General features: G+C 40.2%; 6 protein-coding genes, 1 long non-coding RNA gene and 1 pseudogene across 11 annotated transcripts; 4 read left to right on the top strand and 4 right to left on the bottom strand.

Moving 5' to 3' along the window:
* Positions 1–26,130: 26,130 nt before the first annotated feature.
* LOC104609492 (subtilisin-like serine-protease S) lies at positions 26,131–29,430 on the top strand. Of its 5 annotated transcripts, none has more exons than XR_016078718.1 (5): positions 26,131–26,393; positions 26,511–26,663; positions 26,830–26,941; positions 27,821–27,903; positions 29,074–29,430. XR_016078718.1 is itself a non-coding variant. In XM_010275825.3 (4 exons), the coding sequence occupies exons 1-4, from the start codon at positions 26,360–26,362 to the stop codon at positions 29,078–29,080; spliced, it is 306 nt and encodes a 101-aa protein (XP_010274127.1). In that variant the 5' UTR covers positions 26,131–26,359; the 3' UTR covers positions 29,081–29,430. The 5 variants fall into 5 exon arrangements, 2 of the variants coding, with proteins under 2 accessions (XP_010274127.1, XP_088748112.1); XR_016078717.1 differs by having other exon boundaries at positions 27,821–28,277; XR_016078716.1 differs by having other exon boundaries at positions 27,821–28,277; positions 28,362–29,430.
* A 5,820-nt stretch (positions 29,431–35,250) lies between these two features.
* LOC104609493 (uncharacterized) lies at positions 35,251–36,847 on the bottom strand. The gene is made up of 2 exons (XR_737279.3): positions 36,441–36,847; positions 35,251–36,210 (listed from the first exon to the last, which is right to left on the bottom strand). It is a non-coding gene; the product is annotated as an uncharacterized LOC104609493 (long non-coding RNA).
* Positions 36,848–93,157: 56,310 nt separating this feature from the next.
* Positions 93,158–93,514, top strand: LOC148790446 (hsp70/Hsp90 co-chaperone CNS1-like). Its single transcript, XM_088892297.1, has one exon. It carries the CDS (start codon positions 93,158–93,160, stop codon positions 93,512–93,514), a length of 357 nt encoding a protein of 118 aa, XP_088748423.1.
* Positions 93,515–93,535: 21 nt separating this feature from the next.
* Positions 93,536–94,726, top strand: LOC104609495 (uncharacterized). Its single transcript, XM_010275827.2, has one exon. It carries the CDS (start codon positions 93,536–93,538, stop codon positions 94,724–94,726), a length of 1,191 nt encoding a protein of 396 aa, XP_010274129.1.
* An 11,613-nt stretch (positions 94,727–106,339) lies between these two features.
* LOC104609515 (uncharacterized) lies at positions 106,340–107,146 on the bottom strand. Its single transcript, XM_010275842.1, has 2 exons — positions 106,953–107,146; positions 106,340–106,868 (listed from the first exon to the last, which is right to left on the bottom strand). Exons 1-2 carry the CDS (start codon positions 107,144–107,146, stop codon positions 106,340–106,342), a joined length of 723 nt encoding a protein of 240 aa, XP_010274144.1.
* A 20,252-nt stretch (positions 107,147–127,398) lies between these two features.
* Positions 127,399–127,713, bottom strand: LOC104609517 (large ribosomal subunit protein eL27x-like). Its single transcript, XM_010275843.1, has one exon. The coding sequence runs from the start codon at positions 127,711–127,713 to the stop codon at positions 127,399–127,401; it is 315 nt and encodes a 104-aa protein (XP_010274145.1).
* Positions 127,714–128,454: 741 nt separating this feature from the next.
* On the top strand, positions 128,455–128,922 carry LOC148790445 (uncharacterized). Its single transcript, XM_088892295.1, has one exon. It carries the CDS (start codon positions 128,455–128,457, stop codon positions 128,920–128,922), a length of 468 nt encoding a protein of 155 aa, XP_088748421.1.
* Positions 128,923–137,199: 8,277 nt separating this feature from the next.
* LOC104609518 (putative protein phosphatase 2C 40 pseudogene) lies at positions 137,200–139,287 on the bottom strand (annotated as a pseudogene).
* Between the last annotated feature and the right edge of the window lie 4,892 nt (positions 139,288–144,179).

Raw genomic sequence — 144,179 nt, 5'->3', positions numbered from 1 at the left:
GACGCCAATGAAACTGTCACTCTTAGTGACGTTTATAAGCGTTGGCAAAACTATAACTTTTGGTGACATTTAGGATTTCTGTTTTGTTTTGTAACACTTGTTTCGGTGACATGTAACAAATGTCACCAAAAGTGTATTTTTTTTTTTCTATTTTGTTTTTTCTTCATATCCCAATGATTTTAAGTTATCTACTTTACATTTAATTCATCACATTTATCTATCAAATTTATAACTAATAAAAAATGTATTTGCAATGAAACTTTTATGTTTATACAAAAAGATATATGAAAAGAGAAGAAAAATATATCATCCGAAAAGAAAGGATTTGCCCTTTGCATTACACTCTCCCAACTCATTGCATGTGCATGAGAAGACATTGTGCAAGGTATCTATTCAATATCCAACAAGGGACAAAATAATTTTATTTTTTAGCTAAAAGATATAAAAAAATAACATTAATATTTTAGCGGGTATAAACAAAAAGTTAGATTTGAATTATTATACTGGGTCTGATGACGAAAATACATCAATGGAATGGAGATCTCAAGGTTGAACGGGAGTTTTTTCGGCCCGTGACTCTGCACAAGGGAAACATCAACCAACATTTTCTTTCAAAAATTACTGTACCCACGACTTATGTGTGTTACGGCAAGATTTTACCATTACACTAAAGTTAATGGCATTATAAATATAAGAAGACAACAAAACTACGACTTTTAGCAATGTTTATCAACATTAACAAAACTATGACTTGTAGCGACGTTTATAAACATCGACAAAACTGTGGCTTGTAGTGAAGTTTACAAAAATGCATTTTTTTTGTGTTTTGTAACATTGGTTTTGGTGACGTTCCCAAAAGTGTAATTTTTTCCTATTTTGTTATTTCTTTGTATTCTAATGATTTTAAATTACCTGTTGTACACTTAATTCATCACATTTATCCAAATAATCAATTAATTAACAATCTAAATATATATTAAAATATACAAAAATAATCTTCAAAATTATAATTAAAAACTGTGACATGTAGCGATGTCAGTGAAACAGTCACTTTTATTGATGTTTATAAACGTTGGCAAAACTGACTTTTAGTTACGTCGCCAAAAGGCTTTCTCTTTTGTTTTGTAACACCGGTTTCGGTGACGTTTAACAAACGTCGCCAAAAGTGTACTTTTTTTGTCTATTATGTTTTTTCTTCGTATCTCAATGATTTTAAATTCCCTGCTTTGCACTTAATTCATCACATTTATCCATATAGTCATTTGTTTAATAATTTAAGTATATATTAAAATATTACAAAATAACCTTCAAAATTATATTTAAAAACTATGAGTTGTAGTGACATCTATAAACATCAGAAAAACTGTCAATTTTCATGACATTTATAAACGTTGGCAAAACAGTGATGTTTATAAATGTCACAAAAATGCCTTGTTTTTGTTCTATAACACTGGTTTCGGTGACGTTTAACAAACATCACCAAAAGTATATTTCTTTTTTTTCTATTTTGTTTTTTCTTCATATCCCAATGATTTTAAATTACCTATTTTAATCTTAATTCATCATACACATACATATATTCATTTAATTAAAAATTTAAGTATATATTAAAATATAACAAAATAAATTTTGAAATTATAATTAAAAACTGTGACTTGTAGCAATGTTAGTAAGTGTAAGTAAAACAGTTACTTTTAGTAACATTTATCAACATCGCCAAAAGTGTATTTTGTCCAATTTTGTTTTTTTCTTGGTACTCTAACGATTTTAAATTACCTATTATACACTTAATTCATCATATTTATCCATAAAATCTTTTAATTAACAATTTATTTTTATATTGAAATATAACGAAATAAACATCAAAATTATAATAGAAAACTATGACTTGTAGCGACGTTTTTAAACGTAAGTAAAACTGTCACTTTTACGTCAAGCATCACCAAAAGGCCTTCTCTTTTGTTTTCTAACACCGGTTTTGGTGACGTTTAACTAATGTTTAACAAACGTCACAAAAAATGTACTTTTCTTTTATATTTTGTTTTTTCTTCACGTATCGGGTTGATCATGTCAAACAAATCCTCTATCAAGAGTTTATGTGTGTTATGGCAAGATTTTACCATTACACCAAGGTTAATGGCATTATTAATATAAGAACACAAAAAACCACGACTTTTAGTAACGTTTATCAACGTTAACTAAACTGTGACTTGTAGCGACGTTTATAAGCATAGGCAAAACTGTAACTTGTAGTGATGTTTACAAAAATGCTTTTGTTTGTGTTTTGTAAAAGTTGTTTTGGTGACATTCCCAAAAGTGTCATCTTTTCCTACTTCAAAATTATAATTAAAAACTTTGACTTATAGCGACGTCAGTGAAATTATCACTTTTAGTAATGTTTATAAACGTTGGACAAGCTGTTAATTTTAGTGACATTTATAAACATTACCAAAATGCTTTATCTTTTGTTTTGTAACACTGGTTTCAGTGGCATTTAACAAACGTCGCCAAAATTGTACTTCTTTTGTTATCTACTTTGTTTTTTCTTCGTATCCCAATGATTTTAAATTACATGCTTTACTCATAATTCATCGCATTTATCCAGATAATCATATATTTACCAAAAGGCTTTATCTTTTTTTTTTTGTAACACTGGTTTCAGTGACATTTAACAAACATCGCCAAAATTGTACTTCTTTTGTTGTCTACTTTGTTTTTTCTTCGTATCCCAATGATTTTAAATTACATGCTTTACTCATAATTCATCGCATTTATCCAGATAATCATATATTTTAAAATTTTAAGTATATATTAAAATATTATAAAATAAACTTCAAAATGACAATTAAAAATTGTGACTTGTAATGATGTCTATAATCATTAGTAAAACTGTTACTTTTAGTGACGTTTATAAACGTTGGCAAAACTATGATGTTTAGTGATGTTCACAAAGTTTGGAAAAACTGTGACTTTTAGTAACATTTATAAACACCACCAAAAGGCCTATTTTTGTTTTGTAACATTGGTTTCGGTGATGTTTAACAAACGTCACCAAAAGTATATTTTTTTCCATTTTGTTTTTTTCTTCGTACTCCAATGATTTTAAATTACCCACTTTACACTTAATTCATCATAAATATCCATATATTCATTTAATTAAAATTTTGAGTATGTATTAAAATATAACAAAATAAATTTTCAAATTATAATAAAAAACTGTGACTTATACCGACGTTTATAAAATTCACTAGAACCGTCACTTTTAGTGATGCTTATAAACGTTGCCAAAAGTGTATTTTTGTCTATTTTGTTTTTTCATATCCTAATGATTTTAAATTACCTGGTTTAAACTTAAATCATCACATTTATCCATATAATCATTTGTTTAACAATTCAAGTAAATATTAAAATATTGCACAATAGACTTCAAAACTATAATTAAAAATTGTGACTTGTAATGACGTCTATAAACGGTAGTAAAATCATCACTTTTAGTGATGTTTATAAATGTTCGCAACACTGACTTTTGTAAACGTCACCAAAAAGCCTTTCTTTGTTTTGTAACACTGGTTTCGGTGACGTTTAACAAACGTCGCCAAAAGTGAATTTTTTTTTCTTCGTATCCCAATGATTTTAAATTACATACGTTACACTTAATTCATCAATAAAAGAAGTAGATCGAGTTCAACGACCCATTTATTATGTTAGTAAAGTATTGCAGGGAGTAGAGACGAGATACCCAGAGATAAAAAAGCTGGCTTACGCACTGGTAATTGCAGCCCGGAAGCTCTCCCCGTACTTCTAGGCTCACACTGTTATCGTTCTCACCGACAAGCTTCTGAGGCATGTCTTACTTAAGCCCGAGCTCTCTAGTCGGTTGACGAAGTGGGCCGTTGAGCTCAGCGAGTACGACCTCCAGTACAAGCCGCAAACTACCATCAAGGCCCAAGCCTTAGCAGATTTCATAGCTGAATGCACATTCAGCTCCGAAGTCCCCAGGCCGGTTGAACACAAGGCTCCCAGCTCGGGTGAGCCCGAAGCTCCCAGGCCGGTCGAGTCCAAACCCCGTGAGGTAGCAGCCAGTGTGGCATCTCTCCTAGTTCGGCCAACCGCGGGTTGGGATGAGGAACCCTGGATCCTTCACGTAGATGGCTCCTCGAACCAACATGGCAGCGGAGCCGGCATAGTTCTGCACGGCCCAAGTGGCATGAAACTGGAGTATGCGCTACGCTTCGAGTTCGCGGCGTCTAACAATGAAGCAGAGTACGATGCGTTGATAGCTGGATTAGCCCTAGCCAGAGAAGTAAAAGCAAAGCACATCGTTATCTGCAGCGACTCCCAGCTCGTGGTCAACCAGGTCACTGGCGAGTACGAAGCTCGCGAGCCAACCATGATAGCTTACTTAGCCAAAGTCAGAGAGGCCCTACTCAACTTCCAGCCACACTTTGTCAGGAAAATCCCAAGGTTGGAGAACACTATGGCCGATGTCCTGTCCAGATTAGCCAGTGCCAACGACATCACCATGAGAACCGTGTACATAGAGGACTTGCCTTGGCCTAGCATTCTCGGGGGGGCAGAGGAGGTTGCTCCTGTCGTTCAAGCAGAGCTGAGCTGGATTGACCCGCTCGCGAGCTTCTTTTTACACGGGACCCTCCTTGCAGATCACAATGCAGCTAGAAGGGTACAGCACCAGGCAGCCAAATATGTCATGATAGACGAACGGCTATACCAGAGATCTTGCGCGCTCCCCTATCTGCGTTGCTTGAGGCCTACCAAAGCCGAGCTCGTACTCCGCGACACTCATGAGGGATTGTGCGGCGAACACTTGGGGGGCAGGGCCCTCACCCAGAAGGCACTACGACAAGGGTATCATTGCCCAACAATGAAGGCAGATGCCATTGAGCTTATTAAAAAATGAGACAAATGCTAGAAGCACGCCAATATTCACCACCAACCTACTGCCAATCTCGTGTATCTCACCAGCCCGTGGCCCTTCGCATAATGGGGCATCGATTTACTCGGGCCATTCCCACCAACAACGGGTGGGAGGAAGTACTTAGTAGTAACAGTGGACTACTTCACCAAGTGGGTAGAAGCTAAACCCCTTGTAACGATCACAGCTCGGAACGTCCAAAACTTCTTTTGGAAGAACATCGTGTGCCGCTTCGGGTTACCTCGGGTATTGATTTCTTACAATGGCAAGCAGTTTGAGGACATCAAATTCCAAGACTGGTGCCGAGACATGGGAATCCAGCAGAATTTTACTTCAGTCACGCACCCTCAAGCAAACGGTCAGGCAGAAGTCACGAACAGAGCCATCCTCCGCGGACTGAAAGCATGGCTGGACTGGGCTAAAGGGTTGTGGGCAGATGAGTTACCTAGCGTTCTATGGGCTTACCGAACCACGGAGAAGACCGCCACGAGAGAAACACCCTTCAATCTCACCTACGACACTGAAGCAGTTCCCCACAGAGATCGAGGTACCTACGCTACGACTAGAAGCATACAGTGATCAGACGAATGAAGACGAGCTCAGTACCAACCTCGATCTACTCGATGAAGTAATGGACCTCGCGTATATCAGGACTACAGCCTACCTGCAGAGAGTAGCTCGATACTCTAACGCCAGGGTCAAGAAGTGGAACCTCTGCGTCGGCGACCTGGTTCTTCGAAAGGTTATGGTACTTGAGCCCGGCACTGGCAAGCTTGGGTCTAACTGGGAAGGACCTTACCGAGTGAAACGAGTACTCGGGGAAGGAACGTATGAGCTCGAGACCCTCGAAGGGAAGCAAGTACCTCGGGCATGAAATATTGTCAACTTAAGACAATACTATCTGTAACAACTGAGTAAGCCACGAGCCACTCCCAAAGCATAAGGGCCAAAATGCCGAGCTAACACGATCTCGGCGCAATAAGACTCGATCACCTTTGAGGCACGGATGAACTTCAAAAGTGAACTTTAAATTACTACCAGAGCCTAAGGGCCAAAATGCCGAGCTAACATGATCATGGCGCAAACAGACCCAGTTGTCTTCATGACATGGGCAAACTTCAAGTGAGGAGTGTAAACAACTCGAGCTTAAACCCCACCAAGCATAGCTTGTTCCAGTATGATGATCGATCTAAAGAATAACCAACGAGAATATAGTTCAGGCACACATGGTAATCACTTTGTCGTGCACCATAAAGATGCCTAAAATTGTTTAAGGAACAATTCGAGATAACAATTATCAAGGAGTCCTACTTTGGGCATGTGGCTCTAATAGCTTGGGTGTTGAGATTGCCTTAGCAAAGATAAAGAGAGCACATCACACTTGGAAGAAAAAAGGGAGAACTTTCATTGTCACTTCAAAAAAACAAAAAAAAAGGGAAGAAGAAAGAAAAATAACAGTGTGATAAACGAGCTAAACAGCTTGAGAAAGTTTGACTATCACAGGGCACAACCGCCCAACCAAAGACCTTTGAAAGACCGGGTTTATGGCACCCGGAAGCCACCAGAAGTCCAGAGAAACACCGCCTCAAGGATCCGCCTCTTCATCCTCTGGGGAGTCAGGCTCCTCTTCCTCCGCTTGGTCTGCCATCTCAAGAGACAGACCCTTCATAGTGATGCCGTCGAGGTTGAGTCCGGAGAACTTCTTCCAAACCAGCCACCGGCAAAGCTTAAACCCAGAGCGGTACGAACTCGAACCATATTCCGCCTGGAGGTCGTGGTATTCCGGGGAGTCTTTAAAATCCCAGACCGCTTTCTCTCGTTCAGCCTCCACCATCTGATCAAAGTTTCGAGTCCAGTTTAGAAGAGTGGACTCCAAGTCCCGCACCTGCTGCCTGAGGAGCTCCCTCTCCAACGCCACCCTCGACGATTCCTCCCTATAACGCGCGCTCTCCTCAAAAAGCCGAGCAATTTGAGCCTGCTGGTCATGGACGAGAAGCTCTTGAGACCCGCTCCCCTTGCGAATGTGATGGAGCTCGCCCCGGATTCGGTCAAGCTCGCCCTGGAGCTTCTTGTTAGCAGCCCGCTGGTCGAGGGCATCGACACGATGGATGCGCATCTGGAGAGCCATGACATGGATGGCGGAATTCACCTGCTGATAGAAGAGAAGATCAGAGGACAGCGGAGAGGAGCAAAATGAGAGAAGAAAAAGGAAAAGGGGTCACTTACCACCATGCAGTGGGCAGAGGCGAATGCAGCGAGGTCCCCGGGTTCCATATTCCCCCACTGAGCGACCTCATCGTTAGTAATCGCCTTCCGGCTCCTCCGACGAGCCACGAGGTAGTCATTCACCCCTTCCCATTTCCCCACTGGGAACCGGGGGTAAGGGCATGGCTGGAGGGGGTTACAAGGAGCCTCCCTCTGCTGAGGGAGCTCGTCCCCTCCGAAGTCAACCCCACTAGTTCCCTCGGGTAGGGGTGCCGGAATCTCGGGCGGAGGGGAGGATAAAACCGGCTCGGCAGACCCAAACTTAGTACCTCCTAAGGGGGGAGTCCGGTCGGGGCATGTCCTCTTCGCATGACACCTCTGGCTGCTCGAGAGAAGGTGGCGCAAATCGGCACTAAACATGATGGCTGCCAAGAAGAGCATCAGTGTTAGTCCAACAAGAATGAAATATATGCATGCGAATGTGAGTACTACATCGTTACAGAAACCACGCAACCTAAAAAGACAACCTACCCGGGCTTAGGCCGGCCTGCACGAGCTTCTCCTCGGCCAAGTAGTCCGAGCAAAGGATGCCTACCGATGCCCAGGACAACATCGTTTTCTGAACTTCGGGGTCCAGCTCGGCCCCGGGGTCCTGGATGGCGCACCTCCAAGCAGTTGGGAAGGGCCACCCCTCAGGGTTACGGACCACAAAGTAATCCCGCTTCCAGGCGGGAATCTTGTTCGATAGCTCGTACAAGAGCTTATAGCCGCGACAGGGAGAGAGGTAGTAAAAGCACCTCTCCGGAGGAATCCCAAGAGCAACATTTTTTATACAGAGGATAGAGACAAAAATATCAAGGTCCAGGGGAAAACAATACTCATAACACAAAGATATAGTCCCAACCATGTTTCGAATGGCGTTGGGATGAAGCTGGTCAATGGTGACGTTAAAGTGATTTAACACCTCCACTATCAAGGGGTGTAAGGGGAGACGCAAGCCAGTCTCGAGTTGTTCTTGGAAGATTACTATGTCATTAGAACCATGCTCCCAAGGGAAGTTGCCAGTAGGGAGGCTATAAACCAGGTCCCCAGGGAGACGAAAGTAGCGGATTAGAGATCTGAGTCTCTCCGCTGCCATAAAGGAAGGGCCAAAGGAGTCAGGCTCCCTCCCCCTAGAAGTAGATGCTACGTCGCCCGAAGCCTCCCGAGCCTTTGGGATCTGCTCCTAGGCTCCCCCCGAGCTCGGGGGAGCATCGTCGACCTGGCTATCGCCCCTGTGGTAGGTGTGGTACGGGTACCCAGACATGGCTGACAGCGATTGGGACTCACCAGAAGAGATGGAGCGAAGCAAACTGAGGAATTCGGGTAGACTAGATGAAGTGCACGACCTCAGAATCCGAAGACAACAAGATGGTGTAGGAGAAAGTGAGGCCCAAGGGGCCCCCCAATTTATAGTCTCCAACCTTTCAAGTTGACGGTCCGGATCAAGGCAAATCCAACGGCTTGCGGGCGCCCTGACTGCATGCCTTTTGAAGACAAAAACTGCTTCGTTTTATGGTTGTTCCATATACGTCTGCTTTTGTTTTGCTCGAATGAGCTTTCTGAAGAAACTTCAGTTAAGTTATATAAAAAAGAGGATTCTTGAGTTCCTTCCCTCATGCTAAGAAAGCATTCATTCTTCAGTTCATTTCAAAATACTTCAATTGGTACGCGCAAGAAATAGGCCAATTCAGCAGCTTTTTGTTCAATTTCTCGTGGATCCATAGCTTTGGGTCTGCTATCCCGATCATGATTTTCCTACCCCCAGAGGTAAAGGAAAGGTCCTTCCCTTTTTGGCTGGTTGTGGGCGAGGAGGGATTCGAACCCCCGACACCGTGGTTCGTAGCCACATGCTCTAATCCTCTGAGCTACAGGCCCCACCTCGTCTCCACTAGATCTGTTCCCAGGAGTACCCTCAAAAAGGAACCTTTCCTCTCCTCAGCCATTTCGGGTTAAGAAGATGTGAAAGCGCATTTCTCTCTATAAGAGTGGTGCGTTCCGAGGTGTGAAGTGGGAGAGAAGGGATGTCATAATTGGGGTTTTGAATAAGACGACCTTTTCATTTTTCATTTTTTTCTTTTTCATATTGGATAAGTAATAAGAATGAGAGGTGTTAAGCTTTTTATCATCCTGGCGTCGAGCTATTTTTCCGCAGGACCTCCCCTACAGTATCGTCACTGCAGTAGAGTTTAACCACCAAGTTCGGGATGGATTGGTGTGGTTCCTCTACGCCTAGGACACCAGAATATCAAACCATGAACGAAGAAGGGCATGAGAGAAAAGCATATTGGCTAGTGATTGTGAAGCCCCAATTCTTGACTGGAGGGGACACCAAAGGCCTCTGCCCTTTCATCCCTTGGATAGATAGAGAGGGAGGGCAAAGCTTTTGCTGCTCTAACGCCCACACCGGATATGGACCGAACTGTCTCACGACGTTCTGAACCCAGCTCACGTACCGCTTAATGGGCAAACAGCCCAACCCTTGGAACATACTACAGCCCCAGGTGGCGAAGAGCCGACATCGAGGTGCCAAACCTTCCCGTCAATGTGAACTCTTGGGGAAGATCAGCCTGTTATCCCTAGAGTAACTTTTATCCGTTGAGCGACGGCCCTTCCACTCAGCACCGTTGGATCAAAACCGTAATTAAGGTAATTGCGGTCGCATGACATTCGGAGTTAAAAGCCACCTCAGCACGTTTTCAGAATCCGAAAAGTCAGGAAAGTGATGTGTGCACAACTTACATATAAATTCTGGTGTTTATGCATGGTTTTGATGCTGATTTGTGTGAATTCTTACCCCAATTTAGCTTGATTTCAGGAAATTATCAAAGGGGACAAGTCTAGGAAAAAAGAGCATAAAATCATGCTAAAGGAGGCCAAATAGAAGGTGATACAGCTCAGTTGGGAGCAAGGCCCAGTCGAGAGGTCAAAGGAGGGCCATTTGGCCTATGCTGCATTCTTTGGGAAAGCCCAAAGAGAGAGCACAACCGAAGCTCTCAAATGGAGCCTATTCGGCCCAGCAATGAGGAGACCCATTTGCAGATCAAGAGCAGCTCAAGAGCAGCCCAAAATGCAGCCCAAGGAGCCTAAAGACGGGAAACTTTCTAGAAGAGAGAAAGGAGGCGTTAAGTGAAAAACAAGGCTAATTGGGTAATTCTGGACAATTTCGGCACCGAATAGTAATTTAGGCATAACTCTCTCATCCGTACTCCAATTGAGATGATTCAAGATGAGTTGGAAAGATAAAGAAAAGTTTTAGAACTTTCATGTTTTGAGTTTTGATAGACACAGACTGAATCAGGGCTAAAATCGAGCTCGAATTATCTGGAACCGCACTATAGAACTTTCTAGATGAGAGAACTTTCTAGATGGAAGAACTTTCTAGAGGAGGAAAGGGGCTGAGGAGAAGGCTATAAAAGGAGAAGAGAGCCAAGGGAAAAGGGGTCCATCACCTAATTTCAAGCTCTCCTTGAGCTCTTGTTCTAAGAGAGAAGAAGAGAGAGAGATAAGCGCAAGAGAGGAGAAGAGAGGAGGAACAAGCAGCTTCAAGAGAAGAAGAAGCTGAATTCGAAGGGGGAGAAAGCAATTGGAGATCAAGGTTTCATCCTCACTTGATTTCTGCACAATTTGGTAATCGAATTCAGCTAAGATTTATGTAATTTCTCCATCAAAATTTTCCTTTCTTGTTGTAATCAAAGCATGTTTTATGTAAATTCAATTCTGTAATTTGTTTTCTAAGTTCATTCGAGTAAAGTAGATTCAATCTTGAAGTTTCTTGTTTGGAATTTCAATTGTGGATTGTTGGCCGAACTGCTATTCTGGAATCTCAGATCTGAAATTTCAGATCATGAATTTACAAGGTCTGAATTGCTATTTTCCAATCTCAGATCTGTATTCCTTCTTTCTTGGTCTTTTTTTTAACTCATTTTCAATCCGGTGAAATCAGTCTTCTCTTTCATAGTACAATTTCGTTTTGCATATAATGATTTGCTATGATTTGATTTCTTTGCATAGAATTAAAACTTGTCATCTTAAGGTTGAATTAATTTATGTCATTTGGAAACTTTTTGATTTTGTCATCTTTACGAGTTATTCGAGAGCTTGAATAGCTATATATATACGCATATACATACATACATATAAAAGTAATAATAATAATAATAATAATAATAATAATAATAATAATAAATTATATAAATTAATATATAATTAAAATATTTTTTATATAATTTTTTTATTTTTATAAAATATTTTTCTTAAGTCAAACTCGAGTTTACGAGCTTTTGACTTGAGACAAGCTTGAGCTCAAGGTTCTAGTTCGAATCGAGCTCAAGCCTCGTATGGCTCAGCTTGGCTCAAATCCACCCTTAATTTTTTTATCATAGTAGAATTAACTTTCTTCCTCCATTTAGTTAGTGATTTTTAGCGTTAGGTTAAAATTTGACAATACTTTTCCAGATTCCTCTTGTGATTTGCAAATGGTCATTTTTCAATTATTTTTTCCTCTTGAGTTATATCACTTGTTCATATCCGCCTTATCCCATAGCACTCTTAGCAATATATTAATTTGCTTGCTTACTGGTTTTCTGGTTTTCCATTTAACCTTTGAATACTTCTTTGTCATGGGTAGTAAACTTCATTCATCATTCACTCATTAGTCACATTTTTCATTGGTATTTTAAACAATTAGGTCATTAATTTTATAAACAACTCCATCCTTTCTTGGCCATTAAATTCTTTAGTGGTTGCATTGTAATTGTGATAATCAAATTCATCATTATCATTCCATTTACTCAAATGCATTTCTTAGTTAATTGATCAAATTCTTACAACTTTCTCTTTATTTCCTAGATTTTAATTCATTAGTGTGTGTATGTATTTGTTTCTAAGCCCCAAAATTATTAAATAATCTTTGGAACATTGGTGAAGTACAGGCGAGTTTAATCAGGTGTGTGTGGGGTGCGTAACACCTTCCCACATTATACCTTAATCCTCGGACCCTAAGAATTTCATTCAAGTCATCATGAAAATAAAAATGTTTTTCTTGAAAAATCTTGGATTTTTCTAAATTCTCCATTTCACAAAAATTTTGGTGGCGACTCCAAACTCCCTCCAATCCAATATTCCACCCTCTCCCCTCTTGGTAGGGTAACCACAGGTTAAAAGAGTTTGGGATTTACTTTTTGTTCTACTTCTAGAGGTAGAACTATATAGTACAACACTCTTGGTATCCTAATTCTAATTATACTATAGTTCATTTATCCTATTTTTACCTAAGGCTTCTAAGTATGAGTATTCTAAGTGTAATGCATAAAGTTATTAAATGGTTCTAGCACTACAAGAAAATATATTTCTAGCGGCAGTTTTAAACTTGGCTATCTAACGACTGCCGCTAGAAATATTGATATATAGCGGCAGTCGATTAAAACTGCCACTAGACAACAAATGGCTGCGGCAACATAAATGGCACAAGTTTCACTTTCCCTTCCTCACGCCTCTTCCCGCCATCTCTCTCACAGTCGTCCCTCTCTCGCTCAGTCATCTCTCGCACTCTCTCTCTCTCCCTTTCTCTCAGTCGTCCCTCTTTCGCGTGCTCTCTCTCTCAGTCGTCCCTCTCTCGCTCTCTCTCTTGTTCTGTCAAGGGAGTGTTCTGTCTCTGTCAAAAGAGTGCCCTGAGGTAAAGTCCATTCTTCTTCTAACCTTCTTCTCGGATTGGAAGCTTTCTGTAGAAGCATTCTAGGTTTTGTTTCTATTGTTTTGTTTTTTCACCTCTGTTTTAAATGGCTTGATAATCTGTTTAAAGAGTAATCATTTTCTCATCATGTTTTATGTTTCAGGGAGTAATCTATTCTCGTCCGTGAGGAAGCCGATTCTTCCTCTCTCTAATGGCGGCTCTCTCTATATTACGTGGTATGCTTTTGTTTTCTTTCAATTTCAAAATAACAATTGGTTCTTTACCGACAACCAGAGATTTGAAGTTCATGCTTTCCTTATATTTCTTTTCATTTTTCCTGTTTAGTCTTCTTTTCGAAATGAAGCCGTTTACTATAAGGAGAAATCTGGTGTTACGGTAAGGAAATTTCTCTCTTTCTTTCTTCCTTTTCTGTGCTTAATTTGATTCAGTTTTCGATTTACTACCGTTATTTTCTTCCCGTGTATGATCTTTGGTTCTCTGGGATTTGTCCTTACTTCTTCTGGACATAGTTTTTTTTTGTCTCACTTTTGATTTTAACTCTTACTTGGGAAATTTGGTTCCAGTGGCCAAAGCAGTTGAATGCTCCGCTCGAGGTGGTCGATCCGGACATTGCAAATACAATCGAGCTCGAGAAAGCAAGACAATGGAAGGTGCTTTCCAACATTTATTGTCCTTTGTTATGGATTGAAAATTAAGGTTTCAATGTTTTGATGCCACGCAGGTGTGGACTGTTCAGTTAGATGAATTTTGGAAACTTTCAGATTCTGGTCAGATGTGATTTTCTTTCGCAGTATAGTAGTTTTAATTAGCTGTAAATTACATGTCAAGGATCTTAATTTTGAGCATTCGGTTTTCTCTGCTCCTTTCCGGATCTCTATCTGTGATGAACCTTAATTTGAAATTTAGTATATAATGTGAATTTCTTGGTGGTGTTCTTTTTTCTTGTGTTTGAAAAGGGACCGGAACTCATACCTTCGGAGAACTTCACATTTGAATCTGCTGTTGGGTCTATTGATGTAGCGCGATCCGGTCATTCCTAGCTGGCAGGGGCCTCGCTCCTATCTAGCAACGGACAATATCTGAGAAGGAGAAGAAGACGAAGGATTCCCAGGTAGCTCGCCCGGCGGGAATTCTCTGATGCTTAAGTTAGAATTCGGTAAGAGCTTAGAGAGTAGTAATCAGCTAAGAGTGGAGATGCGCACTTACTTCTGTCTTGGGGGTCGAGACCCTTATATATTAATGCTATGCCAAATTGGCTGTAACCGCCTCTGATTCTCTGCTACAGCCGTTATTTGCTAGGGCTGAAACGACTGGCACAGGTATCCATCGCAGGGTACGGTCCTGTCAGTTGAGGGACGTTTCTCAGAGCTGGCGTGTACGATGTTGCCTGACGAAAGATGTGGGTGCAGTCCCCTAGACTGGCAGGTGCTGCGCCGCCAGACGAGAGACGTGGGAGCAGTCTGACGGGCACGGTCTTGTCGGATAAGAAGTTTCCTGAAAGCTCCGGGTTGCTCAACAGCGAGCTCCCTTGTAGCGAACTCCATTGTAGCGAGCTCCAATAGTGAGCTGTAGTGAGCTGTTTTGATGGGGTCCGAGCTCGTTATGTCAAATTGTGGCCAAGCTGTCATGCTGAGCTGTCACTTACTCTGAGTCATATCCACGTGTCGCCTAATCAGGAGGTCGGGTTGAATCACCCTCCATTAATTGCCCCCACTCCTCGTGCTAAGGGTCTTGCTCTAGCGCAGGGATTTCATGAAGTGACGGGTGGATTTGACCCATAATTCAAACTAGGTTGACCGATAACATGAAGCGTACGCGTGGATGTCAGGCAATTTCTAGACTTTTTGGGCGCCAAAACTGCCTTCAGTTTTGGAAGACATGCAGCCGGCATTACTCCAATCTCAGAAGACATGCAGCCGGTTTGATTGTGAGCCATCAGATTCGCCTTGATCAGAGCCGTTGGTTTTTGGGCACAGTGGCTATAAATAGGAGGGCCCCAGGCCTCATTTTTTACGCCAACTTGCCTTGCTTTTGATTTTGAGGTCACGCTTTCACCTTGTTTGCTCGAGTTCTCCCTGTTTGCGTTGCTTTTTCCGGTTTGGTTTTTCTGGTGAGTCCTCTGTCTTGTCAACAATGTCTGGGTACCCACACGATGATGTCTTTCCCCAGGAGGGTAACCAGGATGAGGTCCCCTCAAACTCAGTGGGAGCTAGGGGGCTCCCTAAAGGTCAGTCTATGGAGGCTCGAGAAGCCTCCGGTAATTTGGCTTCTACTTCTCGAGGGCGGGAACTAGATAGCTTCGACCCTTCTTCCATGACAATGGAGAGGCTTCGGGTCCTAGTCTCTTACTTCAACCTCCCCAGGGATCTTATCTACAGCCTCCCCTCTAGCAACTATCCCTGGGAGCACGACCACGACGAAATCGTGATCTTTGAGGAGCAGCTCGTGGCTGGCCTCCGGCTCCCTCTTCATCCTCTGATAGTGGAGATTCTTTCCCATTTTAATGTCACCATAAATCAGCTTCACCTGAACTCAATCCGAAACATGGTTGGGACAATTTCTTTGTGTTTGAGTATTGTCTTCCCCTTTCTTTGGATATTTTTGCTTCCATTTTGTCTATCAAGAACGCCTCCCCCGGAGCTCCTCCAGACAAGCGCTCTTACTACTTCTCCCCCTGCCCAGGCTTTAAGCTCCTTCATGAGCTGCCTAACAAGATCTTAGCCTGGAAGCGGGGCTATTTCGTAGTTCGCAACCCTGAGGGGTGGCCCTTTTTGACCTACTAGAGGGGGGCCATTCAGGATCCGGGTGTTACTTTGAACCGGAAGGTTCGGGAAATGCTGCAGTCCTGGGTGGAGGTCGGCTTCCTCTGCTCAGACTACTTGGCAGAGGATAAGCTCGCACAAGCCGGTCTGAGCCCTGGTAGGTTACCTTTAGGTCGCCTTTCTTTTCTTCTCTCTTTCTCTTCTTTTTTTTTTGCGAGCTGGACTAACACATTACGATTTTTGCAGCCATGTCGGGTGTGGATGCACATCGCTTATTGTCAAGCTCCCAGACTGACCAAGCTTCCTCTTCTGGGGGTGCCGAGTTCGAGGCTGCAGACCCAGCTTTTGTCCCACCGCCAGAGGTTCCACCTATGCCCTTCGAGGGAATAGCCGCGGAAGGCGGCGAAGAAAAAGAGGTCCCACCTCAGGGGCAGTACCCTCCAGCCGCGCGGTCTGGCCCCACCGTCTTCCCGCGATTCCCTACCGAGGGGAGGGATGAAAGCATCACTAACTTCCTCGTGGCCTCGCGGAGGAGCCGGCAGGCGGTCACTAACGAGGAGATCGCGAACTGGGCTGGGATGCACCCTAGGCAACTCTTCAGGCTAACCTCGTCTCACTGCATGGTGGTAAGTACCTGCTTTTTTTCCCCCCTTCATTCCTTTTTTTTACTTACCTTGGCTTTCTATTGGCAGCTGAACTCTGCCATCCACGCCATGGCCTGCCAGACTGCTATCCACTCCCAGGACGCCTCCAATCAGAAGTCGGAAGTGTAGAGGCTCTAGCGCGAGCTCGAATGGGCCCGGGGTGAAGTCCTCTAGGCTCAAAAGGGGAGCGAGGCCCAGGAGTTGCTCGTCAAGGACCAAGAGGCGCAGAACTCCCGACTATCTGAGGAGAGTGCTCGTTACAAGGAGGAGTCTTTCGAGGGTGGCTGAGGAGAGGGAGCGCCTTCACCAGCAGGTCCAGGACTTAGAGGCCACGCTCCACGAGCGGACCCGAACCTTCGACGCCACTGTAGAGGAAGAGCAGGCCAAGGCAGTTGAGGATTTCAAGGAGTCCCAGCAATTCCAGGACCTCCAAGTCAACTAGGGCACGAAGTCCAATCGTTCGGGGTTCAAGCTTTGTCGCTGGCTGGTCCGGAAGAAGTTCTCCGACCTTGACCTTGGCGGTGTAAAAATGAGGTGCCTGGCCCCAGAGACGGCGGACGCGGCGGAGGAAGAGGAGCCTGACTCCCTGGAGGAGAGGAATGAGGAGGTGGAGGTGTTGGATCACTGAGGCCGGTCATCCTTTTTTCTTTTTCTGAATGATCTTTCGAAGTGCTTGTTCTCGGGCTGCTGAGCTCGGTTTTCCTTTCTTTTTTCTTTTTCTGGTGTACTTTTTTGGGCCGTTAGGCCTGTTTTGTTTTTTTTTTAAAACCAGTAATGAAATGTCCCCCCCTTTTTTTTGTTAAGTGTTGTGCACTTTACTCCTTCGCCGAAGTGACTGTTTCACTCGAACTGTTAGAGCTGAGTACCCGAAGTGGGCTTTCTTTGACTATTGTCACACCGAACTATCTCCCAGTGCTTAGGGTGATTTCATGATGTACACCGAGGTGATCAACATAGTAAGCATATGCCCGACCTGCATGCACCTGGGTTGAGTTGACCGGTTGTCCTTAGCGGGTCTAACTTGTATACTGGGGTGGGCTATGCACCATAGGGCTCACTCCCAAGCTACCTGCACTTTCGGTATTAATACTTAGCCTACGCCGATGAAGCAATTAGGTCTTATTTGGTGCCGAGGTCTTCATTAGCTCAGCATTTTAGCCCTTAGGCTAGGGGAGTGACTTATAGTCCACTCTCTAGAATTTGCCCATGCCATAGAGGCAACTGGGTCTTATAGTGTCGAGGTCTTTGTTAGTTCGATACTTTGGCCCTTAGGCTTTGGGAGCGACTACAGTCCACTCCCTTCTGGAGTTCGCCCATGCCGTAGAGGCGACTGGGACTTAAAGTGCAGAGGTCTTTGTTAGCTCGACATGTTGGCCCTTAGGCTTTGGAGAGCGACTTGTAGTCCACTCAGTTTGGTAGTTACAGGTAATACCGCCTTAAGTTGACAATATTCAATGCCCGAGGTACTTGTTTCCCTTCCATGGTTTTGAGCTCATACGTTCCTTCCCCGAGCACCCGCTTTACTTGGTAGGGTCCTTGCCAATTTGGCCCGAGCTTACCAACTCCGAGCTCAGGCACCTTAACTTTACGAAGAATCAGGTCTCCGACGCGGAGGTTCCGCTTCTTGACCCTGACATTATAGTACCGAGCTACTCTCTACTAGTAGGCCATGGTCCTAATGTATGCGAGGTCCCATACTTCGTCAAGTAGGTCGAGGTTGGTGCATAGCTTGTCTTCATTTGTTTTGTCGTCATGTGCTTCTAGGCGTAGCGTGGGAACTTCGATCTCGGCTGGGATGACTGCTTCGGTGCCATAAGTGAGGTTGAAGGGGGTCTCGCCCGTTGCAGTCTTCACCGTGGCCTGATAAGCCCATAGTACACTGGGTAGCTCGTCTGCCCATAGTCCCTTAGCTCGGTCTAGGTGTGCTTTCAGTCCGCGGAGAATGGCTCTATTTGTGACCTCCGCTTGGCTATTCTCTTGAGGGTATGCCACTGAGGTGAAATTTTGTTGTATTCCCATATCTTTGCACCAGTTCTAGAATTTGATGTCTTCGAACTACTTGCCGTTGTCAGAGATAAGTACTCGGGGTAGCCCAAAACGACAAACTATATTCTTCTAGAAGAAGTTCTACACATTTTGTGCTATGATCGTCGCAAGAGGCTCAACCTCTACCCACTTAGTGAAATAATCAACTGCCACCATTAAGAACCTCCTCTGCCCTGTCGCTGGCGGAAATGGTTCGAGTATATCGATCCCCCACTGCGTGAAGGACCACGGGCTGGTGAGATACTTGAGGTTGGCAGCGGGCTGGTGGTGGATGTTAGCATGCTTCTAGCACTTGTCACATCTTTTGACGAGTTCGATCGCATCTGCTTTCATCGTTGGCCAATAATATCCCTGTCGTAATGCTTTTTGGGCGAGGGCCCTGCCCCCCAAGTGTCCGCCGCACAGGCCATCATGAGTGTCACGGAGTACGAGCTCGGCTTTGAAAGGTCACAAGCAGCACAGGTAAGGGAGCGTGTAGGATCTTTGGTACAACTGTTCGTCTATTATGATGTATTTGGTTGCCTGACAATTTACCCTCCTGGCGGCATTACGGTCTATAGGGAGGGCCCCGTGTTGCAGGTAGCTCGCGAGCAGATCGATCCAGCTCGGCTCTGCTTGTACGACAGGAGCGACCTCCTTTGCCCCCTCGAGAATGCTAGGCCGAGGCAAGTTCTCTATATACACGGTTCTCATGGTATTATCATTGGTGCTGGCTAACTGGGACAAGGCGTCGGCCTCAGCATTCTCTGATCTCGGGATCTGCTTGATGAAGTGAGACTAGAAGTTGAGTAGAGCCTCTCTTACTTTGGCTAAGTAGGCAATCATGATTAACTCACAAGCTTCATATTCACCTATAACTTGGTTGACCACAAGCTGAGAATCACTGCAGATGACGATATGCTTGGCTTTCACTTCTCTTGCTAGAGCTAACCTGGCTATCAATGCCTCATATTCCGCTTCATTGTTGGATGCCGCAAACTCGAAGCATAGTGCATACTCTAGTTTCACACCGCTCGGCCCATACAGAACGATTTAATCTCCGCTGCCCTACTGGTTTGTCGAGCCATCCACGTGACGGATCCAGGGTTCCTCATCCCAGTTCGGGTTCAACCTCACTTGGAGAGAAGCTGCGCTGGTTGCTACCTCAGGGTGCTCGAGCTCTACCGTCCGATCTGGGGACCTTGGGTTCGATCGGCCTGGGGACTTCAGAGTTGAAAGTGCATTCCACGACAAAGTCAGCTAAGGCTTGGGCCTTGATAGCAATTCGTGGTTTGTACTAGAGGTCGTACTCGCTGAGTTCGATGGCCCATTTCATCAATCTACCAGAGACCTCGAGCTTGAGCAAGACTTGCCTCAGAGGCTTGTTGGTGAGGACGATGACAGTATGAGCTTGGAAGTACGGACGGAGCTTTTGAGCTGCAATGACTAGTGCGTACGCCAGCTTTTCGATCTCGGGATACCTTGTCTCAGCTCCCTGCAACACTTTGCTAACATAGTAGATAGGTTGTTGGACCCGATCTACCTCTCTTATCAGTACTGAGCTGACCACCTCGTCACTTGCAGAGAGGTATAGCTCCAAAACATCACCCTCCTCGGGTCTAGTTAAAATTGGGATACTGGTGAGGTATTTTTTGAGCTCGTCGAACGCGAGCTGGCACTCTTCGGTCCATTCAAAGCCTTTGCTTTTAATCGCCTTAAAGAAAGACAGGCAGCGATCTGCCGACTTAGACATGAAAAGGCTCAGAGTGGCTATACGGCCATTCAACCTCTGAACATTTCTGGGGTGGTCTCATATCTAGGATAGCCTTAATTTTATCCGGGTTGGCCTCAATGCCTCGCCGGTTGACGATGTACCCTAGGAATTTACCCGAGGTGACACCGAAGGCACACTTGTTTGGGTTTAGTTTCATATTAAACTTACGCAAGATTTCAAAAGCAGAATGCAAATCTTTTATTAAATCATTTGAAAACTGAGTTTTGACGACCATGTCATCTACATAACATTCTATTTTCTTGCCGATCAACGGCTCAAACAACTTACTTACAAGTCTTTGAAAGGTTGCCCTAGCATTTTTCAGTCCAAAGGGCATGACCTTGTAACAATATAGGCCTAGCTTGGTTATGAAGACCATTTTTTCTTCATCTGCAGGGTCCATTCTTATCTGGTTGTAGCCTGAGTAGGCGTCCAAGAAACTCAGCAACTCTTGCCCTGAGGTCGCGTCCACCAGGCAGTCAAACTTGGGGAGTGGGAAGCAATCCTTCGAACAAGCTTGGTTTAGGTTGGTATAATCGATGCACATGCGCCATTTACCATTGGCCTTCTTTACCAGGACTGGATTGGCTACCCAGCTCGGGTAATGGACCTCTCTGATAAAGTCTGCTGCGAGGAGCTTCCCGACCTCATCGTCAACTGCTCTCCAGTGCTCCGGGTCTAAGTTGAGTTTCTTCTGTCTAATGGGCCTAACTACAGGATCAGTATTTAGCCTGTGAGTTATAATGCTAGGGCTTATGCCGGGCATCTTTGCTGCGGACCATGCAAAAACATCTAAATTTTCAAGTAAAAAACTTACCAGTTGAGATCGTAGAGGCTCCTTGACTAAAGCACTGATTTGAAGTGTCCGAGCTGGGTCCTCTGCCGAAGTTGGGACGGAGACAGTCTTCTCCGTGGGTGCAGCTCGCTCCTCGCATTGCTCCGTAGGTTGCTCCAGCTCGAGGTCATCTACCACCTTGGTTTTCCCCTTGAGGGCGGTGATGTAACACTTACGCAACTCAAGCTGATCGCCTCGCGCTACCCCAACTCCGAAATCCGTGGGGAACTTCATCGCCAGATAATAGGTGGAGACCACTGTACGTAGAGAGTGGGTGATGGGCTGACCTATTATGGCGTTGTACGGGGAGGGAGTTGTGACCACTAAAAAGCCGTGATTGAGCCTTACTATGTTGGGCCAGGCGCCGACCTCCACAGGTACTATGATTCTCCCCAGGGGCCTGACTTCCTCTCCGTTGAAGCCTACCAAGGGAGTACTTGCAGGCTGAAGATCGCTCTCTTGGAGCTCGAGCTTGTTGAATGCCACTTTGAAAACAATGTCTGTCGACCTACCGGAGTCGACGAGGACGCGCTTGACTTCGAAGTCGTTGATCCCTATCTTCACGACGAGCGCGCCTTCATGGGGGTAGTGGACCCTGCGTGCGTCGTCCTCTGTGAAGAAGATCGGGTCTTCTATTCTTGGCCACTTCGGGAGGTTCTGCTCTTCCCTTCCGACCTCGTAAGCTGATGTCCGAGCTGCAGCCAAGGTGCAGCCCGCGACGATCGAGCCTCCAACGATTACATGTATGGTCCCCTGAACTGGTCTGTCTTCATGAGGTTGCCTTTGTGGCTGCTTGGTTTGCCTGCTGCTGGACTCGGGAGCATCTTTACTTTGCTCCTCCTGCCGACCTGCTTTATTATTATTATTTTGTACAAAATTTCTCAAGTATCCGCGATGGATGAGCTCTTTTATCTCATCGCGGAGATTCTTACAATTTTCGGTACTATGACCGTGATCTTTATGAAAACTACAATACAAATTCTTATACTTGGTATTGGGGTCCCCTTTCAGTCGGGGTGGCCACTTCACATATGAGGCGCGTCTTTGATCGCCATAAGGATTTCGGCCCGTTTCGCATTCAGAGGTGTATAGTCCATCCTTTCTGTTGGTGGGGCTCGGAAAGGCTGACTTGGCTTTGCCCCCCGAGCCGAGTCTTTTTTCTTCTTACTGTCCCCTTGGATCAACTCACCTTCCCTTTTCCTTTTCTCTAGCACACCTTCATTTTTCTGGTTGATCTCCTCCTCCGTCCCTATGAACCGGTTCGCGAGCATAAGGAACTTGGTGACAGTCTTCGGCTGGTTGACAACTACGTGCCACCTGAACTCTTTGTGGGTGATGCCCCTCTTGGCTGCTGTGAGCTGTACTATAGGGTCCAGGTCGGGTATCTGTAAACAAGCGTCATTGAACCGCTAGATGTAACTTCGGATGGACTCCCCTTCTCTCTAGACAATGCTAAGGAGCCTTTCTTTGCTTCTCGAGCAATGCTTGCTGGTGACAAAATGTGAGGTGAAGACCTGCACGAACTGCACCCAGCTTTTTATTGACTCGGGCACGAGGTTCCTATACCATATGTGGGCTACCCCTTTGAAAGTGGTGGAGAATGCCACACACATGCAGGTCTCACTGGCCCTTGCCAAATGCATCTACGACTAGAAGGCGTCGACATGGTCATTTGGGTCGAACGACCCATCATATTTGTCCAGGGGAGGTAATTTAAAGTCTTTAGGCATACAGACGACAAGAAGTTCTAGGGATAGGGGGGACGGAACCGAGAGGAGCGGAGTGGCTTTCACTTTGTCTAAGCTCACCTCTTCTTTGCCTTTGAGCTCGGGCAGGTTGTGAGTGGCAGTTCGGCGAGATCGGCGGTGCCTCCGCTGTTTCTTTGCTGGCTCGACATTAGTGCTGTTGGCTTCTGTGTTGCCGAGTTCGATGGCCCCAGGGAGGGGCTCAAATTGCTGCTGGTGGCTATGAACTGAAGGGCCTTGCCTATAGTCCGCGGTCAGGACCTTGAACTGGTTCTCAGTGAGCGGAAGCTCGAACTGTGAATGCTAAGGCGATGCAGGTCTGACTGGATGAGAGGCCCTGGACTTGACTACAGGTTGCAAGGTAGGGGTAGCTGGTCTCTCCTTCCTACCGTGGGATGAGACTCGACTCTTGGGAGGATTCCGAGTTTGGGAGGTCTCTCCCCGGCGAGAAGGACATTCGTTTTGATGACAAAGCCCGACTTGCTGTGTGGCCGGATGTCGAGAAGGAAGCGGTTGCCGGGTCTGGGGCAGCGGAGGAAACTGCTACTGGTAGTGGTACTGAGAAACTTGGTGTAACACTTGCTGCTGGTAGAGTTGAAACTGTTGGAACTGTTGCATTTGAGCCTGCATAGCTCGCATGCATTGCACCAGGTCTTCAAGCTGGTTTTGGCTGGTCGCTAGAGGAACAATGGAGGGTTCGGTGAAGGTCGTTCTAACTGAGAAAGGGAGTGGAGCGTTCACGGGTGCCATTGTTTGAGGCACATTCAGGATGGGAACTCCATCCACAAAGAGGGGGACGGTGAACTGTCCAATATACACCGCTGGGAGTGGAGTTATTCCCCGACGGCGTTCACTTCTGCACTGCGTGCGGCATTGCTGGAGGAAGCCATGAGAACTTAAGTCTACAAGTTTGGTGGAAGAAGGCTTTTTGAAGTGGATTCCCACAAACGACGCCAAATGATGTATCCTAACTGGTAGGGGCCTTGCTCCTATCTGGCAATGGACAACACCTGAGAAGGAGAAGAAGACAAAGGATTCCCGGGTATCTCGCCCGACGGGAACACTCCGATGCTTAAGTTAGAATTCGGTAGAGAGCTTAGAGAGTGGTAATCAGCTAAGAGTGGAGATGCGCACTTACTTCTGTCTTGGGGGTCGAGACCTTATATATTAATGCTATGCCAAGTCGGCTATAACCACCTCTTATTCTTTGCTACAGTCGTATTTTCCAGGGTTGATACGATTGGCGCAGCTATCCGTCGCATGGTACCGTCTTGTCAGTTGAGGGACGTTTCTCAGATCTGGCATGTATGATGCCGCCTGACGAAAGACGTGGGTGCAGTCCCCTGGACTGGCAGGTGTTGCGCTGCCAGACGAGAGACATGGGAGTAGTCTGACGGGCACGGTCTTGTCGGATAAGAAGTTTCTTGAAAGCTCCAAGTTGCTCAATAGCGAGCTCCCTTGTAGCGAGCTCCCTTGTAGCGAACTCCATTGTAGCAAGCTCCAATAGCGAGCTGCCTTGCAACAAGCCGTTTGGTAGCGAGCTGTTTTGATGGGATCTGAGCTCGTTATGCCGAATTGTGGCCAAGCTATCATGCTGAGCTGTCAGTTACTCTGAATCATATCCACGTGTCGCCTAATCAGGAGGTTGGGTCGAATCACCCTCCATCATCTATCATGACCAATAAATACAATAAAGGATATCCTGGTGCTAGATATTATGGAGGAAACGAGTAAGTAAATACCCCCTCCCCAATTTATCTCTATTGTCCATTTATGGTTTATCCTTTATTTTCAGATTTCTTGGTTGGATCTGATATCAAACTGTGTAAACTGCACCCTCCAGGTACATTGACATGGTAGAATCCTTATGCCAGAAGCGTGCCTTTGAAGCATTTCGGTTGGATCCTGCAAAATGGGATATTGTGCTGTTTGAAGCCTTTGTTTCAGTGTCTACAATAGGCCAAGTAGTTCTCTATCTATAGTTTATGTTATTTTTTAACTAACCTCCTGTGTGGAATGCTTAGCTTACTTTATTTCCTGCAGTTATTGTGCAATCGCTATCTGGGTCCCCTGCTAATTTCCAAGTATACACTGCATTGTTGAAACCTCATGAAAGAGTCATGGCACTTGATCTTCTACATGGTGGACATCTTTCGCATGGCTATCAGGTGCTTATAACATTCCATTTTTCCCAGCTAAATTGGAAATATTAGTTTGCGTCCTAGAGATTAGTGCAAATAATATTGTCTAGTGCTGTTGTGTGGACTAAACGTCTTCTAAATCTATCTTACTGGGTATAACTTGCTCAAAGGAGGTTACCTGGCCACTTTGTTTTTCTAAAATCCTATTATGTCTTGGTTGTGTGTTAACCATCTGATACAAGTGACCAACTTCATTTAAAGCAACTACTTGAATTTTCTTTAACTAAATTTTTCTTTGTAACGCAGCCAGCCCTCCTATTAATGGGGAATATTTGATTGAACAGATTTGGCCAAAAAAAGGTTCAAGTTAGCTTGTAAAATCTGGAAGTACTTAACTATACCTAGGAAATACCTGAAACGGAAATGACATGAAAATTCCAAGTGTACAATTAAAGGATCATAAATAATCAAGAGTTTATTTAATATCTTATTGTTCTGAATGAATTCAACCATTAAATACACTAAATGATTTCAAGGAATTATTTTCCATTTCAGACACTGAACTGTTACTGGTCGTAGTATATTCTTGATTGTGATTTGTTTATTGTAAGTTTCATTTTGTCTTTTGGTTTTATGCAGACTGACACCAAGAAGATATCTGCTGTCTCTATATTCTTTGAGACAATGCCTTATAGATTGAATGAAAGTACTGGATATATAGCATATTATCATTGACTAATAAAAAATTTATAGGCATACCTAGGGTGGCAACGAGCCGAGCTTTTCACGATCTGTTTAAGCTCGGTTTGTCTCGGTTTCAATTAAGTTCGAGCTCGAGCTTGAACCCAATTCACTGGCCCAATTATGAAACAAGCCGAGCTTGAGCCTACTAGAACTCGTCTCATGAAGTTTGCGAGCTGGCTCGAATATATATATATATATATATTTTATAATTATTAATTATATATTTTATTATATATATATATATATAATAAAATTATAAAAAATAATATATAATAAAAATATTATAATTATTAATTATTATAATTCTTATTTTTTAATATTAAATAACAAATATTTTTATATATAATTTTTTATTTTTATAAAATATTTTTTCTCAAAATTGAGCTCGAGCTTATGAATTTTTGAATCAAGCTGAGATTGAGATCAAGGTTCTAGCCCGAACCGAGCTCAAACCTCATACTATTCGAGTTGGCTCGACTCGAATCCACCCCTAGGCATACGTCACTAAATCTGACACTTTGAGAAAGCATGATACTGGATACATATTGATACCAAATACTTTTAGAAACTCATAAGCTATGAGACAGCACATCAAGATCTAAACAGGCTATGAGACCGCATCGCATCAGCTGCAATCATGCGCCCAATTCTTATTTTCCATTGTTGGGTTGCCACGATTATTTGCTGTAACTGTAATCAATAGATTTAGAATACCTAATGTTTATATGATTCCCATTTTGATTTTCAAGTATTGATGGAGCACAACAGGCAGTAGTTCACCATTATACACCAAAAGAGCTTCAGGGGCTTCTCTGCCATGCTCACGCCAGAACAATTAAAGAAACTTTCTGGTAAGATTGACTTGAGTTTATTTGGGAAAGGCTTAATAACATACTAAGATTGTAAAATAAATTATTCTCTTATTGCTGATCCACCCCATAACCAATAGTTAAGTACCGATGCTGCAGAGATTGAATCAGTTGTTTTCGTCTTCGAGAGCCGGACATATCATCTTCAGACCACACATTTTTGGGAGTTCTTGGGAGTTGATTCTATTCACCAATACAACCAATTTCCCCTTGACATGAAGTCGGATATTATCATTGGTGTCATTGACAGTGGTAAACTAAAGGCTCTTTATGTAAATATTTTATTTATATGTGCTTAATTATTTCTTTTAACTATCATCATCATCTGAGCTTTTGGCTGCTGTTGATGGTCTCTCTCTCTCCTCTTTCTCTCTATACCGGTGCTTATTTGTTTTTTTTTTTTGGATTTAATTGACAGGAATTTGGCCTGAATCAAAGAGCTTCAATGGTAGAGGCTTAGGGCCTGTGCCCAAGAGATTTATGGGAGAATGTGTCACTGGTGATCATTTTACATTGGCAAACTGCAACAGGTAGTATGTGTGAATACTTGTTTAAGTTACAGTGTTGAAGACTGATCACGATATACCATCTTGCAGTCTTGCCTTCTCTTTCTGTTAATTTGCTTTTTTGCTGCAAATTCTAGCTAGTTCTATGATTAAATCCCATCAAACTTAATTATAAACTGCGAATCCCATCAAGATCTTGAGTATTGGGTTTTTTGTGGGCAATTAGTCAGCCTATTGGAAATGGCAAATGAAAACATCATCTTGGGAGAATAAAATGATTAGTTGTCATCTCACTGCATTGCCAACACTTTTTTTCCATAAAGTTTCCAGAATATAACTTTTACTTTGCGGATGATGGAGGGAAAAAGCCAGAGGTACAAGGTATTCCAGAAGATATTATGCTTTTTCTGGAGGAATAAAAGTGATGTAGATGGATTTCAGTGGGCATCGAATAAACCCTACTTCCAGTACAGCTTCTTGCATTGGATACAAGAACTCTAGGAGTCCGGTTAATCTCTTTGTTTTCCCATATGTATACCTGATGTTAAGGAATCCTGCCATCTGTTTTCAACTAATAAAATTCTGTTTACCATTTATAAAAAAAGAAAAAAGGCATCTACTCTGAGCCAGTATATGATAGAATGATACCATTAGAAACAGTAATTAGTCGCAAGCACGAGACCAATCCATAAAGCACAAGAAAATGAAGAGCATTCCCCAAACCCAGGACTTGTGACCATTCATAGGTCTAGAAGGCTACTCTATTTGGACAATCCTAGAATTCCATAGAAATAATCCACTCTTCATTATCAATAATTTTGCATCTTTGCAGAATTTGGCTTACTATGATCTTGTTTTATTATTCATTGTAACAAATTCCAAAGAAATCTCTCTAAATTTCAGGAAATCTACTGACTGGTTTACTCAATGAGAAACAAAATGATTTTGAAGAAAAATACAGAAGGTGCTTAAATATGACAGATAAGGTATCCATCCTTAGCAATAGGAAAGTACTATAGCATATATTATATCATGAATTTTTGTGGTGTAAACTCTATCTTATTTTTGAATGTCTTTATTCCTATTTTTTCAACAGTATATGGGGTCATAAGAGCTGGTTTTCTAGTTTCACTCTGTTGTTCTAGCAATAAATCATCTTGAAAATCTGTTTTTTCTAGCACATACATACAATTATGTGTTTCATTAGACCAAGGAACAGGGGAATGTCCAGAGAGAAAATATCAAGAGGAGCATACTCCCCTTGTTGGAAGCAGTAGAAGTATTTGTCCGATTACTTGGACTTCTGATCATTCGGTTACTGTAGCAGGTAGAAAGACATTAAGTTGCTCTTTTCCTTCTGGTAAGACCATTTACAATTATGTAGATTGAGTTGCTCTTTTCCATATAGGTATATTATCATTATTTTAACTGCACAACTGTGCAGAATCAAAGATTGCAATGGTTGGAAGATGGAAGGTCAAGTCTATGAAAGCTTATTTCTAGTGGTTTCTTCTTTAGCTTGTCAAGTCATTGAATGCCTTCTTCCCCTCCCCTCTTCTTCTTTTTGACTCAAGGCTGGACAAAGGAAAGCATTATTTGATGCCATCTTCAAGGCTGTTGGAAAGATCAATATAATAGTAGAAGACGTGGTGGTATATAATAGGCATTATTTGATGCCATCCTTAATCTCAGTCTGTGAAGTCAAACCCTGGTGGTATAAAATTAAAATTGTGTTACTGTTTACAAAATCCTGAGTCAAGAACATGTACATATAAGATTTACATTCCTGTGGTCCCTTATCATGGTTCAGAATGTAGGGGTGTTTTAATATTATAGCATAATGAGCTTACTACATCTTTCATAACCATCCCCCCCCCCCTAATTTTCCTTCCATGTATTTGATGAAAAACGGAAACAAAGTTTTCTTCTATAATCATTGTTTTGTCAAATTTATCTTTCCATATATTTGATGGACGTGCATAAGGTCCAAGTGTCAAAGGTTTCAGATAAAAACTGTCAGCATGAGATTACTAGTGTTTCTTTTCAAGGAGTTTCTTAACTAAAAGCAATGCGAGATGAGAAAAGGTATCATTAAATATATATCAAATAATTCTTGCACTTGTCTTTAATATTCTTTAACCAATTTGTTATAACAGGGAATAATCACAGAGGATGTAGTTCAACTAAGGAAAGCTATTGGTGCACCTGGAATGGCTGTTCTCCAGAGAAGTAAAACAGGTCTAAGAAATTCTAATTAACTATGAGTTGATAGCAAGAAAGTGTGAGAGAAGTTCAGAACAAGAGAAAGAAAAAAGGTGGAAAGAAAAAGTTGGAAACACGAGGTTGCTATTAGCCGGTACGATCAGTACAAGTGGTTGGAAACACGAGGAGTGGAAGAAGAGAGTTTGGTTCAATTCAGACTCTATTGAATTCTTGTACAAATCAAGAATTTATCAAATTGAAATTAAGATGTATTTGTAATTCAAATATTTTTGAATGGAGAATGGTTTTTTAAATTTTGTTGTAATTGATGTTTTTTTTCTTTATTATTTTGTATCTTATTCCGGTTTAAATGAATATAGAGAAAACAGGTAATTTGAAGAAAATTAAAAAAAATGTTATTTGAAAAAAAAATAAGTACACTTTTAGTAATAGTTTAACATTTATACGGGCAGCCGCGAAAACTGCCGCTAGAACGTCTAAAGACAGTTCTTTTAGCAGTAATTTGTCGGCTGTCGGTAAAGACTATAGTGGCAGTTTTAGGGACTGCCGCTAAAAGTCATTTTTCTTGTAGTGATATAGACTCAAATGTTCCAACCAAATCGTTAGCCTTCGAACCTCCACCCACGGACAAGTGGATTTTTTTGGTTGATGGCTAATTCGAAGGTTTTGGTGGAGCCTTTAAGGACCAAAAGTCCAGAGGCATGCACCTACTATCCTTCCTCTAATTTAGTAAAATGAGACTCTAATACTATTTATATGAGAGTGTGTAAATGTGAGTTTTCAAGCATGCAAGAGAGATAAAAGGACAATAAAGAATAAGGTGGGAATAAAACCTCATGTTTAAGTTTACAAGTAATCCTATAAGTTTCTAGGTGGCCACATTTGAGGATCTTAGAGAAGCTAAGTTCTTTTAATTCTTGTTAAAAGAATCTAAAGATAGAAAGGAGTGCAATGTGGTAACAAGGTGTGAGGAAGGTAGGTGAGTGCAATTATAACTATGATGAAGGTGTTCTAAATTGTGATGGGGATGTTCTAAGGTGTGACAAAGGTGTTTTTGTGGTGTGATGGAAGCTTTCTAAGGTGTGATGGAAGATTTTTAAGGTGCAATTTTGGACTTCCAGGTTGTGATGGAATTAGACGAAGTTGGGATTTTGACATTTTGGATTGCGATGGTGATGAAATAAAGTGTGATTTTGATGTTATGGGTTGCGATGGTGAAGAAAGAAAGTGCGATTTTGATGTTTTAGGTTACGATGGTGATGAATGGAGCTATGATTTAGCTAATGGAGGTGCAATGAGGTTAAAAAAAGGTACGGTTTCAAACTGTTAGGGAGGTTTGTTGTACTAAGATGCAATTTCAACTCACTAGGCGTTGTTGAGATGCAATTTCAAATTGCTGGAAAGGTCTATTGCACCAAGCTTATCTGATACGTACATGATTTCAATTTGCATTCCAATAACCATTAAACTTTCAAGTCTTAACAGTGTACAACAACTAGGTGCGCAATTGAGCCCAAACGACTCCTAGTAAAGGTCCTAAACACAAATCCCCAATGGGGTCACTAGTTGTGAGCTACGGGAATCTCATGGTTGACTCAAAGAAATGGAGTTGTAACCCATTTATCAGATAAAATGGGCCCTTACTTTTAGATTCTAAAAAATTGACTCTATGCCTTGATAGTGACTTTGTCCTTAACCGGGAAAGACACTTAACTGAGAGTTTTTGGGTTCCAAGTAATTGGAAAAGGGAAAGTATTAGGCACCCCTTCACCAAGCTGCTATAGCAACCCAACAAAGGAATGGTTTAGGCTCAAATTCTAAAGAAAAAACAGTGAAAATGATTGCTAAAATTCCTACAATCTTGTGAAACGCTTGTGGCTTCTTCCGAAACCAATCTGAGGTGATGGTATTGGGTTTTAGGCACTAATTTCCCTAAGACCCTTACCTCTTTACCTCTTTTTCTTAGTTTGGAAGCTAGGAATGCGAGTTTCCCATGGTTTCAGACTTCCAGCAAACTAGAACTAGATGAAAAATAGAGATTACGACTTCTAGTTCAAATAACAAAATGAGAGGCTTACCTCTTGTGTACAACCTTGAGGGGAGCTTTCTGGCAGCTATAACAAGTTCAAATAAAGCTTGGATGAGCAATTAAGTTGGGGAGAGTTCTTCTGATCAGAAATCTTTAGTCTGAAAGCAGGAGAGGCAGATTTAAGGCTTAAGATTCATAGGCTTTGGGATTTCAAGTAAAATGGAGGCATTGCAGAGGCTAGGGAAAATGTTCTTTATGTTGTTTGCCCTTCCTCAAGCTCAAGTTGGGCTACTATTTATAGAGAAAAGGAGGGGAAGAGATTTGAAATTCATTCAATCAAAAGGTTTGGGCTTCAAGAGAGCTTTTACATGAAAATGGGAAAGGATTTTTCAAAGAAAATGGTGTTCAATCAAACTTTCCTCTTTGGTGAAAGGTTTTCTTCGATTTAGGGGTGGTTTTCATAGGTATTATACATCCAATGGGATCTTAGGGTGTGCCAAACGTTGTAGTATCGTATTTGGGGCTATCAATGGCATAAAATATAAATTTAAGCCACTTATAAATGCTATTTTGTCTTTTCTTAGATTTAAATGGAGGTATCTTTGAGTTTTGGGGCTTTTTGGGTCTATTAGGCTTAATTTCGTTACTCCATGTGTTTAAACAGGTTAAGAATGGGTTTAACATTAGCCATCACCCTTTTAAGTTTTTAAGTTGGGATAGATGATGTAGCGATTTAATTTGGTGTGTCAAAATGGTATATTTCTAGTTCACTTGTCAAATGAGTGAACTTAGCATGAAATTTGATGTACTGGGGAGTTTTGGGTCTCTGAGCATAATGGTAGATCTAATTGGTGGGATGATAGAGATCTAAGGCTGAAAAGTTTAGATCTACGAGATTTACTGAAATAAAATCATCACTTGATAAAGGATCAAAGGAGGAATTTTGGGATGAGATCTGGTGGGTAAGCACTTTTGAACGTCTTAAATCTGTTGAAAGCTACGAATCTTTGATCAAAGGTGTGGATTAACTTATTTAGTGGTCAATGGTTTACCAATTAACGAAAAAGCTCGAAATAGAATCTCACTTTTTTAATAGTTAAATGGGGAAGCTTGGTCATGAAATTTGACATGCCAAGGTTTTTTAGATCTTCGAACGTAGTAATGAGGTCTGATTAGTCAAATGAAGTTGGGATGTTGGATGATAAGCTCTAATTAATGAAATTTGTTAAAATAGGATCTAGGTTTGATGGTAGATTAAACAGGGAAAATCTGAGCTGAAATTTGGTGGGTAAGCATAGATTAAAGTGATGAATCAAGTGGATGGTTCTGATATAAGAAAGAAATGGTAGATCTTGGAATCGTTCATGGCCATCAAAATAAGATCTTAGTATTTTCGTTAGTGATTGTCATAGATTTATGATGGGATTTGCTAATTGATTGTATCGTAATGATCTTGAGGTGATGGATGTGTTGGATTTGATTTTGGGGAGTCAGAGTTTGAAAGTCGCATAGATCGGGCATGTTAGAAAGGAAGTTGGCATGGCAAATGGTGGATCTTTGGAATTTAGTCATCAAAATTAACATATAATTAAGATATAATTTCCCAAGTCTGAGGGTGATGTCTGATCGAATGTTGATGTTGATCTCAAGATTTTTATTTGTCTTGTGGATTGTGTCATAGTAGGGAATTTTCGGTTTTAGAAAGTCTCAAGTAGATCTGGTTGTGTTTTCAAGTTTTGGGGTCTAAAAGAAGGGTTCAAAGAGGTAGGATAAAAAGACTGAGTAAAAATTGGTTGATGACACCAGGTCTGGCCCAACTTGTAAATTTGAAGGCCCAGACTCAAGTTTTTGTGTGCAAGTTCGACTTAGGCCTGAGCCCACAACCCAAAAAATTCTAGGCTAGGTTTGAGCCTTACCCAAAGTATAATATAATATATATTTTTAAATATATAATGTATATAATATCCATATTTTTATATATTATAAAATATGTTATATATACACAAATATATTTTATTTTTATATTAAATACTTATTATTTTATATAAAATATAAAACTTTTAAGTTTTATTTTGAAATATAAATAAATATTTATGAATTAACATGTGTCAATACATGTGTCCACACTTAACCAATTCAAATATTAGAATTGTCCTTCCTAAGCGAGGCTTAGGAATGATAAAGACAAGCATAAAGACTTTAAATTATAAAGGATGGCAAAGACAAGGATGTACACTAAAAATCTACTTACCCCTCAAAAATCTATACAAAGGATGTACCATTTGCTCATAATTAGAAAATGAAGTCCAGCGGATCCTAAAAATCAACGGAACTTGAGAAAAGGAAGACTATTACCATCACTCTTGATAAGATCCTGGGCGTATGTGGGTAAGCTATCCAAACTATCAAAAATAATTTGTTGAGAGCTAGGCTCCCAAGCTTTGCAAGAGCATAACTTCCCTATGAATATGTACACAACATATATCCACTGTTTCCATGATTTCCTAAATCTGAACATGCCAATACAAAGAAACTAAGGGGCAGCACAGGCACCCCGAATTATATCAATTAATGTTGCTGAATCCAACTCTACCATAATTCTTTTCAACCCCAACGCTGAAGTGAGAAGCAACCCTTCCAGTAAAGCTTTTGCTTCAGCTACCAAGTTTATATTGTGCCCAAAGTAATTAGAAAATGCACTAATAAAAAACCATTGCTTCCTTTTCTATTCAAACCTTCTCCTTTATTGGTTTATTATCATTAATATAATATTAGTTTATTAAATTATACCATAGATAACAATTATATAAGGGTTGGGCACAATATAAACTTGGTAGCTGACTGTTGATAAAGAGGCAAAATGTAGTCCATGAACAGATCTATTTGACACCAGCTACTGAAGACCTGCATAAGTCAACTGATGAATTCAATATCTTGAACATTGAGCACAACACATATCAAGAGGAGAGGGCCAACCTCATGCCCCTTTTGCTATACAGATATATATTGGATTAGATTAGATTATCATTCAACTCCTAAGCTAGAGCAATCAAATATTGCGAGTTGAGACCCAAAGAAAACTCGGCATGCCACTTGTTCAGTTGTTCAATCAAAAGTCAAAACTGATTTAGAGCCTCAAGCCCACACTAGATTAATTCTATAGACTTCTAGGCACCAACAATCCCCATGACACCAAACTAAAAACTCCAAATAGGAAACCAAATGGATAGGGATTCCCTTGTAAAGAGCAAGGCTGAACTTATGTTTGGATGACGAAACAAGACACAAGAACTCATTTGGGTCTGACCATGGCCCACCATCTCACACCAACCTCACAGCATTTTTAGTTGTTATCATTTACAGAGAGATGTTACTAATACACAGTTATGATGTGCTGTAAAGTTGGCGAGAGGCACCACCAGCTCAATTCCCCTTTTTAGAATTCCACCGGTTCAACTGGCAAGTGCTGAAAAGAATCTCCCACTACTACAACTACAACCAAGGTTAGTTTTTAAAACTGATCCAGAGATTGAACCGGTCAGGGGTCTGGTTCTCGGGTTGAACGATGGGCCTGTTCTGACAAAAAAATTAAAAAATTAGAAAACGGTCAAAACCGTTCGAACAGTTAATCACCCAGGTCAATGGTTTTTTGACCAAAATCAACAGTTTTTGGAAAAAATCCAGTTTTAGTGAAAAACGGAACCGATCAATCCGGTCTGATTTTGAAAACCATAACTATAACTATGGCAAATAAGTATTTTTCCAAAGTTGAAGTTGATCATTTGGACTTGGTACACATATTGTTGCAATTTATAATGCTTGGCTTTGTTTATTTGGAATGCAAATCTGAACCAGATACAAATTTTGCACCGGGCTCAGCTTTGCATCCATTTGCTTGTAACTATATTTCACTTCTGTCTGCTGCAAAATTTGTAATTTTTGTCTTCATCACTTTCCTCTTACCTAAATTCTCTCTCGTATAAAGTGGGGATCACATAGTTTTGTCTCTTATCTTACTCATCTCAAACAAATAGCCTTCCTAACTTCATTCATGCCTTCATTTTTTTCACACATAAAGAGGGGACCAAATTTTATTCGTTTCTCCAAAACAAGCAGGACAAAGTGAAGTCAGAAACAAAAGTATACCAGAATTTGCACTTTCCCACATTTACACTAGTGCAAATGAAATTCAAATTACAAACAAACCAGGCCTGGGTGATTTGAAAGGCATGAATGCAATTTGTTTCGGCTTTTCAAAATGTGTACCCTAGTGTACAAAACTTGTCCCTTTGAAATGACATTTTATGTATGAATCCTCATTGTCTTAATGGTGAGACATTTTATGTCTGTCTTAGCTAAATGGGCTTAAGGATGTAGTCTATCTTACATACTTTCGTTTTTTATGGAAATTCCTAATGTAATAGAAAGTTTCACATGTAATTCTATATTGAAATTGAAAAAGGAGTATTCAGATCTACTACCCACACCTACCTGTAGTGTCATCTAAACACCCCTTTTTCAATTTCAATATAGAATTACATGTGAAACTTTCTATTACATTAGGAATTTCCATAAAAAGACAGTATGTAAGATGGACTACATCCTTAAGCTCATTTAGCTAAGACAGACATAAAATGTCTCACCATTAAGACAATGAGGATTCATACATAAAATGTCATTTCAAATGGACAAGTTTTGTGCACTAAGGGTACACATATTTTGAAGAGTCGAAACAAATTGCACTCATGCCTTTCAAATCCTCTAGTAGAAGTGAAGCATTTTCCAATATTTGAAGCTTTCCATTAAGTTGCATCGTTGGATTCATGAAATCTGCTGCAAACATATCAGCAAATGCGCCATGTAAATCAGGATCCTTTCTGTGGCAGAGTCAAAAATCCCTTCAACAATTAGAGCAGTTGGGCTGTTCTCGATCGTTATAAACATTTGTTATTCTATACGTACCAATTGCAATTCCAACTGGGTTGGTGAGGGAGAAAAAATGTATCATAATTGCAGTGGCTCGGTTCTCAATTTAATTTGCCTGTATCATCAGTTCAGCCATGGAACAAGAATTAGTGTCTCATAATTTAATAGTACATACCCCAAATCGTTCTTTATAAGTCTATACATTGAACTCATTAATTCAAAGCCTGACCCACCCCCAAAATGCTAAGTAATTGAAAGACTAACTGATGAGGATTTAATACTCAAATTGATGCATATACCAAGGGAAAGACTAACTGAATCAATGAACTGCCATTAATTTGATACCTGATCAGTTGCCAGAGTAACGCCTTTTGCAAACGCCTTGATCATAAAGAAGATATTCCTCCCTGGATGCGAAGTCGGAATGGCTCGAATACACACCCCAATTGCACTAGCAGTCAGAATGGATGCTACTACTGGAATACTCTTTCCAAACTGAGCCTAAGGGCTTTACTTTTGTCATGTCCGGTGTCTTCTTCAGGGACGTCGGATGTGCACTCACCGGAGGCTAAAGATAAGATGGGAAGGAGGAACAGTTGGGGTAGGGTGAAGACTGTGAAGAACATGGATGAAAATGTAAAGGGTTGGGAGCTAGCTTATTCATGGTGAGATGAGAAGGAGAGATAAGTAGAAGATGCTGGTGGCACCAATCTGAGAAGTGATTGATATATATAGAGAGAGGGCATTTTAATTTTTATTGTGAAAAGAACTGAAAATGGCTTATGGGTGTGGGTTTTAGAATTAGCTAAATATTATAGAAACGTGAGTATGAGTGTCAGAGTGTGGGCTATTACTTGAATCAGTTACATGTAGCTTTAGCATTTGTGGAAAAACTGAAAATGGCTAATGGGTTAGGATTTGACGAGTAGAATTAGCAGAAAAGTGAGTGTGGGTGTGGTTATTACTTGAATCAGTTACACATAGCTTTAGCTTTTGTGTCAATGGGCAGAACCTTTTACTCTCTATTTGATTTTAACTTTTTATTTGGCTTCTCACCAATTTTCTTTTTTTTTTTTGCGTAAATAACTGAAACATTCCTTAAAGTTTTGGATCATTGCTTAAACTTCCTCTGAAGTTTGTTAATTGCAATTATCTTTCTTAAATTTCTTGACACATTGCAAGTAAACCCCTTTTGTTAGAATCCTTTGAAAAGAGGCATGAAAATGTCCGAAATACTTATGGAGTTACTATTGAGGTTGGCTTCTATAAAAAACAATACAAATTTAATGAAAAATGTGAAAAATTGCAATTTTACCATCGAATGATTGATATTAAGGCGGTGTTTGGAAATGATGCAAAAAGAATGTGAATACAAATATAAAGAGTGTATTTTGGTCCATATAAATGCAAAGTTGGGTTATTTTTACATTGACAAATTTACTTTCGTACTAAACAACTTTTAATTGTATCTGATGGAAACACAAATCCTAATAACGTAGTATGCCTTTTTTAACAAAAGACCACTTTGAATGCAAATTTACCTTTTTTTTTCATTGTAAAATTACATCTAAACATGGTTGGAAATTGTGTTTCTATCATTGTCAATGCATAAATGCATTCTTGCCAAACACTAGCAAAACTGAATCAAAATGCATATATACAACGAACTGATATTTACACTCTATTTGCACCGTTTCCAAACGCAGTCTAAGGGAAATTTTGGAAAAGAGAATGGATGGATTGGGGGTAGCAATTGATATAAAGAGAAAAATTTGAAAATAAACATATAATTAAAAAGTAATTAATTGCATGAATATTTTGGTCATTTTCATGTATCTTTGTAGAGAATTCTAAAAGAAAGGGTCTATTTATAATATCAGAAAAAAGAGAAATGATTACAATTAACAAACTTTAAAAAAAATTTCAGCAACCATTGAGGAGGTTTCAGCAATTTACGTTTTTCCTTTTCCCTTTTTGTTTGGTGATGATTGGCCTACATCGCATGACTTGATGTCGACATTATGTTATCATTGTTCGGATAGGCCCTACCCCTTGATATGCATATCTTTGACATAATTGGATTATTTTTTAAAGGGAGCTCAAACGAGTAAAGCTAATTATCTGAAACCCGCCTTACCAATGACCTCGTAGTTGAGTTGTCGGTTCGCACCTGCAAGCACTATATGGTATGACCCGTTAAAGAACTTTCGTTCCCAATTATAAAAAAGGGAAATTGTCTGATTCATGGTGGATGACAAGTGGCGAATCATACCCTTTCATTTTTTATATTAGGGGCAAAAGTCAGCTCATGGCTAGAACCTTAGTGATCCTCATCTACACACTACTTTTTCCCCACCTTTTTATTCCCTTGTAATTACGGGTCGCCATGTCGAGTCTTTCACAAGTTATTCAAGTTCGACTCTGAAAAGTTCAGCTCAGTTCGGTTTAAATTGAGCTTCGAACTAAATTCAAGCCCAATAAAATTTGGGTCGTGAGGCTTGTAAATCTAGTATTAAATAAATAATTTTTATTATACGTGCATATATATATATATATAAATATATATAATAAATAATTTTATCATATATAATAATATTTTTATTTTTTATATATAGTAGTAAATAAATTTTATAATTCTTAATTTTTGTCTAAAAAATGAAAAAAAAAATTATTTTGTACGTATAACTTTTATTTTTCAAATAAACTTAGCTTATAGCCGAGCTCAAGCCGAGTCGAGCTTGAACTTGTGAGCTATGAACTGAGCTCGAGCTCGAATTCAAGTCTCTACTTCGAATCGAGCTCGAACCTGATACTATTCCTACAAGTCGAGTTCAAATAACTAAATATTTGCCTCGACTCGGCTCGAATCCACCCCTACTTATAATGTGTAACTAGATCTGTTCATGGGCCGGGCCGGGCTTTTACTGTGTATTAACAAATTTTTTTAAGGCTCGAGCCCGAGCTCGGCCCGACCATTGGGCCTACAATTTGGACCCGAGCCCGGCCCTCATAAAAAGCCCGAAGCCCAAGCCTGGGCCCGGGCCCGAAATTTAGCCTATATTATTATTATTATTAATGTTGAAGCAGCTGAATAAAGAGAGAGATAGATTGAAATTATAAAGAAAAGAATAAAATATATATATATATATATATATTAAATTATAAATATATATTTTAATAAATATTATATTATTTATATATTTTATATTATATATAAAATACATATTATATATTTTATAAAATATATAATTTTGAGTCGGGCCGGACTTTTTTGAAAAATCCCGAACCCGACCCGAAACACAGTCAGGCTTATTGTGTTAAGCCCGAGGTCATGCCTGCGGGCCTAATTATATGACCAAGCCCGGCCGGGGTGCGGGGCGGGCCGAGCCGGGCCGTCGGGCTACCCTGCCCATGGGCAGGTCTATGTGTAACTAAGAGAGTGATGAGGACAGGGATTTTTATTGAAAACTAAAAGTGAATTGCTGCACATATAAAAATTGTAGGAAACATGCTAAAAAATGCGAAAAGATGTTTAGTGATCTTCAGTTTGGTTTATTGATAAGGTGCTTTAATCAAGCAGCAATAAAAGGGTTGGAGACATGTGAAATAGAATTGTATTGAAGCAGGCATGTGAAATAGAACAATAGAACATGGTCTAGAAGAACGGATTTTTTTTTTTTTTTTGACTTTTTACCATTGCAGCGTTGACAGGAAAACCTAGGAAGATTGGCCTATAAACATTTTAATAGGCAAGCATGTTAAACTTATTTGAATTGTATGTGGAAATTTAGTTTTTATTTCATACAGTTATTTATCTGGGCTTTTCAACATTTTTTTAATTTCAGATAACAACCTTCAACTTTTATTGCTAATTAATGAATGTAATTATTGGAGTATTGCTTTGGAGGCTCAACAATGATTTTGTACGGTTTCCAAATACATGTATGTATCAATTCATTTATTCTCTCGCCTGTTGTATCCAATAAACATGCATCCAAAGTTATGCTACTACAACATAGTAGGTTTTAATTGGCAACTAGTAGGGCTTCATGCGATGCACGAGAAAATCAAAATGTTGATTAATTTTAGTAATTGATAATTTGAAACATATTAGAGATTTTTTAGTTTTACCATAGGTTAAAATATAGTGAAGGCTTAAAAATTGTTTCTCTATGGGGTTATATAAATGGGGGTGATCATCCCTGAACCCATAGAGCCTCCCAACCCTAGTGAAAGCTAGATTTGATCCTAAGTCTCTACTAAACCAATAGGAGACCTTACCAATTAATCAATTAACACTTTGGCATAGAATGTTTAAAACTAAATTAATAAAAATATTTATTTATAATTTATTGTTGTTTGCACAACACAAAATAAAAAATAGAAAGAAAAATTTGTATATCTTAAAAATCCATAATACAAATATTGATATAAATAAATCACTTGTCAAAAATTTATGAATTGATATGGATAAAATTTTCAAAAATTATTGATATGAATAAATTAATTTTCAAATATTTGAATTTATGAATAATTAATTACTGATAATATAAAAATTTCAGTAATTTAGATTTTTAAATTAACTTTCACTAAATTAAATTACCAAAAACATGAAAATTGGTTAATGGAAATCACTAAATTAATAATTACCAAATATAAATGATCAATATTCCCCTAATTTTAACAATAGTCTTGTAAACTTTGGCAACTTAGCAAATATCCTATTTTTGGGGGCATTTGAGCAAATGGAGTTGCAAAAGAAAGACCTCATTCTGGCTGAGGTGCCCTTGGTCAGCTTTAGAGGAGAGGTGGTGTGGCTTCTCAGAAGAATAAACCTGTCAATGACAACAAGGTTCATGCAAAAAAAGGTTAGGTTTAACCATGACTTCCTAGTGGTATCTACGATGTCGCCCTACAATGCTATTTTAGGTCGTCCTATTCCGCATGCTTTGAGAGTGGTGGTATCAATGTACCACCTTGCGATGAAGTTCCCCTTTGATTACAGAGTAGGAGTGGTATGCAGAGACCAGCTCAAATCTCGCAAATGCTATGTGGTGGCCTTAAAAGGCAAAGGGAAGCAAGATGTAGAGATAAACCTAGAGCCACTCCTAGAGAACAACAAGAAAAGAGCTCGCCCTATGAGGACAACGTCCAAGTGTCAGTCTCAGACATCAACCCCAGAAAATGATATAGATCGGCTTGTAGCTTGACGAACCACTATGCTCTAAATTGGTAAGATTTTTAATTTCTAATTTAAATGTTTTTGCCTAGTCAGCTATCAACATGCCCAACATAGACTCCTGTGTTATTACTCATAAACTAAATATTGACCCTTAGTTAGACCAATTAGATAGAGGAAAAGGAACTTTTCCTAGGAGAGGTGGAGAATAATTGACGAGGAGGTCGGGAAACTCCTTGCAGTAAACTTCATTAAAGAGGTTGAATACCCAAACTAGAATGCGAATGTAGTGCTCGTGGAGAAGGCAAATGGGAAATGACGCATCTGCATTGAATACACCGACCTAAAACAAAGTTTGCCCAAAGAATAGCTTCTCACTCCCCAAGATAGATCGGCTAGTAGATGCGACCTCGGGGTTCGAGTTGTTAAGCTTCATGGTTGCCTATTCTAGTTACAACCAAATCCAAAAGGATCCAGTCAACCAAGAGAAAACCACTTTTGTAACTGAAACAGGCTTGTATTGTTATAAGATCATGCCCTTCGGGCTAAAGAACGCTGGGGTGACCTACTAGCAACTTGTAAACAAATTATTTTTTCGAACTTATTAGACAGTTTTGTATGCCCTTAGCTTCAATCCGATTTGATGTACTTTTGATATTTAGTGTAAATAAATAAAGTGCATGTTTGATTCATGTTGTTTGGTATAATTTTGTGTAAAACCCTAAAACTGGACACTTATTGAGACTCGTGTTAGTTTTAAATGTTCACAGCCATTGGATAAGTCTGGGGAGATTTATCCTGCCAAGGCTGATACTGGTGTGCCACCAAGTGTTGGGATGGCCTGTCTCGGCCACTAGGGTAAGACCCAAGGCACATGTAGTATAGGATTACTCGAATCCTTAAACCGGACCAGATTTCTAGTATTGCCCTGGACCTTGGAGACAGTTGGGCAAAAACTGGAAAGTTACACCTGACCCTTAGACTCGATTATGACACTTCACTAGGTGTCGGATCGGGCTGTCTTTGATATGCCAATCAATGAGATCCTTAGTGGGGATCAAAACCTGGGCATGTTGGGGTAGTCTGAGAATTCATCTGAGTGGGTGATCATAGTGACAGGATCAGCCCCTTTGTCGGACAAAGGTAATGATCGGCAATGCACTCTCTCTGATGGAAACCAAACTACCGGCAGTTGATTTCAATCGTTGGAATTTTGTTTTGCAAAATTTATATATGATATATATATATATACATACGGTTTCGAAATGTTTGCAAATGGTTTTAATTCGCGGATCCATGTGAGTAGAGAGTGTGGCACTGTTCCTTGCAACCGAGGGAGAGGTCCTCTCTTGTCGGGCAGTGCTTGATCATTATGGGCTGAGAGGTTAAGTGTAAGACCATTTAGGATAGTACCTGATGGGCTAATCTTGCACCTGCCCACAGTCCCTGGGTTTTTATAAGATGGCTTGGCCCACCACTTAATGTAAGTGTTGGGTCCATAGGGTCCATGTGATGGGTTCAGGGGTTCACTGAGCTTTTTAGTGAATTCGACTGGGCCTTGTAATAAAGGCTCGGCCGAACCCATGTGGCTGGTGTGTAGATCAATGCTTGGGTCCCACGCCATACAAAGAAGCCCAACTGGGCAGCAGATTAGAAACTAGTTAAGCACTGAACACTTAATGGGCCAAAAGCTCATTTCGAGCTGGGCTGATATGATCACCCATCTATGGGGCAGATCTGGGATTAAAGTTAGCAAAAGGATTGGGCCTTTAACCTTATCCACTCTGGGAGATCAAATTCAAATCAGATTTGAATCTGGTAACCTCCTGATAAGATCAGGAGTAAGCTAACTTAATTTGCAGATAGGATTAAGATCATCCCCTATCCAAATACTGATTTGGATTGGGATAACTCCTAATTGGGAGGTTTCTTAATCAAGAAGAAAAGAGGAGAAACCCTAAGAGATCATAATCAGATTTCGAACCTAGGGTTTTTGCAAGAAAAACAACCTGCAAATTGAGATTGGATCTCATACACACTCCAGAGAGAAGAGAAGCAATTTTAGCCATCTTCACTTTAGGAGTTCTCTTCCAGCCGCCACCATTCTTTCTTACAAGATTCGATCTTTGAAGAAGAAAGAAATCAAGAAATTGGTTCTTGACATCAGTTTTGCAGAAAAAACTGAAAAGATTTGGTGCTCAGAGTTTCCCATGGATTCTTGCGAAGGATTTAGTGCGTAGGACGCCCTCTACTGGTTCCGCTCCACATACAGCTGTGTCATCTTCAGCAGGAGCAGATCTTGGTGTCCTCTTTGGGCGTGAACACCAACTTTGGAAGATACTGCTTCTCTGGATCAGGTATAATTCCTCCCTTCCCTTTTGGTTTAGATCTGGTTCGATTATGGTACAAGTAGGATCCTTGAATATTGTATTCTAAATTTAGGGAATACGATTCCTAGTTAGAAGAAGGTAGGAAAATTTTTGAAATTCGCCCACCCATCCTGCAATCTTTATGGCGTCCATTAGATGGATCCTACCATTCTTTCAGAACTAATTGGCAATAAAGTAGAAGTTTATGTAGATGACATGATTGCAAAGACTAAATCTTATAAAACTTTAATTACTAACCTAACCGATGTGTTTACGATATTTAGAAAATTTAACTTGAAGTTTAACCTGAACAAATGTGTCTTTGGTGTCACATCAAGCAAATTCCTCGGCTATATAGTGAATTGACGTGGCATCAAGGCTAACCATAACAAAACCCAGGCCGTTTTAGATATGCGGTCCCCTAGATCTATCAAAAAAGTCCAAAGGCTAACAAGTTAGATAGCTGCCCTAAACTGATTCATGTCCAAGTCAACTGGGTGATGCCTTTCATTCTTCAAGGCCATCAAAAAAGCCCAAGACTTTGAAGTTCGAGAATGTTGAGCCCATGAACGATCCATTCATGGTATATCCAGCAAATTTAGAGGTTCGAGAATGTTGAGGCCAACACACTGAAGGGAATAGAGATCCATCATATGGAAGGCCGAACCCTGCAGATAGGTTGGGCGAAATTTCAAAAATTTCCTCTCCCCTCATCTGGGAATCACATTCCCTGTTTTAGAAAGTCCGCATTTTCAAGGATCAATTTTGAACCATAAAACAAACCAGATCTAAAACCAGAAGCGGGAGAGGAATATACCTGATACGGAGAAGCAGTATCTCTCAATGGAGGTGTTCACGCCCAAGGTAGGAACCAAAGACTGCTCTCACTGAAGATGGCGCAGTGTAGGATGGAGCAGAATCAACAGTGTTCTTCCAAAAGAACCGAACCCTTCACAAGAATTCGCTGGAGGCAGTGAGCACACCTTCAGATCAGCCATTCTCCAAAGACTGATATCAAGATCCCATCTTGATCGCTCTTGTTAGAAAGAGGAGATCAAACTGGCAGTAATGGCGGCGGCAGGAAGGAGGCGGCAAGGAGAAAACAGCATAGTCTCACTAAGTGCTGTGTTCTCTCTCTGAATCTCGAATGTGATTGATCTTCTATGGGTGCCACCCCCTTCTCCTTTTATAACCTTAAAGGGATCAGCTCCTAATCCCATTAGGAGTTGGTGATCCAAATCATATTTGGATCTGAATTCCCTTTAAGAGATAAGGATAGACCCTTATCTTCTCTGCAGGTCATATCAGCCCTCTCCTAATCTGATTAGGAGGTTTCCAGATCTGAATCTATATTCAGATTTGGACTCTCTGAGTGGATAGGGTAAGACCCTATCCTATCTGCTAATCTAATCTCAGATTCGCCCATTCTTTAACTGATCAAATCAGCCTAGTTCAAAATGGGCTTTAGGCCCATTAATAGTATGTGCTCACTTAGCCTTCCAAACTGTTACCCAGTTGGGCTTCCTTGTATGGCGTGGGACCCAAGCATTGATCTACACATCAGCCACAAGGGTTCAGCCCAACCTTTGTTACAAGGCCTAGCCGAATTCACTGGAAAGCCTAGTGAACCCCCTGAGCCCATCACATGGACTCTATGGGCCCAACACTTACACTAAGTGGTCCCAGGAACAAGCCACCTTGTAACACCCAGGGACTATGGGTAGATGCAAGATTAGCCCATCAGGTATTACCCTCAATGGTCTTACACTTAACCTCTTAGCCCATAATGATCATACACTGCCCGACAACAGATGACCTCTCCCTCGACTGCAAGGAACAGTGATGCACTCTCTATTCACATGGATCCCGGGAATTAAAACCTTTTGCAAACAATTTGAAACCGTAACATATATATATATATATATATATACTTTTATATCTAAATATAAAATATATTTTGCAAAACAAATCTCGACGATTGAAATCGGCTGCCGGCAGTCTTGGTTTTCATCAGAGAGAGTGCATCCCCGATCATTACCTTTGTCCGACAAAGAAGCTGATCCTGTCACTATGATCACCCACTCAGATGAATTCTCAGACTGTCCCAACATACCCAGGTTTTGACCCCTTCTAAGGATCTCACTGATTGGCATATCAAAGACAGCCTAATCCGACACATAGTGCAATATCATAATCGAGTCTAGGGGTCAGGTGTAACTTTCCAATTTTGCCCACTAATCTCCAAGGTCTAGGGCAATACTAGAAATCTAGTCCGGTTCAGGGTTTCAAATAAACCTACACTGCATGTGCTTGGGGTCTTACCCTGGTAGCTGAGACAAGCAACCCCAACACTTGGCAGCACACCAGTGTCAGCCTTAGCAGGATAAATCTCCCCAGACTTATCCAACGGCTGTGAACATTCTAAATTAACACAAGTCTCATTAAGTGTTCAGTTTAAGTGTATTACACAGAAACACACCACAAGAACATGAATGAAATATGCACTTTTTTCATTTATAATAAGTGTCATAAGTACATCAATCTGATTGGAGCTAAGGGCATACAGCTGTCTAATAGCTCCCACTTGCACTTAGGTCCAATTTGGTATAAGCGAGAGTCCCATGCTTTCCACGAGTTTCTCAAACACTTTCTATGTCAGTGGCTTAGTCAATGGGTCTGCTACATTCTCCGTTGATTCTACCCTTTGAATCAGAACGTCCCCTCTACCAACAATCTCTCGCAATACGTGGTACTTCTTCTTGATGTGCTTGGACTTCGAGTGAGCTCGAGGCTCCTTAGCCTGAGTGATGGCTCCATTGTCGTCACACAACAATGGGATGGGTGATGTGTTGGATGGAACTACTCCCAATTCATGAATGAACTTTTTCATCCACACAGCTTCCTTGGCAGCTTCACATGCGGCAATGTATTCGGCTTCAGTTGTGGAGTCTGTTGTGGACCCCTGTTTACTGCTTTTCCAGCAAACAGCACACCATCCTACCGTGAAAACATACCCAGATGTAGACTTTCTATCATCTGGATTCCACTGGAAATTGGCATCAGTATACCCCTGGATTTGTAGTCAGCTACCATCGAATACCAGACAAAACTCTTTTGTCCTTCGATGGTACTTAAGTATATTTTTCACAGTGGTCCAGCGCTCTTGCCCTGGGTTGATCTGGAATCTGCTTACCACACTCACTGCCTGAGCAATGTCAGGACGAGTGCACAGCATGGCATACATGATGCTCCCTACGGCTGAGGCATAGGAAATGTCCTTCATGCCCTCAATCTCCTCAGAAGTCTTGGAGACATCTTCTTGGAGAGAGTGACTCCGTACCTGAAAGGAACATTTCCCTTCTTGAAGTTCTCCATGCTGTATCTATTGACAATTTTTTCAATGTAAGCAGATTGGGATAATCCTATTTAGCCACTTCGATCTATCTCTATAGACTCGAAGACCCAATATATAGGAGGCTTCTCCAAGATCTTTCATGGAGAATTATTGTGAAAGCCACACTTTCACCATAATCAACATTCCTACGTCATTTCCAATGAGTAGAATGCCGTCTACATACAGAACCAGAAACGTAACCTTATCCCCACTGGATTTCCTGTAAACAAAGGGCTCATCCGGATTCTGCTCAAAGTCAAACCTTTTGACAGTAGAGTGAAACCGGATGTTCCAACTCCTAGAAGCTTGCTTAAGTCCATATATGGATCTATTTAACTTACATACCATGTGTTCCTGACCTGCAGCTAAGAAACCTTGCGGTTGCTGCATATAGATATCTTCAGTAAGATCTCCATTCAGGAAGACAATTTTGACATCCATTTGCCAAATCTGGAAGTCATGGTATGCTACTACAGCTAGCAGGATCCGAATGGATTTAAGCATGGCCATGGGCGAAAAGGTTTCCTCATAATCGATGCCTTCTTTCTGAGTGTACCCTTTCGCTATAAGGCGAGCTTTGTAGGTCTCAACCTTATCATCAGGGCCCTTCTTCCTCTTATAGATCCATTTGCAACCAATTGCTTTTACCCCGAGGGGTGGATCTACTAGAGTCCAGACTGCATTGGTCTCCATTGAGTCCATCTCATCTCTCATGGCATCTACCCACTTCAGGGAATCTATGTCCAACATAGCTTCCGCATAAGTCACGGGATCCTCCTCACTAGTCAAGGCTTCCACCAGGTAACTATCCTAGTCATAGCCACAATGAACTGGTGGCTTGGACACCCGGTAGATCTTCTAGGTTGGTCAATACCTGGAACCTGTGGGATACCTCCCACTGACCCTGAGCTCTTCTCATCAAGAACTATTTCCTGACGGTATGAGTCCAGGATATAATCATTCTCCAAGAACTGTTCATTTCGGCTGCAGAACACCTTTTGCTCACTTGGGTCATAAAATAGGTAATCCACATAGCCTTTTGGGTAGCCTTTTGGATATAATCATTCCAACTTGTCCGCACTTGTTCTTTTAACGTACGCAGAACAACCCCAAATCTTCAAGTGTCTGACACTTGGTTTCTTTCCTGTCCAAAGTTCATATGGAGTATTCGGAACCGATTTGGTTGGATCCCAATTCAGCACGTATATCGCAGTCTCTAATGCATAACCCCAAAAGGATGTGGGTAACTCTAAGTGTTAGAGAAGTGACCGGACCATATCCAATAAGGTCCTATTCCTCCTTTCTGAAACACCGTTAAGCTGTGGTGTAGCAGGAGGAGCTAACTGTGATACTATCCCGTTGACCTCAAGTAGTCCCTGAATTCGTCAGAGAGATATTCGCCTCCTCGATCTGATTGAAGGGCCTTAATTTCTCTCCCTAACTATTTCTCGACCTCTTGTCTGAACTCTTTGAACTTTTCAAAGGATTTGGACTTATGTCTCATTAGGTACACGTAACCACACCGAGAATAGTCATCGGTAAATGTAATGAAATACACATGCTGGTTATGAGTCCTAACACTCAGGGAACCACATACATCACTATGTATAAGGTCAAGCGTGCCTGTACATCTTTCAGGCTTACCATTAAATGGCCGTTTTGTCATCTTACCCTGAAGGCAAGGCTCACAAGTGAGAAGATCTTCTAAAGATAGAAAATCCAAAGGACCATCCTTTACCAGCCTTGTGATACGGTCAACACCGATATGGCCAAGTCGGTAATGCCACAGGCACGTGGGATTAACTGTATTATGGATCATTTTCTTAGGGATATCAACCGACGTAGTTTTGGCTATGTTAGTTTCTAGAGAAGGATGTAGAATATAGAGATCGTTCTCCTGTTCTCTGTATGCGATGAATCTATACATAAAGACGATCTTTAAGTACAATTATTCCTTCTCTAAAAAACAACTCTACGGTTCCAATGGCCGCAGCTGCAACACTTGCAGAAGTCCTCAAGTAAAGTGTTACTTCTCCTTCACTCAGCCTTCTGCTTACCTTGAACCCCTGCAATAAGTTACACGCATGAGTTGAAGCCCCGGAGTCAACCCACCAGGACACAGAAGAAACCAATAAATTAGTTACTATGACAAAAGATTCGAAATTACCTTGGATTCTAGGTATTGAGGACAATTTCTCTTCCAGTGGCCGGTCTGCTTGCAATAGTGACTGGCATCTAATGCTTTGTCTTTCCTCTACTTTTTGGGTTTAATGGCTTTCTTCTAGGGCTTTCTCTTTGCCCTCCTCTTCTTGCTTGATTTTCCTGCTTCAACAAGCATGGCAATGGGTTCATCCTTCTTAATCAATTCTTCGGCCTTCTGCAACATATTGTTGAGTTCCTACAAGTTGACATTCAGCTTGTTCATGTTGTAATTCATGATGAATGGATTGAAGGATGGAGGCAAAGAGTTGAGAATAGCATCGATCTGGATTACCAGATCCAGCTCAAATCCAAGAGCCTCCAGTTCGTTGATATAACCGATCATCCAAAGACAATGGTCGTGAACCTGTTGGTCCTTGGACATCTGCGCGGTCATGAACTATTTCAAGACCTTCTACCGAGTAGAACGGTTCTGCTCTTCATACATTGTCTTGAGACTGTCCAATATGTCCTTGGCTAGTTCGATGTGATCGAACTGCCTCTGTATAGATTATCAAACGAGGCAATGATATAGCAATGGGCAAGGGAGTTTTTCTCCTTCCATTCTTGGTATTCTCTTCTTTGGGCCTCAGAAGCCCTATCTCACAGACGATCCGAGGCAGAATTCTTGGCCACCTTATCCAACTTTTCAGAGGTCAAGACCAGCATGAGGTTATGGTACCAGTCGGCATAGTTTGGGTCCTTAAGCTTGTTGTCATCAAGAAGCTTTGCAAATTGTCCGTTTGCCATTTTCTGATAAAAGAGCAAACATCAATTTTCAACCTAATTTGATTCATGTTCATTACATAGATATGGCTTTTAATCTATGTTCCATTCCCATTTGTTCATCTCTAAGATTTCCCTCCTATCTCAGTGACGGAGATAATGACTTGTCTTTGGAAATGTGGTAAATCACATAGGGTGCATGGAGCCAATTGTTTCAGCTACAAAACCCCACCACCTTTCTGTGAAGGATCATATCCACTCATTATATGAGCTTTCCCTTTGGCCTCTATCAGACAAGGTTCATAGCCATTTTAGGTTAAAACTTTCTGTCCAGTGAGTGCTCACCCATCATATTCGTTAACGTTAAGGTACCATGAGAGAGTTCCCATTTTCTGGTGAAGCCCCTTCCGTATCGGTCTATGACACCCCTATCATCTTATGAAACACTCAGACAAATCCAACAGCAAATGGATAGCCCATTTTCTGGTGCGTTTCGTCATTAATGAATGACCCATCTTTATGCTAATGATGGAAGGCCTTTAGAGAGTTCTTCATATTAATCTCCCTATTACATTCACTCATATTGCTGGATGGAACAAGAATTACGCCCTAGCTTAATTTAGGTTAAATCAGAGTGGCTCCCACTGACTTTCACAAAGCTAGATTTTGGTGGGCCCTATTTGGCTAGGGTTTCGCACGTATCATCTTCAAGAGGTGTGGGGCCCACCATTGAGGGAGACATCCAATGATCTTTAGGGAGACCATGTGATGAGACCAAAAAGAACCCTATTTCTATCCTCTAATATTCACTCTTTTATATTTATTTAGCACTTAAATGGACTCATTACTCTTGTATTTCAATTCAGGGCAATAAAGAAGGCAATTGGAAGAAAACAGGGCAAATCGGGTGATTTTGCACTATTTCGGCGACAGTCAGTAATCTAGGCCTAATTCTCCATTCTGGACTCCGAATTGGACAATTCAAGAAGCATTAAAAAGATGAAAGGAAGGCCCACAACCTTTGTGTTCTGGGTTTTGATAGATTCGGCCCGCATAGAGTACAAAAACGAACCCGAAGTCGGAGCAAGTTCGCAGCCAGGCCCATTTCACAACTTAAGCCCAATTCGCAGAAGTACCTTGAAGCAGCCCAAGTTTTAAAGTAGCCCAACTCGAATTCAAGAGTTAAGAGTCTAAATTTCGAATGTAATCTCCAAAGATAGAGTCTTATCAGATCTAAAGTCTTGAGTATAATCCTAGAGAGATAAGAAGATTGAGATTAGATCATTAGATAAGAGATAGGATAGGATTAGTTCAAAGAAGATCAAGACTCCCTAAAGATAAGATGATCTCCTAGAAGGAGTTGGAAAACAGCCCTCTCCTTTGGCTATATAAAGAGGGGGGCAAATCATCTCTAGCATCACTCACTCTCAGATTCAAGAGATCATCAAGAAGACCAAGAAGCTCAAGAAGGTAGTTCAGCTATGGAGAAGAAAAGCATGGAGATTGTGCAGATCATGAGCAGCTAAGCTTCTTTTTCTGATTCAAGGGGGGAGGTTCGATTGTGTCATTGTGAGGTTCTGTAGTTAATTTACTTTCTTGCTTTTTAATTCAAGTATTCATTGATTCTTGTGCATATTTTTATTGGATGTTGATGTTAATTAGTTTGACAAACTGAATTAATGTTGATTTTTCTATTGCTAACCATGATTTCGGTGATCTGTAATTGTCACAAATAATGGTACAAGTAGCAATTCGGTTGATATCTTTTTGGGTCAATTGTTCGTGACAGCCTTTGACCAATGTTTTAACATGGTTCAACCTAAAGGAATCGATGGAACAAAATTCAGTAATTGCAGCTTTCTCAGTTATTGTTATTTTGGTTTAACTGTTTTCACAAATCTTAATGCTATCATTGTTTAACATGGAACGCTATCGTACCTAGTTGAGTGGTGATAAGTGTTGATCGAATGCTGGGTTTGGTCAACTGAATTCGGAAAACACAAGGTTTATTATGACTATCCTAATAAATCTAAGGTTAAATGCTTGAATTGCAAGAATGCTGAAATGTACCTAGGATCGATGGCCAATCGATTCAACTCGAACCCTTGAACCAAAATTTGGTAAGACTGATTTTCTCTTGTTTGTTTAGTTTGTTATTCTTTTAATTTTAGTTATTTAATTTTCCCACACAATTACTTTATCCATTCAGCTAAGAGATTACTGATTTGCTCCCTGTGGGATTCGACCTAGTACCACTTTTACTATAAATATTTTATTATGGGACTAGTACTAATTTTGAGGGTTTCGACAAACCCGTCACCATGGCAATGATGTGCATTCGGCCATGGTATGCGCAAGAGCCACTGTCGTATCTGAATGGTCCAACTTCTTATGGCCCATGAACGTAGCACATCACACATCCATACATCACATGTAGGGATAAATTGATCCAATTAAATTGAATTTATTGTACTTGTATTTATTATATTTTTGTTATAGCTTATTGATTAATTAATATTTATTAGAGATTAAACTATTATTTGAGATTATGCCTCCAATTCAAACCTAGGAAACATAGATGAAAACAGGGTTGCAAAGAATAGCTGAAAAACTAGATTGGACATGAATATTCAGGGGGGTTAGACGTGTTTTGGTTGCATTGGGGTCCTCTCTCTCGAGAATATTCAGGGTCCTCTTTTTGTTTGCCTTTCCATGGATTTCATGGATCCTCTTGTTGTTTTTGAATCAAAATGAGAGGAAAAAAAAAAGAATAGGAAAGGAGCGGAGCCCCTGTTTTGGTGTGAAAATCAGAAGAAGAAGAAGAATGAACACATACAACCTTTTGGATTGAATCAGTTCATGCTCAAACTTCTTGGTCACCTAAGTCTAAAATAGCTACACTATCCTCTTGTTTCCACTCTTCGTGGATCTCAAGGCTCCTCTATAGTTTATAGGTGAACATAGAGAGAGCTAAGCAATAGAAAAAAAAATGTAAGAAAGATACAAACTCAGTTATGTCGTTCCTACTTCCTGGTTCTCTTTGTCTTAAGAGAAGACAAAAAGGCCAGAGGAAGGGAGACGTTTTGGAAGTCCAAACGTCTCTCGCCTCTTATTGGATTTGATTACAATTACGTGGATTAAAAAAAAAAAGAAAATTAGAATGGGGGTTTTCCAGCAAGGAGAGGGCTGTTGACATTGACAGACCAGACCAATTTTAATATCTCTATATAAACAAGGCAGTCAAGAAATTCTCATTTTCTTGAATTTCTAATTTTTTTATTCCATGTCATTTTTGAAACAACCAATGAGATGCACTTTCTCATAACCTAAATAATCTCTTCTCCAAAAATTTCTCCTAAACTACTTCCCCCACTTTCTCCAAAATCATCTCTAATTCCTATTTATTTATCTTATAAAGTATCTCTAATTCCTATTTATTTTCAAAATCATCTCTAATTTAATAGAGAGTTTTTCTCCTAAATTATCTCTAATTCCTATTTATCCTTTCCCCTACTTTTTATCTATATCTATGTAAAGAAATTTGTATTAAAAAATTTAAGAACTATTTAAACATTCTAACAAAATTATATAATAATTTTGAATGTTTATTAAAAACACAAAAAATAATTTTATATTTTAACAAAATATATCATGAAATTATGTATTAACAATTTAAATTATGTTTTTTCGGATTATCAATTTAAATGTTTTCCAAATATTTAATAATATATAATAACTTTAAATAAATAAAATTCAAATAACAAAAAATTTTAAATATTTTATAGATTATTTAAATATTTATCATAACTAGAGATGAGACTATTGTTATTGAAACAACCAATGAGAAATTTCCTAGTTTTTCATATTTAAAAGTATACAATTGTTTTATATTTTCAACTTTTTAAATAATTAATAATTATTCATATTTTATATACTACTTTTAATAATTTTTTTATATGCTAGAACCGATTTTTAAATATTGCCAGAACCCACTTTTCTATAAGAGTATACAATTATTTTATATTTTCAACTTTTTAAATAATTAATAATTATTCATATTTTATATACTACTTTTAATAAATTTTTTATAATACAAAAATAACAATAATTAATTTCAGTTAAGTTTATTCATCAAACTGATGAAACCGACCAACCCGATCAACTTGACTTGAGTTGGTCGATTTTCTAGTGAAATTGTTTTATATTTCCCAATTTCACACTTCTTCAAAATTATAAATAATTTTGGAGAAAATTTATAGGGACATCATCTCCAATAAATATTTAGCATATCAAGTCTAGAAATTTACCCCTTTTTTTGAATTTTTTATTTTTTTAATTCCATGTAATTTTTCAAACAAGCAATGAGATGTATTTTCCCAATAACCTAAATAATCTCTTCTCCTAAAATTTCTCCTAAACTACCTCCCCCACTTTCTCCAAAATTATCTCTTATTCCTATTTATCTCCAAAATTGTCTCTAATTTAGAATATACTTTCTATCCTAAATTATCTCAAATTCCTATTTATCCTCTCCCCTACTTTTTATCTTTATCTATCTAAAGAAAGTTTGGAATAAAAATTTAAGAATTATTTAAATATTCTAAAAAAGTTATATAATAACTTTAAACTATTTATTAAAACACAAAAAATAATTTTATATTTTTACAAAATATATCATGAAATTATGTACTAACAATTTAAATTATGTTTTTTTTTTGGATTATGAATGTAAATGCTTTTAAAATATTTAATAATACACAATATCTTTAAATAAATAAATTTCAAATAACAAAAAAATTAAATATTTTATAGATTATTTAAATATTTAAATAACTAAATATTTATTATAACGAGATTTTAAATAGTTAAAATAAAGAATTTATGTAATAATAGAACAGATTATGATTTTATGGATAATTAAATTCAATAAATAATTAATGTTTTGCATATTATTTAAGTATTTAAAAAACTAAATATTTTAAATAACAAAATATTTAACATTAACTAGATTTGTAATAAATTTAAAAAAATATGAAAATTAGAAAAATAATTATAACATAATATTGAAATTAATAATAATTTTAATGTATCTACATAATATTGTAAATAATTAATTTCACTTATATCGAGTAATAACTTGAGAAAATTTTTGAAAAATTAATATTTACGAATAATAGTGTTAAACTCTTAATCTGTATTTATTATATAATTATATATACTAAAATTAATATCTATTGTATTTCAGTAATTATTTATTGTTTTTTGTTATAAATGTATTTTCAATGATTTTGTATAAATTTATTTTGTTTTGTTATTTAACAGAAAACTTTCAATAATTATTGGAGATTAAACTTCTATTATTGAAATTTTTAAATTTAATTTATTGCACTTGTTGTACTTATTGTATTTTGTTATAACTTATTGATTAATATTTATTAGAGAGTAAAATATTATTTGAGATTATACTATTTATTGAATAAGTTAATATATTTTTAGTAATTATTGTATTTTTCATTATCAATTTATTTTTAATAATTGTGTATTTTCACTATAAATTTCTAATAATTATTGAAGATTAAACTATTATTATTTATGAGAGATGAGATTACTAATTTAACTGAAATTATGGGTGTTCATGAGTTGGTTTGGTTCGGTCATAGGCTATTTGGCCAACCAAACTGACCTGGTCAGGTTGGGGAGTTGGTCAACTGAAATCGATTGACCTTTTGTGAAAACAAACCCACTCAAGTTGTATTGGTTTGGGTTGATTTGTTGGTTTTGTGAGTCGATTCAAAAGATTTAAACTTAAAAATTAAATTAAATTTTAAAAATTACAATGCAATTATTAAAAAATAAATTTAAAAATTAGATTTATGATATAAAATATTTTAGACTAAGAAATATGGGAAGTTTCCCACTTTTTCATATTAAAAATTATATTTAAAATATAAAATATTAATATATATCCAAGGTTAGGTTAGGTCGTTCAATTTTGGTCAGTTTACAAATGGCCAAAGTGAAACTGATCCAAATTGGTCGAATTGGAAAATTTTTGAACCAAAACCAACCTAAAATACTAGAAAACCAACAATCCCAAGTCGAGTTGATCGGGTTGGTCGGTTTTATCAGTTTGATGAATAAACCTAATTGAAATTAATTATTGTTATTTCTGTATTATAAAAAAATTATAAAAAGTAATATATAAAATATGAATAATTATTAATTATTTAAAAAGTTGAAAATATAAAACAATTGTATACTCTTACGTGTTTCTATTTGGGTGATTTACTAGAACATACCTTATATATAAATTTACATATTTACTTAAACCTACCTTATAATTTTTATTTTACTAAAACATCTCATATATTTTACAACTTATTTACTTAATCAATATTTTATTAAGGAGTGCTTGTTTTGCCATTAGTGCCATTGTTTTATATTCCAAAAATACCCTTAACACTTTTTTTGTACAGAAAACAAAATTGACCAAATAGAGCTAGTAGAGTGGTTCCCCGTGTCTTATTAAGGGAAAAAATGGTATCTTTATTTATATTTTCTTTTGATTAAATTTATTTAAATGAACATTAGGGTCAATACACTTTCATCTAATAGAAGATTGATTAAATCCATTGCAAATTATAAGTGGTGTTTTATTAAAATGCTAATTGTAGGGTAAATTTTAGTAAATCCACAAAACTATTAGGGGTATTTTAATAAATGATCCTTTCTATTATTTAACTTTCACTTAATAAATATCGTGCATCGCACAGGTCCCCGCTAGTATGTATACTAGGGGTGCTCACGGTTTGGTTTGAGAAAACCGAATCGATCTGATCGATTTTTTAAATATGCAAACCAAAACCGAACCGATGCAATCAGTTAACCAGTTCATCGTGGTTCGGTTTTTCGATTTTTTTTATACACTTAAAAAAAAAAAAACTAAAACTGGTGCCAAACTACTGGTGCGGTTGGTTGTTGTTGATGCCGGTGGTTGCGGACGAGTGTCGCCTAAATGAGAGCTTGAGAGGTGGTGCGGCTGGCGCCTGGTGAAGATGCAGAGAAGAAAAGTGAGAGAGAGAAGAGAGAACTGAGAGAGTGAGAGAGACAGCGTTGGTCTTGCTTGCCGGATTGGTTGGACCGTTGATGCTTGCTTGTCAGCAAGGTGGCAACCGTCATTGCCGTGCTGGTGGTTGGCACGGGCCGCACGGCCATCTAGACTCTAGAGTGGAAGAGAAATGAGGGAGCGAGAGAAGAAAACTGAGAAGTTAAAAGAAGAAAACGGAGAAAAGAGAAAAAAAAAACTGAGAGAAAGGAGAGAGAGAGAGAAAAAGAGCACTCTAGGTCTCTAGCAAGGCAGACTGCCGAATAAATTTATTGGTAGGTAGCTAATAAATTGAAATTTGAACCTAAAGTCTCTTAGACTGCAGCTAATAAATATGTACAGTAGGCGATTAGGCACCGAATAAATGAAAATCTTTTAATCGATTTTCAAAAAAATTAAAAAAATATAATATATATATATATATAACATTATATTATTTATATAAATATATTATTGTATATATCGATCAGTTTGATTAACCATTGGTTTTTTTAAAAGGTTAATCGAAATCAAATCAAAATTATCGATTTTTTAGGAATACCAAACCGAAACTAAACCGACCGATTTGATTAACCAATTTTTTGGTTCGGTTTTGATCAATTTTTTCGATCAATTCAATTTTTCGAATTTTTTGTTCACCCCTAATATATACTAGCGGTGGGTTCTTTACGTTGCCCCACCATTTCTGGTAACCAGCGTTATTCGACCAATAAGAATTCTGAGTCCTGCACCACTTTGAAAAGGTAAGCCAACAATAAACAGGTCTGGGTCGGAATATGAAAAACCCGACCCAAATTAAACTCCTCCTTTACTCGGTTTATGCGACTGTATTCACACCAGAATGACGTCGACGGCCATTATTCCCGCCAGAAATAACCCAAAATAACCAACTTCTTCACCCTTGTTTCGCTACAAAGGTCACTCGATGCAATAATGACCACGATAGTGAAACAGGAGACAAAGTTACCCAAATAACCAGCAGCCATTATTCACGGCGAAATGATGCCGGAACACATTATTCACGCCATGAAATAGCCATTAAACTCGGCGAAAACGCTCGATGTGTTTTATGCTATGGAATGAGATGCTCCCCTGTTTTAGACTTTCTTTGGTTTTTCACGCCGGTAACCATTATTTGAGCCGGAATAACGTCGGAAGTCACTGTTCATGCTGGAAAATAGGCATTGAACATAGAAATCATACCTGGGAGGTGATGCATAAATAACTTTTCACGATCAAGCTGCTGTTCTGAGTGCTCCTTCCTTGTTCTCCGAATCTCCAGCCAAGCTCGGAGTCTCTCGATCTCCTTGATCAAGCTGCTGCGAGTCTCTGAATTCTCTACTTCAAAATTCAAATCATTTGGAAGGGAAAGAGTCTAAGAAGTTTGTATCTGATGAGGGGTGATTTGGCCTGACCTAGTGAGCAGAGGACACGTGAAGAGGATTTGCTAGCTAGACTATGAATCATCGTTTATTGCCACTTCAGCACTACGTACCACCTCGACAGGAAAGGTCACTTCGGGTATCTCAGGCACCTCGGCAATGATTGAGGTCTGAGTAGCTCGGGATTGCCTAACTTGCCGGGGTGATATGTTAGACTTCTAGAAGCATGCCAACTGTCTCCGAGCTCTTCAGGATCATGTCGCATAACCGTAGGACTTATCCTTATCCCGCCCAGATCGAACAGACATGATGGGCCTTATCGACTAGCACGTTATCCACCTCCCAGGGCGGAACGGACTCCTAATAAAGCAAGACAGGATCTCGAAGGAGTTTCGTGAGACCCACGGCAGTCCAGCTATATAAGGGCATCAGCTCCTCAGACCCAGGTACATGCGATTTAGTGCATTCTAGCTCTCATATTCATTTACTTTCAGTTCGCAACCAACCTAATACTAATTTAAGCATCGGAGTGACCATGCTGGGTTAGTTGCCCCAAGTTCCTTGAATACTTCTTTCTTATAGTTCGATCGACTAGCTAGGCGAGCTACCCTCCAGCTAGGAGCTACCAGATCGCGCACCATCAATTGGTGCCGTCTGTGGGAACACAACAAGAAAGTTAAGTTCTCTACCTTAATCAAACCTTTCAGCATCCCATCAATGGTATCAACTAGTAACACCGGAAAGAGAGTCGAGATGACCGTCACTGGGGGGCAGGAACAGACCTCCATTAATCCAAAGTTTCCCACAATCTGCATCGATCAGTTCACCATTTTGGAGGTTCCAACAATGCAGAACCAGGCATTCTACATGTAGTCGTTGCACACTCCACTGCCTCAGGTGAGCACCACCATCTCGGTTGTAGAGCCCTCGGTGGTTCCTCCTAGGGTTGGGTCATAGTAGTTTGACGAGCTAGTCCAGAGCGTTCGGGTCATGCAGCTCCAGATGCAGCAAATCCACCAGTTCTAGTAGTATCAGTAGTACCATTTCTACCAATAATACCAGCAAGTTTCCACCACTTCAAAACTGGAACCAGAACACCCTTCTAAACCGGAGCCAGAACCGACAACAGTAGAATGTGTGTCGATCTCCTCCCTGGGGCGCAGGGACACCTCGGGTCCCAGCCCCTCCTCAGGGCCAGACCCTATCTCGGGACTAGGCAGTAGGTCAGCACACACCACCACCTTCCCAAGTGGAAACTCAAAAGGATCGGCCCCAAGACAGCCGCCAAACAAGGACCGATCAACAGCAGCATTCTCAAGTCAGCAACCATCAGCTCAGGGCAAGAGGTGCGAGCTCACATCGAGACCCCTTGGTCCCCCATAGCAGCCAACATCCAGTTTGCGATCATGAGGATGCGAGTAACAGGAACCAGCTCCAACCTCGTGACAACATTTGAGAATGGAAGTGCACTAGAGTCGAGGTGCTGGACAACACCGAAGTGAACAATACCAACAATGAGGCCGTGAGGAAGCGGCGCCATTGTAGAGTGCGCCAGACATCAGTAAGGAGCAGCCCGCTAGCAGCAACAAATAGGACGAGGGAGGAAGTGAGCTCAGTAGCTACACAGGCAACTCCAGTATTGTTGAGCCAGCCCTCCCCCTAGCACTAGATATTCTTTTGGCCCCAAGGCCGCAAGGGTTCAAGACACCGGCGTTGGAGATGTACAACGGGAAGACTGACCCCAACAACCACGCCGACAGCTTCTAGTCCTTAATGCTACTCGCTGGAGCAGATGAAGCGAGCCTGTGCGTGGCATTCTCGACAACTTTTAGGGACACGGCCAAGACGTGGTATTACATAAAGATAACCTTATCACACCTAGCAGTGTTTTGGGAAACAGAGTAGTGGTCGATTTCCTTAAACATACATGTAGTATACTTCGGGAATCAACCCCCTTTCTCTAGCAATCTACGATTAAAAGCCTAAACTGTATTTATGCCAATACCCATTCACGTTTTCACAATAGAGGTAAGCTTTGTGGTAAAATTTTGCAAAACACCCGACTTTAAATGATATAACCTTATTGTGGCAGTCACATAAAATTCCCAAATTTGGAAAGTACAAGTTGGCATGCCAACACAAAGAGTTGCAATAATGTTTTCTTCCAAGCTTTGATTCCAAGATCATATCCCATGGAATCATATACTCCCCTACGAAATCCTTTTATTTGCGACTAAAGTTTCAGCAAATATTGATTACCTTTCACGATGATATTCACTTCTCGTGCACAAATGAATATCTATTTTCTCTCGAAATACAATATCAATCAGACGTTAGTTACGATATCATTAGACTTTCGCAAATGCAATAAATGCACCCCATACCAATGCACAATCTACGATATCATCACATACATACCAATATATTTATCAAATTCACATCAACGACAACATGTTTCAAAAATCTCGCACAATGAATGGGGGCTTCTCCTTCGTCCCATATTTTAGATAGTCGGTGCGATACTAGAAATGCCTCCTATCGAAGCGAAAGGGGGTTGGGTACTCTACCCACAAAACACCCATGCAACATCCCCACCCACATAGAAGGATGGCAAAGGTCACATCTAGTAAACCTCATTAAAATGTTTCTTGATAGAAGATATTCTATCAAGATACAGGGGGGCTGAACATTAAAGTAGTCAACTACTCATTTCACTTGTTTCTTGATACAATGATTTCTATCAATTATTAGGGGAGCTAAAGAATAGAAATCCTTGAACTATACCTACATTCTCCTATGATTTTCTTGTCGCTTACATCATCAAAAATTCTGATGACCCAGAAAGTAAGTACGAGTCAACACGACACCCTGTCAAAAGAGAGGGGGGCTGAATCACAAAATGAAAACTCTCGATTCCCATCCAAGTACATTACTAAATTCAATAAGCAGGGGGGTATCAAACATACCCAAATAAATTGTTTTCTGCACACAAAGTTCGTAGAGCATCTTACCAAGAACAGGAGAGATCACCAAACCTAATGCGAAAAGATCAGGATGCCACAACATCTTTGATTCTCTTCCTCATCGCCCCATCGTAAAACCCCGAGCTAACACGACAACAAAATGTATCAGTAAGTTCCCACTTATCGATAAGCAGTGGGGCTAATGTAGGTACATAGTGGTCAGTAAGACTATCAAAGTACAGAGGGTGTCAAACCAACATTACATGGATGCCTAAGATGAATCCATAACCCATCCCACGTTTGCGATGAGTTCATCGCAGATCCGCGATTGCGATGAACTCATACTCAGGACAAGTCGCGATGAACTTCGGTTAGCGCGAATCTGCGATAAAGCTAAGACACGCGTGGGTTTGCGATGAACCCTGGACACACGCGGATTTGTGATAAACCCAAACACACATAGAGTTGCAATGAACCCGACACCATTACAAAATTGCAGAATCATAATAGATCGGGAATAAATGACACTTACACGTGTGTCTTTAAATTACACATACATGTTTAATAAAAAGTACATTTGCCAAACAATGACATCACCCACACTACGTCAGTATAATAGGGTTACATACGGAGAGAATCCAAAAGGGATAAGATTCTCTACTAATGATCCCCTTTCCTAACAGGAAAGAACATCTTCCTTGATAATCTTAACTTTCTCTCTATAAAAGGGGGAGAGCAATTCTTCCCTAGGGGAGACAACACAATATAACTCTGACCTAAGGTTTCTCAGGAGGTTCCTCTCTCTCTTCTTCTCTATCTTTCTCTCTCTCTTCCTCATATCCCCTCTCTTTCTTGTCGCCTTCTCTGGACCTTCGGAGACTGACCAACCTCCGCCTTACCATGGAGCCTATACAATCAATCAAAAGGCTTGTAAAACCCTAATTAATTTTAGTTAACACATAATCAACCCAACAAAGGCCCATGAATTATCCAATAATTTCATCCAGGTATATGGGCTAAACTGCAAAAAGCAGTTCAGCCCACATAGTAGTTATGTTAAAATGGGCTGATGTTGCTTTAGCTTAACATAAACTAGGTTTTTCAAGGGTGGGCCGAATTGGTCGATGTGATGGGCCATCAAACCCTTGGTCCAAAACTGATTTTGAGCCACCTAAAATGTGACCCATGGGGTTGTGATCAGACCCCACCGAACCATTGGTTTGGTCCAACCAGATTGGACCAAACTAGGTCAAATCGGCCTAGGGTTTGGTGTCCAAAACATGCAACAATTCAAAGGAATTCGATCTAAAATTTTTAACAGCTGAATAATGAAAATCAATCATAGCGAAAATAAATAATCTAGGGCAGCAGGTGTGATGGTCCGAATTTGATTTGGATGAACTACAAACCTACAAAAAACTATTAATTGCAAATTGTAGATTTTCTGCAAAATCTTTCTTCTCCTCCTCTATGCGCTCTAGCAAGTCTTCCAATATAAAAAAATAGAAAAACCTAACTTTCTATTAATTACATCAGAATAAGTCCTAATACATTTTTTCATAAAAGAAAAAAAAATTATTTACAGACCAATGATCAAATTAATAGTTCTCGGGTGCGCAGATCTTGGCGCCAATAAAGAATTCGATCACCATCACATAGACAACCCACAAACCAAAGAAATAATAATAGAATTATTCTAAAATTATATTAGAATATAACGAAAAAAATTCAGATCAAATCGCCCAAAAACTGAGAACCGATTTCCCAAAAAACTACTAACTACGCAAACCTGTTAGAACGGTTTTGTCAATTTCAAATCTATTTTGGTTCAAGATTGAACCTGGCTCTAATACCATTAAAGGAAGGGGAAATTCATCATATGGATGGTCAAACCATGCCAGATGGTTGGGCGAAATTTCAAAATAGTTTCTTGCAACCTCTTGGGAATCGTATTCCTAGTTTTAGAAAAAATTACCTTTTTCAAGGATCGTTCTTGCACCAAAACTAAACCAGATCTAAAACCAAAAGCATGAAGAAGCATACCAAATACAGACAGATTCCACAAATGTAGCTCCCAAAGTGGTAGTTCATGACCAAACTGAATCCCAAAACCAACTTCCACTGAAGATGGCGCAACTTGAAGTGAAGCTAGTTCAACAACACAATTTTCAGCAAAACTGCAATCCAACACCTTGAATCGTACAAGGGAGGTGAGCACAAATTTTCTCTGTATTTTTCTTGCAAAAATCAGTGGTGAAACTGATCAAGATGAGTCAAAGAAGTGGAGGTCAAATTAGGGTTTCTAGGATGGCAAGAACAAAGAGAGAATGAATTGAGAGTAGAGTTAATTGGAGCAGATTCGATCTCCTCTTTTCTAAGCCTTAAGGATCACCACTCCTAATCAAATTAGGAGGTTCCTAATCCAAATATTTATTTGGATTTGGACTCTATAAGTGGATAAGACATATCCTCTTATCCGAATAGCTGATCAAGACCCATATCCAAACCCATATTCGCCCAAATCACATGATTGCTTAACTTGTCATGTCACACCCTGATTAATCCAATTAATCATGGGCTTTAGGTCCAATAAGCAAGTGGCTCATGTCCATAGGTAGTTGCTTGTTAGATAGTTTTGTATGCCCTTAGCTTCAATCAGAATGATGTACTTTATGAGTTTATTGTAAATGAATAAAAGTGCATATTTGATTCATGTTCCCTTGGTATGTTTCTGTGTAATACCCTTAAACTGGACAATTAATGAGACTCGTGTTAGTTTAGAATGTTCACAGCCAGTGGGTTGGTTTGGGGAGACCTATCCTGACAAGGCTGACATTGTGGTGCCACCAAGTCGGTTGGGGTGGCCTGTCTCAGCTGCTTGGGTGAGACCCAAGGCACATATAGTGTAGGATTAATTGAACTATGAACTTGACCAGATTTCAAGTATTGCCATAGACCTTGGAGATTGATGGGCAAAACTGGAAAGTTACACCCGACCCCTAAGCACATATAGTGTAGGATTAATTGAACTATGACTAGACCAAATATCCAGTATTGCCTTGGACCTTGGAGATTGATGGGCAAAACTGGAAAGTTACACCCGACCCCTAGACTCGATTATGATACTGCACTAGGTGTCGGATAGGGTTATCTTTGATATATCAATCAGTGAGATCCTTAGCGGGGGTCAAAACCTGGGTATGTTGGGACAGTCCGAGAATTCATCTGAGTGGGTGATCATGGTGATAGGATCAACCCCTTTGTCGGACAAAGGTAATGTTCGGGGATTCACTCTCACTGATGGAAACCAAGACTACCGGCAGCCGATTTCAACCGTTGAGATTTGTTTTGCAAAGTATATTTTATATGAGATATAAAAGTATATATATTATGGTTTCTCAAATGTTTGCAAAAAGGTTTTAATTCCCGGGATCCATATAAGTGGAGAGTGCAACACTGTTCCTTGCAGTCGAGGGAGAGGTCCTCTCTTGTCGGGCAGTGTATGATCATTATGGGCTGAGAGGTTAAGTGTAAGACAATTGAGGATAACACCTAATGGGCTAATTTTGCATCTGCCCACAGTCCCTGGGTGTTACAAGGTGGCTTGGCCCAGGGACCACTTAGGGTAAGCGTTGGGCCCATAAAGCCCATTTGATGGGTTTTCAAGGGGTGCACTGTCCATAACAGTGTATTCGGCCAGGCCTTGTAACAAAGGCTGGGCCGAACCCATGTGGCTGATGTGTAGATCAATGCTTGGGTCCCACGCCATACAAGGAAGCCCAACTGGGCAGCAGTTAGGAAGGTTAAGTGAGTACATAAGCTTAATGGGCCTAAAGCCCATTTCGAACTGGGCTATTTATTTAGTTAATTAAAGGGGCGAATTTTGAGATAGAATTAGCAGATAGGATAGGGTCATGACCCTATCCACTCAGAGAGTCCAGATCTGAATGTGATTCAGATCTAGAAACCTCCTATTGAGATTAGGAGAAAGCTAATCTAATTTGCAGATAAGATAAGGATTTATCCCTATCACCTAAAAGGGGTCTTATCCAAATATGACTTCGATAAGCAGCTTCTAATTGGATTAGGAGCTAATCTTTTTAGGTTAACAAAAGAAGGAGGGGGCAGCAGCCTTTAGAACACACAACATCAGATTTTCTTTAGTGCTGAAATCAAGAAGAGAGAATTCTGCACCCTGCGAATACTCTCTTGCCGCCCTGTTTGCCAGTTCGATCTCCAGTTGTGGGAGAAGTCAAGATTGGATCTTGACATCAGTTCTTTGAGAAAGGATTGAAAGGAAGCTGTGCTCATGTACCATCCTGCTGATTCTTGCGAATGACAGAGTTCTTGGAGAAGAACACTGTTGATTCTGCTCCATCCTGCACTGCGCCATCTTCAGTGGGAGCAGTTTTTGGATCCTTCCTTGGGCGTGAACACCTCCATTGGGAGATTCTACTTCTCCGTATCAGGTATAATTCTCTCCTACTCCTTTTGGTTCAGATCTGATTCAGTTTAAGGTTCAAGAATGATCCTTGAAAATATGATTTTCTAAATAGGGAATGCGATTCACAGTTGAAGAGAGAACAATTTTTGAAATTCGCCCCCTTATTCCGCAATCTTTGGGCGTCCATAGAATGGATCTCTCATCCCTTCAGTGGTATCAGAGCCAAGTTAAAATCTTGAACCAGTTTGTTTCAAATCTGAACCTGCGCAAATGGGTAGAAGGTGTTCTACCCGATTTGTGCAGATATGGGTTTTGGGAAATCTGTTCCCAAAATTAATGGGCGAATAATCTGAAATTAATTTTACATAAATCTGATTATTATTTAGAATTGTTCTTTATGATATTCTTGATTTATGGGCTGTTCGTACAAGAGGAAATCGAATTCTTGGTTTGCGCAGGGAATCTGCGATTTTGCAGTTCTTGAATTATTTTTTTTGGTGTGTAAATAATTTTTTTATTTTCTAGACTCAATGTATAGGTATTCGATCTGATGTAATTATTAATAGAAATGGGATTTCTATTTATTTTATTTTGGATCTAAGATGGCGGCGCAGAAAAGGAGATTTCGCAGATGGGAGAATCGCTATCTGTGATTTGCAGTTTTTCAAACTGCATTCTGTGATCTAACCTCTGTTTTGCAGGATGGATTGTGCGAACAGCCCTGATTACTGATTCTCGTTTTTTCTTTTATCAGTATTTAATTTCAAATTATTTTCTTGAATTAAAGATTTAATTAAAGATCAAACCTAGACCCATTCGAACCAAGATTGGTTCAAATAGTTTGAACCGAACTTAGGGTTTAATCAAGGCTGAAAGGCCCTAATTTTCCCATTAATGGGCCTAAGGATTGGTGTTTAATTAAATGGTTAATTCGGCCCAACCTGTAAAGACCTAGTTTTAAAAGGTTAAAACTGCTAAAAGCCCACTTGACTTTTAAAGCTATATGGGATGAACCATTCGGCCCATATACCTAGATAATATTAATGGTTAATATTATGGATATTTAATGGGCTTCAAATGGGCCTTACAGATGGTTAATTGATTGGATCAATTTATCCCTACATGTGATGTATGGATGTGTGATGTGCTACTTACTTGAGCCATAAGTTCTTGGCCCATGCTCAATCGACAGTGGCTCTTGCGCACACCATGGCTGAATGCACATCATTGCCATGGTGTCCCTTTTGGTCATTGCATGACCTCCGTCAGTGGTGGGCCCCACACCTCATCAAGAGGTTATGTGCAGAACCCTAGCCGATTTAGGCCCACCAAAATCTGGCTTTATGAAAGTCAGTGGGAGCCACTTTGGTTTGACCTAAAATAAGAACTAGGGCATAATTAACTGTTCCCTCCAGCAAATATGAGTGCATGTGATAGGGAGATTCATATGATGAACTCTCTAAAGGCCTTCCATCATTAGCATGAGGATGGGTCTTTCAGTAATGAGGAAACGCACCAGAAAATGGGCTATCCATTTGCTGTTGGGCTTGTCTGAGTGTTTCATAAGATGATAGGGGCGTCATAAACCGATGTAGGAGGGTCTTCTCCAGAAAATGGGAACTCTCTCACGGTACCTTGGCGTTCACGAATATGATGGGTAAACACTCACTGAACAGAAAGGTTTACCTAAAAATGGCTCTGAACCTTGTCTAACAGAGGCCAAAGGGAAAACTCATATGATGAGTGGATATGATCCTTCACAGAAAGGTGGTGGGGTAATGCAGCTAAAACAGTTGGCTCCATGCACCTTTATGTGATTTCTTACATTTCCAGAGACAACCCGTAGTCTCCGTCACTGAGAAAGGAGGGAAGTCTCAGAGACGAATAAATGAAAATGGAACATAGATTAAAATCCATATCTAAGAAATGAACATGAATCAAATTAGGTGGTGGACTGATGTTTGCTCTTTTATCAGAAAATGGCAAACGGATCATTTGAAAAACTGCTTGATGACAACAAGTTGAATGGCCCAAACTATGCTGACTGGTACAGGAACCTTATGCTGGTCCTAGCTTCTGAAAAGCTGGACAAAGTGGCAAAGAATCCTACTCCGGAGCGTCCGGGTGATAGGGCTTCTGAGGCCCGAAGGAGAGACTATGAAGAATGGAAGGAGAAAAACTCCCTTGCCCGGTCTTACATCATTGCCTCCTTAGACAACCCGATACAGAGGCAATTCGATCCGATCGAACTTGCTAAGGATATATTGGATTGTCTCAGGAGGATGTATAAAGAGCATAATCGTTCTACTCAACAAAAGGTCTTGAAACAGTTCATGACCGCACAAATGTCCAAGGGTCAACAAGTTCACGACCATTGTCTTTGGATGATGGGATACATCAACGAACTGGAGGCTCTTGGATTCGGGCTGGACCTTGCAACCCAGATAGATGCTATCCTTAACTCTTTGCCTTCTTCCTTCAATCCGTTCATCATGAACTATAACATGAACAAGCTGAATGTCAGCTTGCAAGAGCTCAGCAATATGTTGCAAAGAGCTAAAGAACTGATTAGAAAGGATGAGCCTGTAGCCATGCTTGTTGAAGTTGGCAAGACAGGCAAGAGAAAGAGGAAGGCAAAGAAGACTCAGAAGAAAGCCAGTAAGAGCAAGAAGCAGAAGAAAGACAAAGCATCGGATGCCTGTCACTTCTGCAAGAAGACCGGCCACTGGAAATGGAATTGTCCTGCCTACCTGGAATCCAAGAAAGGTAACTTCGAAACTTGTGTTATAGAAACCAATTTGTTGGTAGCTTCTGTGTCCTGGTGTATTGACTCCGGGACTGCAACTCATGCGTGTAACTCACTGCAAGGGTTTGAAGGTAAGCAGAAGGTTGAGTGAAGGAGAAGTCACACTCTACTTGGGGACTACTACAACTATTGCAGTCGCGACCATAGGAACCGTGGAGTTATTTTTTAGAGAAGGAATAATTGTACTGAAAGATTGTTTTTATGTACAAAATTTAAGGAGAATTTTGATTTCTGTCTCAAAACTGTGTACAGATGGTTATTCTGTCTTCTTTAGTAATATGATTACTATTAAAAGAAACAACAGATTCGTCGCATACGGGGAACTAGAGAACGTTCTCTATGTTCTACATCCTTCTCTAGAAACTAACATAACCGAAACTACATCGGCTGAAATCCCCAAGAAGAAAGCCTGTGATATAGTTAATCCCACATGTCTGTGGCATTACCAACTTGGCCACATCGGTGTTGATTGAATCACAAGGTTGGTAAAGGATGGTCCTTTGGTTTTTCTAACTCTAGAAGATCTTCCCACTTGTGAGCCTTGCCTACAAGGCAAGATGACGAAACGGCCATTTAACGGTAAGCCTGAAAGATGTACAAGCACACTTGACCTAATACATACTGATGTATGTGGTCCCCTGAGTGTTAGGACACAAAATCAACACGTGTATTTCATCACCTTCACTGATGATTTTTCACGATATGGTTATGTGTACCTAATGAGACACAAGTCTGAATCCTTTGAAAAGTTCAAAGAGTTTAGACAAGAGGTCGAGAAACAGTTAGGGAGAGAAATTAAAGCCCTTCGATCAGATCGAGGTGGCGAGTATCTCTTTGATGAATTCAGGGACTACTTAAAGGACAATGAGATAGTATCACAATTAGCTCCTCCTACTACACCACAACTTAACGGTGTTTCAGAGAGGAGGAATAGGACCTTATGGGATATGGACCGATCTCTTCTCATACACTCAAAGTTACCCACATCCTTTTGGGGTCATGCATTAGAGACTACGATTTACGTGCTGAATCGGGTTCCAACCAAATCGGTTCTGAATACTCCATACGAACTTTGGACCGGAAACAAACCAAGTGTCAGACACTTGAAGATTTGGAGTTGTCCAACACACGTTAAAAGAATGAGTGCAGACAAGTTGGAATCCAAGACCAATCGTTGCCTATTTGTAGGCTACCCAAAAGACTCTGTAGGTTATCTATTCTATGACCCAAGTGAGCAGAAAGTGTTCTACAGTCGAAATGCACAATTCATGGAAACTGATTACATCATGGACACCCATCGACAAGAAATTGTTCTTGATGAGGAGAGCTCAGGAGCAGTGGAAGATGTCCCACATGTTCCAGGTAGTGACCAACCTAGAAGATCCAGTCGGGTATCCAGGCCACCAGTCTGTAATGGTTATGACCAGGATAATTACCTGGTGGAAACCTTGACTAGTGAGGAGGATCCCGTGAGTTACGCGAAAGCTATGTTGGACATAGATTCCTAGAAGTGGGTGGAGGCCATGAAAGCAGAGATGGACTCAATGGAGACCAATGGAGTCTCGACTCTAGTAGATCTGCCCTCCGGGGTAAAAGCAATCGGTTGCAAATGGATTTACAAGAGGAAGAAGGACCCCGATAGTAAGGTTGAGACCTTCAAAGTTCGCCTGGTGGCGAAAGGGTACACTCAGAAAGAGGGCATCGATTATGAGGAAACCTTTTCGCCTATGGCCATGCTTAAATCCATTAGGATCCTGCTAGCTGTAGCAGCATACCATGATTATGAGATTTGGCAGATGGATGTCAAAACTGCATTCCTGAATGGAGATCTTACTGAAGATATCTATATGCAGCAGCCGCAAGGCTTCATTGCTGTAGGACAGGAAAACATGGTATGTAAACTTAACAGATCCATTTATGGACTTAAACAAGCTTCTAGAAGTTGGAACATCCATTTTAATTCTGCTGTCAAATCGTTTGACTTCGAGCAGAATCCGGATGAACCTTGTGTCTACAAGAAGTATAGTGGAGATAAAGTTACCTTCTTGGTTCTGTATGTAGATGACATTCTACTCATTGGGAATGATGTAGGTATGTTAGCTACGGTGAAAGTATGGCTATCACAGCAATTCTCCATGAAAGATCTTGGAGAAGCCTCCTATATACTAGGTCTTCGACTCTATAGAGATAGATCGAAGCGGATAATAGGATTATCCCAATCTGCTTACATTGACAAAATAGTCAAGAGATACAGCATGGAAAACTCCAAGAAAGGAAATGTTCCTTTCAGGCACAGAGTCACTCTCTCCAAGAAGATGTCTCCCAAGACTTCTGAGGAGATTGATGGCATGAAAGACGTTCCTTATGCCTCAACCGTAGGGAGCATCATGTATGCCATGCTGTGCACTCATCCTGTCATAGCTCAGGCAGTGAGTGTAGTAAGCAGATTTCAGGCCAACATAGGGCAGGAGCATTGGACTGCTGTGAAAAACATACTTAAGTACCTTCGAAGGACAAAAGAGTTTTGTCTAGTATTCGATGGTAGCTCACTACAGATCCAAGGGTATACGGATGCCGATTTCCAGTCAGACCCAGATGATAGAAAGTCTACATCTAGATATGTTTTCACGATAGGATCGTGTGCTGTTTGCTGGAAAAGCAGCAAACAGGGGTCCACTGCAGACTCCACGACCGAGGCCGAGTACATTGCCACAAGTGAGGCTGCCAAAGAAGCCGTGTGGATGAAGAAGTTCGTTCACGAGTTGGGAGTAGTTCCGTCCAGCACATCACCCATCCCATTGTTGTGTGACCACAATGGAGCCATTGCTCAGGCTAAGGAGCCACGAGCCCACTCGAAGTCGAAGCACATCGAGAGGAAGTATCACGTACTGCGAAAGATTGTTGGTAGAGGGGACGTCCTGATTCAGAAGGTAGCGTCAGCGGAAAATGTAGCATATCCTTTGACAAAGCCACTATCACAGAAAATGTTTGAGAAACACGTGGAAAGCATGGCACTCCGGCTAGTACCTGATTGGACCTAAGTGCAAGTGGGAGCTGTTAGACAGTTTTGTATGCCCTTTGCTTCAATCAGAATGATGTAGTTAATGAGTTTATTGTCAATGAATAAAAGTGCATATTTGATTCATGTTCCCTTGGTATGTTTCTATGTAATACCCTTAAACTGGACAATTAATGAGACTCGTGTTAGTTTAGAATGTTCACAGCCAGTGGGTTGGTTGGAGTGGCCTGTCTCAGTTGCTTGGGTGAGACCCTAGGCACATACAATGTAGGATTCATTGAATCTATGAACTAGACCAGATTTCCAGAATTGCCATGGACCTTGGAGATTGATGGGCAAAACTGGAAAGTTACACCCGACCCCTAAGCACATATAGTGTAGGATTAATTGAACTATGACTGGACCAGATATCCAGTATTGCCTTGGACCTTGGAGATTGATGGGAAAAACTGGAAAGTTACACCCGACCCCTAGACTCGATTATGATACTGCATTAGGTGTCGGATTGGGCTGTCTTTGATATACCAATCAGTGAGATCCTTAGCGGGGGTCAAAACCTGGGTATGTTGGGATAGCCTGAGAATTCATCTGAGTGGGTGATCATAGTGACAGGATCAGCCCCTTTATTAGACAAAGGTAATGATCGGGGATGCACTCTCACTAATGGAAACCAAGACTACCGGCAGCCGATTTCAACCGTTGAGATTTGTTTTGCAAAGTATATTTTATATGAGATATAAAAGTATATATATTATGGTTTCTCAAATGTTTTTAAAAAGGTTTTAATTCCCGGGATCCATATAAGTGGAGAGTGCAACACTGTTCCTTGTAGCCGAGGGAGAGGTCCTCTCTTGTCGGGCAGCGTATGATCATTATGGGCTGAGAGGTTAAGTGTAAGACCATTGAGGATAATACCTGATGGGCTAATCTTGTATCTGCCTACAGTCCCTGGGTGTTACAAGGTGGCTTGGCCCAGGGACCACTTAGGGTAAGTGTTGGGCCCATAAAACCCATTTGATGGGTTTTCAGGGGGTGCACTGTCTATAACAGTGTATTTGGCCAGGCCTTGTAACAAAGGCTGGGCCGAACCTATGTGGTTGATGTGTAGATCAATGCTTAGGTCCCATGCCATACAAGGAAGCCCAACTAGGTAGCAGTTAGGAAGGTTAAGTGAGTACATAAGCATAATGGGCTTAAAGCCCATTTCGAACTGGGCTATTTATTTAGTTAATTAAAGGGGCGAATTCTGAGATAGAATTAGCAGAAAGGATAGGGTCTTTACCCTATTCACTCAGAGAGTCCAGATTTGAATGTGATTCAGATCTAGAAACCTCCTAATGATATTAGGAGAAAGCTAATCTAATCTGCAGATAAGATAAGGATTTATCCCTAACACCTAAAAGGGGTCTTATCCAAATATGACTTGGATAAGCAGCTCCTAATTGGATTAGGAGCTAATCTTTTTAGGTTAACAAAAGAAGGAGGGGGCAGCAGCCTTTAGAACACACAACATCAGATTTTCTTTAGTGCTGAAATCAAGAAGAGAGAATTCTGCACCGTACAAATACTCTCTTGCCGCCTCCCTACTCTTGCCGCCCTGTTTGCCAGTTCGATCTCCAGTTGTGGGAGAAGTCAAGATTGGATCTTGACATCAGTTCCTTGAGAAAGGATTGAAAGGAAGTTGTGCTCACGTACCATCCTGTTGATTCTTGCGAAAGACAGAATTCTTGGAGAACAACACTGCTAATTCTGCTCCATCCTGCATTGTGCCATCTTTAGAGGGAGCATTTTTTGGATCCTTCCTTGGGCGTGAACACCTCCATTGGGAGATACTACTTCTCCGTATCAGGTATAATTCTCTCCTACTCGTTTTGGTTCAGATCTGATTCAGTTTAAGGTTCAAGAGTGATCCTTGAAAATATGATTTTCTAAATAGGGAATGTGATTCCCAGTTGAAGGGAGAGAAAAATTTTTGAAATTCACCCCCTTATTTTGCAATCTTTGGGTGTCCATAGGATGGATCTCTCATCCCTTCAGTGGTATCAGAGCCAGGTTCAAATCTTGAACCAGTTTGTTTCAGATCTGAACCTGCGCAAATGGGCCGAAGGTGTTCTACCCGATTTGCGCAGATATGGGTTTTGGGAAATCTGTTCCCAAAATTAATGGGCGAATAATCTGAAATTAATTTTACATAAATCTAATTATTATTTAGAATTGTTCTTTATGATATTCTTGATTTATGGGTTGTTCGTACAAGAGGAGATCGAATTCTTGGTTTGCGCAGGGAACCTGCGATTTTGCAGTTCTTGAATTATCTTTTTTGGTCTGTAAATAATTTTTTTTTATTTTCTAGACTCAATGTATAGGTATTCGATCTGATGTAATTATTAATAGAAATAGGATTTCTATTTATTTATTTTTGGATCGAAGATGGCAGCGCAAAAAAGGAGATTTCGCAGAGAAGAAGATTTCATAGATGGGAGAATCGCTATCTGCGATTTGCAGTTTTTGAAACTGCATTCTATGATCTAACCTCTATTTTGCAGCATGGATTTTGCGAACAGCCCTGATTACTGATTCTTGTTTTTTCTTTTATCAGTATTTATTTTTAGATTATTTTCTTGAATTAGATTTAATTAAAGATCAAACCCTAGACCCATTCGAACCAAGATTGGTTCAAATAGTTTGAACCGAACCTAGGGTTTAATCAAGGCTGAAAGTCAGCCCTAATTTTCCCACTAATGGGCCTAAGGATTGGTGTTTAATTAAATGGTTAATTCGGCCCAACCTGTAAAGACCCAGTTTTAAAAGGTTAAAACTGCTAAAAGCCCACTTGACTTTTAAAGCTATATGGGATGAACCATTCGGCCCATATACCTAGATAATATTAATGGTTAATATTATGGATTTAAAATGGGCTTCAAATGGGCCTTACAGATGGTTAATTGATTGGATCAATTTATCCCTACATGTGATGTTGGGATGTGTGATGTGCTACGTACATGGGCCATAAGTTCTTGGCCCATGCTCAATCGACAATGGCTCTTGCGCACACTATGGCTGAATGCACATCATTGCCATGGTGTCCCTTTTGGTCATTGGATGACCTCCCTCAGTGGTGGGCCCCACACCTCATCAAGAGGTTACGTGCAGAACCCTAGCCGATTTAGGCCCACCAAAATCTGGCTTTATGAAAGTCAGTGGGAGCCACTTTGGTTTGACCTAAAATAAGAACTAGGGCATAATTAACTGTTCCCTCCAGCAAATATGAGTGCATGTGATAGGGAGATTCATATGATGAACTCTCTAAAGGCCTTCCATCATTAGCATGAGGATGGGTCTTTCAGTAATGAGGAAACGCACCAGAAAATGGGCTATCCATTTGCTGTTGGGCTTGTCTGAGTGTTTCATAAGATGATAGGGGCGTCATAAACCGATGTGGGAGGGTCTTCTCCAGAAAATGGGAACTCTCTCACGGTACCTTGGCGTTCACGAATATGATGGGTAAGCACTCACTGAACAGAAAGGTTTACCTAAAAACGGCTCTGAACCTTGTCTAACAGAGGCCAAAGGGAAAACTCATATGATGAGTGGATATGATCCTTCACAGAAAGGTGGTGGGGTAATGCAGCTGAAACAGTTGGCTCCATGCACCTTTATGTGATTTCCCACATTTCCAGAGACAACCCGTAGTCTCCGTCACTGAGAAAGGAGGGAAGTCTCAGAGACAAATAAATGAAAATGGAACATAGATTAAAATCCATATCTAAGAAATGAACATGAATCAAATTAGGTGGTGGACTGATGTTTGCTCTTTTATCAGAAAATGGCAAACGGATCATTTGAAAAACTGCTTGATGACAACAAGTTGAATGGCCCAAACTATGCTGACTGGTACAGGAACCTTATGCTGGTCCTAGCTTCTGAAAAGCTGGACAAAGTGGCAAAGAATCCTACTCCGGAGCGTCCGGGTGATAGGGCTTCTGAGGCCCGAAGGAGAGACTATGAAGAATGGAGGGAGAAAAACTCCCTTGCCCGGTCTTACATCATTGCCTCCTTAGACAACCCGATACAGAGGCAGTTCGATCAGATCAAACTTGCCAAGGACATACTGAACAGTCTCAGGACGATGTATGAAGAGCAGAATCGTTCTACTCGACAAAAGGTCTTGAAACAGTTCATGACCGCACAAATGTCCAAGGGTCAACAAGTTCACGACAATTGTCTTTGGATGATGGGATACATCAACGAACTAGAGGCTCTTGGATCCGGGGTGGACCTTGCAACTCAGATAGATGCTATCTTTAACTCTTTGCCTCCTTCCTTCAATCCGTTCATCATGAACTATAACATGAACAAGCTGAATGTCAGCTTACAAGAGCTTAGCAATATGTTGCAAAGAGATAAATAACTGATTAGAAAGGATGAGCCTGTAGGCATGGTTGTTGAAGTTGGCAAGGCAAGCAAGAGAATGAGGAAGGCAAAGAAGCCTCAGAAAAAAGCCACTAAGAGCAAGAAGCAGAAGAAAGACAAAGCATCGGATGCCTGTCACTTCTGCAAGATGGCTGGACAAAATTTCAAAAATTTTCTTTCAACCTTCCAGGAATCGTATTCCCAGTTTTAGAAAAACTGTATTTTTTAAGGATCATTCTTGCATTGAAACGAGACCAGATTCGAAACCAAAAGAAAGAGAAAAGTTTACCTGATATGGATTCCACAACTGTAGCTCCCAAAGTGGTAGTTCATGCCCAAACTGAATCCTAAAACCAGCCTCCACTGAAGATGGTGCAGCTTGGAATGAAGTCGGTTCAGCAATGTAGTTTTCAGCAAAACTACAATCCAACTGATTAAATCTTACAAGGGAGGTGAGCGCAAAAAAATTCTGATATTTTCTTGCAAAAATCAGAAGTTGAAACTGATCAAGATCAGTCATAAAGATGGAGAACAAATTAAGGTTTCTAGGGCGGCAAGAGTAGAGAGAAAGATCTGATAGCGGAGTGTGTAACTAGAGAAGTTTGTTCTCTCCTTTTATAAGCCTTAAGTAGCACCACTCCTAATCGAATTAGGAGGTTCCTAATTCAAATCTTTATTTGGATTTGAACTCCTTAAGTGGATAAAACTTATCCTAACGGGTGCTCCAAACCCATATTCGTCCAAGTCACTTGACTGCTTAAGTTGTCATGTGACTACTTGATTAATCCAATTAATCATGGGCTTTAGACCCATTAAGCAAGTGGCTCACATCCCTTGGTAGTTTCTGGCCCATTTAAGGTCAATTTGAATGGTGTGGGACCCCAACAATGACCTTATATAAGCCCATATTGATTCAGCCCAGCCTCTATGAGATGGCTTGGCCGAATTCATTATCAAGTACAGTGAACCCCTGAGTCCATCAGTATGGGCTCTTAATGGGCCCAACATTTACAATAAATGATCCTTGAGTCCAGCCATCCTATAAAGGCTCAAGGATAGTGAACTTAAATAAGATATAGTCCATATGGTAAACAACCCCAAATGGTCTCTTACACTTAACCTCTTAGCCTATAATGATCAAACACTACCCGACAGGGAAGGACCTCTCCTCTAGCTACAAGGTGCAATGTTGCACTCTCTGCTCGGATGGGTCACAGGAATTAAAACCTTTTTGAAAACACATTTTTATTAAAATATAATATTTATATATTATCATAAATATATTTTGCAAAAAAAATCTGAAACACAATCGGAATTGATTGCCGATAGTTTTGGTTTCCATCAATGAGAGCGTAGTCCCGATCATTCACTTTGTCCAATAAAAGGGTTGATCCTGTCACTATGATCACCCACTCGAGTGAATTCTTAGACTGTCTCAACATACCCAAGTTTTGACCCCCAAAGGATCTCACTGATTGGAATTTCAAAGACAGCCTGATCCGACACCCAATGCAGTACCATTACCGAGTCTAGGGATTATGTGTAACTTTCCAGTTTTAGCCATCAATCTCCAATGTTGGGGCATAACTGGAAATTGATCCGGGTTCAGTGTTTCAAACAAACACACACTACATGTTCTTCGGGTCCAACCCTAGTAGTTGAGACAAGCTGCCCCAACTTCTTTGGCAGCACATTAGTGTCAGCCTTAGTAGGATACACTCCCCAAGTCTATCCAATGACTAAGAACATTCTAAACTAACACGAGTGTCATAAGTATCTAGTTTAAGGGATAATTACATAGAAACACACCAATTATAATATGAAACAATTATGTACTTTTACTCATTTACAATAAATGTATCAGTACATCAATTTGATTGGAGTTAAGGGCATACACTATTTAACATCTCCCACTTGCACTTAGGTCTAATATGGTACAAGCCTTAGTCCCATACTGTCCACGTGTTTCTCAAACACTTTTTGTGTCAGTGGCTTAGTTAATGGGTCAGCCACATTCTCCATTGATGCTACCTTTTGAATTTGACGTCCCCTCTACCAACAATCTCCCAAGGTACATGATACTTCCTCTCAATGTGCTTTGACTTTGAGTGGGCTTTTGCCTCCTTAGCCTGAGCAATGGCTTCAGTGTTGTCGCACAACAATGGAATGGGTTATGTGCTAGATGGAATAACTCCTAATTCTTGAATGAACTTCTTCATCCATACTACTTCCTTGGCAGCTTCACTTACGATAATGTACTCAGCCTCAATCGTGGAATCTATTGTGGACCCTTGTTTGCAGTTTTCTAACTAATTGCATAGAACCCCATTGTAAAGATATAATCAGATGTAGACTTTCTATCATCTGGGTTTGATTGGAAGTCAGCATCAGTATACCCAACCATCTTTAGTGAACTATCACTGAAGAAAAGATAATACTCTTTTCTCCTCCGAAGGTATTTAAGTATGCTTTTCATGGCAATCCAGTGCTCCTATCTTGGGTTTGACTAGTATCTAGTTACCACACTCGCAGCCTGAGTGTATATTGAGTTTTATGTATTAATAAAATTAGATGGTATGATGTATAGTGAGTTTTATGTATTAATAAAATCAATTCACTATTATTTTATATTCAAATTGGTGTGTTTCTAGGAATCACCTCTTTCAACTTTTTGTGATCTCACTTTCTACCAAACCCTAAGGGCTTAACTTTCATTCTTTTAAATCTATCTTTCTACCTCTTCCCACCTTTTTTCTCCCATGTTCTCTTAATCTCTTCAAGCATTATACTAATAGCAGAGAAAGATCTAGTTGGCATTACTAGAAGAAAATTCATTAACGAGTCATCCAAATTATTGCAACATTAAACATCTTGACCCTGGTAGTCACTCTAATTTGTTTATTGGATATTTTTTCCTACAAGTCCTCATAGTGCTATTGTTGCTTTTTTATCAATCATGGTCATCTATAAATCGTATTTTGCCCTTATTGAACTTGGATCAAACACCAACCAAGTAGAAATTGTTGGAAAAGTAGTTACAGAAAACTAAAGGAGAAGCTTTGAGACATATATAAAACATTGTCTTTAGAATGCTATTTGTCCCTACTTAGTTGATTGAGTTTGCTGTTGGGTTATAGGCAAAATTGTTCCCAAGATACAATTGAGCATTAAGTGAGAAACTATAACAAGTAAAGTTGAAGAACCTCCAAAGAAACCTTCTGTAAGATAGTAATAGTTTGGACTGAGAGAGACAAGAGTGTTTTGTGTTGTGAATTTGAGCAAAAACTTGTGTAAAAAGAACTACTTGACTTGCACCTTTGATAGATTCTTGAGAGTCACCATGAAAAAGATGTATATATGTGAAGAGGCTCTTTCTATAGTCATGCATTCAAATTTTGTGACTATTCACAATTAGTTAATAGTTAATGACCTTTAACATTCGCACAATGTCTCTTGATCACACCTAATCAAGTTATGACTATTGAATTTGACTTAAAACGCCAATGGTCATGATTCAACCTCCCAAGTATTCAAATGCAAGCTCATGTGCGGTTCAATCAGGTGTGGTTTTTCAAATCGCTATTTGTGAATTGCAAATCACAATTTGCGATTAAAAAATTATGGTTTTTGTTTTTCAAGTGGCTTACAACTTGTGATGGTGATTTGCAAATTTCAGCTTGCGATTTTCACACATTGATTTCTACACATTGCGATTTGGAGTCATCACTTGAGATGTAGAATTTGTGATTTTTGCGCATCTCATCACATATCACTTGTGACCTCAACGTAACTTTGTGTTATTATTTCCCTCACACGAAACCTCATAGATGCAAGCAAAGTATGCCTCTAAAGGACCTCATTGCAGGCACATTACATGTGTTGCAAGGGTTAGGATTCATCATATGGATGGCCGAACCATGCTAGATGGCTGGGCAAATTTTCAAAAATTTCCTAATCCTTTTGGGAATTGAATTCCTTATGTTTTGAAAAATTACATTTTTCAGGATTGGTCTTGCAATGAACTGGACCAGATTGGAAACTAATCAAAGAGGGAGATTTATACCTAATACGGATATCACAAATGCAGATCCCAAGGTGGAAGTTCACACTCAAATCAGTCCCAAAACCAACCTCCATTGAAGATGGTGCAATGTATTCCTGAAGCCGGTTCAACAACACAAGTTTCAACAAAGCTACAACCCAACTTCTTGGATTGAACTAGGGAAGTTGAGCCTGATATCCCTTGAATTTTTCTTGCTAAAATCAGAGAAAAAACTGATTTATATTAGTCCCAGATAGCTGAGGTCGAAGTAGGAAATAACTAGGAGACGAAAGGGTGCAGAGAGGACCAGAAATTGAAAAAATATGAAGTTGTCTTTGACTGGTCCGCCACTTCCTCTTTCATAATCTTTTATGGAGCTATCACCTAATCTAATTAGGAGATAATCCAAATTGAAAACAGATCTGGACTCTAATTAGAGATATACCTTGTCTTCTTATAAGATTAGGTGCTCTATACCCAGATTTGGCCCATGTCACATGACAACTTAAACTATCATGCGACAGCTTAATTAATCATATTAATTATGGGCCTTAGGCCTATCAACTATAAGGCTCATGACCCAAGGGTGTTGCATGGCCAACTTAAGCTTGATTTGTATAGCGTGGGACCCCACAATGACCTTACATTAGTCCACATAGGTTCGGCCTAGCCTCCACGAAAAGGCTTGGCTGAATTCACTGCTAAACGTAGTGAACCCGTGAGCACATCACTATGGGCCCAACATTTACACTTAAATGGTGATTGAATTTAACCATCCTATGAAAACCCAAGGATAATGAACATAAGTAAGATAAAGCTCATCAGGAAATCAACCCTTAATGATCTCTTACACTTAATTTATTGGCCCATAATGATCACAACACTATCCAATAAGAAAGGACCTCTCCCCTAGCTGCAAGGTACAGTGCCATACTCTCTACTCGAATGGATCCCGGGAATTAAAACCTTTTTGCAAATATTTTTCATAAAACATTAATATATATATATATATATATATATATATATCATATGAATATATTTTGCAAAACCAAATCTCAAACATAGTTGAAATCAACTGCTGGCAATTTAGGTTTCCATTAGAGAGAAAGTGTAAGCCCTATCATTCACTTTGTCTGACAAAGGGGCCAGTCCTATCACTATGATCACCGACTCAAGTGAATTCTCAGACTACCCCAACATACCTAGGTTTTGACTCTCAATGGATCTCACTGATTGGCATATCAAAGACAATTCGATCCAACACCTAGTACAATACCATAATCAAGTTTAGGGGTTATGTGTAACTTTCCAGTTTTGCCCATCAATCTCCAAGGTCCAAGGCATAACTAGAAAATGGTTTGGGTTCAGTGATTCAACTAAACACACACTACATGTGCTTTGGGTCCAACCCTAGCAACTAAGACAAGCTACCCAAACTTCTTTGGTAGCACATCAGTGTCAACCTTGGCAGGATAAACTCCCCAAGTCCATCTAACGGCTGAGAACATTCTAAACTAACATGAGTCTCATAAGTGTCCAGTTTAAGGGGTAAAATCACAGAAACATAACAATATCAACATGAAATAGTAATATACTTTTATTCATTTACAATAAATGTATTTATACATCAATCTAATTGGAGCTAAGGGCATACACTATCTAACAACATGGTAGCAAGTCTTTATATTTTCTGTTCATATTTCTTATGAGCATAACTAAGCTCCTACTTAAAAAACCCCAAAGCAAATTTTGTAATTTTCCAATGTGGAACAAGACTTGAAATAAAGTAAAGAACAACAAAACTTTTTGGTGGAAATTTTTAAACCATTTTTCAAAATGAATATATAAATATGCTCTAGTAATTAGTCAATCAAATGCCCTCGTACCTACATAGATTACTAATATTCAATATTATTTAAAATGAAAAATACTAAATAAGAAAAGAGTTATAACTTGAGAATGGGAGGGGTGGAGGAGAATAATCAACGGTGGATAAAGAGGGGCTAGAGCCATAAATAAGTCTATGCCGCCCATGACTTGGCACCACCTGTCATTGTAGCACATGGGTCGTGTCAGGCATGTCACAAAAGTATGTGCCATGTCAGGCTTGGGTTTCAAGGCCCATGGGCCAATACAATAATGCAAACTGTGCTGGTGGCATAAGCCTATGGCACATGGCCCGACCTATATATATATATATATAATAGTTATATAATTATATACATATGTATATGAATATGTATATATGTAACAATAATTATATAATAATATATAATATACTATTATATATATATAAAGTTTAATTTTCAATTTTTTTATACTATTTTATTCCAATTGTATTGTAATTTTTAATTTCATTTTATTATTTCATATATAAACAATTGTATACATCAAAATTTATATAAAATAAAATTTTAAGCTTTTTTTTGATATTTTTTTTGTCTATCTTGTTAATTTATTTTAAAATTTTCATTATTTTGTTCTTTTTTTAATTATGCCTCTCATGGCTTGGCCTAGCCCACCACCTAACTTGGCCTAAGGCGCGACCTATGCCACAACATGGCATGGCCCAAGCCTGCTTTGGGCTCGTGCCATGGACCATGCCGGGCTAGATTCTGAAGTATCCCACAAATAGCAAGTATGACCTGCCAAAAGCATGGGCCACTCGTGAGTCGAGTTATGCTGGCCCAGCATGGCCAGATTTACACCGCTAATAGGGGCATTGTGGCAGACTAGCGGTCCACAGAGAGAAGAGAAAGAGAATGAGGTGAGATGCTTTATAACGTAAAGAGGAAGGGAAAGAAAAAACCAATGATTTTATGGGTTATACTCTGCGTTACATTTCTTTGAAAAGAAGCTATAATTTTTTATTCTTATTAAAACACCCCTATGGTTTCATAAATTTCATAAAACCTAATCCTATTATTTATATTTTACTAAAATATCCCTTATAGTTTGCAATCAATTTACTTACTCGACCATTCATTAGATGAAAATGGAAAATGATAATTTTAACCCTAACATCCATTCAAATAAATTTAATTTAAAGAAAATAAAAACAAAAATGCCATTTTCCCCCAATAATGCACACACAACCACTCTATTTTTTTCTATTTGGTCAATTTTGTTTTCTATACAAAAAGTGTTAGGTGTATTTTGGAATAAAAAACCATGGATCCATATCGTTGAATATTTTTCACAGTTTAGATGTGCTTTTTGTTAGATAGTGTATGCCCTTAGCTCCAATCAAATTGATGTACATTTTGACATTTATAGTAAATGAATAAAGTACATAATTGATTCATGTTATATCTAGTGTGTTTCTATGTAATACACTTAAACTAGACACTTATGAGACTCGTGTTAGTTTAGAATATTCACAACCATTGGATAGACCTGGGGAGGTTTATCTTGCCAAGGCTGACACTAATGTGCTGCTAAGTTGGTTGGGGTGGTTTGTTTTAGCTGCCAAGGTGAGACCTGAAGCACAAGTAATGTGAATTTGTTTGAATCTCTAAATTGGATCATTTTCCAGTTATGCCCTGGACCTTGGAGACAGATAGGCAAAATTGAACAGTTACACCTAACTCCTAAACTTGATTATGGTACTGTACTAGGTGTTGGATTGGACTGTCTTTGATGTGCCAATCAGTGAAATCCTTAGCGGGGGTAAAAACTTGGGTATGTTGGGGCAGTCTGAGAATTCACCTAAGTGGGTGATCATAGTGACAAAATCAACCCCTTTGTCAGACAAAGTGAATGATCTGAGACAACACTCTCTGATGGAATCCTAAACTACCAGTAGTTGATTTCAAACGTGTTTGAGATTTGTTTTGCAAAATATATTATATATAGATATGCATATATTATGTTTTATGAAAAGGTTTGCAAAGGTTTTAATTCTTGTGATCCATCCTGAGTAGAGAGTGCGACACTGTACCTTGCAGCCGAGGGAGTGATCCTCGCTTGTCGGGCAGTGTTTGATCATTATGGGCTGAGAGGTTAAGTGTAAGACCATTTAGGGTTTATACTTGATGGGCTAATCTCACTTAAATCCATAGTCCTTGGGATTTCATAAGGTGGCTGGACCCAAGGACCATTTAGTGTAAATCCATACTTGATGGGCTAATCCCGCTTGTCTTCTGTAGTGAATTTGGCCAGGCCTTGTAACAGTGGCTAGGCTAAACCCATATGACTTTTGTGGAGATCAATGTTAAGGTCCCACGCCATACAAAGAGATCTAAGCTATCCAACAAATCAAAAGGGAAGTGAGCTAGATAACTTAATGGGCCTAAAACCCATTTTGAACTAAGTTAATTTTGATTAATTAAAATTAAATATGTCTGATTTTGAGTTTAGATCTGGATCTGGGTCAGCAAGAGGATATGATATGTCTTATCCACTTAAGAGTTCAGATCCAAATAAAGATTTGGATCAAAGAACCCTTTCTTAATAGGATTAGGAAGTTGATCCAGAGAGGCTATAAATAGAAGGCGAACTGCTACAATTTAACACTTTTGTTGAATCCAATTCTTTCCTTTGTTCTTGCCGCCCTACCTTGTTCGATCTTCATAGTCTTGGAGTGATCAATATTCGACCTTGATTCTAACTTTTGCTAGAAAAATCAGATATGAAGTTGTGCTCACACTCAGTTGTATGATTCTTGCTGAAGGATTGCAGTTCTTGCTGAATAACTGTTATGTTGATCCTGCTTCATCCTAAGCTATGTCATCTTCAGTGGAGGCATGATTTGGTGACCTCTTTGGGCGTGAACACCTTCATTGGGAGCTACGTTTGTGGATTCCGTATCAGGTATATCCCTCCCTCCTTTTGGTTTCAGATCTGGTCCGATTTGTTTCAAGAACGAACCTTGAAAAATGCAGATTTTCTAAATCAGGGAATATGATTCCTGGAAGGGTGAAAGAAAATTTTTGAAATTTTGCCCAACCTCCCTACATGGTTTGGCCATCCATATGATGGATCACCCTTCCCTTCATTGGTATCAGAGCCAAGTTCAATTCTTGAACCAAATTCAGACCATATTTGGACTTGTGCAAATCGACAGAAACTGTTCTACCTGATTTGCGTAGATTGGTGTTTTCTGAGAAATCGGTTCTCAGTAATTGGGTGTATGATCTGAAAAATATTTCTTTATTATTCTGTTATAACTATGGAATAGTTATGTGGTTGTTTCTTGAATTTTGGGTTGTACGTATGGTGGAGATCGAAATCTTTTTGGCACCAATATTAGTGCACCTTGTTTTTTTATTCTATTCGATTTGGTTTGTAAATATATATATTTTTTTATTTTTTAGACAAATTGTATAGGTTTCAATCTGATGTAATTAAAAGAAAATTAGGGTTTTTTTTCTATTTTTTACATCTGAAGAACTGCTGGTTCGTGTGGAGGAGAAGAAGAAGTTTTGTAGATACAAGATCTATAATCTGTGATTTGCAGAAATCGAATCCACTATCTGCAATTAATTTGTTTCTTGCAGGTTTGCAGATTGTCCAAGATCATCACACTACAGTCCTCTGATTTTGTTTCTTGCTGATCTTGATTGTCTTGTTCACCTTTAATTATTTTTCATATCATATTCTTGTGAATTAGGTCATGTTTTGGACGCCAAACCTTAGACCGATTTGACCTAGTTTAAATTGGTTGGACCAAACCCATGGTTTGGTGGGGTCTATTCTCAACCCCATGGACCAAGGGTTTGATGGCCCATCACATGATTCAATTTGGCCCACCCCTGTACAACCTTTTTTTTCTAAGTTGAAGCAGAATCAACCCACTTTCAGCATTACATCTATATGGGCTGAACTGGCTTTTGCAATTTATCCCATATACCTTGATAATATTATGGGCCTTAATGAGCTGATAATGTGTTAACTTTACTTAATTAGGGTTTTTTAGTGTATTTGATTGATTGGATCAATTTCATGCATGTGGATGTATGTGATGTGCTGAATGTGATTCACACATGGGCCATAAGCACTTGGCCCAGGTTTAATCGTTAGTGGCTCTTTATGTACATCATGGCTGAATGCACATCATTGCCACCATAAAATCATTGGATGATCTCCCTTCATGATGGGCCTTAAATCGACTTCTTCTCCAAGAGGAACCATGCAGAACCCTAGCCCATTTTGGGCCTATTTGAATCTAACTTTAAGAAAGTCAGTGGGAGCCACTTTGGTTTGACCTAAATCAGATATAGGGATGTTTCAACTTATTCCCTCTAGATATAAAAGTGCATGTGATAGCGGAATTCATATGATGAATTCTCTAAAGGCCTTCTATCATTAGCATGAAGATGGGTTGTGTTAGTAATGAGGAGATGCACCATAAAATTGGGCTATCCATTTTCTAATCCAGTCTGTTTGATTGCTTCATAAGATGATAGGGACATCATAGGCCGATGTGGGAGGGGCCTATCCTAAAATGGAAGACTCTCTCACGGTACCTTGGGGTCCACGAATATGACGACTCAGCACTTATTGGACAAAAAGGTTTAACCTAAAATGGCAATGAACCTTTTTTAACTGAGGCCAAAGGGAAATCTCATAAGATGTGTGGATATGATCCTTTACAGAAAGTGGTGGGGCTTTGCAGCTGAAACAGTTGGATCCATGCACCTATGTGATTTCCCACATTTCTAGAGACATAACTGTGTCTCCATCACTAAGATGGGAGGGAAATCTTAGAGATGAAGAAATGGAAATGGAACATACATTAAAAGTCTTTCTATGTAAATAACATGAATCTATTTAGGTTGTGGACTAATATTTTACCTTTTATCAGAAATGGCAAATGAACAATTCACCAAACTATTGGATGATAACAAACTTAAAGGACCCAATTATGCTGACTAGTGCCGTAACCTTATGCCGGTGCTGACATCCAAGAAATTGGACAAGGTAGTCAAAAACCCTACACTGGAACATCTAGGTGATAGGGCTTCCGAGGCCTATAAGAAGGAATATCAAGAATGGGAGGAGAAGAACTCTCTTACCCGATGTTATATTATAGTCTCATTAGATAATCCGATACAGAGACAGTTCGATAAGATTGAAGTGTCCAAAGGTATCATGCATAGTCTGAGTGTATGAAGAGCAGAATCATTCTACTCGACAAAAAGTCCAAAAGCTATTTATGACCATACAGATGTCTGAGAAACAACAAGTTCATGACTATTGTCTCAAGATGATAGACTACATCAATAAACTGGAGGTTCTCAAGTCTAGACTAGATGATGACACCAAAATTGATGTCGTATTAAACTCTTTGCCTCCCTCCTTCAATCAGTTTATCCTGAATTACAACATTAATAAGCTAAAGGTTAGCCTTCAAGAACTCAACAATATGTTGTAGAGGGCTGAAGAACTGATAAAGAAGGACAGGCTGATAGCCATTCAATCAGATCGAGGAGGTGAATATCTCTCCGACAAATTCTGGAACTACTTAAAGGAAAATAGGATTGCATCACAATTAGCTCCTCCTGCTACACCACAATTAAACAGTGTATCGGAGAGGAGAAATCAGACTCTATTGGATATGGTTTGTTAACTTCTCGTCCACTTAGAATTATCTATATCCTTTTGGGGATACACATTAGAGGCTACGATATACATGTTGAATCGGGTTCCAACCAAATTCATTCCTAAGACTCCCTATGAGCTATGGGCTGATAAGAAACCAAGTGTAAGAAACTTGAAGATTTGGGGTTGTCCGACACATGTTAAAAGGACAAGTGTTGACAAATTGGAATCCAAGACCAGTCGTTGTATATTTGTAGGTTACCCCAAAAGTTTTGTAGGTTACCTATTCTATGACCCAAATGAGCAAAAGGTGTTTTGCAATCGGAATGCCTACTGCTTGAATGAAGATTACATTCTGGACAATCTTCATCAAGAAATAGTTCTTGATGAAGAGAGCTCAAGGGTAGTAGGAGATGTTCCACAGGATCTAGATAATACCCAACCTAGAAGATCTACCCGGGTTTCTAGGCCTCCAATTCATTACAACTATGATCAAGAAAATTACTTAATGGAAGCCACAATCAGTGAGGAAGATCCCCTGACTTATACGGAAGCTATGTTGGACATAGATTCCTTGAAGTGGGTAGATGCTATAAAATCCGAGATGGACTCAATGAAAAACTGGACACTTGTAGACCCACCCCATAGGGTGAAAGCAATTGGTTGCAAATGAATCTACAAGAGGAAGAAGGGCCCTGATGGGAAGATTGAGATCTATAAAGCTCGTCTTGTAGTGAAGGGGTACACTCAGAAATAAGAAATCGATTATGAGGAAACCTTTTCGCCAGTAGCCATGCTTAAATCCATAAGGATCTTACTAGTTGTAGCAGCACACTCTGATTATAAGATTTGGCAAATGGATGTCAAAACCGCATTCCTGAATAGAGATCTTACTGAAGATATCTACATGCAACAACCACAAGGTTTCATTGCTGTAGGACAGAAACACATAGTGTATAAACTCTACTGGTCCATCTATGGACTTAAGCAAGCTTTTAGAAGTTGGAACATCCGATTTGACTCTATTGTCAAATAGTTTGACTTTGAGTAAAATCTGGATGAGCCTTGTGTTTATAGGAAAATAGTGAGAGATAAGGTTACATTCCTGGTTCTATATGTAGATGACATTTTACTCATTGAGAATGATGTAAAAATGTTAACTACGGTGAAAGTATGGCTTTCACAACAATTCTCCATGAAAGATCTTGGAAAAGCCTCCTACATCTTGGGACTTCGACTCTATAGAGATAGATCGAAGAGGATAATAGGATTATCCCAATTTACTTACATGGACAAGATTATCAAAAGATACAGCATGGAGAACTCCAAGAAGGGATTTGTCCCTTTCAGACACGGAGTCACTCTTTCCAAGTGTATGTCTCCCAAGACTCTCGAGGAGATTGAGGGCATGAGAGAGGTTCCTTATGCCTTAGCCATAGGGAGCATCATGTATGTCATGTTGTGCACTCGGCCAAACATTGCTTAAGCTGTGAGTGTGGTAAGTAGATACCAATCAAACCAAGGATAGGAGCACTAGACATCTGTAAAGAGCATACTCAAATACCTTCGAAGGACAAAAGAGTTTTGTCTAGTATTCAATGGTAGTTCACTATAAATCGTCGGGCATATTGATATCGACTTCCAAGCAAACCCAAATGATAGAAAGTCTACATTTGGTTACATCTTTATGATGGGGTCCTATGTAAAAAGAAAAATAGTCCACAAAGGGCATGAGAGAGGTTCCTTATGCCTTAGTTGTAGGGAGCATCATGTATGCCATGTTGTGCACTCGACCAGACATTGCTCAAGCTGTGAGTGTGGTAAGTAGATACCAATCAAACCCAAGATAGGAGCATTGGACAGTTGTAAAGAGCATACTCAAATACCTTCGAAGGACAAAAGAGTTTTGTCTAGTATTCAATGGTAGTTCACTACAAATTGTCGGGCATATTGATATTAGCTTCAAGGCAAACCCAAATGATAGAAAGTCTACATCTAGTTACATCTTTATGATGGGGTCATATGTAGAAAGAAAAATAGTCCACAACCAGGCCAAGCACATTGTCGTAAGTGAAGCTGCCTAATAGATGAAGTTGTTCATCCTAGAATTTGGAATTCAGCACATCACTCATTCCACCGTTGTGCGACAACACTAGATCTATGGGAGATTGTTATTAGAGAAGACGTCTAAATTTAGAGAGTAGCATCAGCAGAGAATGTGAGAGACCCATTGACTAAGCCACTGACAAAGAAAGTGTTTGAGAAACACATGGAAAGTATGGAACTCCGGCTTGTACCTCCTGATTGGACCTAAGTGCAAGTGGGAGTTGTTAGATAGTGTATGCCCTTACTCCAATCAGATTGATGTGCATTTTGACATTTATTGTAAATGAATAAAGTACATAATTGACTCATGTTATATCTGGTGTGTTTCTGTGTAATACCCTTAAACCTGGCACTTATGAGACTCGTGTTAGTTTAGAATATTCATAGTTGTTGGGTAGACATGGGGATGTTTATCCTACCAAGGTTGACACTAATGTGTTGCCAAGTCAGTTGGGGTGGCTTGTCTCAACTGTCATGGTGAGACCTGAAGCACATGTAGTATGAGTTTGTTTGAAACTCTAAACCGGACCATTTTCCAATTATGCTCTGGACCTTGGAGACAGATGGGCAAAACTAAAAAGTTACACTTAACCCTTAGACTCGATTATGGTACTGCAGGGGTCAAAACCTAGGTATGTTGGGGTAGTCTGAGAATTCACCTAAGTGGGTGATCATAGTGACAAAACCAACCCTTTTGTCGGACAAAGTGAATGATTGGGGACAACACACTCTCTGATGGAAACCTAAACTGCTGGTAGTTGATTTCAAACGTGTTTGAGATTTTTTTTGCAAAATATACTTATATACAGATATACATATATTATGTTTTATGAAAAAGTTTGCAATGGTTTTAATTCTCGGGGTCCATCATGAGTAGAAAATGCGATACTGTACTTTGTAGCCGAGGGAGAGGCCCTCTCTTGTCGGATAGTGTTTGATCATTATGGGCTGAAAGGTTAAGTGTAAGACCATTTAGGGTTTATACCTGATGGGCTAATCTCACTTAAGTCCATAGTCCTTGGGCCTTGATAAGGTGGCTGGACCCAATGATCATTTAGTGTAAATGTTGGGCCTGCTAAAAGCCCATACTGATGGGCTCAAGGGTTCACTGTCTTCAGTAGTTAATTCAACCAGACCTTGTAATAGTGGCTAGGTTGAACCCATATGGCTTTTGTGGAGATCAATAATAGGGTCCCACGCCATACAAAGAGAGCTAAGCTATCCAACAAATCAAAAGGGAAGTGAGCTTGATAACTTAATGGGCCTAAAACCCATTTTGAACTAAGTTAATTTTGATTAATTAAAATTAAATATGGGCGATTTTGAGTTTAGATCTGGATCTGGGTTAGGAAGAGGATATGTTAAGCCTTATCCACTTAAGAGTTCAGATCCAAATAAAGATTTGGATCAAAAAACTCTTTCCAAATAGGATTAGGAAGCTGATCTAGAAAGGCTATAAATAGAGGGCAAACTACTACAATTTAACACTTTTGCTGAATCCAGTTCTTTCCTCTATTTTTGCTACCTTACCCTGTTCAATCTCCATAGTCTTGGATTGATCAAGATTCGATCTTGATTCTGATTTTTGTTAGAAAAATCAGATCTAAAGTTGTGCTCACACTCCCTTGCATGATCCTTGCTGAAGGATTGTAGTTCTTGTTGAAGAACAACTCTGCTGATCCTGCTTCATCCTAAACTGTGCCATATTCAGTAGAGACAGGATTTGGTGACTTCTTTGGGCATGAACACCACGTTAGAAGCTACGTTTGTGTATTCCGTATTAGGTATATCCCTCCCTCCTTTTGGTTTCAAATCTGGTTCGACTTGTTTCAAAAATGAACCTTGAAAAATACAATTTTTCTAAATCAGGGAATACGATTCCCAGAAGGGTAAAAGAAATTTTTTGAAATTTTGCCCAACCTCTTTACATGGTTCGGCCATCCATATGATGGCTCACCCTTCCCTTTAGTTTTGGAATAAACAACCATGGACTCATGCTCTTGTACATTATTTGCCACTTAGTTTAGGTGATTATGTTACTATTTTGAGATGGCACATCAAATAGTTCTGAAGGTCGATAAATAGGTAGCAAATTATGAGGAGTGTTGCAATAAAATGAAAACTATAGGATAAGTTTAAGTAAATCTATTAAACTATAGGAGTGGTAAATGTTCCTTTTTATTTATATTATTTCTATTTAATAAATTGAGAAAAGTTTAACTTCGCCCCATACAACTCCAAACTTGGCACGTTGGTGTCAAGGCTCATGTTATGGGACAGGTGTTTCTCCCAATGGAAAGAAGGGAGATAGAGAGACGGGATCCCTATCATTTCATTTAGGCTATGTTTGGTTTGAAGGAAAAAGTAGGGAAAATAAAAAGCAAAGAAACCTTTATAAATTTTGTATAGATTTTCATACCTTTTCCTTCAAACCAAAACACCTTGTTCGCAACCACATTTGTGATTTTAATATATGAGATCAAATCAACCCCCTACAAGATTGCCCCCCACAATATCTCACAGCACATCTCATACTGGGGACATCTCCCAATACATGACTGAGATGTGCTGTGGGACGTTGTGAGGGACTGATTTGAACTCCCAATATATTGGTTAGTTGTTTTTCCCATATCCCCTCTTTTCCATATCATAGTCGAACAAAATAAAGGAAAGAAATCTCACTCCGATCGTCTGTTTTTCTTTCCCGCCTTTTTCTTTCTTTCCAGTTTGCTCCATTCCAAACCCTAGTAATGGTCGCGTACTCGCGTAGTCCTGCATAGAATATTAGAACCTACCTCCTCTGTCAACGGCTTTGGTACGTCGCTGCAGCTGGAACACGACACTGTCAGGTCTCTCTTATTTTTGTTTTCCATCTCTATTATCCTCGTTACTTTCAATCATTGAAATCAATCTTTGTCCCCAACATCCAACACCTCACGGTATACAGAGTAAAAATGAAAATGCATCATCTAAAACGAAATCAACTTACATCCAACTCTCTCTCTGTCTGCCTTAAACATGTAAATAAACCTAAGTTGCAGAACTAATTTGGAGTGATTCTTTTTCGTTAAATCACTTGGGATCATTAGGATTCAAGGTCTATGGTTCCCCTTGATAGCCATTAATGCTCCTTTTATCCCTAAATTCACCGCAGGTGGAAGGTGGCCATTCCTGGAATCAATTTCTGTAGACTATATTTCTTTCTTGGAATTGTGAGAATCTTTCTTTATATGCAGGATCATAAGAATCTTGACACATTTTTCCACTGTTATTTTTGTTTTCAATACTCATCAGTTATAATCTTGCTCTGTACTTATTAGTGTTTATTTGTTTACTTTTGAGTTTCTTGTAAGGGTCAAGAAGAAGGTTTACCATGTCTCAGACATCTGAACAATTTGTTGAGACGTTGGTTGAGAGGTGGCGACTGATGGGAAACCAAGCTTATCGTGGTGGTAATCTTCGAAAGGCAGAGGAGTATTACACATCTGGGTTGAACTGTGCTTCTTCACATGGGGCACTCAGAAGTTGCTTAGGGGCTGTGGTGCTGTGTTATAGCGACCGTGCATTGACAAGGATGTCTCTTGGAAGGATGAGAGAAGCAATTGAGGACTGTATGAAAGCTTCTACAATTGATCCCAAATTTCTCAAAGTTGAAGTTACGAGTGGAAGCTGTTATCTTGCACTTGGGGAGATTGATGATGCTGGGAAATGTTTCATGAAATGCTTTTGATCGAGGCTGTCAAACCTTGGCATGGGCATAGACTGTAAACCTGTAAAAGAGGCTTCTGATGGTTTGCAAAAGTCTCTGCTAGTGGCTGATTATATGGATCAAGCTACTGAGCTTTTGAAGAAAACAACATCTGAAGCTGCGAAAAGTGCAATGGATGTAATCTCTAAGGGTCTAATGATAAGTCCATACTCAGAGAAATTACTTAAAATGAAGGCAAGTGCTCTCTTGAACCTGAAGAAATATAGTGAGGTGATTCAACTGTGCAAACAGATCTCTGAATATGCAGAACAACATTGTGGCACAGCCAGTGCTCATGGCCAGTCTGATCCCCAGAATGCAAATAACTATTCGTTCTGGCCTTGGCGGCAGGAAATAAGTTTCAAGGCCATTGCAGGGAAGTTGGAGCTATGCGAGAACATTCTTGATGAACTAATTAAGAATCTAAAGAAAGAGAAATCTGTTCCTGAGAAGGATGTAAGTGATCATAAGCCATTGAGCCCCATGGCTGCAGGGGACAAAGCATTTCAATCAGGAAATTATTCAGATGCAGTTAAACATTATACCGCTGCTTTATCTTGTAAAAACAGGTCACACCATTTTGTTGCAAGTTGTATTCGCCATCGAGCTTCTGCATATAAAGCTTTGGGACAAATTACAGACGCTATTGCTGATTGTAGCTTAGCCATATCCCTTGATGGAAATTACCCAAAGGCAAATTATTTGAGAGCTACATTATATGAGATTATAAGAGACTATGGGCAAGCAGTTACTGATCTTCAGAGATATATATATCTTATCCAAAAGCAATCAAAGAGTATGGTCAATCAGTCTTGTGGTGGATTAACAAGAGGTCAAATTGATTCAAATGAAGCTCATCAGAAACTTTCCAGAGCAGAAAAAGAAGCCAAAAGGGGGACACCCTTGGATATGTACCTTATCTTAGGAATTAAACCATCTGCCACAGCAAGTGATATTAAGAAGGCTTACCACAAAGCATTCCTCAGACACCATCCAGACAAGACAAGCCAATTACTTGCAAAAATTGGAATCAGAGATGCTGGACCGTGTAAGGAAATTGGAAATAAGGTACGGAAGGATGCTGAAATGCTTTTTAAAATAATTGGACAAGCATATGCAGTACTCTCTGATCCCATTCAACGCTCAAGCTATGATCGTGGGGAGGGGCAAAGGGAAGCAAAAAGAAGAACTTGATGGTAGCATGGGGAAGGATTGTAATGATGTTTAGACTAAGATACAAGAATGGAAATGTTTGCCTCACTGGTTTATGTTTCATTGATTTTCATATGTATATATTTACTATGTTGCCTTAGGACTCTCTTAGGTGAAGCATGAGTAGTAGAGATTAGAAGCGGGGTTTTTGAATCAATACATTGGATTACCTATAGATTCCTTTCCTGGTATTTGTAGTTCTGTAAAGATGTTCTTGTATTTTTTTTTTCTTTTTAGCAAATACATAAGTAGGGAAGTCTTCATGTTTCAGAAAAGACACTTGGTGCTATGAATGAGATAATTAAATGTTGATGGTGTAATATTTATCCTCTTTGATAATCTTTCTTGCTAGTATGATATTCATTGTTTTGTTTGCAAAGACCTATATGCAAGTAAATTTGAGAATTACTGGAAATGAGAATGCTTTAGAGCTTTGTTTTTTTTTTTTTTTTTTCCTTTGGCTTCGTTTGACTGCAGTGCAACATACCACAAAGTAACAGCTCATGTGATGAATAATTCCTTAGAGGAATCCGTCAACCAATCCTTAATCCATGAATCAAATAATCAATGTATTTAAGCACCAGTTCTTAGGACAATTGATCAAGAAGCCAATCAAGCAGCCTTAGTCACCGAGCAGTGAAGATATCCAAGTGGCAAACTCGGACTGGATGGGTCAACACAGCTGGTTCTTTTAGCTAGAATTGAACCAACAGGAGCCTTCTTATGACTCCATATCTTGCTCGAAAAGAATGAATTATCACCAGCTGCATAAGCAGCAGTAGGAGAAGAGTTCGTGAGGAGTTTATAATTTGGTCTACATGTATAGGTGCTATGAAGTGTAAAGGACCAAATAAGCTTCTCTCCAATGAAAGATGAATTGACTAGACACTTTAGCCCACTAGGACTGTTACCAGGCCTGAAAATGTTGCATGGTATCCAGGTGTCCCTGGATCATACCACACCTTTACACGACTTCCATCACTAGTATTCCATTAATGAGTTCCTCTAACTTTATCGCTGCGACAGAAAAACATACTCCTCCAAGACTTTGGAAGTTTGAACAATTACTTGGCATTTTTGATAGATGTTTATTGGATAGACTGAAGGACTCAGACCCATAACGAGTGTGATTTCGTAACAAACCACCAACACCATTTGAAAAGAGGATATATATATTTCTCTGATTGATTGAGATTGGTCAGGAAGAAAAACTGAGCAAGTTACTTTTTATTCATGAATTAAATAAACCGATCCTCAAGTGATAAGAAAGAAGAAAAAACATCCAATCATATAATAAATAAATAAGGTGGTAGAGGGCATCATATCTAGAACACTGTTCATGATAATTATTAGGCCTCCATTTATTCATGTTCTTTTATTTTTTAGATAAATAAATAATAGTGATTTTAAACATAAAATGTCATTATTAAAAGGGGTAATTTTGTCCCATCCAAGTATAGGCAGCTTTTTCTTCAAGTGGGAAAGTTATTTTTTGAAAGATGGGTATCACTTATCTACGGGAGTGATACCCAGAGAAAATAAATTTTCTATAAACCCCACATAAATCTAGAAAAAGGAACATGGGTATCTTGATGAATGGGAACTAAAATCCCATTCATCTACTTCCCCCTCTCAAAATCCAAAAAAAAAAAAAAGAAAACGGAAGGAAAACTCAATGCATGAGAAAAGACCACTCAATTTCATGGTAAATTCTGATCATTCTTTAACAAGAAGTAACCATATCCTTTTTTACCCAAAGGGGATAGCCCATCTTCCAAGTGTTTGGAATGTCAATGACATTACCCACACATTAAGAATATTTCCCATATTTTCATGCTATCATTTACGGGGACATGTTCTCGATGTACAGCTGTAATGTCATGTGGGTAGAAGATTGAATTGATCCTCCCAAGCTCATAAGCCACCCTAATTGCTAGTTTTCTACAACTAGCGTGAGACCTTACCTACTAACCACTTGGCACCATGCAACTTGTTGTAAATTTGTTTAGTGGGTTTAGATGATTAATTATAAAAATGAACTTCCCACATAATGTTACTTGTGTCTATTTGATTTGCAAAAAATGTTGAGAAATATGGATAATTCTTGAAAAAAATCATTTTCCTACACTTGTTTAAAAAGATATAAGTAGATGGGACAAGAACATTGTTGGGAAAGGTTTCTAGGGCTGCAACTTGGTGGGCCCAACTTGAGCCTGACCCAACAATGTATGATATACATAGGTATGTATATTGCATATTTATAACCACTATGTATAAATGTTACAAATTTATATACATGCATTACACCTAAACCATATTTAGATATTTGCAATATGTACACCGTTGATGTTTTAATAGACTTGTGATCCAATCCTCCTGTTCACACACCTAAGCAACTGAGGTAGCAATTAGTTGGTCACTTGTTTTTATAAGTTACTTCTGAAAAAGTAACTTCTCACATAGGTTATATATTTATCATCCGTTTTCTTTTAAGGACCCTATAGTTTGTTAAAAAATAGCTGATGAATCAAGAATTCTTTAAGGATGATCATGGCTGAGCATAGTCTGTTTTTCTATTTTTTGATAGTATAGTCTGGGTTTTTACATGGTATCAATAACCTTTAGCCTACCCTAGTTTCAAAATATTGTGAAGTATATATGGTACCATAATGTAATATGTATTGGCATTTGAACCTAGCTACATGCCAAATACTAAGAAGTAGAGGTATATTAATCCCACGGGGGTGTTGCTAAAAGAACCTTATGATAATATCAATTGAGCTGGTTTCAACTCCGATTAAAACTATTTTTAGGTTGTTAAATTTAAGTATAATTAATGTTGATGTTCGGAATGGCCGAGGACAATAAAGTAATTTTGTTCCTAGACTATGAAGGTTAACTGGAGGCTTTAAGGGTTCGGGAAGCTTATTGCCGAGGCCGAGGTACGCAGGCTGAGGCGAAGAGGGCTCCGAATATTGTAGAAGCTGAGGGTAGGTGGCCGAGGTGCTGCAAGGCAGAATATGTCAGAGGCTCCGGGTGAGAGCCCGAGGCATAGTCTCCGACGGTCAAGTTAGTACGGGGTACAAAGAGGGGAATTAGAATATAGCTTTTGAGATCAGTTCTAAGTCCAGATGCAGATTGTCTTCAATCCCCCTTACCTGGAGGGGGGCACCTCTATTTATACTTGAGCCGCCTGGAGGTAGGTGGAGATGAACCCCTGGGATGGGTGCCGTACAAGAGCAGTCACAGTGCTCTGCGGGGACGTGTGGGCGCTCCGCGATTGGATCCATACGAGGGGGAGCAGAGTAACTCCTAATGTAGCAGATCTTGTTCCCAGGTCTGGCACTCGTGGGTTGGGCCTCCTAGCCTCGAATGGGCTGGGTTGGGTCACCCCACATCACTTGCCCCCCATTCCCGAGGCCGAGGAGAAAAATTCGGCTTTAGCTGATGGGAGTAGTAATGGTGAGCGCTAGTGGGCCCGGTAGCCGAGGTGTACCCTGCAGTGGCATCCTCTTTCACATCTCTACCTGGTTCATCCTCGTAAGTTGGGCCGAGGTTGCGAGTGGTCTACAGTACTACTGCTTCGGACAAGTGACTTAGAGGGCGTGCTCAGTGGTCTACAATACTGCCACCATTTGGGCTGAGGACCTATGAAGTTGAAGGCTATTTATGCCAAGGGCCTACGAAGCCGAAGGTTGTTTAAGCCGAGGGCCTGTGAGGTCCGAGGATCCATGCACGGGACAGATTTCTAGACGGACCGATACGCGCATTTGCACGGCCGGGTCGCATAACCTAGTGGTTCATATTGGGCGGACACGTCAATTCACCCTGGGCGTCATTTCGCCTTCCGAGGACGGGCGCTTGGGGGTGCGGCGCGGCTAGATCACAAGTGTAGAGGCGTTTTGCGTCCGTTGGATTAGGGATGATTTGCGTCATTTCACCTTCCGAGGGTGACCGTTATGTGGCGTGCCATGATTGAGCTGTGGAGGCAGTGGCTTCTCAGCCGTTGGATCTCAAGAAATTTGGGCCGTTTGTTCTTCTTTAAATAGGGCCCTTAGCGGCAACATTCTTGTCTTTTGCCTCTAAGCGCCTTTGTCTTCGAGCGAACTCAGCTTCCAAACTCTCCAACCTTCAACACTTCAATCTCAATCTTTCTTCCTCAAATTTTCTTAGGTAAATTTAAACAATGACTTTCTCAGATTCTGGTCCAAAGTGCTATGATCTTTCAAATGAGTTGGAAGGGAGCTCTTCCCGTACCCCTTTCCCCTTTCCCCTTTGAGTCCTTCTACTCTTGTCCCCCCTCGGCAGGAGGTTGAAGTGCTTTGGGGGAGGGTAGCCCCTGAGGGTGCCGAAGGCAACCGTCAAGGCGAGGATCCTCCCTATGAGAGTGTCGCTTCCATGACACCAAGGGAGGCCGAAGGGTCCTGCCCAGCCCAGGGGGAGGGAACCCTAGACAATGTTCTCGGGACGAGGGCTGCCCAGGCAGTAGCTGAGACCGATGTCCTCCGCCTAGGTTTCGAGAACTCTCTGGATCGGGACCACGTCAAAGCTCTGGCAAGGCAGTACTTCATTCCCTCGTCCTATGATATGAGGGTGCCCGAAGTAGGAGAACGGATGTGGACTCCAAAGGAGTGGGAGATCTGAGTCAATCAACATTTTCTCCAGTTTGGTCTTCGGTTTCCCCTTCATTCGCTGATTTCCGAACTATTGAGGGCATATGGGATTACTCTTATCCAATTGGTGCCCAACGCCGTTAGGACCATAGTGGCTGATGATGGCTCACTTCCAGGGGGTGTAATTGACGCCAAGGCTCTTCCGAGTGTTGTTTGTGCCGAGGAGGCATTCTTCCGAGAACAGCATGTACTATCTCCAACCCCGTAGGACTAAACTGATAGACAACCCTTCTTCTGTGCATAACTAGAAGGGAAAATTCTTCTTTTTGTCATGTCCTGAGGGTTGGTCCTTCAAGTTGGGGTGGGGAGAGGTTAGCCAGGCTGCGGAGAAGAGTGTCCCCGTGCTCATGAGTGAGGAGAACAATGATATCGCACAGTTGCTCGACCTAGGGATAGTCCCAGCCCAGCCTTTGGTGGAGGAGGAGGTCCCACTAGTTTTTGCGGGGCTCAGCCCTGTGGTCCCCTAACATGTCCTTTTTTCCCCTTTTTTTTTGTTGCATTACTGATGGCTTTGCTTTGTTTGCAGAGGTGTCGATGGATGCCCGCCAGGCTGTTCTAGAACGTGCTCATGCCATGCAGAAGGAGCGGGCTAAAATGCCCCAGAGGCCTTCTGACAGATAGAAGGAAAAGGTCTCTACCCCTACAAAGGTGGGGTCCTCTCGCCAGGTTCTTGGTAAAGGGACCACTCCGGTGGCTCCCAAGAAGGGAGCAACTTCACAAGTCCTTGCTGAGGAGAAGAAGTCTGCTGAGGAGGTGCCGCCGAGGCGGGAGCAGCTCGTGCCGCCGAAGCCGATCACTGGGTTGTAGAAGCCTGCCCAGGAGATCGAGGCGGGGCAGAAGAGGCTGCCCAAAGAAGACCCGAGAGATCAGCCCCCACAGAAGGTGGCCCGTTCTAGGGGCTCGACCGGGAACGCCTCAAGGGGGTCCCACAAAGAGCGAATGGGGTCATTCTCTGCCCCCACACCCTTGGAGGAGCTCGTCGAGCGGTCCAACAAGATCTCCCATCCCTAGTGGAACATCTGCGAGGGGGACTCCATCAGGGAGGAGGGGGTTGGTCACGCCTTGGTGAGTGGGGCCCTTCTCTCGAGGGACCACTTTTAGATGCTGGGGAGAGCACCCAAGAGAGTCTACACTCAGGGCCTGGGAAGCCTGGCTGGGGTAATGCTTCTTCCTTTTTTCTCATGCCTTTTTGTTTTTCTGTGGAGTACTGACTGTTTCTTTACTGTAAGTCTACCTTCACTATGTTGGTCTCGGGGACTGGCTGAAGTTGACCTTGGCCCAGATGGACAAGCTAGAGAAGGAGAAGGGGAAGCTCCAACAAGTTGTTGTCGCACCAAGGAAAAATACCATAAATTCTGACAGACCCTCATCAACGAACGGAAGTTCCATATGGAGGCTCAAGCACAAGGAGGTGCAGGAGAGCCTCTCCAAGGAGCAGATGGAGAGGGCCCGCATCGCAAGCCTTCTTTCCGAGGCAGAGCTACGCCTCACCCAGGCCGAGGGAGATGCGGCCGAGGCGGAGAAGAGGGCCAAGGGAGTAGCAAAGCATGTCGCGAAGGCCGAACTGAAGGCCACTGAGCCTGAGAAGAGGGTCCAGGAGGTAGAGAAGCAGGTCGAGGAACTGGCCGGTCTTGCCTCCGGGGCTTACTTGGACGTGATCAAGGATACTAAGAAAGCGTTCGCGGTGGCTCTACCTGACTTCAACATCTAATCACTGAATGTGATCCCTGATTCTCCCGAGGAGGCTACCAACTCTACTCTTCCCCCCCCCAAGCTGGGCTTTTTCTATTTTCTTCTTTTCTTTTTGACAATGTACATGTATTCAGCTTGAGGGGTCGTGAAACAAATTTGTAAAGCCAAAGGGATTTTTGTGAATAATGAAAACCAGTGGCATTCTTTTATTTTTTGCTTCAACTGTTGCACTTGTGCTTTGTTGGGTTGTTTTTCCTTGTATTTTTTGCACTATTTTTGCACTTATGCTTTTGTTGCCAAAGGGTCTTTGCCCCTCCAAAAGAGAAAAACACAGCGTGAGACAAGCGTTGTTCTCTTTTGTTTACTTTGTGCATCAGAAGCGTGGTGAAGGGGTGGCTGAGGCGAAATCTCTGCGGTTAGGCCGGGGCTTGCCAAGCCTAATGCCCTTTTAAGTGTTAACTTAGGCAAGACCGAAGAGGCCTGTGATGGAGGGAGGTCGAAGCAGAGCGTGGGGCTCACCTAGCTCTCTCTCATTTACTTGGTTAAATAGCAGGATGACCTGTCGACATAAGAGTGAGGGCTGAGGCTGAGCTGAGGCTCACCTGCCTCCCATTCTTCTAAGTGTTGACTTCGGTGAGGCTGAAATAGCCTATTGTATTAAGGGGTGACCGAGACAGAGCTGAGGCCCATCTAGCTCCACGGGGCCTAGGCAGAGCCGAGGTTCGCCTGGCTCCCATATCCATGCACATTAGCTTCGGCGAGGCTGAGGTGGCCTACCCTATTGGGGGGTGGCCAAGACAGAGCTGAGGCTCGTCTGGCTCCATGGAGCCTAGGCAGAGCCGAGGCTCGCCTGACTCCCGTATCCCTGCATAATTGTTTCGACAAGGTTGAGCGCAACGCTCCGAGGAGGTTGGCTTCCTTTGCTGGTAGTGCTAAGTGTGAAAGTTTAGGAGGCTAGCCACCGCCGAGGTGGGGCGTTGAGGCACATGGGGCCCTCGGCCATCTTGGTGTATTCTGACGCATTAAGTCATAGCTAAGGTGTTCGTTACTTATTCGTTAAGTCTTGGCATCATTCTAGCGAGGGGGTATAGCTCTCGGAGGAGGCCGTGTGCCCTTACCAGTCGTGAAGCTGAAGAGTTATAAGAACTTAGTAGGTACACGCGTTGAGCATCATGCCGAAGAGGAACTTTGCTTTATTCATTCCACAATTTCAAAAAGATGTTACAATCACTTGTAGTGCATCCGAAGGTTCTCCGAATTCCCTGTCGAAAGTATAGGTCTTCCATCTAGGTGTTCCAGGTGAAAAGTGCCGAGGCCGATGACCCATTTGATTCTGTAGAGGCCTTCCCAGTTGGGGCCCAACTTCCTTACTCTTGGTTCTGGGACCATGACTTTTTTGAGGACAAGGTCTCCCTCTTGATAGTGTCTTTCTTTTACCCTGGAGTTGTAGTAGCGGGCCACTCGCTGCTGGTAAGTGGCTACCCTTATCTATGCTTGCTCTCAGGCTTCTTCCAACAGGTCTAAGTTTGCTCTAAGGGCTTCATCATTCCCGGCTTCATTGTATGCCTCAAATCGAAATGTCGGCTGGCTGATCTCTTTTGGGATTATTGCTTCTATGCCATAGGTTAAGCTGAAGGGAGTTTCTCCCGTGGCTGTCCGAGGTGTAGTTTGGTAGGTCCAGAGTACTCTGTTCAGTTTGTCAGCCCATAGGCCTTTTGCTCAATCTAATCTGGTCTTCAGTCCATCCAGTATTGTCCTGTTGGTGACCTCGGCTAGGTCGTTGGTTTGAGGATAGCCTACTGAGGTGTATTGTTGTCTGATGCCGAGGGAGGCACACCATTCCTAGAACTTAGCGTCATCAAATTGCTTCCCGTTGTTGGTGACCAGCATGTAGGGTAGGCCGAAGCGACAGATGATGTTTTTCCAAAAGAAATTTTGGATGGCTCGCGCCGTGATGGCGACCAAGGGCTTGGCTTCCACCCACTTGGTGAAGTAGTCTACTACAACAATGAGATACTTCTTGCCCCCCGTGGCTAGAGGAAAGGGGCCAAGGAGGTCCATGCCCAATTTGGCAAAGGGCCATGGATTGCTAAGGGCCGAGAGAGTGGTGGCCAGACTGTGGCATAAGTTGGCGTGCCTCTGGCATGGATCACACTTTTGCACCAATCTAGTTGTGTCCTTGTGGAGGGTAGGCCAGAAGTAGCCCTGCCTTAGAACCTTTTAAGCTAGGGCTCTCCTGCCAAGGTGGTTACCACAAATGCCTTCGTGAATTTCTTGTAGCACATAGTTGCCCTCCTCTAGACGAAGGCATCAGAGGTAAGGCAAGGTGAAGGATCTTCGGTACAACTTTTCCTCCAGCAGGGTATAGTGGGCTGCTTGTCGTCTGAGTCATTTTGCCTCATTTCTGTCTTCGGGAAACAGTCCAGTTGATAGGAAGTTGACGATGGGATCCATCCATGAAGGTTTAGCCTCTATGGGGAGCACTTGGACTTCTTCGATGGAGGGCCAAAGTAGCTTCTCGATGCGCACGGTCCGACCGGGGGATCCGCTCGAGGTACTTGCCAACTTGAAGAGAGCTTCGGCTCGTGCGTTCTCAGCTCACGGGACCCGTTATAGGGAGAAGCATTGGAAGTGATGGGCTAGATCTTGGAATTTGGTGTGGTACCTAGACATACTTTGTTTCCTGGCTTCATACTCACCGTTCACCTGATTCACCACCAGCTGAAAGTCGCTGAAGGCTTCGACATATGAGGAGCCGAGGTCCTTAGCAAGCTGTAGACCAACGAGGAGAGCCTCGTACTCGGCTTCGTTATTTGATGTTGGGAAGTTGAACCTTAGCACATACTCCAGGACAACATCATCTAGGGTGAGGAGGATGAGGCCCACTTTGCTTCCTTTAGCATTGGAGGAACCGTCAACAAAGAGCTTCCATCGAGTTTTAGCTTCGTCGTCCACATTATCCCCCTCAACATTTTCTGGGGGCTGGCGAAGGGCTCAGTTGAAGGTGCATTCTACTATGAAAACTGCCAGGGCTTGTGCTTTGATCGCGGGCCTCGACTGGTACTGGATGTCAAACTCTGACAGCTCGATGGCCCACTTCGTTAGGTGCCCCGAGGTCTCGGGCTTGGAAAGAATAGCCTTAAGGGGCTGGTTCGTCAGGACCACTACGGTGTGGGCCTAGAAATACGGCCAGAATTTCCTTGCCGAAATCATGAGGGCGAAAGCCAACTTTTCTATCTTGGGGTACCTAGTCTTGGTGTTCTAGAGGAACTTCTGGCATAGTACAATGGCTTCTGCACGCCATCTTCCTTGATCAGGACTGAACTAACTGCTTTATCCCCGGCCAAGAGGTACAGGTACAGAGTTTCCCCTTCGACCAGCCAAGTGAGGAGGGGAGGCAAAGTGAGGTACGACTTGAACTCGTCAAAGGCACACTAGCACTCCTCCATCCATTGAAAATATTTCAGCTTCTTGATGGCACGGAAGAAGGGTAGGCGGCGGTTGGTTGACTTTGACATGAAGCGATTGAGGGCTGCTATTCGGCCAGTGAATTCTTGGGTCTCCTTCACTGTCCATGGGGGTGCCATGTCTAGTATGGCATGTATCTTCTTAGGATTAGCCTCAATGCCTCTCTGAGTGATGACAAAACCTAAGAACTTGCCTGATCTGACGCCGAAGGCACACTTGCTAGGGTTGAGTTTCATGTTATACTTCTGCAAGGTGTCGAAGGTCTCGGCTAGATCTGAGACGTGGGTCTCGGCTTTCAGGCTCTTCACTACCATATTCTCTGCATAGGCTTCGACGTTCCTCCCCATCTATTCTTTGAACACCTTGTTGACAAGGCGTTGGTAGGTGGCCCCAATATTCTTGAGGCCGAAGGGCATCACATGGTAGCAGTATGTGCCATGTTTGGTGATGAATGGGGTCTTCTCTTCATCATCTGGGTGCATCTTTATCTGATTGTATCGGGAGAAGGCATCCATGAAGCTAAGTAGCTCATACCCTGCAGTGGCGTCAACGAGGTGGTCTATCCTCGACAAAGTTAAATTGTCCTTGGGGCAGACTCGGTTATGGTCTGTGAAATCAATGCAGATCCGCCATTTCCCATTAGCTCTCTTTACCATAACCACATCAGACAACCAGTTAGGGTAGTGTACCTCTCGGATCAAGCTGGTGTCGAGTAAGTTTTCAACTTCCTCCTCTATGGCCTTCCAACGCTCTAGTGCAAAGTTCATCTTCCTCTACCGAACTAGCCTAGAGCTCGGGTCCATGCTTAGCCTGTGTGTAATGACCGAGGGATCAATTCTGGGCATGTTAGTGGCGGACCAAGCAAAGACGTCGGCATTAAGTTTGAGGAAACTTACCAGTTCAGATAGGCTTTCAGGGGGAAGGTTGGACCCGACGTGGACTGTTTTGTCGAGCTCATCCTCATCTAGGGGGACCGAGATGAGGTCCTCGGCCGGCTGGCTCAGCTCGCTGTCTCCTCATTGAGGTCGAGCGCTTCTAGTGGTAGATCTTCTTTATTCTTTTCCTTTAGTGCTGTCACGTAGCACTGACGGGCGGCGTGCTGATCCCCACAAACAACTCCGACGCCGTGCTCGGTGGGGAACTTCAAGGCGAGGTGGTAGGAGGAGATGGCTGCCTGGAGTGTGTGAAGAGTTGGTCTCCCCATGATGGCATTGTAGGGTGAGCCGATCTTCATGACCAAGAACTCTGTCATCCTTGTCACATGCTGAGGCTCCACCCCTACTGTGATTGGTAGGGAGATCTTGCCCTTTGGTTTGACCATCCTACTGGAGAAGATGACTAGTGGGGCATCTACTGATTGGAGGCACTCTAGAGCTATCTTCATATTTTTGAAAGCTTCATAGAAAAGGATGTCGATTGAGGAGCCACTGTTAACAAGGATCCTTTTGACTATGAAGTTTGCAATGATGGTCGAGACCACCAATGTGTTGTCATGGGGGACTGCTACCCCCTTCAGGTCCTCGTCCGTGAAGGAGAGGGGTTCTTGCTTCTGCTTCTTGGGGGCCGACCCCTAGATGTTCAGCTACCTGGCGTAGGCTTTGTGAGTCGAGGCCGAGGCTCCACCCGAGGTCGTGCCTCCCACTATGACGTCGATGACACTTGCTACTTGTTGGTGCTGCTACTACTACTGCTGAGAGGACGAGGTGCCGGCCTTGCCTCTGACGTACTACTTGAGGTGGCTCTGACGAATGAGGGACTCTATCTAATTTTTGAGATCATAACAGTCCTCGGTGTCGTGTCCGGTACCTCGGTGGAATTCTATCTCGTTCTTCTTCAACTTTTCAGGCCACTTCATAATTTTTTCCTGCCCGATCTGCATTAAAATCTGTGTGCGGGTGGAGTTGAGTGGCATGTATTGGTTGTAAGCCAATGGCTTCTTGTTGCTATTGCTGCGGCCCTGGTCCCCGTTCTTCCTCTTCTTCTCGGGGGCTCCATCCCGGTGCTCTATGCCTCTCTCATGGGCATCTGTAGCCGAAGCCTCTTCGACGGCAATGTATTTTTGGGCCCTTTCTAGGAACTCCAACTTCATCTTTGGCTGGCTTTTGGCAATGGAGCATTTGAGAGCCAAGCTGGGGAGGAGTCCACTGATGGCGACATGCATGGAGACCAGGGGGTCGAGGTCACGGACCTCGAGTTCTTCTTTATTGAAGCGGTCGATGTATGTCCGCAAACTCTCTCCTCGCTTCTTCTTGACAGTCATCAGTGAGACAACGCTTTTTTGGGGGCGCCAGCTGCTGATGAAGCGGGCAAGGAACATGTTGAAAAACTGCTCCCATGAGGTGATGGATCGAGGGGGGAGGCTAGAAAACCACTACCGAGTGGCTCCCTTGAAGGTCGCCTGGAAAGTCCGGCACGTCAAGGCACCGGAGTATCCGTACATGATCATGAGTGCCCTGAAGCTCTCTAGGTGGTTGTCTGAGTCTGTATTCCCGTTGTACATCTCCAAGGTTGGAGCCTTGAAGTTCGGGGGCAGAGGCTCGGCGACGATATCAGGGGAGAAGACATCCATTCTCCCTGGGCAGTTGCTTTGCCCGACCGAGGTGTCAATTCGGCCTTCCTTATCCTGTCGGGCAGTGCTTGCGCACCATCCCGGTCTTCACAAACACGGTGGTGCTCGACACAGACTCCAGAGTGCTCGAAGTTGAAACCGCGTGCGTCGCGCTTAGCGCGACGGTCGTTTAGGACGTCCTGGAGATCTGAGACGTGAGGGGAAGAGGCTCAACGCCGGCCCTCGGCCCTAGAATGGGCACTGGGGAGGGCTAACGACTATCCTCCGATCATTCCGGCTCCTCCTCCCTTCGGCTGGTAGGTCAGGTGGTTCTAAAGAGTGGGTCAGCTGGGCGACTGCTAGCAGACTCTGAGGGCTCAGTCCGCTGCACGTGGCCAAGGCTAGGGACCGATTGGTTGGTGGACCCATGTTGGTCCGACTGTGTTGACTCCCCAACGGGGCGGCCACCCTGGGGGCGGCCTCCTGCTTGGGGGTAGTTCTGCTCAACTCGTTGTGTCAGGTATTCCAGGCGGTCGAGCACGGCCTGAAACTGTTCATGGTGAAAAGATTTTGTGTATTTCTTGTTCTTTGTACCATGTTGGTTGGTTGGAGCTTGAGGACTTGTTAGCTTGTTAAATTTCTTCTAGGGAACATCCTATCAATGTTTCCCACAGATGACGCCCATTGTAGATGCTCGAGATGGTCGAGGACAACAAAGTAATTTTGCCCCTAGACTCCGAAGGCTTTGAGGGTTCGGGGAGCTTGTTGCCAAGGCCGAGGCAGAGAGGGCTCCGAATACTATAGAAGCCAAGGGTAGGTGGCCAAGGTGCTGCAAGGCAGAATACGGGGAACAAAGAGGGGAATTAGAGTATAGCTTTTGAGATCAGTTCCAAGTCCAGATGCAGATTGTCTTCGATTCCCCTTACTTGGAGGGGGGCACCCCTATTTATACTTGAGCCGCCTGGAGGTAGGAGGAGATGAACGCCTAGAATGGGTGCCATACGAGGACAGTCAGAGTGCTCTATGGGGACGCATGGGTGCTCCGCGATTGGCTTCGTATGAGGGGGAGCAGAGTCTTGCTGTAGTGATTCTCGTTCCCAGGTCTAGCGCTCGTGGGCTGGGCCTCCTAGCCTCGAATGGGCTGGGTTGGGTCACCCCACATCAAGTACTAAATATGAAAACTCACTACAGAAAAAACGGTTTTGTGTCGATGTTTGTTTAACGACATTTAATACAAATATCGTTAAAAAATAACATTTTTGAGAATCACAGAAAAAGATAAGATACTGCGACATTTAATTTTATGTTTTGACGAAGTTTTTGTAAATGTCGTTAAACCTCTACTCTCGCCAAAATCAAAATTCCGCGCTAAAACACATTTTGCGACATTTGTTTTAATTCATTTTTTAATGACATTTATATGAAATGTTGTTATAAATGTATCCCTCCAATATAATTTATAGTGGGCATGTAGTTTTTAACAACGTTGAACATAAACATCAGTATAAAGGAGTGTTAAATGTTGCTAAATAAATTACTTTTGTATTGATTTTAAATTGTTAAAATTAGTTTTAAAATTGATTAATTATAAAATTAACTTACAAATTTGTATTACTTAATTATAGAAATATTTTTTATTAAGTAATACTTTTTATTTTTGTTTTACAAACGTAATTATTATTTTTATTAATTTATACATTAATCTTACAAATTTGTATTCTACTATTAATTGTACTCTATGTTTTATTTAAAGTTATTTTGAATATTGAAATGGAGTTTAGGTTTATCCATGTTCTAATTTTTTATATGTAGAATATTTATGCATTGTTTATTTGTTTATATTTCATAATAAAAAATTATAGTTATGGTGTATAAATAAGTGCTGAAAAATTTTTCACATTTCATTGGTTTGTTGCAAAAGGGAAGATATATAGTATGTAAATTAGTGCCAATGACATTATTAAGTTATTAAATAATAAATTTTGTTTTAATTAATTCATTAATGTCTAATTAATCAACAATGTTTTTATTTTTTTATATTTTATTTTACTATTAACTATTAATTCTATGACTAGTTAATTTATTATTTTTAATTATTTAACTAATTAATAAACCATCGAGGACTACTTGTATTTAGTAGGGGTGCTCACGGTTCGGTTAACCAAATCATGGGCCTTTTCTTGTAACTGGTAAACAAAATCGAACCGAAACCAATCGGTTAACCGGTTCGTTTCGCCGTCGGTTCGGTTCGTCGGTTTTTTAATTTTTACAATATATATCATAAATATATATATATATATATAAATATATATATATATATATATATAAATATATATAAAATATTATATTTTAAATAATAAACAGTATATCATATATTATAAATATATAGTTATATATATAATGCATATTTATTAATTTATAATATATAAAAATAAAATATATATATATATAATATATAATATACATAAATATATATAAAATATATAGAAATATATGTATATCGATCAGTTTGGTTAATCGTTGGTTTGCTATATTTGTTAACTGAAACCAAACCGGTACCTTCGAGTTTTTAAAAACACTGAACCAAAACCGAACCAACCGGTTCGGTTAATTTTTGGTTCGATTTCAATTGGTTTTTTTGGTTGGTTTGGTTTTTCGATTTTTTTGCTCACCCCTAGCATTTAGCAAGGTTTTTAAAACCGAACTAGAAAACGAACCGGTCAGGGGTACCATTCCCAGGTCAAATAGTTCGACCATTCGAACTGAATGGACGACTCGTTCTGACAAAAAAATAAATAATAAATAAAAAAATAAAAAACGACCAAACCATTGAACGGTTCGAATGGTTTGACTACCCGGATCAGTGGTTTGCTTACCAAATCAACGGTTTTTGGCGAAATAATGGTTTTGGGGTAAAATGGAACCCGTCAAACCGGTTCTTGATTTTCCCAATCCGACCATCCAGTCCGATCCGATTTTGAAAACCAAGGTATTTAGTGATGTGAAACTGGGTACAACATGGGTTTTACTTAACCCTAATTCAACCATCAAATGTTTCCATGCAAATCCAATTTGAGCCGACTTAGTAACATGTAAATTTAAAACTTGACCCTACTTATTGGGTTGACCTAATACAACAATACGAGTCCATCCGATGCAAATCCAATCTCTCTCCCCCTCTCTCTCTCTCTGATTGGACTTAAAGCCTATTACTCTACGAGGCTAAACAACTTGAGGGTAGGAATAACAATTTTCCCCATCCCAACCGAGTGCCAAACCTCCCCAACTAGGCAAGGATGGGGGTGGAGGTTGCCTTAACAGGTGTAGGGTGGAGATGGGATTAATAGGAATACCTTAATTGGGGACAGGAACGGGGACTAAGCCTATCAATGATGTAAATCCAATGCCCTATCCAATCTGATCGGATCATATATGACTTGATTTGAATTCAAATCCTATCGATAAGTCAGATCTTCAAATCTGATCCAATCCAACTTGTTTTCTTTAACAATTAATAAATTATTAAAAGAAAAATAAAATATACTAATTTAAATAAAATAAAACATAAAATACAAGTATTTTTTAATTATTTTAATCATATATATCATGGTTTTCAAACCACCGTTGATTCGGTCGGTCGAACCGTTCAGCTTAGGAACCATCCAGGTAATCGGTTCCATTTTACCCCAGACTCAATCCCTGGCCAAAAACTATTGAATTAGTTAACGGCCGGTTGACTCAGGTAATTGAATGGTTGACTTGTTGACTTGTTCAACGTTTTTGGTGATTTTTTTATTTTTAATTATGTTTTTTATTTTTTTTGTCTGAAAGGGTTGTTCGTTCGAATCGGACGGTTGAACCATCGACTTGGAAACCAGTGGCCAGAGCGGTTCCATTTTTGGGTCATTTTTTTTAATTCTGATATATATACATGTTTTTCATAAAAAATAAATAATATAACAAATTTATAAAAATATATTTATAAATAAATAAACATATATATATGTATATAATATTTATATTTATAAAAAAATATATTTATAAATAAATAACTAAATATATTTATATGTTATGCCTTTTGAGCAAATGTTAGTGGAGGGGACACATTTTAATGATGGTCCCATCACATTCTATCATTTGAAATTGGAGAGATTAGAGAGTAAAGATTCTAAAGACTAAATGGGTAAGCATAAAAATAAAAAATGGATTAAAATAAGAAATGTAATTTGGTAGTGTTACTTTGTACTGAAGTACCAAAGAGCCAACTCCATGTTTTTTGAAACCCTCCCTAACAATAAAAGCAATATATAGGGCCTAGTGGGTATAAGTTCCAAACTTCTAGTTGGTTCAGTTTTGCCTTTGCTTGTTTCTAACTATGAATCATCTTTATTGTTTACATGTTTTGCCTTTTTTATTGTTTATTATTCTAATTAATCCATATGCGTTAACTATTTTAACATTTGGTGTGGTTACAGATGGCTAGTGAGGAGGTTAGAGGTCTATCCTCCCAACCCCCTGGCCCTCTTATATAAAAAGAAGGCCAGGGAAGCGTGGCAACATAGTGTTGCCACATGTCCAGCAAAGGAAGAGAGATCAAGCTCCAATCGTGGAGTTTGATCATTCCACCGGCCTATTAGGGAAGTGAGGCCGGAATTGATGTCATACATAGTTATGCTAGCGAGGGACCGTTCTATAATCCCAATCTGCGCCACTGATTGTCAGACAATAACTGATGAGGCAAGGAATAGATTTTATGATGCTGTTAAAGTAAGTTCCACATTGTTTTTGTTAGTTGATTATTGCTTTGTGTTAATTACTAATGCCTAAAATTTTTATTCTTTCATCCTTTGTAGGAAAAATTTATTGTCCTAGATGAGATGGACAAAACAGATATCCTTGCTGCAGCCGAAAAGATGCACCAATGCTTTCGATGTCACATGAAGAAGAAATATTTTGATAAATATTCTCCTGATCGTAAGAAAGCATTCTCAGAGACAATTCAACATGAGAGAAATATTGATTGTAGTGATCTTCAACGTCTCTTTGACCATTTGAAAATGCCAGAGAGCAAGTAATATTTCTAAGTCTTTTTTAGGATATGGGAATTATATAATTTTTTATTAATATCACTAAATTGTCTTGATTATAGGCAAAGTGTGAAATGATGACCAAAGTGAGGTCACATCATATGGTCCCTCATCACATGGGTCGGAAATCCTATACTTCTCATCTCCATGAAATGGTGAGAAAGCTAATGCATTTTATACCTTTGATTCTTTTGTTAGTTTATATATTGATTCTCAATGGTTTGTTGTAGATGGAAGAAAGAAAGCAAAACAATATTCCCCCACCTAGGAGAGAGGACCTATTCAGGAAGGCCCATACAAATTCCTAAGGGAGTTTTATAACCCTTGAACGAGGGAACTTGCTGTAATTATTTTTTTATTTTTATCCATTTAATCATTTTTTGTGTGGTTTTGTGATGGTCCATTTTAAATAAATATATTATTTGAAATTGTTGTAGGCAAAGATGAAAGTATATGTTGATGAACAAGCAGAACAGGGAACCCAAGTCGAGCCCATTGGTGCCTATGATGCAGTGGCAGTAATTTTGGGTAAAGATCATCCATCACATGTTCATTGCTTAAGCTTCGGGGTGAACCCAAAGCATGCTTTTAGAACTAATGGATCCAAAAGCACTACTAGTAGTACAGCCACCTCGCGCGATTCAGAGTTGCAGAGAGAAAACTAAATGCTTCGAGGATAGATGTGTGATGTTCAAGCAAAAATAGCACGATTGGAGTTCGTGGTGTAGCTGTTAGTGCACTTGCACTGCCAAGGACTGAATGCCTTGTTTTCCACTCCTCATCCGGTTCAGGTAAAATCTTGAAAATTGATCCCCCTTCAAACTAGTACAAAAATGCTAAAAAAGAACAAGCATAATGAATCACTGAAATGTGGCAAGTTTTCTTTGTTGGCATCTAAAAATCATTTGGTGATGGAATTGGATTCCTTCGGTCCATCCATCTTCATTGCTGACTCTCCTTAAATTTTTGAACTCCTATCAAACGTCACACTTGCTTGTTCCTACTTTATATAAAATTTTCAATATTTTGTTGATGATCATGGGATCTAAAGGTGTTTTAGCCCTTTGAAAGATATTTGTATTCCTCCTATTTCAAAGGTTAACTATAGTATATGTTGGTCACCATGGTAGTTATTATAACAATGATGGTTCTGGACACAACCAACATACAAGAGATCCATAATTTACTTAGATTGAATACATGAGGAGTAAATAATTACTAATAACTTACTAATTTAAGCAGATTGAAAATTTTAGGAGTAAACATCCTAATTTACCAAGGTCAACAATAGGGACTACAACTGTTGTGAACATTGGCTTCCAGAAAATTGACTTATTGCACAGGGCAAAAGGGCTGTTGGTTCCATTGGTTCTACCCAACCTAGTTTCTTGAGGAGGGGGTGGGAGTTACTCAGAAGAACCCCTCGTATAAATCTACCTCAGATCCTAGATTCCATTTTTAGTCCTGGATCACAACTTGTACACATACAAGGATATCCAAAAAGTGATACTAGATCCTGATATGTCTGTACAGCTGAAATAATTTGAGCTCATAACCATAGAACACTGTTTTAAAAGGTGGTGTGAGGTGGAGTACTAGGTCTTTTGATGCATGAGGTGTAAGTGAGGCTTAAGCCTTAAGAGATAGAGATCTCACTTTTAAAGACAAAAACACAAGTTTACAAAAATAGGTGCATGAGAGGACCATTGTATAAACAAGAAGTAAGACGTATGAAGATCTTAAAAATAGATTGCATTTTCACAAAAGGGTGTTATCAAAAGTTACTTAAATAGATTACTTACTAATACATAAAAATCTAAAAGCTTAACCTAAAAAGTTCTGTAAAATAACAAATTCGAACTTCATAACATTAACTATCAAAATCCTAAATCCATAAAAATCAACAATCTTTCAAATCAAAATTTATAAGCATTCATCAAATCACAAAATCGAACTTCAAAAATCAAACTCAACCTATAGGCATCTAGCAAATAATAAAATTGAAATCCATAAAAATAATAATTAAAAAAACTTACAAGCTTCATCCCGTACTAAAAAAATATCAAATCATCAATCACCAATGCATGCATCAAAAAATCAAACATCGACTAATGCTATCTATTTTTGGGATGGCACCACTATGTTTTTCTTGTGTATGTTTGATAATTGCAATTGCCTTCCAAGGCTTGGGATGTTACAACACCTTCTAAGCAAAGGTTTTGCACTACATCAACATCAACCTTAACTAAAATTCCAACAACAAAATCCTCTCCTCTAAACTCTTGGCACTCACAAAAATCTTTGTGTGCTTCTTTTCTTTATTGTTCGGTAGCTCACTACCTCCAACAAAGAGGGGCAGCTGTTAGTATCCAATTTTTGCCTGGTCCCTTCACCTACCTCTTTGTACCCCCCTCTCAGACCCTAAATACTTAAAAACAAAACCAAATCAACTTGAGACTTTCCAAAACCCGAAATGCCCTCCTTTAACACAATCCACAAGACAAATCAACCTTGAGTTCAACATCAACATCCGATCAAACATCATCCCCAGACTTGGAAAACTACAACTTAGTTACACATCAATTTTCATGACTAAACTCCAAAGATACACCGTTCATCATGCTAACTTCCTTTCTAACGGGCCCGATCTATACGATATTCAAATTCCAACTCTTCCAAAATCAAATCCAACATATCCACCACCCCAAGACCACTAGGAAATAATCAACTAGCGAATCCCACAATAAATCTACGATGATCAACCACAAAAACATCTACATCACATGGCCTTGAATGATTACAAAGATTGACCATATCGTTCTCAAATCAGAACCATCCACTTGATTCTTCACCCTAATCCATCCCTACTTACCAAATTGTAGCTCAAAATTCCCTCGTTTGACCCCCCATCAAGCCTAAATCCTATTTTAGCAAATCTCATTAATTAGAGCTTACCATCCATCGGCCCAACTTTGTATGACCAATCATACCTCACAAATGTGTTTAGAGATCAAAAAAACCCCACCATGTCAAATTTCATGACAAAACACCTTCATTTGATAGTTGAAAAAGTAAGATTCCATTTCATGCCCTTTCATTGATTGGAAAACCATAAGCTAAGAACATGATCTGAACTAAAGTAGTCAACCTACACCTCTGATCAAAGATCCATCAATTCCATTAGATTTAGGATGTTCAAAGGTGCCAACCCACCAAATTTCATTATAAAATTCCTTTGTTTGACCATTCATCAAACAAAGATTTTAATTCAACAAATCTCGTAGATCCGAACTTGTCAGCCATAGATCTCAATCATCCTGACTATATTTGTCCGATCAGACCTCACTACTATATTCAGAGACCCAAAAAATCCCAACACACCAAATTTCATGACCAGATTCATTCGTTTGACCATTAAACTAGACAAATACCATTTTAACACACCAGATTGAACTGCCACATCAGCTGTCCAACCTAGAATCTTAAGAGGGTGGGGACTGACGTCATCTCTTTACTTAACCCCATTGAAACACCTGGACCAATGAATTTGAGTCTAATAAGCTTAAAAAACTCAAAATACCAAACAAACCCCTACTTAAAACTAAGAAAGGATAAAAAGCCCTTTAAAAAGTTTATTAAATTTATGTTTTTTGTCACATCCAGCCCTAAATACGGGGCTGCAACATCTTGCATGCCCCAATCCCTCATTGGACGCACGAAAACCATGAGAAGACCTCTAAACTTGAGAAAAATTGTTACACAAAGAAGGAAGGGCCAACTACACACCATCCTCTCTCAAAATCTTTGCCTATTTTAGTAAAAGAACTCTACTGAGTCACAAACACTATAGTTGAGCAAATTTCATTCTCAATTCCCTCCATTTTCTCTATAAATAGAGGCCCAACTCAACCTTGAAAAGGGGGACTGAAGGGAGGAAACCTAAGAGAGGTCCCTAGAGAAAGAAGGAGAGAAAATGAGGAAAGAGTTTCCCAACTTCTGTAGCCTACCTATTTTTCTTGAAATCTCGAAATATCTGAAGCCAAGCTTAAGCCTCATCCTTTGTCTTTCAAACTTAACACCAGAATCACTTAGCCCAGTTCCCTAGCTCAAGAACCCATCTAAACTTGATTCCATCTAATCTTAGCTGCTAGAAAACTTTTGACAAGGTACATATGAAAGGTAAGTCTTTTTTTGTTTTTCTGGGTTGCTTGAGGTTTTGAAATGTTGGAGAACCATCATTTTTAATTTTCTCTTGACTGAGAATAGAGGCAAATAGGTGAGGTCTTAGGGAAATCAGTACCTAAGACCCGATAACATCACCTCAAAATTAGTCTTAGGAGAAATTGAAAGCATGTTCTTCTAGATTTGAAAAATTCTTGCAACTAAAGACTTAAATCCTTCCCTCTACAATTCTTAGAACCCAAAATCTCTTGGTTGTGTGTCTTTCCCATGGAGAAAAGAGTCCCTATCAAAGACTTAAATCGAGTTTTTCAAATCTAAAAATGATGGCCCATTTCCTCTAAAAAATGGGTGGCGATTCCATCTCTTTGAACTGACCATGAGCTTCCCGGAGCTTACACTTGGTGACTCCACTATGGACAACTAGAACCTTTACTAGGTGTTGTTCAAACTCAGGAGGATTTCTTGCTTACAACCCTTGGTTCGAAATCTGATATTCTTTTCTTAGGGTTTCTCCTCTTTTCTTCTTGATTAAGGAACCTCCTAATTAGAAGTTATCCCAATCAAAATCAATATTTGGAGAGGGGATGATCTTAATCCTATCTATAGATTAAGTTAGCTTACTCCTGATCTTATTAGAAGGTTACCAGATTCAAATCTGATTTGAATTTGGTCTCCTAGAGTTGCAAAACAAAATTCCAACGATTGAAATCAACTGCCGGCAGTTTGGTTTCCATCAGAGAGAGTGCATTCCCGATCATTAACTTTGTCCGACAAAGGGGCTGATCCTGTCACTATGATCACCCACTCAGATGAATTCTCAGACTGTCCCAACATACCCAGGTTTTGATCCCTGCTAAGGATCTCACTGATTGGCATATCAAAGACAACCCGATCCAACACCTAGTAAAGTATCGTAATCGAGTCTAGGGGTCAGGTGTAACTTTCCAGTTTTGCCCATCTGTCTCCAAGGTCCAGGGCAATACTGGAAATCTGGTCCGGTTCAAGGATTCGAGTAATCCCATACGGCATTTGCCTTGGGTCTTACCTTGGTGGCCGAGACAGGCCATCCCAACACTTGGTGGCACACCAGTATCAGCCTTGGCAGGATAAATCTCCCCAGACTTATCCAATGACTGTGAACATTTAAAACTAACACGAGTCTCTATAAGTGTCCAGTTTTAGGGTTTTATACAGAATTATACCAAACAACATGAATCAAACATGCACTTTATTTATTTACACTAAATATCAAAAGTACATCAAATCAGATTGAAGCTAAGGGCATACAAAACTGTCTAACACCTTCTTAGGACTCTTCTAATTAGTAACCGCAGCCACCGTAGACATGATACTTATGGAATTACATTAACCCTAGCACTTCACACCAAGTCTATTACCTCAACCTCATCTATAGAACCCTCTACCCTTGCGAAGTTAAGTTCAAACTCGACCCATTCTTTTTTAGGATCCAAGATTTAGTTGCCCTAGTCTTGGTAGCCTAGATAACTCTAGGTGCATACTAGGGGCAGGTCGTCTTTGTCATGGTTTTCCATTGTTTTTTTTTTCATACTGCATCATTTGCATGAGCATATCACATCACTAGAACTAGTCCTAGTTTGCACTAGTCTGTTCCCACCTGTTGGAAGCTTTCAACCTAGATTGATACATTTATAGGACCAACAACATAGGCCCTTGAGACAACCAACTTTAAAACATCTACCTAGCTTAGTTCCAATAGAATAAAACAAAAGGACACAACACAAATCAAACAAAAGTTCAAATCCCTCTTAAACTAAAAGAACCCTTTCAAGCTTCTCACTAACCACCCACTAAGCAAGAATTGTACTCTACCAATAAAAGTTGGCCAGGATGAAGGAAGACAAAAGGGACATACGAGCATTCCAACCAAAAAATAAATAATCAAGTGCCCACATCCTAATCTAAACCTTCCGAAAAAAGTTAAAATCCCAAGATTGCACAAGTACGATAGATCTAGTTGCCCCACAGCTCACATCAATTCTTATTGTATGGAAATGTTTTAGCCTAGATCTAATGAAAGATTGTTAGCCCAACCATTTTCTAAAAGCCTAAAAGGTGCCACTTTGGATTGGTATACCTAGCTCAATCTAGGTAGTCCCTCCTACGGGCCTCAGAAGCCCTATCACCCAGACGCTCCGGGACAGGATTTTTCACCACCTTATCTAACTTTTTGGAAGTTAGGACCAGCATAAGATTTCTATACCAATCGGCATAGTTTAGGCCCTTAAACTTGTTATCGTCTAGAAGCTTTGCGAATTGACCGTTTGCCATTTTCTGATAAAACAGAAAAAACATTAGTCCACAAACTTAGTTTGATTCATGTTACCTACATAGATATGCTTTTTAATCTATGTTTCATTCCCATTTGTTCATCTCTGAGATTCCCCTCCTTTCTTAGTGACGGAGATGACGAAATATCTCTGGAAATGTGGGAAATCACATGGGGTGCATGAAGCCAACTGTTTCAGCTGCACAACTCTACCACCTTTCTGTGACGGATCGCATCCACTCATTGAATGAGTTTTCCTTTGGCCTCTGTCAGACAAGGTTCAGAGCCATTTTCAGGTAAACCTTTATGTCCAATGAGTGCTCACCCATCATATTCAGGTTACGCCAAGGTACCGTGAGAGAGTTCCCATTTTCTGGTGAAGCCCCTCCCACATCGGTCTATGACGCCCCTATCATCTTATGTAACACTTTGACTAGACCTGTTCATGGGCCGGGCCGGGTTCGGGCCGGGCTTTTACTGTGTATTAACAAATTTTTTTAAGGCCCAAGCCCGAGCCCGGCCCGACCATCGGGCTTACAATTTGGGCCCGAGCCCGGCCCTCATAAAAAGCCCGAAGCCCGAGCTTGGGCCCGGGCCTGAAAATTAGACTATATTATTATTATTATTAATGTTGAACCAGCTGAATAAAGAGAGAGATAGATTGAAATTATAAAGAAAAGAATAAAAAATATATATATATATATATATTAAATTATAAATATATATTTTAATAAATATTATATTATTTATATATTTTATATAATATATAAAATACATATTATATATTTTATAAAATATATAATACTGAGTCGGGCAGGGCTTTTTTGACAAATCCCGAGCCCGGCCCGAAACACAATCGGGCTTACTGTGTTAAGCCCGAGGTCAGGCCCGCGGGCCTAATTATATGACCAAGCCCGGCCGGGGTGCGGGCCGGGCCGGGCTGGGCCGTCGGGCTACCCGGCCCATGAACAGGTCTAACTTTGACAGATCCAACAGCAAATGGATAGCCCAATTTTATGGTGTGTTTCCTCATTACTAAAGGACCCATCATTGTGCTAGTGACGGAAGGCCTTTAGAGAGTCCATCATATGGATCTCCCTATCACATGCACTCATATTTGCTAGAGGGAGCAAAATTACGCCCTAGTTCTAATTTTAGGTCAAACCAAAGTGGCTCCCACTGACTTTCATAAAGTCAGATTTCTAGTGGGCCTTAATCGGCTAGGGGTTCCGTACGCATCCCTTTTCAGGGTTGTGGGGCCCACCAAGCAAGGAGGGGTCATCCAATGACCTTAAGGAACACCATGGAAATGATGTGTATTCAGCCATGGTGTGCGCAAGAGCCACTAACGAGTCTTCATGGGCCAAGTGCTTATGGCCCATGGTCGCAGCACATCAAACATCCAAACATCACACGTAAAGGAAGAATTGATCCAATCAATTAACTGCTGTAAAGCCCATTGAACAGCCCATTTAAAATCCATAACATTAACAATTAATGTCGACTAAGTATATGGGCTGAATCGCAGTTAGTAGTTCGGCCCATACAACTTTTCTCACAATAGTGGGCTTTTGCAGTTTTAACCATTTAAAACTGGGCTTTATAGGTGGGCCGAATTAATCCCTGTAATTGAACATCAGATTTGGAATAGCAAGTTTGAGAAAAAATGGACTGAAAAACAGTCCCCTTCGAACCCTAGATTCGGTCCAAATAGTTTTGGTCCAATCTAGTCCGAAATGGTCCGAAACTGATTTTCAATTCAAGAATTAATTCATTAAAGATCTGAAATTAATAATTTTGATTTTCAACAATCATAAATCAAATATGGATTGTTCGCACCACCTGCAAAACAGAGGTTAATCACTAAGGTTGCAGTTTCACAAACTACAAATCGCAGAAAGCGATTTCTCCATCTACAAATCTCCAGCGCTGCCTTCTTCTTCCTTTTTCTTTAATCAAGAAAATAAAAGAAACAAAAATCCTATTTCTATTAATTAAATACATTCTTGATCAAATCCTATATATTCAGTCTAAAAAAAAAAAAATTACTTACAGACTGAATTAAATAAAATAAATGAATAAAAAAAAGAAAAAGGGTGCGCAGACCATCTGCACCAAATCTGCATTGCGATCTCTAGGTTCGAACAGTCCACTAAATCAAAATAAATAAAGAACTATTCTAAAAAAAATTAGGATTTAACAAAAATTAATTTTAGATCAATCGCGCTTAACAAGAAACAATTTCTTGAAAAAAAGAAAACAATCTGCGCAAATCTTGGCAGAACATCTTCTGTCCATCTACGCAGGTTAAGATCTGATTTTCTTTTGGTTCAAGATTCGAACCTGTGGCTCTGATACCACTGAAAGAATGGTAGGATCCATCTTATGGATGCCAAAAAGATTGCGGAATGGGTGGGCGAATTTCAAAAATTTTCCTACCTTCTCCCAACTAGGAATCGTATTCCCTAAATTTAGAATACAATATTCAAGGATCCTACTTGAACCATAATCGAACCAGATCTGAACCAAAAAAGAAAAGGGAGGAATTATACCTGATTCGGAGAAGCAGTATCTCCCAAAGTTGGTGTTCACGCCCAAAGAGGACACCAAGATCCGCTCCTGTAGAAGATGACACACCTGTAGGTGGAACTTTACCAGTAGAGAGCGTCCTACACACTGGATCCTTCTCAAGAACCCTCTGGAAACTCTGAGCACCAAATCTTTTACAGTCTTTTCTGCAAGACCGATGTCAAGAATTGATTTCTTGATTTCTTTTTTCTGCAAAGATCAAATCTTGCAAGAAGGAATGGCGGCGGTTGGAGAAGAACTCCAGGGACTAAGATGGCTGAATTGCTTCTCTTCTCTCTGGAGTGTGTATGAGATCTAATCTCAGTTCGCAGGAGGCTTTCTTGCTTACAACCCTTGGTTCGAAATCTGATATTTTTCTCTTAGGGTTTCTCCTCTTTTCTTCTTGATTAAGAAACCTCCTAATTAGGAGTTATCCCAATCCAAATCAGTATTTGGAGAGGGGATGATCTTAATCCTATCTACAAATTAAGTTAGCTTACTCCTGATCTTATCAGGAGGTTACCAGATTCAAATCTGATTTGAATTTGGTCTCCCAGAGTGGATAAGGTTAAAGGCCCAATCCTTTTCTATCTTTAATCACAGATACGCCCCATTGATGGGTGATCATATCAGCCCAGCTCGAAATGGGCTTTTGGCCCATTAAGTGTTCAGTGCTTAACTATATTCCAATCTGCTGCCCAGTTGGGCTTCTTTGTATGGCGTGGGACCCAAGCATTGATCTACACACCAGCCACATGGGTTTGGCCCAGCCTTTATTACAAGGCCCAGCCGAATTCACTGAAAAGCTCAGTGAACCCCTGAGCCCATCACATGGACCCTATGGGCCCAACACTTATATTAAGTGGTCCTTGGGCCAAGCCATCTTATAAAAACCCAGGGACTGTGGGCAGGTGCAAGATTAGCCCATCAGGTACTATCCTAAATGGTCTTACACTTAACCTCTTAGCCCTTAATGATCAAGCACTGCCCGACAAGAGAGGACCTCTCCCTCGGCTGCAAGGAACAGTGTCACACTCTTCACTCACATGGATCCCGGGAATTAAAACCATTTGCAAACATTTTGAAACCGTATAAATATATATACGTATATTAATTTTGCAAAACAAAATTCCAATGATTGAAATCAACTGCCGGCATAATCGAATACCCATAAAAAATCATCAAAATTTCTCGCTTTGTGTGGTTCGCCTTTGGGCACAATTGTATACCCATCGAAAATCATCAAAATTTCTCACTTTATACGATCCGCCTTCGAGCATAATCGAATGCCCATCCAAATTCATCGAAATCTCTCACTTTGTGTGATCCGCCTTTCAGCATAATCAAATACCACCGAAAATCATCAAAATTTCTTGCTTTGTGCGATCCACCTTCAGGCATAATCAAATACCCAACGAAAATCATCGAAATCTCTCATTTTGTACGATCCACCATCAGGCATAATCAAATACCCATCAAACATCAACAAAATTTCTCACTTTGTGCAATCCGCCTTCGGGCATAATCAAATACCCATAAAAAATCATCAAAATCTCTTCCTTTGTGTGATCCGCCTTCGGGCAAAATCAAATACTCATTGAAAATCATCGAAATCTCTCGCTTTAGGTGATCCGCCTTTGGGCATAATCAAATACCCATTTAAATTCTTCGAAATCTCTCACTTTGTGTGATCCGCCTTTGGGCATAATCAAATACCATAAAAATTATCGAAATTTCTCACTTTGTGCGATCTGCCTTTAGGCATAATCAAATATGCATAGAAAATCATTGAAATCTCTTGCTTTGCGTGATCTGCCTTTGAACATAATCAAATACCCATAAAAATCATTGAAATTTCTCACTTTGTGCGAACTGCCTTCAGTTATAATCGAATACACATCCAAATTCATCAAAATTTCTTGCTTTATGCGATCTGCCTTCGGGCATAATCAAATACCCATCCAAATTCATAAATATTTCTCACTTTGTGTGGTCCGCCTTCAGGCATAGTCAAATACTCATTGAAAATCATTGAAATCTTTCACTTTTGTAATCTACCTTCGGGCATAACCAAATACCCATCGAAATCCATCAAAATCTATCACATTTTTGGAGTCACTCACTTGACATAATCCAAAAAATATATTTTGTAAGCTACCTTAAGATAAATCACTTGTATAAAAAAAAACATTCAGAGCATTCCTAAAACACAACTGTAGAGCTTAAAAATCTTTTGCCCCTGATGCGTGGTAGTATTTCTAGAAGCATAAAAAGCTTGATAAGTTGTGACCAAACCACCTTATCCTCAAACCACCCTTATAAAATCTAAACTGTTACTAGGGGCATTAGTCTTACTTTAACATCATACACTTTGCACCACAGTTTTCATCGCTCGAATTATCGAAGTTTTAATGCACAAGTAGCTCCTATCTGAAGGGATCTTATTATCTCTCAGAATGACAACACGCGCTATAGCAATCACAGAACCTTTGTCAAGTTTTCAAAATGGTTTTCTAAAATGATTTCAACATCAAACATAAAAAATGAAAACCCGTAAAAAACCAAAAATCAAAATCAAAATCCATATTAAACTTCCACCAAATATTTTCAAAAATCAAAACCTGTAAATACTCAAATAAAAAAATTAAAACCAAATAATTGATTTAAAAAATCAAAACCTGTAAAGCTCCAAAACAAAAATCAAAATCCATCAAATATTTTCAAAATCAAAACGTGTAAAAACCCAAAACAAAAATCAAAATCCATCAAATATTTTCGAAAATCAAAACCCATAAAAACTTAAAACAAAAATCAAAATCCACCAAAAGACAAAAATTAGAATCCATCAAAACCCAAAACAAAAATCAAAATCCATCAAATATTTTCAAGAATTAAAAACTCAAGACAAAAATAAAAATCCATAAATCAATTTCCAAACTCAAATCAAAAGACAAAATCCATCAAATATCCAATGACCAATTTCAAAACTCAAAACCAATAAAAATTCAAATCAAAAGTCAAAAACAATCAAATATTCAAGTCAAATAACCAATTTCAAAAATCAAACCCTTAAAAGTTTAAATCAAAAGCCAAGGTCCGTCAAATGTTTAAATCAAATAACTAAAACCCGCAATAATTCCAACATTTAAATCAAATAACTAATCTCAAAAATCAAGACTCGTGAAAATTCAAAACAAAATCCAAAATCCATCAAATATCTAAATTAAAATCAAGACCTATAGAAAACTCAAATATAAAAACCAAAATCCATGTTAACTTAGTAAAATTGCATCAAACAAATAGCAAATTCAAGCTTCAGCATCAATTATCAAAAACCTAAAATCCGTAAAAAATCAAATCAAAATTTATAGGCTCTCATCAAATCATCAAATTTAACCTAAAAGCTTCTGTCAAATAACAAATTCGAACTTAATAACATTAACTATAAAAAAACCTAAATCCATAAAAATCAACAATCTTTCAAATCAAAATTTATAAGCATTCATCAAATCACAAAATCAAACTTCAAAAATCAAACCCAACCTATAGGCATCCAGCAAATAACAAATTTGAAATCCATAAAAATAATAATTAAAAAAAAACTTACAAGCTTCATCCCATATTAAAAAAAAATATCAAATCATCAATCACCAATGCATGCATCAAAAAATCAAACATTGACTAATGCTATCTATTTTTGGGATGGCACCACTATGTTTTTCTTGTGTTTGTTTGATAGTTGCAATTGCCTTCCAAGGCTTGGAATGTTACAACACCTTCCAAGCAAAGGTTTTGCACTACATCAACATCAACCTTGACTAAAATTCTAATAGCAAAATCTTCTCCTCTAAACTCTTGGCCCTCACAAAAATCTTTGTGTGCTTCTTTTCCATTGTTGTTCGACAGCTTTCTACCTCCAACAAAGAGGGGCAACTGTTAGCACCCAATTTTTGCCCAGTCCCTTAACCCACCTCTTAGACCCTAAAGACTTAGAAACACAACCAGGTCAACCTAAGACTTTCTAAAACCCAAAATTCCCTCCTTTAACATAATTCATAAGACAAAATAACCTTGAGATCAACATCGATATCCAATCGAATGTCATCCCCAGACTTGGAAAACTACAACTTAGTTACATATCAATTTTCATGACTAAACTCCAAAGATCCACCATTCATCATGCTAACTTCCTTTCTAATGGCCTTGATCTATACAATATTCAAATTCCAACTCCAAAATCAAATCCAACATATCCATCATCCAAATATCACTAGGAAATAATCAACTAGTGAATCCCACAATAAATTTGTCATTATCAACCTCAAAAACATCAAGATCACATGGCCCTGAATGATTGCCAAGATTGACCATATCTTTCAAAGATCAGAACAATCCACTTGACTCCTCATCCTAATCCATCCCTACTTACCAAATTGTAGCAAAAAATTCCATCGTTTGACCCCCCCATTAAGCTTAGGTCCTATTTAAGCAAATCTTATTAATTAGAGCTTTCCATCCATCGTCCCAACTTTGTATGACCAATCATACCTCACAAATGTGTTCATAGATCCAGAAAACCCCACCATGTCAAATTTCACGACAAAACACCTTCATTTGACCGTTGAAAAAGTTAGATTCCATTTCAAGCCCTTTCATTGATTGAAAAACCATAAACTAAGACCATGATCTGAAATAAATCAGTTAACTTACAGTTCTGATCAAAGATCCATCACTTCCATTAGATTCAGGATGTTTAAAGGTATCAACCCACCAAATTTCATTCTAAAATTCCTCCGTTTGACCATTCATCAAACAAAGATTATATTTCAGAAAATCTCATTGATCCGAACTTGTCAGCCATAGATCTTAATCATCCCAACTGTATTTGTCCAATCGGACCTCACCACTATGTTTAGAGACTCAAAAAACCTAGTACGTCAAATTTCATAACTAGATTCAACCGTTTAGCCGTTAAACTAGAGATACCATTTTAATGCAGCAGATTGAACTACCACATATGTTATCCAACATAGAATCTTAAAAAGGGTGGGGACTGACGTCAGCTCCTTATTTAACCCCCATTAAAACACCTGGACCAATGAATTTGAGTCTAATAGGCTTAAAAAGCTCAAAATACCATACAAACCTCCACTTAAAACTAAGAAAGGACAAAACCCTTTAATAAGTTCATCAAATTTACGTTTTTTGCCACTGTCAGCCCCAAATACGAGGCTGCAACGTCTAGCATGCCCCAGTCCCTCATTGGACACATGAAAACCATGCGAAGACCTCCAAACTTGAGAAAAATTGTTACACAAAGAAGGAAGGGCCAACTGTATGCCATCCTCTCTCAAAATCTTTGCCTATTTTAGTGAAAGAACTCTGTCGAGTCACAGACACTATAACTGAGTGAATTTTAGACCCATTTCCCTCCATTTTCTCTATAAATAGAGGCCCAGCTCGACCTTGAAAAGGGGGACTGAAGGGAGGAAACCTGAGAAAGGTTCCTAGAGAAAGAAAAAGAGAGAAGGAGGAGAGAGTTTCCCAACTTCTGTAACCTACCTGTTTTGCTTGAAATCCCAAAATACCTAAAGTCAATCTCAAGCCTCATCCTTTGTCTTTAAAACTTAACACCAGGATCGCTTAGCTCAGTTTTCTAGCTCAAGAACCCATTTGAAATTCATTTTATCTAATCCTAGATACTAGAAAACTTTTGACAAGGTACATACGAAAGGTATGCCTTTTTAAGTTTTTCTGGGTTGCTTGAGGTTTTGAAATGTTGGAACTTTTCAAGAACTAATATACAAACTATGAAAATTTTCAAGAGTGTTAGGATTATGCGGAATTAGGAGTCTTCGTTTAGTGTGGAATTGGGAGTCTCCGTTCATATCTTTTGTGTATCTTCTTCTTATCCTTTCCTAATCATGTACAGTTAAGATAGGAAAGATAAGTTTGAGTCCCTGTAAACTTAGGAGTTCTAGTTGCCATAAGCTTAGGAGATTCGATGGTTGTATTCATGTATATATATATTTGAATTCTCAATGAATAAGAAACAGAAAAGAATATACCAGAAAAGCTTTGGTTTTACATGGTATCAGAGCCTTGACCTCCTTGGCGACAGTAACCTTCTAGTCCCGAGATTGGAGTGTGTCGAGGGTAACGACGTCCTTGAGATCGACATCATGGGTGTACCGAGTGGGCATTATGTGACTGTAATTCACAAGCTTCACAAAGGCTTTCACTCGAGACTTCTTCTCCGTCTTCTTCGTAGAGTCCTTGCGAATGACCTTCTTCGGGTACTTGGCGATCCCAGCGACCAAGCAGTGACTGTACGGATGATCTCGGGTGCCCTCGTCGAAGGAACGGATGATGACGGCCTTCCTTCCGGTGTAACGCCCCTGTAAGATTATTACGGCCTTGTTTGGTTTCAAAAACTTCACCATCTTCGTCTGCTCTCTTCCCCTCGGTCCTCTCCCTTCCTTATTTCTCTACTGTGCATGGTCTGCGTTCCAAGACCTCTGGAGATCAGTGGCGGCAGCGACGATCATTCAGCACCGGCAAATGACAAACTTTGTACTTCAGATTCAGTTCGGCACTATGTTTTTCACAGAGTTCTTCGGTCTTCTTCTCCTTCTACAAAAGTTTTGTTCCTCGCCTTCAGTCTTTCTCTTGGACGGTACGGATCTTCTTGTGCGAATAACAGAGAACTCGGGGGTTCATTGTCTTTTGTGGCACCGATCGTGGGCTTTCAGACACAATAGTCGACATGGCTGAAAACAGAGAGAAAGAACAGGGCGGCGGTCAATTGACAAGGAACGTGATCTCGCCCTACCTACTATCAACCAATGACAATCCAGGTAGCATTATCACATAGATCTAGCTTAGAGGCGACAACTATGATGAATGGGCTCGAGCGATAAGAACGGCGCTGTGAGCCAAGAAGAAATTCGGCTTCATCGATGGATCGGTGAAACAACCTTCGGACGATTCAGTGGAATTGGAAGGTTGGTGGATGGTGAATTCCATGCTTGTGTCATGGATTCTGAATACGATTAAACCTAATTTGCGTTCAACCATAACATACACAGAGATTGCGAAGATGCTCTAGGAGTTGCAAACAAAGGGGTAATGGACCATGAGTTCAACAACTCAAATCCGATTTGGCGAATTGCGAACAAAGGGGTATGACGATTCTGAATTACTATGGCAAACTCAAGATGATTTGGGAGGAATTGGGAAATTATGAGCAATATCCCACTTGTCAACGTGGTAAGTGCAGCTATGACATAAGCAAGGCATGGGATAAGAAACGAGATGAAGAGAAACTTCATCAATTTTTTATGGGGCTAGATGACACGGTCTATGGAGGTGTGCATTCTCATATACTGAGTACAGAACCCTTGCCAAGTTTAAATCAAGCCTATGTCATAGTGATTCAAGAGGAGCAAGTTCGAACCATGACCCGCGCAAAGGAAGAGAAGACTGAAGCTGTGGCCTTCGCAACCCATGTAGGGAAGAGGCAAAGCGAAGGTAGAGACAAGAACGTGGTATGTGCTCACTGCAACAAGGTAGGCCATGATGCAGAGTCTTGTTTCCAACTGATCGGCTACCCTGAATGGTGGGGTGATCGGCCGAAAAATAATGCTCGTTGAACAGGCCGAGGGCATGGTGGATAGAAACAAGGAGTAGGGGCAGGAGGAAAAGGTCATGGCGGCCAAGTCAAGGCCAATACAGCCAAAGCCTCTGCGCAGGGCAATGCATCTCAAGGAGAATCGATTGATGCAGCCAAGACTAGGGTAAATGGATTGAGTAGTGAGCAGTGGAACATGTTACTCAACATTTTGAACACACAGAAAGAATGGAGTCAACAACTGAGTGGTAAGAAAAAATTTTCAGAATGGATAATAGACACAGGGGCCTCTCATCATATGACAGGAAGCCTCGAGTTGATGAGAGACATAAAGAATGTCATTCCGTGCTCTGTCGGGCTATCAGATGGGAAAGCGACAATAGTAGAGAAAGAAGGCATAGTTGCACTGGACGATCATTTGAAACTGACTAGTGTTTTATATGTGCCTAGTTTGAATTGCAGTTTACTTTCTATATCGCAATTGGTTGAGGAATCGAATTGTATTGTCCAGTTCACTAATAAATTCTGTGTGATACAGGACCGCACTACGAGGATACTGATTGGAGCAAGTAAGCAATGAGAGGGACTCTATTATTTCTGGAGCATTGCATCAACAAGAGCAATGAAGATTACAGAAAGCAGGATGTATGATATTTGGCATCAAAGGTTAGGGCATCCTTCTTATAGAATTGTTAAGCTGTTGCCTTTTATTAGTACTAAGAATAATAATGATGACAGTATTAAGGGTTGTGATGTATGCTTCCGAGCTAAACAACATCGAGAAGAGTTTGTTTCCAGTAATAATAAAGCATCCGATATTTTTGAGTTAATTCATTGTGATTTGTGGGGTCCTTATAGAACTGCAGCTTCTTGTGGTGCTCATTATTTTTTGACCATAGTAGACGACTTTTCTAGAGGCCTTTGGATTTATCTTCTGGTTGATAAGACGGAAGTGGGATGAGTTCTTCGAAATTTTTTTGCTATGGTTCAAAGGCAATTTAACAAACCTGTAAAGGTGATCCGTACTGATAATGGGACTGAGTTTGTTTGCTTGGCTAGTTATTTTGCTGAACAAGGTATTATTCATCAAACCACTTGTGTCGGGACCTCTCAATAAAATGGGAGGGTTGAACGCAAGCACCGCCACATCCTCAATGTTTCCCGAGCCTTGCGCTTTCGAGCTAGCTTGCCTATTGATTTTTGGGGGGAATGTGTCTTGACCACATGCTATTTGATCAATCGGACAACGTCCATTCCGTTGAAGGGAAAGACTCCCTATGAAGTGTTATTTGGGCGACCTCCTTCCTATGATAATGTGCGAGTTTTTGGTTGCTTAGCATATGCGCACAATCATGGACATGGAGGGGATAAATTTGTCAGTCGAAGCAGACGGTGTGTTTTTGTTGGGCATCCTTTTGGAAAGAAAGGATGGAGCTTGTATGATTTAGAGTCCGACATATTCTTTGCATCAAGAGATGTTACCTTTTTATAGCACGAATTCTCGTATGCACACAAAGAGGATGCCCAGCCAAACAAAGCACAAGACCAATTTAATTGTGGAATAGGTGGGACAAATTAGGTGTTGGTGCCATCCACTTATTTACCTGGACAAGCAAATGGCGAGATGGAGACTGACTAGCAAGGTGAATTCGCTGAAGAAGGAGTCCGTGTAGAAGAAGGAACCCGCATAAACCCGAATGCAAATGCTGGTGAACCCATGCATTCTTGTGATGCCACCACAGAAAATGCAAGCGAAGATAGTCCTGACATAAGGGGGGGTGGCGATGTTGAGCAACAACAGCACTCTAAATTTCATTTGAGGCGTGGGCATCGACAAAAACAGCAGTCCACAAGATTGAGAGATTATGTTCTTCACACCACACAGCGATTGAGTCCCTCTCCGCGTCCCTTTGCAAGCTCACTCGGCCAATCACATTCTGTAGGTAGTCCTTATCCCATAGATAACTATGTGAACTGTAACAATTTTTCTTGTTGACATCGTGCTAAGGCTGTAAAAGATGAAAAATGGAGGGATGCAATGTAGAAAGAAATACAGGCACTTGAAAATAATCAGACATGGACAGTGGTGTTAGACAGTTTTGTATGCCCTTAGCTTCAATCTGATTTGATGTATTTTTGACATTTAGTGTAAACTAAAATGTACATGTTTGATTCTTGTTGTTTGGTATGATTCTGAGTAAGACCCTAAAACTGGACACTTAATGAGACTCGTGTTACTTTTAAATGTTCACATCCATTGGATAAGTCTGGGGAGATTTATCCTGCCAAGGCTGATACTAGTGTGCCACCAAGTGTAGGGATGGCCTGTCTCGGTCACCAGGGTAAGACCCAAGGCACATGCAGTATGGGATTACTCGAATCCTTGAACCGGACCAGATTTCCAATATTGCCTTGGACCTTGGAGATAGATGGGCAAAACTGGAAAGTTACACCTGACCCCTAGACTCGATTATGATACTTCACTAAGTGTCGGATTGGGCTATATTTGATATGCCTATCAGTGAGATCCTCAGCGAGGGTCAAAACCTGGGTATGTTGGGACAGTCTGAGAATTCATCTGAGTGGGTGATCATAGTGACAGGATCAGCCCCTTTGTCGGACAAAGGTAATGATCGGGAATGCACTCTCTCAGATGGAAACCAAACTGCCGGCAATTGATTTCAATCGTTGGAATTTTGTTTTGCAAAATTTATATATATATATATGATATATAAGTAATTTCGTTTTCAAGTTGTTTGCAAATGGTTTTAATTCCCGGGATCCATGTGAGTAGAGAGTGCAACACTATTCCTTGCAGCCGAGGGAGAGGTCCTCTCTTGTGGGGCAGTGCTTGATCATTATCGGCTGAGAGGTTAAGTGTAAGACAATTTAGGATAATACCTGATAGGCTAATCTTGCACCTGCCCACAGTCCCTGGGTTTTTATAAGATGGTTTGGCCTAGGGACCACTTAGTGTAAGTGTTGGGCCCATAGGGTCCATTTGATGGGCTCAAGGGGTTCACTGGGCTTTCCAGTGAATTCGGCAAGGCCTTGTAATAAAGGCTGGGCCGAACCCATGTGGTTGGTGTGTAGATCAATGCTTGGGTCCAACGCCATACAAAGAAGCCCAACTGGGCAGCAGTTTGGAAGACTTTTGAGCACATAACCTTATTGGTCTTGAAGCCCATTTCGAACCGAGCTGTTTTGAGTAGTCATTATTAAGGGGTGAATCTAAGATTGAGATGAGCCCAAAAAGCTTATCTAATCTGCAGATAAGATTAAGAAGAGTCCTAAATTCCGATAGAGATTTGGATGAAGGACAACTTCTGATATGATCAGGAAATCTTTTCTTAATCATTAAGCAGCTGGGAGAAACCCTAATCGAATTACATGAATTCGAACCCTAGGGAGATAGCTCTCATACTCTGTAGTCTTTGTGAGAAAGAACCTCAGAAACCCTAGAAAAAAGAAAAGCAGTTCGCCATCTTTTCTCTAGCTCCCCTCCAGTTGCAGCCGCCACCTGTTACAGTTCGTTTTCTTTGTTAGAAGAAAATCAAGAACAGTTCTTGACATCAGTTTTATTGAAAGACTGATTCGGTTTTGGTGCTCAAGTTTTCCAGAGGATTCTTGTGAAGGATTTGGTGTGTAGGACGCACCCTGCTGGTTCTGTTCCACAGTTCCTGTGTCATCTTCAGTAGGAGCAGATCTTGGTTCCTTCTTTGGGCGTGAACACCAACTTTGGGAGATATTGCTTCTTTGGATCAGGTATAATCCTCCCTTATCTTTTGGTTCAGATCTGGTTCAGTTATGGTTCAAGTAGGATCCTTGAATAATGTATTCTAAAATTAGGGAATTGGATTCCTAGTTGGAAGAAAGGTGGAAAAATTTTGAAATTTGCCCTACCCAATTCTGCAACATCTGGCATCCATTAGATGGATCCCACCATTCTTTCAGTGGTATCAGAGCCACAGGTTCAAATCTTGAACCAAGAAAATCAGATCTGAACCTGCACAAATGGGCAGAAGTTGTTCTACCAAGATTTGCGCAGATTGTTTTCTTTATTTCAAGAATTTGTTTCTTGTTGAGGGCGATTGATCTGAAATTAATTTTATTAAATCTAAAATTTATTTAGAACTGTTCTTTATTTATTTTGATTAAATGGACTATTCAAACCTAGAGATCGAAGTGTAGATTTGGCGTAGATGGTCTGCGCAATTCTTCATTTAATTCGGTCTGTAAAATATTTTTTTTTATTTTTCTAGACTGAATGTATAGGATTCAATCAAGGATGTATTTATTTAATAGAATTAGGATTTATGTTTTTTATTTTATTTTCTTGATTGAAGAAGAAGGTGGAGCTGGAGATTTGCAGATGGAGAGATCACATTCTGCGTTTTGCAGTTTGTGAAACTGCAACCCTAGTGATTAACCTCTATTTTGTAGGTGGTGCGAACAGTCCATATTTGATTTATGATTGTCTAAAATAAAAAATTATTAATTTCAGATCTATCATGAATTAACTCTTGAATTGAAAATCAGTGTTGGACAATTTCGGACTAGTTGGACCAAAACTATTTGGACCGAATCTAGGGTTCGAAGGGGACTGGTTCCAGTCCGATTTTCTCACATTAGCAGATCCAAACCTGATGTTCAATTATAGGGATTAATTCGGCCCACCTGTAAAGCCCAGTTTTAAGGAGTTAAAACTGCAAAAGCCCACTTTTGTGAGAAAAGCTATATGGGCCGAACTGCTAACTGCGTTTCAGCCCATATACCTAGACTACATTAATAGTTAATGTTATGTTTTTTTAATGGGCTGATTAATGGGCTTTACAGTAGTTATTTTGATTGTATCATTCTTCTCCATTGCATGTGATGTGTGGGTGTATGATGTGTTGCGGCCATGAGCCATAAGCACTTGGCTCATGATGAATTGTTAGTGGCTCTTACGCACACCATGGCTGAATGCACATCATTGCATGGTGTCCTCTAAGGTCATTGGATGACCCCTTCCTGTCATGGTGGGCCCCACAACCCTGAAAAGGGGCGCATGCGGGAACCCTAGCCGATTAAGGCCCACCAGAAATCTGACTTTATGAAAGTCACTGGGAACCACTCTGGTTTGACATAAAATTAACTAGGGCATAATTTTGTTCCCTCTAGCAAATATGAATGCATGTGATAGGGAGTTGATTTTAATCGTTGGAATTTTGTTTTGCAAAATTTATATAAATATGATATATAAGTAATTTTGTTTTCAAGTTGTTTGCAAATGGTTTTAATTCCCGAGATCCATGTGAGTAGAGAGTGCAGCATTGTTCCTTGAGGGAGAGGTCCTCTCTTGTTGGGTAGTGCTGGATCATTATGGGCTGAGAGGTTAAGTGTAAGACCATTTAGAATAATACCTGATGGGCTAATCTTAAACCTGCCCACAGTCCCTGGGTTTTTATAAGATAGCTTGGCCCAAGGATCACTTAGGGTAAGTGTTGGGCCCATGGGGTCCATTTGATGGGCTCAAGGGGTTTACTGGGCTTTCTAGTGAGTTCAGCTAGGCCTTGTAATAAAGGCTGGGCTGAACCCATGTGGCTGGTGTGTAGATCAATGCTTGGGTCCCACGCCATACAAAGAAGCCCAACTGGGCAGCAGTTTGGAAGACTTTTGAGCACATAACCTTATTGGGCCTGAAGCCCATTTCGAACTGGGCTGTTTTGAGCAATCATTATTAAGGGGCGGATTTGAGATTGGGATGAGCCCAAAAAGCTTATCCAATCTGCAAATAAGATTAAGAAGAGTCCTAAATTCAGATAGAGATTTGGATGAGGGGCAATTTCTGATATGATCAGGAAATATTTTCTTAATCATTAAGCAACTGGGAGAAACCCTAATTGAATTACATGAATTCGAACCCTAGGGAGACAACTCTCATACTCTGCAGTCTTTGTGAGAAAGAACCTCAAAAACCCTAGAGAAAAGAAAAGCAATTTGCCATCTTTTCTCTAGCTCCCCTCCAGTTGCAGCTGCCACCTGTTACAGTTCGATTTCTTTGTTAGAAGAAAATCAAGAACAGTTCTTGACATCAGTTTTATTGAAAGACTGATTCGGTTTTGGTGCTCAAGTTTTCCAGAGGATTCTTGTGAAGGATTTGGTGTGTAGGACGCACCCAGCTGGTTCTATTCCACAGTTACTGTGTCATCTTTAGCAGGAGCAGATCTTGGTTCCTTCTTTGGGAGATATTGCTTCTCTGGATCAGGTATAATCCTCCCTTATCTTTTGGTTCAGATTTGGTTCGGTTAGGGTTCAAGTAGGATCCTTGAATAATGTATTCTAAAATTAGGGAATTGGATTCCCAGTTGGAAGAAAGGTGGAAAATTTTTGAAATTCACCCTACCCAATTTCGTAACATCTGGCGTCCATTAGATGGATCCCACCATTCTTTCATGTGGAGCCTTTGCCATCTAGAAAATGAGCCATAGGATGCAAATGGGTGTATCAAATCAAGTATAATGCTGATGGGACAGTGGAAAGATACAAAGCCCGTCTCGTGATTTTTGGGAACAAGTAGGTTGAGGGAATTGATTATAATGAAACTTTTTCCCCAGTTGCAAAAATGGTTACTGTTCGTACCGTCCTTGCAGTCACAATAGTTAGAAATTGGGAGCTTCATCATTGGACGTACATAACACATTCTTGCATGGTGAACTTCATGAGGAAGTCTACACGTGAATGCCTCCTGGTTTTCAGTCAGATAAACTAGGTATGGTGTGTCGGTTGCGAAAATCTCTGTATGGCTTGAAACAAGCGTCGAGGTGTTGGTTTGCTAAATTAGCCGCAACCTTGAAGGCATATGGATTTCAGCAATCATGTTCAGATTACTCCCTCTTCACCTTTCGTCGAGATAGGGTGCATGTGCTTGTTCTCGTGTATGTGGACGACATTATCATGTCAGGTAATGACCGTATGGAAATTCAAGTCTTCAAGAAATATTTGAGTGACTGGTTTCACATGAAAGACTTGGGACCTTTGAAATATTTTTGGGCATTGAAGTTGCCTGAAACTCAATAGAAATTTTTTTGTCTCAACGTAAATATGCTTTGGATATTATCTCTGAAGTTGGATTACTTGGTGCAAAACTTGCTCCTTTTCCTCTAGAGCAGAATCACAATCTCGCCTTGACAGATGGGCCTCTCTTATCTGATCCTGAGCGGTACAGGCGCTTGGTGGGCAGGCTTATTTATCTCTCAGTAACTCGTCTAGAGTTGTCTTATTGTGTACATGTTCTGTCACAATTTATGCAGCAACTACAAGAAAGACATTGGGAGGCTGTATTGCGGGTGGTGCGCTACTTGAAAGGAAATCCTGGTCAAGGAATTCTCTTGCATTCTGATTGCGACTTATAGATATATGCATGGTGTGATTCAGACTGGGCGAGCTATCTTTTGTCCCGACGTTCTTTGTCTGGATGGTTTATTCTGCTTGGGAAATTGCCTATTTCTTGGAAAACTAAGAAACACACTGTGACTCATTCTTTAGCGGAAGCAGAGCATCGTTCTATGGTCACTGCCACGTGTGGATTAGAATGGCTGAAGGGATTGTTATTGGCTCTTGGAGTTACGCATTCAAACCCAATGCGATTATATTGTGATAGTCAGGGAGCCTTGCATATTGCAGCAAACCCAGTGTTTCATGAACGTACAAAACATATTGAAGTTGATTGCCATTTTGTACGTGATTCGATTCAAAATGGTTGCATTCATCCTGCTTATGTGTCAACTACCGTTCAGCTGGCTGACATTTTTACAAAGGCACTAGGTCGCAGAGAATTTGAGTACTTTCTCCACAAGTTGGGCATTCACAATCTGCATGCTCCAACTTGAGGGGGGGTGTTAGGATTATGCGGAATTAGGAGTCTCCATTTATCTTCTGTGTATCTTCTTCTTATCATTTCCTAATCATGTACAGTTATGATAGGAAAGATAAGTTTGAGTCCCTATAAACTTAGGAGTTCTAGTTGCCATAAGCTTAGGAGATTCGATGGTTGTATTCATGTATATATATATTTGAATTCTCAATGAATAAGAAACAGAAAAAAATATACTAGAAAAGCTCTGGTTTTACAAAGAGCTAATAATTGTCTTTTCACTTACAAATTAACATAACCTTGTAAGTTGACTGTCACATAGACAAGGAACAGTATGTAAGCTTTCAGCAAGAAAAAACGTACATGCAAAGAAATGATAGATAATTGAAATCTAGAGTTAAAACTTGAATACCTTTATACAGTAAATGTAGAGGCTATAAACTACATCATTGATGTGCACTGGTTGCTCCCAAGGATGATTACAATTACAGTCACATCATCATTGTATTTCTGTCTCCTGCTAGCTGGAATTCTCATTGGCTCTTCTATGCTGAAACCTGCAACAGATATCATTTAGTTTTTTCTGCAAAAATCAATATGTTAATACTGGGAATGGTACAAGGAAAACTAATTTTGGCAATTCTAGGGATAACATAAAAAACACAAAGGGACATGTCAAACACAAGGGAGTTCCCCCAATTATGGTTATCTATATTTTATAATTCTAAAGATTGACACAATCTATATGAGTAAGTCTCATTTTTCTAGGCTTTTCCCCTTGTTTCTTTTATAATAATCAGAAGAAAGTATAATAATTTGCTAAATTTTGCCATGAGATGGGGGAACATCAAATATTGTTAATACAACCCTGTCCATATGTTGTCAATACAGCCCTGCTGTATCGGCATGAGTTTCCCCTTGTGTCTTTTAGTTCCATTCATTTCGTTGCCTTGTTCATATGTTGCCAATACAACCGTGCTATCACCTAAATTGAGTTAGATCTTTCTCATGAAGAAGAAGAACCAAAACGGAGAATCCAACACATACTAAATCAGGAAGGTCCTCCATTTCCTGCTCAACCATGTATAAAAAATCATTCTCAGCCTGATTCAAAGCACATTGGAGACATTGAGAATCCCCTGCCTAAATGAATCATATGAGACTCCTGTGTTGACAAATGGAGCTTCCTCAATGACACTGTTAACTCTTGTATCCTTTGCAAGAATTCTTGAAGTAATTTTTTCCTCAGGGCTATTATAACCATCCTCTAGAAAATATTTAAGGTAACCATCTGAAGATGTAACACCTTCCTGCTTTGGTTTCCAGTCCAATAGATTTAAGTATAAACCAATGGTCTCATAAAATGTTCCAGCCAGAAAGTCAGCTGCATCCCGACAATCGAACCCATCATATATAGCACAGAAGAGCCACACATTTTCTTCAGAACAAACAACTTGAACTCTATCTTCACCAGCAGTTTCACCTGCCACTTGAACTTCCATAGCATTGAAGAAACCTCCACTTCTTGAAAGAGTACTCATGGATTTCAATGTATTGGAATCCCATTCAGAAGCTTACCTTTGAGTAGAAATGCTGTAACTCAAAGTTGATCCACTACTCTAAAGAGAAGTTGATAAAATATCTAAGTGAGGAGGGAAAGCTCCTGAATGATTTGGGAGAGTCCAAACTTGGAAGTATTTCTTCTCCAATGAGACCATTGCAAATATTTGTGTTTGCCAATGTGGCATTAGCTCTTATTGCAGATAAGCAAGAGAAAGAGCTACTGCACCTTCGGAGTTTGGATTCGGATGGGATTTCATATCCATTGTAAACTTCAACAGGTTTCCTTTCTTATATGCCTCTGTTTAATAAAATTTGTTTCAAGATAAAGAGTTTATACACCAAACAAGGATAAGCCACAATATGAACCAGTAACAAATTGGCCCTTGTTCCAAAAGCTAGCATTGGGCTATTGGATGGGTGCAGAACAGAATGTTGCTTTTTAATATATCAAATTGACCCTTGTTCCAAAAGCCAGCATTAGGCTTTCAAATCAAAGAGTCAGCAATGAAGACAATCTGCATTTGCTCTACAAATTACAGGCTGGTATGAAGACAACTAGAGACTTAGAAACTAGAGAAAGAATAGATAAAGTTCAGCTAATTAATTAATCCTTTCCCCTTTTACCACTTAACATAAGTTACTCATTCTAAAAAAAAGTTGCTATTTCAATAATGGTTGGGAAGGTATATAGATCCTACTTCGGAATTATGATTCTCTCTTCTTAATTAATGCATAGGTTTTTTTTTTTCCATGTAGGAGTAAAAATCAACATAATAATTATGAAGTTCAAAAGAACTCGAGTTTGTTTATTTATAGTGACTTTAACATTTGGAATCGTAAGTTATTGTTTGAATTTTAAAAAATATATATTTTGTGTAGAGCCATGAAATGGAAAATAATCCTACTTTAGGTGGAGATTATCTCTATACCTTTCATTATGCTTCGCCAGCAAACCTTGTAAGCCATCTTAACTTTTTTTTTATTTTTCATGCATTTATAATTTTTGGCATGAAAATAATATTCTATTTTCATTGTCTTTTACAGGAGACCCAACAACTTGGACTAGGAGCATCTCATGCACGTGAAATAAGTCAGGAGAGGGAAGGAGCATCTCATGCACGTCAAACAAGTTGAGAGAGGGAGAGGGGGAATGTGAAGGGGAAGAAACTTCTTTTTAGATGATGTATATATCTTTCCTTTTTTCTGGTTTTGAACATACAACTACCAAATATTTTCTTGTAAAAAAGATTGTTGGGCTTAAAGATTATTGAAAGTTTAATATTTAAGTTTATTTTTAAATTTTACATTATGTATGAATGTGAATTCAAATTACAAGTTGATAAAAGTCTTATTGGGAAAATTGCACAAATAGGTGATGGATGGTTATTAAACCATCTATAAACTTTTAGCGACGTTCATAAATGTTTCTGAAAGTTATACATTTGATGACTGAAGAAAGGGTTAGGATCCATCATATGGATGGTTGAACCATGCTAGATGGCTGGGCAAAATTTTAAAAATTTTGTAATCCTTCCGGGAATCGAATTCCCTATGTTTTGAAAAACATCATTTTTTAGGATCGGTCTTGCACTGAATCGGATACAGATGCCACATGTAGATCTCAAGGTGGAAGTTCACACCCAAATCAGTCCTAAAACTAGTCTCCACTGAAGATGGCACAGTGTACTCCTGAAACCAGTTCAGCAAAACTACAATCTAACTACTTGGATCAAACTAGGGAGGTGAGCACAAAATTCCTCTGAATTTTTCTTGCAAAAATCAGAGAAAAAATAGATCTATATCAGTCCCAAATAGCTGAGGTCGAATTAAGATAAAACTGGGAGACAAAAGGGTGTAGGGAGGACTAGAAACTACAAAATTATGAAGTTGTCTTTGAAGGGATGAGAGGTCCATCATATGGATGGCTGAACCTTGTAGGAAGGTTGAGCGAAATTTCAAAAATTTCTCTATTTCTCATGTGGGAATCGCATTCCTTATTTTAGAAAACAGAATTTTCAAGGATCAATCTTGAAACCAAACCGGACTAGATCTGTAACCAAAAGAGAGGAGCGGGATATACCTGATACGGAGTAATGATAAACCCCCAATGAAGGTGTTCATGCCCAAGGAGAAATCCAAATACTACTTCCACCGAAGATGACACGGTGTAGGATGAAGCAGAATCAACAAGATGGCTCTTCAGCAAGAATGTGATGGAGGGCTGGTGATCACGACTTTAGATTACCTTTTCTACCAAAAGGTAATATCGAGAACATTTCTTGATCACTCCCATAGGTGGAGATCGAACTGGTAGGGTGGCAAGAGCAGGAGAGAAGAAGATAGTGCAGTCAAACTGTGTTGTCTCTCTTTGGAAGTCAGCAGTCTATTAGATCATCTAGAGGTTTGCCCTGTTCTTCTATTTATAGCCTTAAAGAGAGGTTCTCCTAATCCCATTAAGAGTTTCCTAATCCAAATCTTTTATTTGGATCTGGATTCTCTTTAAGAGATAAGGATAATCCCTTATCTTATCTACAGATAAAGATCAGCCTTCCTAATCTAATTAGGAGTTTCCTGATTAAGCCAATTCGAATTAGGATTTAGGCCCATTAAGTCCATGTGCTTGCTTACCCCCCAAACTGCTGCCTAATTGGCTATCCTTGTATGGCGTGGGACCCAAACATTGATCTACACATCAACCACATGGGTTCATCCCAGCCTCTGTTACAAGGCATGGCCAAATTCACTATAGGAAATAGTGAACCCCTAAGTCCATCACCATGGGCTCTTAATGTGCCCAACATTTACACTAAATGGTCCTTGGGTCAAGCCATCTTATAAAAACCCAAGGACTTTGGGCAGATGCAAGATTAGCCCATCAGGTTTTACCCTCAATGGTCTTACACTTAACCTCTCAGCCCATAATGATCAAACACTGTCCGACAAGAGAGGACCTCTCCCTTGGCTGCAAGGTACAGTGCTGCACTCTCTACTCACATGGATCCCAGGAATTAAAACCTTTTTGCAAACATTTTGAAACCATAACATATATATATATATGTATATCTCTATATAAATATATTTTCCAAAATAAATTTCAATGGTTGAAATCAATTGCCAGCAGTTTAGGTTTCCATCAGAGAGAGTGCATCCCCGATCATTCACTTTGTCTGACAAAGGGGCTGATCCTGTCACTATGATCACCCACTTAGATGAATTCTTGGATTGTCCTAGCATACCCAAGTTTTGACCCCTTCTAAGTATCTCACTGATAAGCATATCAAAGATAACCCAATCCAACACGTAGTGTAGTATCATAATCGAGTCTAGGGGTCAGGTGTAACATTCCAATTTTGCCCATCTATCTTAAAGGTCTAGGGCAATACTGGAATTCTAGTCCGATTCAGGGTTTCAAGAAAACCCACACTGCATGTACCTCAGGTCTCACCCTGGCAGTTGAGACAAACCACCCCAACCAAATTGACATCAGTGTCAGCCTTGGCAGGATAAATCTCCCCAGGTTTATCCAACGGCTATGAAGATTCTAAACTAACATGAGTCTCATATGTGTCCGGTTTAAGGATATTACACAGAAACACACCATAATAACATGAATCAAATATATACTTTATTCATTTACAATAAATGTCATAATGTACATCATTCTGATTGGAGCTAAGGGCATACATTGTCTAATAGTCTTGGACTGGTCCGCCCCCTCTTCTTTTATAATATCTTATGGAGCTATCTCCTAATCTAATTAGGAGACTAATCCAGATCTAAATTAGATCTGGACTCTAATTATAGATATTGCTTATCTTCTTATAAGATTAGGTGCTCCATACCTAGATCCAAACCCTGATTCGCCCCATGTCACATGACAACTTAAGCTGTCATGTGACAGCTTAATAAATTACATTAATTATGGGCTTGAGGCCCATCAGCTATAAGGCTCATGACCCAAGGGTGTTGCATGGCCAACTTAGGCCTGATTTATATGTCGTGAAACCCTACAATGACCTCACATAAGTCCACATGGGTTCGGCCTAGCCTCTGTGAAAAGGTCTGGTCAAATTCACTACTAAACACAATAAACTCTTGAGCACATCACCATGAGCTCAAAATGGGCCCAACATTTACACTTAAATGATCATTGAATTCAGCCATCCTATGAAGACTGATGAACACACAATTTACCTATAATTTATGAGGTCTTTGCATGGAGTTTTATGCTAGCTTAATTAAATTTTGACCTATTTTAGCTTGATTGCAAGAAAGATTTCAGGGGCAACCAACTCAAGAAAAAGAAGGCAAAAAGCAAGAAAAGAAAACACAAAATTTATCAAATTCAGCCCAGCCCAGCCATGAGAGCAAGGGAGTACCATTCGGCCCAAGTAGTGTAAGGTAACTCTTTAGGAAAACCCAATGAAAGAAGCCTAGCAAAAAGGAAATTTTGGCCCAGCAAAGAGAAGGCCCATTTTCAGCCCAAAGAACAGCCTAGAGTGCAGCTAACATGTGCTCAAAAGCAAACTAAGTTGTAGCCTAAATAGCAGCCCAAAGGGAGCTAGGGGCGGCAACTCCTAGAAGATTCTTGAAGAGAAGGAGGGAGCACTCTAGAAGGTTCAAGAGGGGTGTAATTCACCCAATTCTAGAGGCTTCAAGAAGAGGCAAGAGCTTCCTTGAAAGTCTATATAAGGAGGCCTCTAGAGGGGGGAGAGGTGTTCATTTGCCCAAATTCAAGGCTCTCCATTCCTTTGGGGTTCAAATTCCTTGAAGAGAAGAAGAGAGAAGAAGGAGCTAGGCGCAAAAAGGAGAAGAGCTGAAGAGATTCAAGCAAGGAAGAAGAGAAGAAGGTGAGTTCGAATTTGGGGAAAATTTGATTGAGAGATCCTTTGTTCTATTTCTACTTAGTTTTTATTTTCTTGAATTCGAATTCAGCTTCTATCTATGTAATTTTCTCTTCCTCCCTTTCATTCATTCTTGTTGTAATCAATGCTGTAAAATTTTAGATTGTGTAATGAAATTTCTTTATCATTCGAGTAGACCAGATCTCTTCTTATTGTTTCTTGAATAGAGTGTGAATTCTAGATCAGATTGGCTAATTTTATCTCTCACAAACTCAGATCTAAGATTTGTAAGATCTGAATTGCTTGAGAAAGAATTCAGACCTTCAATTCTCAGGTTGGCTGATTTGATCTAATGCTCAGAATTTCTAGAGTGCTTGAGAGAGACTCTAGGAAATTAGTTCTACTATTCAATAACTGAATTGCATGTAAGGTTAGAGATAACTTGCACAATTCAGTTGGTGATCAATTCAGATTTGAATTGATGCCCTTGATGTGTTTGAATTAATGCATGCATGAATGATTAGATCCTTGATAGAGATATAAGGATTATCATTCATTCATAGGACGAACAAGCTCTTGAAAAAGGCTATTCATGACCTTGGGGTTCCTCCTCTTTACTACTTGAACGGATAGTGCACTTGCTATTGCCACAATGAACCGGTCAAGTTTTTGGCGCCGTTGCCGGGGAATTTATGGAAGCAACATTATGAACTATTGACCATTCTTAATCTGGTTTTAGCATTGCATTCATGGCTGGTTTTCAATTTTTCATCTTACATTTCAGCCTTGAATGCAATGGCTGCATTGATGGAGCCATGCTTCTCCTCTTGATACTTGATTGTTCCATCCTTTGTTTTAGTTTTAGTGTAGCTTAATTAGATCTGGTTTCTCTTATTTGTGATGCTTTTATCTCCAAAAAGAAAAAAAAAATTTATAAACCTCAAAATGAGTTCAGATCTGAATTGCATTCAGCAATCAGACTTGCATTCATTCAAAAAGATCTTGGTTGCATTG

This window comes from Nelumbo nucifera, chromosome 7 (assembly GCF_055504915.1).
Source record: "Nelumbo nucifera cultivar China Antique chromosome 7, China Antique-T2T, whole genome shotgun sequence".
In the NCBI taxonomy this organism is placed as follows: Eukaryota; Viridiplantae; Streptophyta; class Magnoliopsida; order Proteales; family Nelumbonaceae; genus Nelumbo; species Nelumbo nucifera.
This window is presented reverse-complemented; position numbering and strand designations above follow the sequence as displayed.

What these genes read in the sequence shown, in the direction of transcription:
- LOC104609492 (XM_088891986.1), top strand. Translation starts at nt 26,360, where the DNA reads ATGCTCACGCCAGAACAATTAAAGAAACTTTCTG. An exon ending in ACAATTAAAGAAACTTTCTG is followed by an intron (nt 26,394 to 26,510) that starts GTAAGATTGACT and finishes CCGATGCTGCAG; the next exon opens with AGATTGAATCAGTTGTTTTC. An exon ending in CATTGGTGTCATTGACAGTG is followed by an intron (nt 26,664 to 26,829) that starts GTAAACTAAAGG and finishes TTTAATTGACAG; the next exon opens with GAATTTGGCCTGAATCAAAG.
- LOC148790446 (XM_088892297.1), top strand. Translation starts at nt 93,158, where the DNA reads ATGTCTCAGACATCTGAACAATTTGTTGAGACGTTGGTTGAGAGGTGG.
- LOC104609495 (XM_010275827.2), top strand. Translation starts at nt 93,536, where the DNA reads ATGGGCATAGACTGTAAACCTGTAAAAGAGGCTTCTGATGGTTTGCAA.
- LOC104609515 (XM_010275842.1), bottom strand. Translation starts at nt 107,146, where the DNA reads ATGGATGTCTTCTCCCCTGATATCGTCGCCGAGCCTCTGCCCCCGAAC. An exon ending in ACCTTCAAGGGAGCCACTCG is followed by an intron (nt 106,869 to 106,952) that starts GTAGTGGTTTTC and finishes CTTCATCAGCAG; the next exon opens with CTGGCGCCCCCAAAAAAGCG.
- LOC104609517 (XM_010275843.1), bottom strand. Translation starts at nt 127,713, where the DNA reads ATGGTGAAGTTTTTGAAACCAAACAAGGCCGTAATAATCTTACAGGGG.
- LOC148790445 (XM_088892295.1), top strand. Translation starts at nt 128,455, where the DNA reads ATGACGATTCTGAATTACTATGGCAAACTCAAGATGATTTGGGAGGAA.